Source organism: Oncorhynchus gorbuscha, linkage group LG13, assembly GCF_021184085.1.
Source record: "Oncorhynchus gorbuscha isolate QuinsamMale2020 ecotype Even-year linkage group LG13, OgorEven_v1.0, whole genome shotgun sequence".
NCBI lineage: Eukaryota > Metazoa > Chordata > Actinopteri > Salmoniformes > Salmonidae > Oncorhynchus > Oncorhynchus gorbuscha.
The window spans coordinates 35742262-35886440 of NC_060185.1; the positions used below are offsets into that span (position 1 = coordinate 35742262).

Genomic DNA, 144179 nt, shown 5'->3' on the forward strand with positions numbered 1-144179 from the left:
CAATGTAAATGGACAACAATGCTGGCAAAAGGCTATAGGCTGAACGGTCTAAAGATGGAGGGCTTACCTGACCTACCCCAAAAAATTGCTGTGTAGCGCTCACGGGGGGCTCCACAAAACGATGTCCTGACCCCTGAGTAAACGGGCCTATTTATACACAGTGGTGGTAAATGGAGCCCAGGCCTGTGGGATGGGGTAGGAGTCAGCACATTGCTGGACCCTCCATTGTTCCATACTGAGCCACAGGGCTTTAGGCTCTCCCCCGCCTGCCATGGTGTGCTGGTGTACTGGTCTGGATGCAGGGCACCGTGCCCAGTGCCGATTAACACAAGCGTCCAGACTCCGTGATTATACAGGCATAGACTACACCCAGTCCCGGTCATAGCCCTACCCCTAACCCATGACACGATTGCAGTAGTTAATGTATATGCTGTTGAGGAAAAAGAGACACACGTCAGAAAGAGGATGTACCAAAATTCTAACCATTTAAAAATGTGTTTCTTAGATGACAATTGAGGAGATCAATGAGCCAATTAGAAGCTGAGGATGATTAGGTGGCCATGATGGTCAGATTGGGAATTTAGCCAGGACACCAGGGTTAACACCCCTACTCATACAATAAGTGCCATGGGATCTTTAGTGACCACAGAGAGCCAGGACACCCATTTCACGTTGCATCTGAAAGACAGCACCCTACACAGAGCAATGTCCCCAATAACTGCCTTGGGGAAATGATTTATTTTTTGACCAGAAGAAAATGTCTCCTACTGGCCCTACAAACACCACTTCCAGCAGCATCTGGTCTCCCATCTAGGACCAACCCTGAGATTTGAGATTTAAGTCAGAAGTGGGATGCAGGGTGTTATGCTGCTGGCTCCATTCACTGTAGTTTTTCTGTGGACAAAACAGTACAGTGAATAGTGTAGTATAGTGAAGTATTTTTTTAAAGTAACCTTTTAACTAGGCAAGTATTTTACAGTTAACTATAGTATAAATACTGTAGTAAAAAAACTGTAGTATATACTACTTAATGTAGTGTTTTTACGGATTGTAGTATACCATAATATGTACTGTAGTGTTTTTGCTGACTGTAGTATTTACTGTAGTGTTCTTGCAGACACTACTGTAGTATTTTTGTGGTGCGGTCTGCACAACGCATCACCAGGGGCAAACTACCTTCCCTCCAGGACACCTACAGCACCTGATGTCACAGGAAGGCCAAAAAGATCATCAAGGACAACAATCACCCGAGCCACTGCCTGTTCACCCCACTACTATCCAGAAGGCGAGGTCAGTACAGGTGCATTAAAGCTGGGACCGAGAGACTGAAAAACAGCTTCTATCTCAAGGCCATCAGACTGTTAAACAGCCATCACTAGCACAGAGAGGCTGCTGCCTACATACAGACTTGAAATCATTGGCCACTTTAGTAAATTAAACACTAGTCGCTTTAATAATGTATATATACTGTATTCTATACTATCTACTGCATTTTAGCCTATGCCGCTCTGACATCCATATATATATTTTTGTTCCATAAATTACTTAGATTTGTGTGTATTAGGTATTTGTTGTGGAATTGTTAGATATTGCTGCACTGTTGGAACTAGAAGCACAAGCATTTCGCTACTCTTGCAATAACATCTGCTAACCATGTGTACTGTATGTGACCAATAAAATTAGATTTTGATTTGAAATGGGTAATGGACATCCACAAATGAATAGATACCATACGAAACATTAACATATCATACTAAATGGAGTGTCTCGGATTTACGTACAAAATCATACGCAATGCTTTGAGACCAGGTTGCATACCAAGACCATTGCCACATAAGGCACGATCTCACCTGCTTTTATAGTAAGCCTTGAGGTGGTACCACCCAACACATCTGGAAGGGAGTGTATTTCATACCGAACCCCTCCCTTTTGATGACATAGAGGCACAATCACGAGTTCAATGGTAGAGTTGAACCGCATGGGCTTCATCTCAATCCTCCGCATATGCGGTGGAAGGCGGCCGAGTTACATCGGTGTTTGTCAGACCATGTGACATCCCGAAAATCGCTCTTCTCACGAAAATGTTCGTAGCATCTGAACCGTTTAGGCTACAAACGAATATGACTCCATAAGTGTCACGGGAATCATCGGAATGTAACCCATACAAATGAATGAAATTATGGAGATGGTTAAATATATATTATTTATTTTTTTCCTCTGCTTTCTTATGTCTCCTAGATATAGGACAGACACTTCAAATCCTTGTTATTATTTGGACTGTCTTTGTTGCCATTTATGAAGGTGTTATTCAATGCATTTCTATGGGCTATAGTAGTAAATCTTTTTTTCTACCTAAGTGTCCTACATTTCAAAATCAAATAGCTAAATGAGCCACGATTTGATCATCTTAAAACATTCCATATGTTAGTTTAGTAGACCCCCCCCCCCCTTATATTTGATATGATGTACTATATAATGTGACACTGTACCAAACAACATGCTTTACAAACCTGCTTTCTTCACCCAACTGTACCTGATGATTTCCACTTAGGCCAGGCAGAGAATATCTAGCTATGTCATGTTCTGACTGTTTCACTGTAAACCATTCTTGTATTGTAAAATGACATGGGTGCCAAGTCCTTTTGCTGTGTTCCTCTCACTATACTAGATGTTGGCAGTCTGACAGACACTACTGTCCATTGAGGTGTCCCATGCTATAGCAACAAAACAAAACCTAGCAAACACCAAACTGTGTGTGTGCCTCCCTGCCTCCCTGTGTACCAGTTCCAACTGAACAGTAACCGGCGCGCCTATTCGCACTACACACAATAGGTCAGCACATTGCTTGCTCTGCTAGAGAGAGCGAGACAGCGAGAGATCCACCACACTGCGCAGGACAACAAAGCGAGCAGCCGACTCAGCATGGTTTAGTGGAGATCAGCATATATGACCCCTGACCCCCCCAAAAGAAAACCATGCTCATCCAATGACGAGGTGGGATCCCGGCCCAATAGGCGGCATGGGGATGTAAATGTATATATATCCCTACTCTGGGGGCTTGATTCCAACTCTTAGGCTTATCTTTCTGGACGTCCGTTCCTCCCTTGTACCTGACAACCAGCCGCTTGGTGAGATTCACACTCAGGGAAGGGGGTTGTGAGCGAGAGAGATGGGGGGCAAAGGTGTGGTCTCTTCGTCCCATAACCTAAATCAAGAACTGTCAAATTGAAGCTTTTGACTTCAATTAACTCTGGGATGTTCTTTTGTCTTATATCAAGAGAGTGATGTTTTGCATTACTTTGACATTCTGTCTGTTCCGTGGTTTATTTAATGGGAAATGGCGGTGAGAGAGATGAGCCCATGTTTAACTGTGATCTTCTCTCAGCTCAGTAATACTACATGACAGGCCTACCTGCATCTGGCAGATGAAAGTGTGCTCAGTGTCACTAAATTTAGTAATTGTAAGAAAAATATGTTTGAGCATGTTGTTTAAAAAAATCTTTGGAGATTTTATTTTTTCACAGAGGAATTGCTCTTTATGGAATATTTAGTGGGGGTAAATTGCACAGGCAAGTCTCTTAGAACAAGCTTCAACATCAAAAGGTGTGTTTTGGGGTAGAGTTAATGAGAGAGGAAAAAGCCTCAAAACCAGTCTAGATTAAGACCTTGAGTGACTAGATACAAGTAGATTATGTTCTCATTAATAGTTTGGGTGAATAAGTGGGTTTTGATATGGAATTTTTCCAAAAGACGAATATTGAAATCTGTTTATAGTCATTGAGTTGAACATGAACTACTGTTGGTCTTTTTTTCTCTTCTGTATCTGGAACCGATGGGAAACATTTCTTTGATCTATTTAGCGGAACAGATATGACTCTTGGGGGGCCTGTTGAATAGATACACAGCTGGGGCATGGGCTGCAGGTAGCTTAGTGTTTAAGGGTGTTGGGCCATTAACTAAAAGGTCGCTGGTTTGAAACTCTGAGCCAACGAGGTGAAAAAATCTGTTGATGTTCCCTTGAGCAAAGCACTTAACCCTAGTTGCCCTGGATAAGAATGTCTGCTAAATGACTAAAATGAGTGTCACAATATGAAGGTCAAAGGAAGCTGTTTTTCCAAGAGGCTAGGCTTTAACCTCTCTCCCTCTTTATTTCTCTCCCTCCCTCTCACTCTCTTCCTGTTTGGCCACAGATTCGACCATGTCCCACTCTGGAGCCCAGGGCAGCATTGGGAGCCACCCAGCCATGGGCCTGCGTGCCCACAAAGTAGGTCAACACACACTTTTTTAACAAATTACTTATCATAACTAATCATCTTTAGCGAAGATACAGCATTTCCAGTTGTTTTAAATGCCCAAGACCGCCATTTTGATCATAGATCTCCATATCAAATCATTAACAGTATTATATTATAGCTTATTACTGTAAATTACCATAATGTGGTATTCACTATCTTTACAGATGTACCTGTTTGAGTTTGAGAACTTCCAGGGTCGTATGATGGAGTGCATCACTGAGTGCCGTAACCTGTGTGAGAAGGGCTTTGAGAGGATCGGCTCCATCAGGGTGGAGTGTGGACCGTACGTCATATCTAACTTCATCTGTTTACATAGAAGATTTTAAAAACATTCATAGGGATTCATATTATTCGAGCCATTAGAATGAAGTTGTCAGCTGGAGAGTGTCCAGAAGAATGCTTGCAGAATAATTCTGAGCGGGTCGTTCACCAGCTACTGGGAAGCCCTCAAAACCCTCGGAATCATGTCCTTCGACAGCAGACGGGAGCAGATCTGCCTGACATTTGCTAAATCCCCACAGAACTCCCAGTTTGTAGACTGGCTCCCGCCTACCAGACCTTAGATTACTGGACAGGCAACGCGCAACAGCCACAAACTGAACACTCCCATAACACACACAGGCCGCTCAGAACTCTCCCATTCCATACTTCACTAAACTGATCAATGCACACACCATATAGCCCAGGGGCCTTAGAAATGCCTCTGAACTCTGAAGATGCCTTTTCTAAAGCTGCCACCCCAAACCTTGTTGTCATAGTATTGTTGTTTTGTATATATTACATATTTTTTACATTTTATTATATTAAGTGTTTTGATAGTACAATCCTAAACTATTTGATAATTATGTGATTGATGTTATGATTGTAAATTGGTTTACAATTCAGTCTATGACTGAGAGAAACCAATAAAACCTACTAATACTAACGTTATCTTAGTTCAATGAGATACCAGATACATAGTTCATTTACAACATGCAATTTCCAATGATACATGACTTTTGCGATGAACATGTGACATCTAACATGGTGTCACCTAGGAACCTTCTAATCACTTAGCTGTACCTAGCCTCAAGGCTTCTGATTATGGTGAAAAGAGAGTTGTGTTAATTCATTATAAGTGTGTTATAGTTGTGCTGTAACACTTATATAATGTCCCCATACAGCTGGGTGGGCTATGAGCAGCAGAACCTGAGTGGAGAAATGTTCATGCTGGAGAAGGGAGAGTACCCCCGCTGGGATACCTGGAGCAACAGCTACAGGTGTGACCGCTTCATGTCCGTCAGGCCCGTTCGCATGGTTAGTCTGTCCATCCATCCATCCACTACATGGATACTCTAGTCTAAGTGGCTTCCCCTCCTCGTCTGAGGGATGTGGGTGAATAGGTGGTAAACTCTATTGCTGATATCCCTCCCTCTGTTCTTCTCTGCCTACAGGACACCCAGGACCACAAGATCTGCCTGTTTGAGTGTAATAACTTTGAGGGCCGTAAGATGGAGGTGTGTGATGAGGATATCCCCAGTCTGTGGTCCTACGGCTTCCAGGACCGTGTGGCCAGCATCCAGGTCACTGGTGGAACGTGAGTTGGCATATTAACTTATCAATCAATCAATCCATCCATCTACACATCCATTTGATTTAAGATGTTAACTTCCATTTCTCTCTCTCATTATCTCCGTCTGTTTCTCTGGATGACAGTTGGGTTGGCTACCAGTACCCTGGTTACCGTGGCTACCAGTACGTGTTTGAGTGCGGTGTCTTCAAGCACTGGAACGAGTGGGGCGCCCACCATCCCCAGATCCAGTCCATCCGTAGAGTGAGGGACATGCAGACACATCGCAGAGGCTGCTTTGAGTGGACCGTCTAGATGGGGCCAGGCAGGCGACGGGTCATGGGCCAGCAGGACAGAGGGGAAGGGGCCTGGCTTGCCCTGGAGCTAACCATCCATGGGTCTGGAGCTCCATCTTGGAACTCCACACAGCCAACATAAGCTAACAGCGTACATCACTGGCTCCACCTCAATCACTTTTACAAGTAGTAACATTCAGGGTGTGTGTACTGTGATGCACAATCCTTGAATGAAGACAGTGCCACCTACTGGGCAATGGTTGCTACTGCAGTTCACCTGCAGCTGACTTCCACAATGCCTGAATATAATAATACTGGTGAAAGTGATAGCTGTACTCTCTGTTCCAAGACCTGATGGAATTATAGCATGAGAAGATTTATGATATTTATGATGGGGATTTTAATTGGAGAAAGGGAATTAGTTAACAAAGATTTTAACAAGTTATATATAACTTGATTAGTTTGTGTTCACTAGTTAGTTTGTTTCCATATCTGCAAACCCAATTTATTTTATACATCTTAGTTGCTTATGTGTTTCTTAGCTATATACCTAATGATGCCGAATAAGCCTGTTCATTACAATGCTCTACCCTCCTGCGATCTGGGAATCATTTTAGAGATACGACATACTGCTCTCACTCCAGTCTCTAAGCTACGGTGGACAGCTGCCAGCTCTCTTTGCTCTGTCCATGCCCTGCAGTGAGCTCAATCATCCACGGGAGGCACTGTTTCCCCATGTACTCTCCCCCAAAGCCACCTTCTAGTTTAGGGATTGCACCTCAACCATAATTTCCCCAATGACATTCTACCTTCAAGGCTTCAAAGCTATGCCCATGACCCACTCAATCTATGGCAGGGAAGCTATGCCCATGACCCACTCAGTCTATGGCAGGGAAGCTATGCCCATTGCCCACTCAGTCTAGGGCAGGGAAGCTATGCCCATGACACACTCAGTCTATGGCAGGGAAGCTATGCCCATGACCCACTCAGTCTAGGGCAGGGAAGCTATGCCCATGACACACTCAGTCTAGGGCAGGGAAGCTATGCCCATGACACACTCAGTCTAGGGCAGTGAGGCTGTCTGAAGGAGGAAGTGAGCTAGGGGGCATGATTGGGAGACAGGCTGCTGTAGGCTACCTGGTAGTGTTTTTCTAGACATGCTGACCTTTGGGAGACCCCCCCCCCCCTCTTAATGATGGGGTTGCTGAGGAATCTTGTTATATACACTATATCTTTCTCAGGGATGCTGGCATCTGGAAAGCAACTTTCCAATAAAATAAAAAAATGAATGAAGATTCCTAACCTCAGTGCTGGAAATGCAATCAGTGGCTCATGTCAGGTTACTTGTTTGACTTTTTGTTCTCTTGTGTGTTGTATGATTATCTGTGGTGTTTGTCCCACATTTTCATATCAGTTATGCTGAACATTCAAAACATTATTCTACATAATATAGATATCCCCACAAAGACGATCCTGCATCAACATCAACAGTGACAAATTGTAACCATGTCATGTTCATGCAATCCAACAAATAGCCCAAATTTGGACTGTCGGGGACTCACTTGGGCTGATGTCAGAGTGGTTTTTATTTATTTATTTTATACATTGTAGAATAATAGTGAAGACATCAAAACTATGGAATAACACATATGGAATCATGTGGTAACCAAAAAGTGTTAAACAAATATATTATATATTTTACATTCTTCAAAGTAGCCACCGTTTGCCTTGATGACAGCTTTGCCAGTGGTGGAAACAGTATCCAACTGTCATACTTGAGTAAAAGTCACCAAGTAAAATTATACTTGAGTAAAAGTCTAAAAGTATTTGGTTTTAAATATATGTAAGTATCAAAACTAAAAGTATAAATAATTTCAAATTCCTTATATTAATCAGACCAGATGGCACCATTTTCTTGTTTTTTATTTATTTACGGAAAGCCAGGGGCACACTCCAACAGCATTTACAAACAAAGAATGTGTGTTTAGTGAGTCCGCCAGATCAGAGGCAGTAGGGATGACCAGGGATGTTCTGTTGATGTGAATTTGACTATTTCCCCTGTCCTGCTAAGCATTCAAAATGTATCAAGTACTTTTGGGTGTCAAGGAAAATGTATGGAGTAAAAAATACAATATTTTCTTAAGGAATGTAGTGAAGTAGAAGTAAAAGTAGTCAAAAATATAAATAGTAAAGTAAAGTACAGATAACCCAAAAAATGACTTAAGTAGTACTTTAAAGTATTGTGACTTAAGTACTTTACACCACTGAGGTTTGCACACTCTTGGCATTCTCTCATCCAGCTTCATAAGGAATGATTTTCCAACCGTCTTGAAGAAGTTCCCACATATGCTGAGCACTTGTTGGCTGCTTTTCTTTCACGATGCGGTCTAACTCATCCCAAACCATCTCAATTGGGTTGAGGTCAGGTGATTGTGGAGGCCAGGTCATCTGATGTACTGCTCCATCACTCTCCTTGGTCAAATACCCATTACACAGCCTGGAGGTGTGTTTTGGGCCACTGTCCTGTTGAAAAACAAATGATAGTCCCACTAAGCGCAAACCAGATGGGATTGTTAAACAGCCATCACTAACATTGAGTGGCTGCTGCCAACATACTGACTCATCTCTAGCCACTTTAATAATGAAAAATTGATGTAATAAATGTATCACCAGCCACTTTAAACAATGCTGCTTTATATGTTTTCATACCCTACATTACTCATCTCATATGTATATACTGTACTCTATACCATCTACTGCATCTTGCCTATGCTGTTCGGCCATCGCTCATTCATATATTTTTAAGTACATATTCTTATTAATTCCTTTACACTTGTGTGTATAAGGTAGTTGTTGTGAAATTGTTAGGTTAGATTATTTGTTAGATATTACTGTATGGTCGGAACTAGAAGTACAAGCATTTCGCTACACTCGCATTGACATCTGCTAACCATGTGTATATGACAAATAACATTTTATTTGATTTGATTGCATATCGCTACAGAATGCTGTCGTAACCATGCTGGTTAAGTGTTCCTTGAATTCTAAATAATCACAGACAGTGCCACCAGCAAAGCACCCCCACACCATCACACCTCCTCCTCCATGCTTCACGGTAGGAACCACACATGCAGATATCATCCGTTCACCTACTCTGCGTCTCACAAAGACACGGCAGTTGGAACCAAAAATCTCAAATTTGGACTCATCAGACCAAAGGATAGATTTCCACCGGTCTAATGCCCATTGCTCATCTCTTGTTATTGGTGTCCTTTAGTAGTAGTTTCTTTGCAGCAATTAGACCATGAAGGCCTTTCACGCAGTCTCCTCTGAACAGTTGATTTTGAGATGTGTCTGTTTCTTGAACTCTGTGAAACATTTATTTGGGCTGCAATTTGAGGTGCAGTTAACTCTAACTTATTTTCGGCAGCAGAGGTAACTCTGGCCCTTCCTTTCCTGTGGCGGTCCTCATGAGAGCCAGTTTCATCATAGCGCTTGATGGTTTTGCGACTGTACTTGCAGAAACTTTTAAAGTTCTTGAAATTTTCCGGATTGACTGACCATCATGTCTTAAAGTAATGATGGACTATCATTTCTCTTTGCTTATTTGAGCTGTTCTTGCCATAATATGGCCTTGTTTTTTTTAACCAAATAGGGCTATCTTCTGTATACACCCCCTACCCCCTACCTTGTCACAACACAACTGATTGGCTCAAACACATTAAGAAGGAAAGAAACTCCACAATTGAACTTTTAACAAGGCACACTGGTTAATTGAAATGCATTCCAGGTGACAACCTCAGGAAGCTGGTTGAGAGAATGCCAAGAGTGTGCAAAGCTGTCATCAAGGCAAACGGTTGTGTCACGACTTCCACCCTTGTTCGGGTGGTGTTCGGCGGTCGAAGTTGCCGACCTTCTAGCCATCGCTGATCCTCTTTTCTTTTTCCTTTGGTTTTGTCTTGTATCACACCTGGTTTCAATCCCAGTCATTACATGTTGTGTATTTAACCTTCTGTTCCCCCTCATTGTCCTTGTCGGTGATTGTTTGCTTGTACCCACTTGTTTTATTCTGTATATTTTGGTTTTTTAGCACTTATTAAACTGCTCCGTTTATACCAAGTTCGATCTCCTGCGCCTAACTTCCCTTCCACCAGCACGCACCCTTACAGGTTGCTAAAATAGTAAAACATCTTGAATGAGTAGGTGTGTCCAAACTTTTGACTGGTACTGTATAATATAACCAACTTTGAAAGCATCAGCTGCAACTATTGTTTAAAAATCGCCCATATTTTGCCATTGACATTAGAATGTTGGACGTTTAGTCACATAATTCCATGTAATGTGGCAGCTCCGTTTTTGGATTGTAACTTTGGTGATAGCGGCACAGGATAGAACAGGGTTTAAAAGATTTATAGCTATAGGGCCATCACATAATTCACTAGCCCCACAGAAGCTCTTTTCCAATATGGCTACCAAACAACTCAATGTGGTCTTATCAGAAAATTTCGCAGGACCATAACTCTATGAAATATAATTGTAATATGCCCTGAAATATCTTTAAATGTTTATAGTGATGTAGAATACACAACCACGTCCGCCAGTTGTGCCAGATACAGTATATAAGGATGTTAAATTATTCACAGAATTTTGGTAAGAATGTGTCCAAAAAGCTGTCTGATTCGCTGATTTCTGTAGATGATGATGATGATCAATAATTGCAATAATCTGCAAACATGTAAATTGCATATGTACACATGAATAGTCATGGATGTGAGCTGAAGGGACAACTGCTTCACATGACCTACACTGGCCAAGTGGCCATTTTTACAGTTTCTGGGAATCATGTAATGATCATGTCATAAATTGAAGAGAAGTTACAGTAACAATTGAATGAGTCATAGGCTGTTCAATGCGGGAGCGCATGTCCATGCGCTAGTTGGCCACCGCAGAGATGCATGTAGGGTGAAAGGACTCCGTTTATGTGAGAATATCCTGCTATCATTTGAGTTTATATGTATTTTCATTAACGGTTTATGATGCTTTCGTATGAGCGCAGACGGCCCACCACATCCTTCCTTCCTCTCTCTACGTTCTGAAGTCTGTAAACCCCCGCTACCACCACACGCGCGCTCCAAGAGCAAGGGCTATTCAGCCGCGGCACACAAGCAGTCACGGACAGACGGGTTTAAAGAACTTAAGGATTTAAATTACATACCGAGTGAGAGAGCCGTTGAGCCTTGGGTGAGGGAGGGAGAGAGACTGATTTGTATCTTCCCCAGATCGGGAGGGGGAGGAGGCACGGAGAATGAGCTATTCTTGTACCACAGAGGCTGTGTGTAACAGCCAGGACGCACCTAACGCCAGTGCGAAGAAAGAGGCTACTAATAATACGAACCGTGGCAGCGGAGATCTCGACAGCAGCAGCAGAAGCCCTAGTTCACGCCAGTCGCGCCCCAAACCGCTCGTGGCCATGAAAGTGAAGAAAGGCTGCAACTCGACAGATGCTGGGGTCCCGGTTACATCGGAAGACGAGTTGCTAAGAAACCCCGTAATATCGCCTGAGGATGTACTTGGGTTACAGAAGATCACTGAAAGTAAGTAGGCTACTAATTGGTCTGAAGGGTAGCTTCATGGCTACCTGAACCGTTCTGGCCACAGCGCACCTGCTGTTGCTCGGATGCCTGATGCCTGGCATGAAGCATCGGGTCCACAGCAACAACGTTACATTTTTAACGTGCAGCCAGCCATCCATCTATTCATCCATCCGCGTAGTAGCATATTAGTTGCCCTCGTGCCAGGTTTTCATTTTTCAAGGGTATCCTGCCAGTGCATTGGATAGCGACATAGAGGAACATTAGGCTGAAGTAGTATATTTGTGCCTGTGGAAATACAGGTTATATAGGCTAGTGAAATGTATACTTGAATGTTTCTGTGTGGGCAATCTCGGCATATTAGATAATATGTAAGACAGGGGAGTAGGCTATCAGCCTCTAGCTCAGACAGGTTTAGTAGACCGGAACATAGGTATGCACACAACCTTGTGTGTGTGTGTGTGTGTGTGTGTGTGTGTGTGTGTGTGTGTGTGTGTGTGTGTGTGTGTGTGTGTGTGTGTGTGTGTGTGTGTGTGTGTGTGTGTGTGTGTGTGTGTGTGTGTGTGTGTGTGTGTGTGTGTGTGTGTGAGGAGAGAGAGAGACAGAGAGAGAGAGAGAGAGAGAGAGAGAGAGAGAGAGAGAGAGAGAGAGAGAGAGAGAGAGAGAGAGAGAGAGAGAGAGAGAGAAGGAGCTAGAAAGAGGGATAAAGACAGAGAAGGTTGGAGCAAGCGAGAGAGAGAGTGTGTGTGTAAATAGTCTTTTTGAACCAGACAGGCAGGGATTAATGTGATTGTTCTTTCTAATGCCCGCTGTTGTCCACGTTGATGAAAAAAAGTCAATCAGACTTCTCTTAAATCCTTTCCCCAACCTGAAGAACGTGTTTCCTCTTTGGTAACAGGTGGTCAGTGCTCTGTGCCTGCCAACTGAGACTGAGACAGTCAGAGCCTATTTAAAGATCTGTATTAGATTGTTACATGACACAACAACACAGCTACAGTCACTTGGGACACAGATAGGCTTTTTGTTGTTGTTGTATAAAGCACATACACTCTCTGTTCCTTCTGCATTCACACTAGGTTACTGGTGATTGGTTAGCTGTAAAAGTCATTTTACGGGGTCATCTTTATGTCAACTACCTGAGTGCATCCTGGTTCTATCAAGTGGCTTTGTCCTGGTCTGAAAGAGACTGCTTCTCAGGTTAAAATGAATTGCACCAGCCTCACAAAGTATACAGACTGGTGGCTGTTGTATTGCCTGCATCAATTCACCTTTCACATCAGTAGCGGATATACAGTACAACAGAGCGAAGGCCAGGCATACTACGGTACTATTCTGTAGACACTGTAGGATAAGGGCCTTCTAGGCCACTTTAGAGACTTGGGATGCATCCATATTGTACTTGACACGCTAGTTCCATTTTATATCACAAACCAATGCCCTGTGGTTGTGGGTTAGCTAGACGGTAATAAGGCCTTTAACCTAAGCCTCCATGTATGATGAGTCATTTCAATGTACTGTACATGCAGACTTGTGTCTGAACAATTTGGTTGTTATGCGGAGAGTCTCTGCTTAAAGCAAAGGGCATTTCTCATCATCCGGAGCAGTACTCATCCCAAAAGGCGCACTAGCCCGCCAACATCATCCCTTTTATCCATGTTCCTGTCCGATAGTGTTAGCCGTTTGGTTCCGTAACGCCCAGAGGAAGAGCAGAAGAGCAGCATCGGGCTGCATTGGTGAGATAATACAGTGATGATGGCTGCATAGTGTTAATCTCTGCTCTCCACTGACATGTCATCTGAATTATGTCAGAAAGGAAGGGAATGTGGCACTTCTATGACCTGATTGACTCTAGTTAATTAATGCTTCAGAGTCAAGCAGCATGCAACAAAACACTCAATGAACAACGCATCTGGGAATGTGTTTACAGGGCATATCATTTCTGATTCGAAGCCAAGTTTAGCTGATACTATATGTGTTACATTTTCTGTGTTCACTGTTTTGGTCTCTAGCCCACATAGTTGCAGTTTAGGATACATTCAGGAAACCATAGATCAAATGGCATAAATGCCATTTCTCTGACAAATGCTTTATGATAGCCACCTGCTATGGCCTAATAATTATTTGATTCATGGTCATTGTATAGAATATTGTTGTCCCCCCTCCTGTAGGAGATGCAGTCATATTGAATTTGGCCCTATGGTTGCCTTACTCCCTTTGAATCAGCACAGTATATACTGTATTAATGAACCAGAGAATCTTCATTATTCAGTCAATACATATGCTACATGTATGCCGAGACTGTACAGAGATCCATTTAGTCCATTTTCTGCTCAGTGGAGGAGAAATAACCAGTGAAAGACTGAAGGAGAAAATTGCAAGGTTTGCTGTGTAAATGACTTTCATGGCAGTGCTTTGGGAGGTAACTGCGTCCATTTTGGGGAGGCAGGGAGACACAGTGGCTCAGCGCTGATAAGGGAGGGAGGGACACACTGTTTCTCTGAAACAGGCATGATGAGGAAGAGAAATGTCATCTAACCAGTAGAGAGAGAGTGTTTTGTGAAATGAGAAATGGTTTCTTATCAGTGTATGTATGCTGCATGGGGGGCTTATGCTGTAAGGAAAGGAAAGGGAGAAGGATATCAAATACAGTAGTCACTGCAGGAATTTATTCAGCTTGCAGCATGCCATGTATTTAATAGTATGTAAGATGTGCAGAGTTTCATTCCAAAACGCTATATATGCAGTTTCATAAATGTTGGTAAATTAGCTTTTATTCTTTATTGAAATTATGAAAGAGATTGGTGTGTTCTTTCACTGTCTAATCATGGCATGGGGATGTTCACTATCTAATCATGGCATGGGGTTGTTCACTATCTAATCATGGTATGGGGTTGTTCACTATCTAATCATGGCATGGGGTTGTTCACTATCTAATCATGGCATGGGGTTGTTCACTATCTAATCATGGTATGGAGTTGTTCACTATCTAATCATGGGGTTGTTCACTATCTAATCATGGTATGGAGTTGTTCACTATCTAATCATGGAGTTGTTCACTATCTAATCATGGGGTTGTTCACTATCTAATCATGGTATGGAGTTGTTCACTATCTAATCATGGGGTTGTTCACTATCTAATCATGGCATGGGTTGTTTCTAATCATGGGGTTGTTCTAATCATGGGGTTGTTCACTATCTAATCATGGGGTTGTTCACTATCTAATCATGGCATGGGGTTGTTCACTATCTAATCATGGGGTTGTTCACTATCTAATCATGGCATGGGGTTGTTCACTATCTAATCATGGGGTTGTTCACTATCTAATCATGGGGTTGTTCACTATCTAATCATGGCATGGGGTTGTTCACTATCTAATCATGGTATGGGGTTGTTCACTATTTAATCATGGCATGGGGTTGTTTACTATCTAATCATGGCATGGGGTTGTTCCCTATCTAATCATGGAATGGGGTTGTTCACTATTTAGTCATGGAATGGGGTTGTTCACTATCTAATCATGGCATGGGGTTGTTCACTATCTAATCATGGGGTTGTTCACAATCTAATCATGGCATGGGGTTGTTCACTATCTAATCATGGCATGGGGTTGTTCACTATTTAATCATGGCATGGGTTGTTCACTATCTAATCATGGGGTTGTTCACTATCTAATCATGGCATGGGGTTGTTCACTATTTAATCATGGCATGGGGTTGTTCACTATCTAATCATGGGGTTGTTCACTATCTAATCATGGCATGGGGTTGTTCACTATCTAATCATGGCATGGGGTTGTTCACTATCTAATCATGGCATGGGGTTGTTCACTATCTAATCATGGCATGGGGTTGTTCATTATCTAATCATGGCATGGGGTTGTTCACTATTTAATCATGGCATGGGGTTGTTCACTATCTAATCATGGTATGGGGTTGTTCACTATCTAATCATGGCATGGGGTTGTTCACTATCTAATCATGGCATGGGGTTGTTCACTATCTAATCATGGCATGGGGTTGTTCACTATCTAATCATGGCATGGGGTTGTTCACTATCTAATCATGGCATGGGGTTGTTTACTATCTAATCATGGCATGGGGTTGTTCACTATCTAATCATGGCATGGGGTTGTTCACTATCTAATCATGGCATGGGGTTGTTCACTATCTAATCATGGCATGGGGTTGTTCACTATCTAATCATGGCATGGGGTTGTTCACTATCTAATCATGGCATGGGGTTGTTCACTATTTAATCATGGCATGGGGTTGTTCACTATCTAATCATGGGGATGTTCACTATCTAATCATGGCATGGGGTTGTTCACTATCTTATCATGGGGTTGTTCACTATCTAATCATGGGGTTGTTCACTATTTAATCATGGGGTTGTTCACTATTTAATCATGGGGTTGTTCACTATCTAATCATGGGGTTGTTCACTATGTAATCATGGCATGGGGTTGTTCACTATCTAATCATGGGGTTGTTCACTATCTAATAGGGGTCCTGGGGTTTGTTCACAGGGTAGTGGGTTATCTAATCATGCACACATGGGTTGTTGCTAAATGGCATATATTATTATTATTATATTATATTATTATTATTAATCATGGGGTTGTTCACTATCTAATCATGGCATGGGGTTGTTCACTATCTAATCATGGGGTTGTTCACTATCTAATCATGGCATGGGGTTGTTCACTATCTAATCATGGCATGGGGTTGTTCACTATTTAATCATGGCATGGGGTTGTTCACTATCTAATCATGGGGATGTTCACTGTTTAATCATGGCATGGGGTTGTTCACTATCTAATCATGGCATGGGGTTGTTCACTATCTAATCATGGCATGGGATTGTTTACTATTTAATCATGGCATGGGGTTGTTCACTATCTAATCATGGCATGGGGTTGTTCACTATCTAATCATGGAATGGGGTTGTTCTCTATCTAATCATGGCATGGGGTTGTTCACTATTTAATCATGGCATGGGGTTGTTCACTATTTAATCATGGCATGGGGTTGTTCACTATCTAATCATGGAATGGGGTTGTTCTCTATCTAATCATGGCATGGGGTTGTTCACTATTTAATCATGGCATGGGGTTGTTCACTATCTTATCATGGGGTTGTTCACTATCTAATCATGGGGTTGTTCACTATTTAATCATGGGGTTGTTCACTATTTAATCATGGGGTTGTTCACTATCTAATCATGGGGCTGTTCACTCTGTAATCATGGGGCTGTTCACTATCTAATCATGGGGTTGTTCACTATCTAATCATGGAGTTGTTCACTATCTAATCATGGGGTTGTTCACTATCTAATCATGGAGTTGTTCACTATCTAATCATGGGGTTGTTCACTATCTAATCATGGGGTTGTTCACTCTGTAATCATGGGGTTGTTCACTATCTAATCATGGGGTTGTTCACTATCTAATCGTGGGGTTGCTCACTATCTAATCATGGAGTTGTTCACTATCTAATAATGGGGTTGTTCACTATTTAATAATGGGGTTGTTCACAATCTAATCATGGCATGGGGTTGTTCACTATTTAATCATGGCATGGGGTTGTTCACTATCTAATCATGGGGTTGTTCACTTTCTAATAATGGGGTGTTCACTATCTAATCATGGAGTTGTTCACTATCTAATCATGGGGTTGTTCACTATCTAATCATGGGGTTGTTCACTATTTAATCATGGGGTTGTTCACTTTCTAATAATGGGGTGTTCACTATCTAATCATGGGGTTGTTCACTATCTAATCATGGAGTTGTTCACTATCTAATAATGGGGTTGTTCACTATCTAATCATGAGTTGTTCACTCTGTAATCATGGGGTTGTTCACTATCTAATCATGGAGTTGTTCACTATCTAATCATGGGGTTGTTCACTATCTAATCATGGAGTTGTTCACTATCTAATCATGGGGTTATTCAATGGCAGACATGTATTTATTTAAAATCTATCACTTGATGGGTTCATTTCAGGGAGACAAATAATCATATTGTTGAGCAAAATTCTATATACCCGCCTCAGTCTCAGAGAAAGATGTCGTACTGCTAGGTTTTACATAGTCAAATCTAATAAATAACTACATCTGTCATAAATACATGTACAAATGATACATTTGTGGCATCAATATTATTATTTGTATATATATAATTCAATACAGTAATATGAGATTTTTGTGTAAAACATTTGCATTTGACATTTGAGTCGTTCAGCAGACAATCTTCTCAGAGTGACAGTGTTATGCAGGTGAATGAGGACCCAAAAGCGACTTTACAGAAACAGAGTTTATTCCAAGTCAAAACAGGAATACTGAAACCCTCTAGACAGTAGAGGGGAACAACTGAAGATGCGACCACAGACTGCAGGTCGCTTCGGGAAGGCGCAGGCCGTAGCTGATCAAGACACCTGCTCACACGCAGCATCTGAAGAAGGCAAAAAACATGACAGGACGGAACGAGGACAAGAACAGCGAACATCAAACAAGGATCCGACAAGGACAGAAGCGGAAAACAGAGGGAGAAATAGGGACTCTAATCAGAGGGCAAAATAGGGGACAGGTGTGAAAGAGTAAATGAGGTAGTTAGGAGAATGAGGAACAGCTGGGAGCAGGAACGGAACGATAGAGAGAGAGAGCGAGAGAGCGAGAGAGGGAGGGGGAGAGAGAGGGATAGAAAGAGGGAAAGAACCTAATAAGACCAGCAGAGGGAAACAAATAGAAGGGGAAGCACAGGGACAAGACATGATAATCAATGACAAAACATGACAGACAGTAAGTGCATTGATCTTAAGATAGCTAGGTGAGACAACCACATATCACAGTCCAATACAGGATGCAGACATTCCATTCCAGCTAGACAACTGATATATAGAGAACACATGTTCATATACATGTACATCTAAAATCTGAGAACAGTAATATGTTACACACACAGAAGCGATCATTTCTGATGAAAAAACACACATGAAAAAATTGGTAGATATAGTGTTTTGGAAACTCGTCATGTACAGTATATTTCATACTGTTATGGGATACGATGCAAATGCATCACAATACAATCTGTTTCCAAAGGAAACTGAAGAAACATTTGATCTTTGGCACATGCTCACATCTATTAGATAAACCACGGGCCATTTGACATTTGATGTGACTAGTTCACACAACATTGGCTGTCATCTTATTACTCAAATGTAGTCAGATGGCCCGCTTTGTTGTGATAGTATTAGTCATAATGGCTTCAGATTGTTCACCAGGGAGAATCCTTTCTCAGGGATAGCTCATTCCACTCCAGTCAGCCAACACTGACCCAACAGGCTTTTGGCTCTCAGGAAGTGTCTCGCCACACAAGCAATTGCTTGAATATAGGCCACCACTCTTGGAAAACCATCCTAGGTAGCCAAAGCCAACAGTACATCAACAGGCTCCTGGCAGAATACTGGACTGCTCTGTATGTATGTGGTGAAGTGGGGAACCAACCTGTATACTGGCAGGTCTCAGTCTCACCACATCAGATACATGTATATAGGCCACTTCAATCAGTTGTTCTTAGGTAACATAATGAGATCCTAAAAGTAGAACTATAGCTTTTTTTTCTCACACTTCTTGACTTCTTACTGTAGTTGTCGAGCCACATCAAAAAGTAACAGTACTATACTTAAGTAATAAGGCCCGAGGAGGTGTGTTGTGATATGCCCTTAGCCGTGGTATATTGGCCATATATCACAAACATCCGAGGCGCCTTATTGCTATTATAAACTAGTTACCAACATAATTAGAGCAGTAAAACGAAACCACCCGGTTTATAATGTATATTAGCTATTCCTAGTCACCTCCAATTGTTGTCCAGTCCTCCTCACTCATTGTGTGTTTATATGTCTGCAGTGTAATTGTCTTTTCTTCAAATGAGTGTATGAAAGACATTACTGTAAGTATATTAATGTAAGTATATTAGCTCTCCACTAATGAAACTCTTATTCAGTGAGTCCAGCCCACTACACGTCCAGCTCCCATACAGTCTCTCGATGTCTCCGTCATCATAGAGAGATTGAATTAAAGCCAGGGAAACACTGCATCACTGTCTGTCTGATAAACAACAACCTTTCCCTCTGACTGTATATTCCCATGACTGTATTTACAGTCTCTGGACTTGACTGTCACCACAATGGCTGGAGTTTTAAAAGCAAATTGATGTGTGTGGCCGGCCTAATTTAAATCTACACTTTGCATCTGTCACAAGGTAAGTTGCTGTTCTATGGGGGTCATTCATCTGATGTCGATGGGCAGGACAGTCCTCTCCTCTCTTCTATTCTCTTCTCCCGTCCTGTCCTTTCCCGTCCTGTCCTCTCTCGTCCTGTCCTCTCCCGTCCTGTCCTCTTCTGTCCTGTCCTCTCCCATCCTGTCCTCTCCTCTCCCGTCCTGTCCTCTCCCATCCTGTCCTCTCCTGTCCTCTCCCGTCCTGTCCTCTCCTCTCCCGTCCTCTCCCGTCCTCTCCTCTCCCGTCCTGTCCTCTCCCATCCTGTCCTCTCCTGTCCTCTCCCGTCCTGTCCTCTCCTCTCCCGTCCTCTCCCGTCCTCTCCTCTCCCGTCCTGTCCTCTCCCGTCCTCTCCCGTCCTCTCCTCTCCCGTCCTGTCCTCTCCCGTCCTGTCCTCTCCCGTCTTGTCCTTTCCCGTCCTGTTCTCTCCTGTCATGTCCTCTCCCGTCCTGTCCTCTCCTGTCCTGTCCTCTCCCGTCCTCTCTTCTCCCGTTCTGTCCTCTCCCGTCCTGTCCTCTCCCGTCCTGTCCCGTCCTCTCCTCTCCCTTCCTGTCCTCTCCCGTCCTGTCCTCTCCCGTCTTGTCCTGTGCTCTTCTGTCTTCTCCTCTAATTTTTGCATGTGGATAGATGTCTTGTGGTGGGGATATTGTTCCTCACTTGGGTCAAAGCAACTCAACTCTAAATCTGATTAAACAAGTGTAATCTTTAGTATAACAAAACAGTTGTGATAGCCTGTATATTTGAAGGTTAACAATTAACGCAAGTCAGATAGGCCTAAGTAATACAACATGTATGATCTATTGAGTGGCACATTGGGGTATTGAGAATGTATCATTGCTTGTTGAAAGCAGCAAGCCATTGACTCATTTTCATCTGATGAGGATTGAGTCAGTCAGTATGGCCTGTTTCTCTGTGTGTGTGTGTGCGCGTGCGTCTGTGCGTGTGTGTGTGTGTGTGTGTGCCAGCCGACCACAGAGTCTGTGCACCAGTAGAAAGAAAGAAGAAGGAGCCACTCACTCAACACACTGTTGGTGGAGGAGGAAATGACTTCTTCGGTCAGGGTCACAAAAACCCTCCACCCTATGGCTGTACCCGGCCAACCATGACATTTCCATGTGGCCCTCAACATTATGTATTACATAAGCAAAACCTTCCACAATATGCTATTGTATCATTTGCATAATGAAAAATACGAAAATATTATTACGCTTTTATTGTGGGACAGACCATTGTTCCACCAGTCTTAGGATATGTGTTACTATTGTATGATGCAGGTCTGAAAAAAGGTTCACGTGATATTTGAATGTATCTGTGCCTAAAGTTTTGGGGTAGGGGAATCTGTTTCCAGACAGACCTGTGAACTCAGTATGCCACGTAGTGGAAAGAGACCCTGGAGGAATATATGAGCTTAGTCATACCGCCACGAGTGTGAGTGTGTTAAAGTGTGTGTGTGCATGCGTGCGTGTTCACCCTCTGAATGGGATGATGTGATGAACTGAGCCGATTCGCGTTCAAGCTAAAACAGCCCTACGGTACAATAACACAACAGTACTTCTTACCAAGCCGTATTCATTTCAGTTGCCTCCATTCTTTGTGAAGTTTGGCACAGATTCCTATCAACATAGAGCAGAGTTTAAAATGGCCGCCGGCCTTTTCTCTCTCAACTGGTAGCAGTGTGACCCTGGGGGCCAGTGAAGTACTGTAGTGGTAGATGGTAGATATCAGAGGAAGGCTGTCAGAGAGATGTGCAACTGCAGTGTAACTGGAGCTTCCTGGGCTTTGTTTATTTTTCCTATGGCCCTAAACATGGCTCCAACTAGGCCTACATGGACAAGCTGCAAAGTGAAACTTGGCTATAACATTATATATTTTTTTGCCCTATAATATGCTTATTTTAAGGTTAAGGGTCAGAGCTTTTCCTTTGATCCTCCACGTCCTAGTATGTGTCTATACTTGTTCCTGTTTGGCTGAAGCAGTGTAGTAACCTGTAGCAGCTTATGTTGTGGCTTCTACTGTTCCGCCTCTGTGATAAAATAGATTTGCTTCTCAAAGTTCTAAAGCAGATGAATAAAAGGATTGTGACCAGTAAACAAAACACCATAGGAAGGTTTGTTTAAATCTAAACTCAATGATAGACATTTTCTATCACTTAGTAGGTCTATCTTGTTTGTGTTTAAAAAAGGCCTAGTTTTATAGTCAATGATTTACCGTCACGTATTGTTGTTATAGGCTACTGTAGACACGCAGTTGGTCCACTTCCTCCATTTTGTTGAAGTGGGAAACAGTTAACTAGCTGTCTGTTGCAGATGCACCTCTACAGGGTTAATGCAGTTAACCTTTTCGGGACAGCAGCACCCCCTGCTGATCATCAAATCCCCAAGCCAGTGTGATGCTGACAGTAGCTTTCTACCTGGCTGTATGTGCAGTAAATGTGAGTTAGAGGGCTTCTCCAGACAGTTACCACAGCCACCTGCATTACAAAGCAAGAGGCCTGCATCATGATAAAGGAGCAGTACACTATGTTAACATGTAGACCTAACTCACACTAACATTAGATAAGATCTGGATAAGAGCATCTGCTAAATGACTTAAATGTAAAAGGTAAATAAGATGGTGGTATTAGTCTCGTAAATGTGACAGACCTGTAAATGGAGCATTAATTGCTGTGCTGTTGTATTGCATAACTGGCAATGATATTTAATATGTCAGTGGCAGGAAAGGGAAGTGGATATGAAGTGTGTGTGTGTGTGTGTGTGTGTGTGTGTGTGTGTGTGTGTGTGTGTGTGTGTGTGTGTGTGTGTGTGTGTGTGTGTGTGTGTGTGTGTGTGTGTGTGTGTGTGTGTGTGTGTGTGTGTGTGTGATAGTGAGGTGTAGGTGTGTTTATGTGTGTGTTGGGGTCAGACCGGGAGGGTTCCATCTCTATTACTGTAAGTCAGCAGAGTAAAGCATGAACAGGAAGTGAGGATATTTGTGCGTCCCATATTACACCCTATTCTGTATCAAGTGCAATAGTTTTGGTCAAAAGTAGTGCACTAGATAGGGAATAGGGTGCCATTTGGAATGCACCCTATTTGATAGGTGAGGCAATCGCTTAGTTACCCTGATGTGTGTGGTTAGCATGAAGTAGCACCTAGCACAACATAACATAGTGTTCAATCACAGAGCTTGTTAACAGAGCTAGTATGTTCACACAGCAACACTTCTCTCACAGCCAATTGCAGCTCAAATTCAGACCTTAACGCCTCGATCACACCGACAGCTTCATTGCATTTTGGTACACCAGGAGTACATTCAATTCCAATGGAATTCTGCGTTTGCCTTGCAGCATTGCGATGCAGAGGCAGTTTCAGTGCATTTTGGTACACCAGGAGTACATTCAATTCCAATGGAATTCTGCGTTTGCCTTGCAGCATTGCGATGCAGAGGCAGTTTCAGTGCATTTTGGTACACCAGGAGTACATTCAATTCCAATGGAATTCTGCGTTTTCCTTGCAGCATTGCGATGCAGAGGCAGTTTCAGTGCATTGTGTGTGGTGCATACATTGGATTTATCGAACATATGTATCAAACAGTATGCGTAGACGGCTTGACAGAAATGGTAGCAAAAAGTGAACATTGAACTTTTGTTTCACACATATCCACATGATGCTGCGTACCATTTTGCTCAATGACGCTATCGGTGTGATGGAGACGTAAACCCTCCTGATACCTCTCCCCCAGACCATTATACAAACAGACACAGGCCCTCTCACACATTCCCTTCAAAATCAAGCTGCCTTTTCACACTGACCAAGCAACAGACCATGCGGGGGCTGAGGAGGAAGATAAGAAGAGGGAGGAGATCTCATCTGCATTCAGCTCTTAAATAAAACACAACCTTTCAATGAACCTCACAGCCAGTCAGCCAATCACCTCACAGTCAGCCAGCCAGCAAATCACCTCACAGTCAGCCAGGCAGCCAACCAGTAGCCTACAGGCAGCATATCTGAGACATGCTGTGTGAAGAAGCATAATAAAAAGCCTATCACTATCATCCTGGGAAAAAAACTATTTCAAATGTAGATTTGTTCCTGTGGGAGACTGTCAACTGTTAGGTTTTGGGCATGTACTTTAAATATGTCTCCTTGTGTATGTATCCATGTTGATTGACAGCTCGAGTCAAGTCAAAAGAAAGAAAGAGATGTGAATGAAGCTTGTGGCTGAAAAGTCTTCTAACTCCACCTGGCTAATCTGGGGGATTAGAGCTATAAATGACAGCCAGTCGCTTGCTGATGATGAATGCCATGAACAGATATCTTGTGTCAAAACAGGTCCCTTTCTTTAAGAACTATATATGGCAGTCGCTTGCTGATGATGAATGCCATGAACAGATATATATCTTGTGTCAAAACAGGTCCCTTTCTTTAAGAACTATATATGGCAGTCGCTTGCTGATGATGAATGCCATGAACAGATATCTTGTGTCAAAACAGGTCCCTTTCTTTAAGAACTATATATGGCAGTCGCTTGCTGATGATGAATGCCATGAACAGATATCTTGTGTCAAAACAGGTCCCTTTCTTTAAGAACAGCATGACTCAAGACTGAGTCTAATTTTACTCCTCCGCAATACTTCTGTGAGCTTTGAAGCATTCGATGCAAGAAATGCAGATCAGTGTCAGCCCATGCTGTATTGTGTCCAGTTTTGGAATAACCTGAGGCTCTATCATATCCTGTAGCCTTGTCGTCTACTGTGCACCAATGTAAGGACTGTACATAAATCGTAGAACCTGCATAAAACCCACTATTACGTGGAGTTCATGTCAATGTACCGTGTGGTATGTTGACACATCTGTTCCAGGACATATCTGAAAGTGTTCTGCATCACACTGTAATGTATTACAGGCAGAGCCTCAGGCAGTAACAGACAAATTGCTTTCTGAGCCAGAGTGTAAAATGTCTTTCTCATCTCTTTTTTTCTTTTTACATTTGAGTCAACGCTCTTATCCAGAGCAACTTACTTAGGGTTAAGTGCCTTGCTCAAGGGTACAGACAGACTTCTACCTAGTCATCTCGGAGATTCAAACCAGCAACCTTTCTGTTACTGGCCCTACCTCATGTTAAGTACCAGACAGAGAAAGACACACAGGGACACACACACAGCAGGAGGCCCAGTGGTCTGACACTACTTTATCAGATCACTGTAAAGTAGCATTTCATTACCCTGATTTTTCATGACAACAACAATATAAGTTACATATATACAGCACAAACAGATCTGAGACCAGTTAAGAGTGTTTCATTACCATTTGAATCAAAGCTCTGCTTTGTCTTGCTTATGCAAAGTGGACAGAAAGCAATGTGGACAGGTGGAGGGGAGGAATGGTAGAGGAGGAGGAGAGGTGGGTGGGTGGAGGGGAGGAAAGGTAGAGGAGGAGGAGAGGTGGGTGGGTGGAGGGGAGGAAAGGTAGAGGAGGAGGAGAGGTGGGTGGGTGGAGGGGAGGAAAGGTAGAGGAGGAGGAGAGGTGGGTGGGTGGAGGGGAGGAAAGGTAGAGGAGGAGGAGAGGTGGGTGGGTGGAGGGGAGGAAAGGTAGAGGAGGAGGAGAGATGGGTGGAGGGGGGAAAGGTAGAGGAGGAGGAGAGGTGGGTGGAGGGGAGGAAAGGTAGAGGAGGAGGAGAGGTGGGTGGAGGGGAGGAAAGGTAGCGGAGGAGGAGAGGTGGGTGGAGGGGATGAAAGGTAGAGGAAGAGGAGAGGTGGGTGGGTGGAGGGGAGGAAAGGTAGCGGAGGAGGAGAGGTGGGTGGAGGGGATGAAAGGTAGAGGAAGATGAGAGGTGGGTGGAGGGGAGGAAAGGAGCGGAGGAGGAGAGGTGGGTGGAGGGGATGAAAGGTAGAGGAAGAGGAGAGGTGGGTGGAGGGGAGGAAAGGTAGAGGAAGAGGAGAGGTGGGTGGAGGGGAGGAAAAGTAGCGGAGGAGGAGAGGTGGGTGGAGGGGAGGAAAGGTAGAGGAAGAGGAGAGGTGGGTGGAGGGGAGGGGAGGAGGAAAGGTAGAGGAGGAGGAGAGATGGGTAGAGGGGAGGAAAGGTAGAGGAGGAGGAGAGGTGGGTGGAGGGGAGGAAAGGTAGAGGGAAGAGGAGAGGTGGGTGGAAGGGAGGAAAGGTAGAGGAAGAGGAGAGGTGGGTAGAGAGGAGGAAAGGGAGAGGAACTGAGAGGTGGGTGGAGAGGAGGAAAGGTAGAGGAAGAGGAGAGATGGGTGGAGGGGAGGAAAGGTAGAGGAAGAGGAGAGGTGGGTGGAAGGGAGGAAAGGTAGAGGAAGAGGAGAGGTGGGTAGAGAGGAGGAAAGGTAGAGGAAGAGGAGAGGTGGGTGGAAGGGAGGAAAGGTAGAGGAAGATGAGAGGTGGGTGGAGAGGAGGGAAGGTGGAGGAAAGGAAAGGTGGAGGAGAGGTGGGTGGAGGGGAGGAAAGGCAGAGGAGGTGGAGAGGTGGGTGGAGGGGAGGAAAGGGGATAGAGGTGGAGCAGAAGGCAGAATGTCCTGGCACGGTATCAGAAGGAGCGTTGCTAGGTGATGCTGTTAAAGGAAAAGGAAGTGAAGAGTGGCACTCTTCTCAGGGAAAGAGAGGGAGAGAAAAAGGGGGAAAGAGAGAGAGCTATTGAGAGAGAGACAGAGGGAACCTGGGAGACGCTGCCACTTCAGAGCCTTCCGGCATCTGGCTGCCACCGAGCTGCCGACACACATGGGCAAGCACACGGACAAACACACACACACACACATACACACACAGATGACACACACACACACACACACACACACACACACACACACACACACACACACACACACACACACACACACATCACACACACACACACAGGACACACACACATACTGTACACACACACACACACACACACACACACACACACACACACACACACACAGGAAGAGATACACAGACGCATGGCCACATATTATTCATAAACACTCATAGAGCTCATAGACACCCATAGAGCATACACACTCATAGAGCTCATAGACACTCATAGAGCATAAACACTCATAGAGCAAGGTCCCTTATGTTCACACATACACAGACAGAACCACACATAGGATTCCAGACCAACCAGATCTCCTTGACCATATGAAGCAGCGGCATCCCTTAGAATGCAGACTGAGAGGACAGTGACACCCTCTATCTAATTACACCCAGGATCCTTGATTCACACACAGAACGACCAAACTATACACACAAAGAACCATCCATCCATATGTACACACGCACAGACAAACCACAGGGCCTGTCAAACCACAGGGTCTGTCAAACCACAGGGCCTGTCAAACCACAGGGCCTGTCAAACCACAGGGCCTGTCAAACCACAGGGCCTGTCAAACCACAGGGCCTGTCAAACCACAGGGCCTGTCAAACCACAGGGCCTGTCAAACCACAGGGCCTTGTATTAGATCAGCTAATACAAAGCATCCCATATAGCACACAGTGATATACTGTATCTTGTCTAGAGCCAGAGGACACAGTGATATACTGTATCTTGTCTAGAGACAGAGGACACAGTGATATACTGTATCTAGATGAGAGCCAGAGGACACAGTGATATACTGTATCTTGTCTAGAGCCAGAGGACACAGTGATATACTGTATTTAGATGAGAGCCAGAGGACACAGTGATATACTGTATTTAGATGAGAGCCAGAGGACACAGTGATATACTGTATTTAGATGAGAGCCAGAGGACACAGTGATATACTGTATTTAGATGAGAGCCAGAGCACACAGTGATATACTGTATCTTGTCTAGAGACAGAGGACACAGTGATATACTGTATCTTGTCTAGAGACAGAGGACACAGTGATATACTGTATCTTGTCTAGAGACAGAGGACACAGTGATATACTGTATCTTGTCTAGAGCCAGAGGACACAGTGATATACTGTATCTAGATGAGAGCCAGAGGACACAGTGATATACTGTATTTAGATGAGAGCCAGAGGACACAGTGATATACTGTATTTAGATGAGAGCCAGAGGACACAGTGATATACTGTATTTAGATGAGAGCCAGAGGACACAGTGATATACTGTATTTAGATGAGAGCCAGAGCACACAGTGATATACTGTATCTTGTCTAGAGACAGAGGACACAGTGATATACTGTATCTTGTCTAGAGACAGAGGACACAGTGATATACTGTATCTTGTCTAGAGCCAGAGGACACAGTGATATACTGTATCTTGTCTAGAGACAGAGGACACAGTGATATACTGTATCTTGTCTAGAGACAGAGGACACAGTGATATACTGTATCTTGTCTAGAGACAGAGGACACAGTGATATACTGTATCTTGTCTAGAGACAGAGGACACAGTGATATACTGTATCTTGTCTAGAGACAGAGGACACAGTGATATACTGTATCTTGTCTAGAGACAGAGGACACAGTGATATACTGTATCTTGTCTAGAGACAGAGGACACAGTGATATACTGTATCTTAGATAGAGCCAGAGGACACAGTGATATACTGTATCTAGATGAGAGCCAGAGGACACAGTGATATACTGTATTTAGATGAGAGCCAGAGGACACAGTGATATACTGTATTTAGATGAGAGCCAGAGGACACAGTGATATACTGTATTTAGATGAGAGCCAGAGGACACAGTGATATACTGTATTTAGATGAGAGCCAGAGCACACAGTGATATACTGTATCTTGTCTAGAGACAGAGGACACAGTGATATACTGTATCTTGTCTAGAGACAGAGGACACAGTGATATACTGTATCTTGTCTAGAGACAGAGGACACAGTGATATACTGTATCTTGTCTAGAGACAGAGGACACAGTGATATACTGTATCTTGTCTAGAGACAGAGGACACAGTGATATACTGTATCTTGTCTAGAGACAGAGGACACAGTGATATACTGTATCTTGTCTAGAGACAGAGGACACAGTGATATACTGTATCTTGTCTAGAGACAGAGGACACAGTGATATACTGTATCTTGTCTAGAGACAGAGGACACAGTGATATACTGTATCTTGTCTAGAGACAGAGGACACAGTGATATACTGTATCTTGTCTAGAGACAGAGGACACAGTGATATACTGTATCTAGATGAGAGCCAGAGGACACAGTGATATACTGTATCTAGATGAGAGCCAGAGGACACAGTGATATACTGTATTTAGATGAGAGCCAGAGGACACAGTGATATACTGTATCTAGATGAGAGCCAGAGGACACAGTGATATACTGTATTTAGATGAGAGCCAGAGGACACAGTGATATACTGTATCTAGATGAGAGCCAGAGGACACAGTGATATATTATATCTAGATGAGAGCCAGAGGACACAGTGATATACTGTATCTTGTCTAGAGACAGAGGACACAGTGATATACTGTATCTAGATGAGAGCCAGAGGACACAGTGATATACTGTATCTAGATGAGAGCCAGAGGACACAGTGATATACTGTATTTAGATGAGAGCCAGAGGACACAGTGATATACTGTATCTAGATGAGAGCCAGAGGACACAGTGATATATTATATCTAGATGAGAGCCAGAGGACACAGTGATATACTGTATCTTGTCTAGAGACAGAGGACACAGTGATATACTGTATCTAGATGAGAGCCAGAGGACACAGTGATATACTGTATCTAGATGAGAGCCAGAGGACACAGTGATATACTGTATTAGATGAGAGCCAGAGGACACAGTGATATACTGTATCTAGATGAGAGCCAGAGGACACAGTGATATACTGTATTTAGATGAGAGCCAGAGGACACAGTGATATACTGTATCTAGATGAGAGCCAGAGGACACAGTGATATATTATATCTAGATGAGAGCCAGAGGACACAGTGATATACTGTATCTTGTCTAGAGACAGAGGACACAGTGATATACTGTATCTAGATGAGAGCCAGAGGACACAGTGATATACTGTATCTTGTCTAGAGACAGAGGACACAGTAATATACTGTATCTAGATGAGAGCCAGAGGACACAGTGATATACTGTATCTAGATGAGAGCCAGAGGACACAGTGATATACTGTATTTAGATGAGAGCCAGAGGACACAGTGATATACTGTATCTAGATGAGAGCCAGAGGACACAGTGATATACTGTATCTTGTCTAGAGACAGAGGACACAGTGATATACTGTATCTTGTCTAGAGACAGAGGACACAGTGATATACTGTATCTTGTCTAGAGACAGAGGACACAGTGATATACTGTATCTTGTCTAGAGACAGAGGACACAGTGATATACTGTATCTTGTCTAGAGACAGAGGACACAGTGATATACTGTATCTTGTCTAGAGACAGAGGACACAGTGATATACTGTATCTTGTCTAGAGACAGAGGACACAGTGATATACTGTATCTAGATGAGAGCCAGAGGACACAGTGATATACTGTATCTTGTCTAGAGACAGAGGACACAGTGATATACTGTATCTTGTCTAGAGACAGAGGACACAGTGATATACTGTATCTTGATGAGAGACAGAGGACACAGTGATATACTGTATCTTGTCTAGAGACAGAGGACACAGTGATATACTGTATTTAGATGAGAGCCAGAGGACACAGTGATATACTGTATCTAGATGAGAGCCAGAGGACACAGTGATATACTGTATTTAGATGAGAGCCAGAGGACACAGTGATATACTGTATCTAGATGAGAGCCAGAGGACACAGTGATATATTATATCTAGATGAGAGCCAGAGGACACAGTGATATACTGTATCTTGTCTAGAGACAGAGGACACAGTGATATACTGTATCTAGATGAGAGCCAGAGGACACAGTGATATACTGTATCTAGATGAGAGCCAGAGGACACAGTGATATACTGTATTTAGATGAGAGCCAGAGGACACAGTGATATACTGTATCTAGATGAGAGCCAGAGGACACAGTGATATACTGTATTTAGATGAGAGCCAGAGGACACAGTGATATACTGTATCTAGATGAGAGCCAGAGGACACAGTGATATATTATATCTAGATGAGAGCCAGAGGACACAGTGATATACTGTATCTTGTCTAGAGCCAGAGGACACAGTGATATACTGTATCTAGATGAGAGCCAGAGGACACAGTGATATACTGTATCTTGTCTAGAGACAGAGGACACAGTAATATACTGTATCTAGATGAGAGCCAGAGGACACAGTGATATACTGTATCTAGATGAGAGCCAGAGGACACAGTGATATACTGTATTTAGATGAGAGCCAGAGGACACAGTGATATACTGTATCTAGATAGAGCCAGAGGACACAGTGATATACTGTATTTAGATGATATACTGAGCCAGAGGACACAGTGATATACTGTATCTAGATGAGAGCCAGAGGACACAGTGATATATTATATCTAGATGAGAGCCAGAGGACACAGTGATATACTGTATTTAGATGAGAGCCAGAGGACACAGTGATATACTGTATCTTGTCTAGAGACAGAGGACACAGTGATATACTGTATCTAGATGAGAGCCAGAGGACACAGTGATATACTGTATCTTGTCTAGAGACAGAGGACACAGTGATATACTGTATCTTGTCTAGAGACAGAGGACACAGTGATATACTGTATCTTGTCTAGAGACAGAGGACACAGTGATATACTGTATCTTGTCTAGAGACAGAGGACACAGTGATATACTGTATCTTGTCTAGAGACAGAGGACACAGTGATATACTGTATCTAGATGAGAGCCAGAGGACACAGTGATATACTGTATCTAGATGAGAGCCAGAGGACACAGTGATATACTGTATTTAGATGAGAGCCAGAGGACACAGTGATATACTGTATCTAGATGAGAGCCAGAGGACACAGTGATATACTGTATTTAGATGAGAGCCAGAGGACACAGTGATATACTGTATCTAGATGAGAGCCAGAGGACACAGTGATATATTATATCTAGATGAGAGCCAGAGGACACAGTGATATACTGTATCTTGTCTAGAGACAGAGGACACAGTGATATACTGTATCTAGATGAGAGCCAGAGGACACAGTGATATACTGTATCTAGATGAGAGCCAGAGGACACAGTGATATATTATATCTAGATGAGAGCCAGAGGACACAGTGATATACTGTATCTTGTCTAGAGACAGAGGACACAGTGATATACTGTATCTAGATGAGAGCCAGAGGACACAGTGATATACTGTATCTTGTCTAGAGACAGAGGACACAGTAATATACTGTATCTAGATGAGAGCCAGAGGACACAGTGATATACTGTATCTAGATGAGAGCCAGAGGACACAGTGATATACTGTATTTAGATGAGAGCCAGAGGACACAGTGATATACTGTATCTAGATGAGAGCCAGAGGACACAGTGATATACTGTATTTAGATGAGAGCCAGAGGACACAGTGATATACTGTATCTAGATGAGAGCCAGAGGACACAGTGATATATTATATCTAGATGAGAGCCAGAGGACACAGTGATATACTGTATTTAGATGAGAGCCAGAGGACACAGTGATATACTGTATCTTGTCTAGAGACAGAGGACACAGTGATATACTGTATCTAGATGAGAGCCAGAGGACACAGTGATATACTGTATCTTGTCTAGAGACAGAGGACACAGTGATATACTGTATCTTGTCTAGAGACAGAGGACACAGTGATATACTGTATCTTGTCTAGAGACAGAGGACACAGTGATATACTGTATCTTGTCTAGAGACAGAGGACACAGTGATATACTGTATCTTGTCTAGAGACAGAGGACACAGTGATATACTGTATCTAGATGAGAGCCAGAGGACACAGTGATATACTGTATCTAGATGAGAGCCAGAGGACACAGTGATATACTGTATTTAGATGAGAGCCAGAGGACACAGTGATATACTGTATCTAGATGAGAGCCAGAGGACACAGTGATATACTGTATTTAGATGAGAGCCAGAGGACACAGTGATATACTGTATCTAGATGAGAGCCAGAGGACACAGTGATATATTATATCTAGATGAGAGCCAGAGGACACAGTGATATACTGTATCTTGTCTAGAGTCAGAGGACACAGTGATATACTGTATCTAGATGAGAGCCAGAGGACACAGTGATATACTGTATCTTGTCTAGAGACAGAGGACACAGTAATATACTGTATCTAGATGAGAGCCAGAGGACACAGTGATATACTGTATCTAGATGAGAGCCAGAGGACACAGTGATATACTGTATCTAGATGAGAGCCAGAGGACACAGTGATATACTGTATTTAGATGAGAGCCAGAGGACACAGTGATATACTGTATCTAGATGAGAGCCAGAGGACACAGTGATATATTATATCTAGATGAGAGCCAGAGGACACAGTGATATACTGTATTTAGATGAGAGCCAGAGGACACAGTGATATACTATATCTAGATGAGAGCCAGAGGACACAGTGATATACTGTATCTAGATGAGAGCCAGAGGACACAGTGATATACGGTATCTAGATGAGAGCCAGAGGACACAGTGATATACGGTATCTAGATGAGAGCCAGAGGACACAGTGATATACTGTATTTAGATGAGAGCCAGAGGACACAGTGATATACTGTATCTAGACGAGAGCCAGAGGACACAGTGATATACTGTATCTAGATGAGAGCCAGAGGACACAGTGATATACTGTATTTAGATGAGAGCCAGAGGACACAGTGATATACTGTATTTAGATGAGAGCCAGAGGACACAGTGATATACTGTATCTACATGAGAGCCAGAGGACACATTGATATACTGTATCTAGATGAGAGCCAGAGGACACAGTGATATACTGTATCTAGATGAGAGCCAGAGGACACAGTGATATACTGTATCTAGACGAGAGCCAGAGGACACAGTGATATACTGTATCTATATGAGAGCCAGAGGACACAGTGATATACTGTATCTAGATGAGAGCCAGAGGACACAGTGATATATTATATCTAGACGAGAGCCAGAGGACACAGTAATATACTGTATTTAGATGAGAGCCAGAGGACACAGTGATATACTGTATCTACATGAGAGCCAGAGGACACATTGATATACTGTATCTAGATGAGAGCCAGAGGACACAGTGATATATTATATCTAGACGAGAGCCAGAGGACACAGTGATATACTGTATCTAGACGAGAGCCAGAGGACACAGTGATATACTGTATCTAGATGAGAGCCAGAGGACACAGTGATATACTGTATCCGCCGGATCCTAATTCACACAGAACGATCCATAGAGCTCGATTCACACTCTGTGAAGCCCATTTCTATCCCACTCACAGTATCTACAGTGCCTCCAAAAGCACATACAATAAGACCTAGAGCTCATATTATTATCAGGTGCCAGACTGCTTCCGTTAGGATGACATGCTTCCTCACAAACAGGGAACAAACACGTTTATCAGTTATGAATTCTATCAATATTAGAGTTGGTTCTCATTACATTTACATTTAAGTCATTTAGCAGACGCACTTATCCAGAGCGACATGAACTGTCTAACGTTACCCACCTGTCATTTTAATATCACCTTTTAGTCATTACAGGTTGATGAATAGCCACCTGTATGGCAATGTTCTTGTGATGCAGTACACACACACACACACACACACACACACACACACACACACACACACACACACACACACACACACACACACACACACACACACACACACACACACACACACACACACACACACACACACACACACACACACACACACACACACACACACACACACACACACACACACACACACACACACACACACACACATGCTGAAGTCAGCAAGACAACAGTGGTACTCTGTGTAGACTAGACTACAAAGTCAACTGGCCTTTTAACTGCACAGTGCAGTGGCATCCCTCAAGTCTCTGCCAAGCAGCTCCTGTCTGATATCTGCACAGCCAGCAGTTTGAAGGAAGTGTTTTGGTGAAGTTCATTACAGAGAGAATCCCTCTGCTTTGAAGAGTATGCAGTAAGCCATTGCTCAATGTTCTGACTCACTGAACCATGCTGGTACTGGAACATCAATACACCTGACATTGTAGGCATCTACAAGAATTTCGCTACACCCACAATAACATCTAGCTAAATATGTGTATGTGACCAATAAAATGTGATTTGATTTTTTTATTTCTTATTATTATTAAACCTTTATTTAACCAGGAAGTGCTCATTGAGATTTAAAATCTCTTTTTCAAGAGCGTCCTGGCCAAGATAGGCAGCACCAAGTCATTACAAAAATGACAGACAAACAACATGAAAAACTACAAGTAATCTAGTAAAAACCATAGGATTCATAAGAGTATAACAAAATCAAAAACAGCTAATTAAAAACATTGACAGGTCAGGGAATCAGTCTCAAGATCATTCATCAGTGATTTAAAAATACCAATCGGGACAAGTTCTCCCAGTTTAAAAATATGTTGTAAGGCGTTCCAAGACGATGGCGCAGAGTACACAAAAGCCCTTTTACCAAATTCAGTTCGGACATTTGAAACAGTTAGCAGGATAAAGTCCAGTGAACGAAGAGAGTACCCACCACATTTCTGAACAATAAAAATGCCCAAATAAAAAGGTAGTAAACCCAAAATGGCTTTGTAAATAAAAGTATACCAGTGACTGAGTGTCATGTTTGTCATTTATTATCAGCTCCCCATTCTATTCGTTTCCCTCTGCTGGTCTTATTTGGTGACTCCCAGCTGTTCCTATTCCCCTAATCATCATTTAGAAGGATCCTTTCCCCAGTCCCTATTTATTCCTTTGTGTTCCGTTCCTGTCCCGTCGGTTCCTTGGTATGACAAAGTGCAGTGGTGCGTAAGGGTTTTGCAGTTTAAAATAAATCTCAAAGTGCCATGGTTTAAAATAAATCTCAAAGTGCCATGGTAAGAGTGTCAATTGATCTCAAACACTGAGCGGAAGCAGTCATATATAAAATATCCCCATAGTCTAGTAAAGGCATACATGTAGCTGATACTAGCCTCCTTCTGGCTTCAAAAGAAAAACAGGCCTTATTCCTAAAATTGTAACGGCGTTCGTCTGTTGAAGAAAGAGAGTCGGACCGAAATGCAGCGTGTTGGTTACTCATGACTTTAATGAACTGAATCGCGGTACATGAAATAACTGAATACTAAATACAAAAACAACAGAACGGAACGTGAAACTTATTACAGCCTATAAAGCCTATACCACACCCCTAATCAGCCGCGATCCCAAATAATACAAACCCCAATACGAAACACAACACCCATGTCACACCCTGGCCTACCCAAACATATAACAAAAACACAAAATACAATGACCAAGGCGTGACAGAACCCCCCCCTAAGGTGCGGACTCCCGGACGCACCTCAAGAGCATAGGGAGGGTCCGGGTGGGCGTCTGTCCATGGTGGCGGTTCAGGCTCGGGACGTGGACCCCACTCCATTAATGTCCTAGTTCCTCCCCTACGCGTCCTGGGATAATCCACCCTCTCCGCCGACCATGGCCTAATAGTCCTCACCCAGATCCCCACATAACTGAGGAGCAGCTCGTGACAGAGGGGCAGCTCGGGACAGAGGGGCAGCTCGGGACAGAGGGGCATCTCAGGACAGAGGGGCATCTCAGGACAGAGGGGCATCTCAGGACAGAAGGGCATCTCAGGACAGAGGGGCATCTCAGGACAGAGGGGCAGCTCGGGACAGAGGGGCAGCTCGGGACAGAGGGGCAGCTCGGGACAGAGGGGCAGCTCGGGACTGAGGGGCAGCCCGGGACTGAGGGGAACCCCGGTACTGAGGGGAAGCCCGGTACTGAGAGGAAGCCCAGTACTGAGAGGAAGCCCAGTACTGAGAGGAAGCCCAGTACTGAGAGGAAGCTCAGGCAGGTAGTAGGCTCCGGTAAATCCTGGCTGGCTGGCGGAACTGGAAGATTCAGATTGACAAGCAGATCTGGAAGAGACTAGTTGTCTGGCAGATCTGGAAGAGACTGGTTGTCTGGCAGATCTGGAAGAGACTGGTTGTCTGGCAGATCTGGAAGAGACTGGTTGTCTGGCAGATCTGGAAGAGACTGGTTGTCTGGCGGCGCTGGGCAGACTGGGAGCACTGGCGGCGCTGGGCAGACTGGGAGCACTGGCGGCGCTGGGCAGACTGGGAGCACTGGCGGAGCTGGGCAGACTGGCGGTGCTGGGCAGACGGGAGACTCCGGCAGCGCAGGAGAGGAGAAAGGCTCTGGCTGCGCTAAACAGGCGGGAGACTCCGACAGCGCAGGAGAGGAGAAAAGCGCTGGCTGCGCTGAACAGGCGAGGCGCACTGGAGGCCTGGTGCGTGGTGCTGGAACTGGTGGTACTGGATCAAGGACACGCACAGGAAGCCTGGTGCGGGGAGCTGCTACCGGAGGACTGGTGTGTGGAGGTGGCTCTGGATAGACCGGACCGTGCAGGCGCACTGGAGCTCTTGAGCACCGAGCCTGCCCAAGCTTACCTGGCTCGATGCCCACTCTAGCCCGGCCAATAGGAAGGGCTGGTATGTGCCGCACCTGGCTCTGCACCCGCACTGGAAACACCGTGCGCTCCATAGCATAACACGGTGCCTGCCCGGTCTCTCTAGCCCAACGGTGAGCACAGGGAGTTTGCACAGGTCTCCTACCTGGCAAAACATACTCCCTTCTAGCCCCCCCCAATAATTTTTTTGGGCTGCTTTTCAGGTTTCCTTGCCAACCGTGTTCCCTCGTATCGTCGGCTCCTATCTCCGGCTGCCTCTGCTCTCCTTAGTGCCTCCACCTGTTCCCATGGGAGGCGATCTCTTCTGGCCAATATCTCCTCCCAAGTGTAACAACCTTTACCATCCAACACGTCTTCCCATGTCCATTCTCCGAATAATTCGTCCTCCTTTTGCTGCTCCAGCTGTCTACGTCGTTGCCAGTTTAGACGCTGCTCGGTCCGTGAGAGGTGGGTGTTTCTGTAACGGCGTTCGTCTGTTGAAGAAAGAGAGTCGGACCGAAATGCAGCGTGTTGGTTACTCATGACTTTAATGAACTGAATCGCGGTACATGAAATAACTGAATACTAAATACAAAAACAACAGAACGGAACGTGAAACTTATTACAGCCTATCTGGTGAATACTACACAAAGACAGGAACAAACACCCACGAAATACAAAGCGAAACTCAGGCTGCCTAAATACGGTTCCCAATCAGAGACAACGAAAAGCACCTGACTCTAATTGAGAATTGCCTCAGGCAGCCAAGCCTATACCACACCCCTAATCAGCCGCGATCCCAAATAATACAAACCCCAATACGAAACACAACACCCATGTCACACCCTGGCCTACCCAAACATATAACAAAAACACAAAATACAATGACCAAGGCGTGACAAAAATAAAATCCCAATTTCAGCTTCAATGTTTTTGTAAATTGTTGAATATGCAATTTAAAAGAGAGGCCGTCATCAATTAAAATTCCAATATATTTACATGAGGTCACAGTCTCAATCTCAATGCCCTGACAGGTCATAATAGGTGAAAAGTTCAGAGGTCTATTTCTTGCTTTAGAAAACACCATTTGTTTAGTTTTGTCAGTATTGAGGATAAACTTCAATTGACACAAGGTATGTTGAACTGTATAAAAAGCATTTTGCAAGTTTTGGAAAGCTTTTGTAAGAGACGGGGCACAGCAGTAAATAACAGTATCATCAGCATAAAAATGAAGTTGTGCATTTTGGACATTTTTGTCTAAATTATTTATATAAATAGTGAATAAGAGAGGACCAAGTACAGAGCTTTGGGGCACACCTTTACAGATAGACAATTTAACAGACATGAGCCCATCAAATTGAGTGCACTGAGTTCTATCAGACAGATAGTTAACAAACCATGCAACTGCATGTTCCCGAAAGACCTACACTCGACAATCTCTGCCTTAGTATAGCATGATCAACTGTATCAAAAGCCTTAGAGAGATCAATAAAAAGTGAGACACAGTGCTGTTTTTTGTCAAGGGCTTCAGTGATATAATTTAAAACCTTCATGGCTGCTGTAACCTTCATGGCTTCATTGTGCTATGCTTCTTCCCAAAGCCCGATTGGTACATTGATAAAATAGAGTTAGTAAATAAAAACTCTTTTAGCTGTTCACTCACAAGGGTTTCAAGTATTTTCACCAGGGGGGACAGCTTTGAGATTGGCCTATAATTATTTATTTGATTTTGACTACAGACTGATACAATGCAGGTTAATTTGAGCTCTGTCCTGCTGCATACTGGAAGTGTGCTTGGACCAATCAGACTGAATTTAGACAGAGACAAATGTATTAATTACAAAGGAATACACACACACACACACACACACACACACACACACACACACACACACACACACACACACACACACACACACACACACACACACACACACACACACACACACACACACACACACACACACACACACACACACACACACACACACACACACACACACACACACACATACTTATTCATATACCCTCCATAGATGCGTAGATCACCTGGGCCACCTTGCTCAATGATATCAATAGGCTGTCTCTACTCAGACATTGATGTATTGTAATATGCAGGTCAACTCCTGGTGGTATGGCAGAAATGTCCTTTAGATGGTTTTCTCTGTAAATTAAGCCATAGCTTTGTTCATCTTTATTAGCCTAGTTACTCCAGGGAATACTGGTAAAGGTCATCATGGACCAGGTCGTTGCTGTGATCCGGTTAATGGACAGAACTGTTTTAACATTCAATTACAATGTATAATCTTCCTCTTCTCCCCTCCCCTCCCACCTCTCATCGAATCCTCTCCATTATTCTCTTCCTCTCCTCTCATCCTTTTCTTCTCTCCTTTCATCTCTTCCTCTCCTCTCCTCTTCAAGGATAACCATTCAGATGAATCGGAAGTGGAACCTCTTCATGTTGAATATGATGATTCACGCCATATTTGTCGTGACTTCGTCTTTCTGTCCCTCTCTCGATGTTTTAGACGTAAATCACAATCTTGTGTTGTCGTTCCTTGTGAAGAAATATACACAATGATCACTGAAATGACCCTTAAAGTACAGCGGATGAGGTCTGTTAGGATTTTAACAGCGGCTATTACTGTACTTATGTCCATCTATTATCTACGTGCAGGCCTTACTCAGTGAGGAGAGAGAATGGAGAGACATTTAGGAGCTGTAATTGCAGGGCTTTTTGGTGACTCGTTGGGTATAACATTTGTTTACAAGTAGAATACATTTATTTCTATGCAAATGTTCACACCGTCTGGATCACGATGAGGGAAATTAGCGCAGGTTAATTAGCATAGTGTGTAATGTCTGATTCTCCCTCCATCTGTAATTCTGTCTGACTTAGTGTGTGTGTGTGTGTGTGTGTGTGTGTGTGTGTGTGTGTGTGTGTGTGTGTGTGTGTGTGTGTGTGTGTGTGTGTGTGTGTGTGTGTGTGTGTGTGTGTGTGTGTGTGTGTGTGTGTGTGTGTGTGTGTGTGTGTGTGTGTGTGTGTGTGTGTGTGTGTGTGTGTGTGTGTGAGGGACTTGGCGTGTTGCTCTCCCTCCTCTGCAGGGCCTCTGTCGGTCCTCTGTCCAGTCAGCTTCAGATTTAGAATCACATACACGTTTTGCAGTGCAGTGTTTCACGGGGCCAAAGATTCAATTTAATGCTAGAAAGCTACAGCTGCAACAGAAATCAATCAGGGAGTAGAATTCCCAATGAGGAAGCTGACATGATCACTTATATGATGTGCGGTGTATATTGTGTATCTGGATGTGTAGCGAAGGGAATACAATATTTAGGCTACATGAATAATCAGGGATAACGTGGCCCACGCCATGTTAGTTGAAATGATTGAAAAGCTCATGCTCATACAAGCATTATAGGGGGTCATCATGACAGTCTCTGATGGAACAGGGTCCATTGCCTGCACAAAGGTCTCTGGTGCTATCTTACTCTGAGCCTTTAACATTTCAGACCCTGTTACTTCAGATGGCTCAATGACTATTGGACCTACAGTAGGTACAGATAATGTAGTGGTATTATCATTGTCATCTTTTGTGATGAGCAATGGAGTATTGGTCACTTTGGGTGTGTCTCAATAGTCTCTCCTCGTCCCCCTCTGGCAATCTACACTGACATGAATGAAATGAACAGGTGAAAGCATCCTCCATAATTTATTTGTCTGTGTTCAGATCAGTAAAGAGGAGGAAGCCACTTTAGACTATTGAGATGCGGCCTTCTTTGTACTATGGGTCATGGGGACGACTACTGAGATGCAACCTTTGTACTGCAGTATGGGTAGTGGGGCTCATACAATTTGCTCGTGGAGCTCCTGTTTAGCTAGCTGATCTGTAGCCGTCTCATGTTCTGAGAACATCACTCTTATCAGACATCACTGTAAAGAAGGTAAGGCTGCCATGTGCCAAGAACATAGTGCCAGTGTTGCCAGGGAAACGGCGCCTTCAGTTCCAACACACTGTGGTTGTAGTTGTCATGGCTGTAGAAATGTGTGTGGAGCCTTTTGGGGTTGAGTGACAGATTGGAAAAAGGGACATCGATTATAGAAATTGAATGGTTCATATTAACGTAATTTCTTACCATTTTGAGTACGGCACAGCATTCTTTTTTTCAACCAGAGATTGAATGTACACTTGACTTTTCTTACACTGTGATGCAGCATGGTTGTGTGTTGATGAGGATTTAAGGGGCGCACTATTCTGCTCTCCCACTTGTTAGCCGATGCCTGGACACAGCTTGGGCCTCTGATCTAACGTGTTAGGTGTTAGATAACACCTACCGTATGGCACCAGAGTCAGCGTGTAAATGAAGGTCATTCAGTCACTACACATATAAATGACCTACAATCATGTTATAGAGCTGTAGTAGTCTACAGTGTTTTGTTATGAATATTTACCTTCTAACACTGTAGGTCTGTTCTAGAATACTTTGTTTATTATTGAGGGGACAGCAACATTTAATTTGATATGTATTATTTCACACCGATTTGAACCTGAATGACCTGTGCTCCCCAAGAAGGAAAAGGTTAGCCTAAGAGCTGTAAGTTAGTGTTTGGACTGAATGGGCAATTATTTAAGATATACTGTAGTGTGCAGCCCTCCATATTCCTGCTGTTCACCAAGTTTACCCCTAAAACACTGTGTTATTCACCTCCAGCTACAGTATCTACCTCAATACTCTAGTATCACTACACATTTACCCCTAAAACACTGTTATTCACCTCCAGCTATAGTATCTACCTCAATACTCTAGTATCACTACACATTTACCACTAAAACACTGTGTTATTCACCTCCAGCTACAGTATCTACCTCAAAGCTGAGAGGCGCAGGTATGAGGAGGCAGCACGGCGTAGCGGATGGAAGCCCGAGAGTCAGCCCCAAACATTTATTGGGGGGGGCTCACAGGGAGTAGGGCTACGCTAGGTAGGAGACCTACGCTAACTTCCTATGGTTACCGGGTGGCTAGAGAGACCGGGCAGGCACTGTGTTATGCAGTGGTGCGCACGGTGTCCCCAGTGCAGGTGCATAGCCCGGTGCGGTATATTCCAGCTCCGCGTATCGGCCGGGCTCGATTGAGCGTCGAGCCAAATGCCATGAAGCCGGCTCTACGCATCTGGTCCCCAGTGCGTCTCCTTGGGCCGGTTTACATGGCACCAGCCTTGCGCTCGGTGTCTCCGGTTCGCCTGCATAGCCCAGTGCGGGCTATTCCACCTCGCCGCACTGGCAGGGCGACCGAGAGTATTCAACCAGGTAAGGTTGGGAAGGCTCGGTGCTCAAGAGCTCCAGTGCGCCTGCACGGTCCGGTCTATCCAGTACAACCTCCACACCCCAGCCCACCGGTAGCAGCTCCCCGCACCAGGCTTCCTGTGCGTGTCCTCGGTTCAGTACCACCAGTGCCAGCACCACGCATCAGGCCTACAGTGCGCCTCGCCTCTCCTGCGCTGTCGGAATCTCCCGCCTCTCCAGCGCTGTCGGAGCCTTTCTCCTCTCCTGCGCTGCCGGAGTCTCCCATCTGTTCAGCGCAGCCAGAGCTGCCAGCCTGCATGTAGCAGCCAGAGCTGCCAGCCTGCATGGAGCAGCCAGAGCTGTCAGTCTGCATGGAGCTGCCAGAGATGTCAGCCTGCATGGAGCAGTCAGAGCTGTCAGTCTGCATGGAGCAGCCAGAGATGTCAGTCTGCATGGAGCAGCCAGAGCTGTCAGTCTGCATGAAGCAGCCAGAGCTGTCAGTCTGCATGAAGCAGCCAGAGCTGTCAGTCTGCATGAAGCAGCCAGAGCTGCCAGTCTGCAAGGAGCTGCCAGTCTGCAAGGAGCTGCCAGCTTGCATGGAGCAGCCAGAGCTGTCAGCCTACATGGAACAGCCAGAGCCGCCAGTCAGCGTGGAGCAGCCAGAGCCGCCAGTCAGCATGGAGCAGCCAGATCTTTCAGTCTGCCAGGATCCGCCAGTCAACCAGACTCTTCCAGATCTGCCAGTCAACCAGACTCTTCCAGATCTGCCAGTCAACCAGACTCTTCCAGATCCGCCAGTCAACCAGACTCTTCCAGATCCACCAGTCAGCCAGACTCTTCCAGATCCGCCAGTCAGCCAGACTCTTCCAGATCTGCCAGTCAACCAGACTCTTCCAGATTTGCCAGTCAATCAGACTCTTCCAGATTTGCCAGTCAACCAGACTCTTTCAGATCCGCCAGTCAGCCGGGATCTGCCAGAACTGCCAGTCGGCCAGGACCTGCCAATCGGCCAGGATCTGCCAGTCTGCCAGGATCCGCTTGTCAGCCAGGACCTGCCAGATCCGCCAGTCAGCCAGGATCTGGTAGATCTATCTACCTGCCTGAGCTTCCTCTCACTCCTGAGCTTCCTCTCACTCCTGAGCTTCCTCTCACTCCTGAGCTTCCTCTCACTCCCGAGCTTCCTCTCACTCCCGAGCTTTCTCTCACTCCCGAGCTTTCTCTCACTTCCGAGCTTTCCCTCGGTCCCGAGCTGCCCTTCAGTCCCGATCTGCTCCTCAGTCCAGTGGGGTTCTGGGTGAAGACTACTAGGCCATGGTCGGCGGCGAGGGTGGACTATCCAGGGACACGAGGAGAGGGGACTAAGACATTGACTGAGTGGGGTCCACATCCCGCGCCGGAGCCGCCACCATGGAGAGACGCCCACCCGGACCCTCCCTATTGTTTTGAGGTGCGTTCGGGAGTCCGCACCTTAGGAGGGGGTTCTGTCACGCCCTGGTCGAAGTATTTTGTGTTTATCTTCATGTATTGGGTCAGGCCAGGGTGTGGCATGGATTTTTGTATGTGGTGTGTATATATTGGGATTGTAGCTAGTGGGGTGATCTAGCAAAGTCTATGGCTGTCTGGAGTGGTTCTCAATCAGAGGCAGGTGTTTATCGTTGTCTCTGATTGGGAACCATATTTAGGCAGCCATATTCTTTGAGTTTGTCGTGGGTGATTGTCCTTAGTGTCCTTGTTCCTGTCTATGTGTTAGTGTACTCAAGTATAGGCTGTTTCGGTTTTCGTTACGTTTATTGTTTTTTGTAGTGTTTGTATTTAGATTCGTGTTACGTTTGTTTATTAAAACATGAATCGCAATCTACACGCTGCATTTTGGTCCGACTCTCCTTCACACCAAGAGAACCGTTACAGACCTTGAATATAGCTGACATTCTTCTGTTTTTGTCCTTTTCTTCCTCTCTTATTTCTCAAGTTTCTATATTTTTATGTTTGTATTAGTTAAACTGTTTTGATATTGAATACTGCACTGTTGGATATGGCTTACAGTTAACCATGTCACTGTACATGTGCATGTGACAAATCAAACTTGACTCTGGCATAATATTCTTAGTAGTACAGAAGTGTCATACATCAACATCCGTTATTTTGTGAACCACTGTAACCCTCAGACCACTGTAACCCTCAGACCACTGTAACCCTCAGACCACTGTAAACCTCAGACCACTGTAACCCTCAGACCACTGTAACCCTCAGACCACTGTAACCCTCAGACCTTTGTAACCCTCAGACCACTGTAACCCTCAGACCACTGTAACCCTCAGACCACTGTAACCATCAGACCACTGTAAACCTCAGACCACTGTAACCCTCAGACCACTGTAAACCTCAGACCACTGTAACCCTCAGAACAATGTAACCCTCAGACCACTGTAAACCTCAGACCACTGTAACCCTCAGACCACTGTAAACCTCAGACCACTGTAAACCTCAGACCACACTAAACCTCAGACCACTCTAACCCTCAGACCACTGTAACCCTCAGACCACTGTAACCCTCAGACCACACTGTAACCCTCAGACCACTGTAACCATCAGACCACTGTAACCCTCAGACCACTGTAACCCTCAGACCCTTGTAACCCTCAGACCACTGTAAACCTCAGACCACTGTAACCCTCAGACCACTGTAAACCTCAGACCACTCTAACCCTCAGACCACTGTAACCCTCAGACCACTGTAACCCTCAGACCACACTGTAACCCTCAGACCACTGTAACCCTCAGACCACTGTAAACCTCAGACTACTGTAACCCTCAGACCACTGTAACCCTCAGACCACTGTAAACCTCAGACCACTGTAAACCTCAGACCACTCTAAACCTCAGACCACTCTAACCCTCAGACCACTGTAACCCTCAGACCACTGTAACCCTCAGACCACTGTAAACCTCAGACTACTGTAACCCTCAGACCACTGTAAACCTCAGACCACTGTAACCCTCAGATCACTGTAACCCTCAGAACACTGTAACCTTCAGACCACTGTAAACCTCAGACCACTGTAATCCTCAGACCACTGTAACCTTCAGACCACTGTAACCCTCAGACCACTGTAACCCTCAGAACACTGTAACCTTCAGACCACTGTAACCCTCAGACCACTGTAACCCTCAGAACACTGTAACCTTCAGACCACTGTAAACCTCAGACCACTGTAACCCTCAGACCACTGTAAACCTCAGACCACTGTAACCCTCAGACCACTGTAACCCTCAGACCACTGTAACCCTCAGACCACTGTAACCTCAGACCACTGTAACCCTCAGACCACTGTAACCCTCAGACCACTGTAACCCTCAGACCACTGTAACCCTCAGACCACTGTAACCTTCAGACCACTGTAACCCTCAGAAAGTAGCCAGGAGATCCAGTCACAACTCACAAGGGAATTACTGCCATCTGCACAGCACACACACACACACACACACACACACACACACACACACACACACACACACACACACACACACACACACACACACACACACACACACACACACACACACACACACACACACACACACACACACACATGTACAGTATATACAGTTGTTACTATCTATCTGTGGGTGTAGTAGTACTGTGGTGTGGATTATAATGACAGGTGGGTAGTAAGTGAGATGGAAAGAAGCCAGGAGACCCAGTCACAACTCACAAGGGAATTACTGCCATCTGCACACACACACACACACACACACACACACACACACACACACACACACACACACACACACACACACACACACACACACACACACACACACACACACACACACACACACACACACACACACACACACACACACACACACACACACACACACACACACAGCAGAGTCCTAAGCCTGCTACCAATTATATTAATGAACCTAACAACACCCAGGCCTGAGCAGGGAACGAGGGCGTCGTCTTAAGACCTCAGCAGGTTTGAGGCCCTTTGAGTGCAACACTCCCCCCTCCTCCACCCACATAGACACACACATATGTGAGCGCACACATACACACACGCGTGCATTCGTATACACAAACACACACACACAAGACCTTTCATACTCACTTACACATACACACACCTCCCCTCTCTCCATGTAGCACAGCTAGGTAACAGGAAGGCTAAAAATATCTCCTGGTCATTGGCTAGCCAGTTTGGTCCATCTGCTTCCTAACCCTTAGGTAAGTAAAGAACTGAAGAGAGAGAGACAGAGAGACCTGAGAGACAAGGCAAGAAGGGCATTCTATGCCATCAAAAGGAACATAAATTTCAACATACCAATTAGGATCTGGTTAAAAATACTTGAATCAGTCATAGAGCCCAAAATGGGACAAACACCAAATTGAGACTCTGCACGCAGAATTCTGCAAAAATATCCTCCGTGTACAACGTAGAACACCAAATAATGCATGCAGAGCAGAATTAGGCCGATACCCACTAATTATCAAAATCCAGAAAAGAGCTGTTAAATTCTATAACCACCTCAAAGGAAGCGATTCCAAAACCTTCCACAACAAAGCCATCACCTACAGAGAGATGAACCTGGAGAAGAGTCCCCTAAGCAAGCTGGTCTTGGGGCTCTGTTCACAAACACACCCTACAGAGTCTCAGGACAGCAGCACAATTAGACCCAACCAAATCATGAGAAAACAAAAAGATAATTACTTGACACATTGGAAAGAATTAACAAAAAAACAGAGCAAACTAGAATGTTACACAGAGAGTACACAACGGCAGAATACCTGACCACTGTGACTGACCCAAAATTAAGGAAATCTTTGACTATGTACAGACTCAGCGAGCATAGCCTTGCTATTGAGAAAGGCCGCCGTAGGCAGACATGGCTCTCAAGAGAAGACAGGCTATGTGCTCACTGCCCACAAAATGAGGTGGAAACTGAGCTGCACTTCCTAACCTCCTGCCCAATGTATGACCATATTAGAGAGACATATTTCCCTCAGATTACACAGATCCACAAAGAATTTGAAAACAAATCCAATTTTGAAAAACTCCCATATCTACTGGGTGAAATTCCACAGTGTGCCATCACAGCAGCAAGATTTGTGACCTGTTGCCACGAGAAAAGGGCAACCAGTGAAGAACACACACCATTGTAAATACAACCCATATCTATGCTTATTTATTTTATCTTGTGTCCTTTACCATTTGTATATTGTTAAAACACTGTATATATATATATAATATGACATTTGTAGTGTCTTTGTTGTTTTGAAACTTCTGTATGTGTAATGTCTACTGTTAATTTGTATTGTTTATTTCACTTTATATGTTGTCTACCTCACTTGCTTTGGCAATGTTAACACATGTTTCCCATGCCAATAAAGCCCTTGAATTGAATTGAATTGAGAGAGACAGAGGGAGAGAGAGACAGGGAGAGAGAGAGAGAGAGAGAGAGAGAGAGAGAGAGAGAGAGAGAGAGAGAGATACAGAGAGACAGAGAGAGAGAGAGAGAGAGAGAGAGAGAGAGAGAGAGAGAGAGAGAGAGAGAGAGAGAGAGAGAGAGAGAGAGAGAGAAAGAGTGAGAGATACAGAGATACAGAGAGATCACAGGGAATTAGACCAATGTTCTCAATTGGTACAACATATATAGAGTACTGTACACACTACAATTACTTAGGTTTAAACATAAGCTCAACTAGACACCTTGAGGCAGTGAATGAATTTAGAGAGAAAGCACGCAGGGCATTCTACGCCATTAAAAAGCTAATTGAAATTGAAATACCTATTAAAACTAATTGAATATGTCATTGAACCAATTGCAGCGAGGTGTGTGGTCCACTTGCAAAACAAGATTTCATCAAATGGGACAAACACCCCATTGAAACCCTTCATGTAGAGTTCTGTAAGAATCTCCAACATGTCCAGAGGAAAACTACAAACAATGCATGCAGGGCAGAATTAGGCCAATATCCACTAATAATAAAAAACTAAAAAAAGAGCAAATAAGTTTTGGAAACGTCTAAAATACAGTGACCCCCTCTCATATCATTACCAAGCCCTGCAATGCCAAGAGCTGAGCAAAGAAAAGAGTCCCCTCATCCAGCTGGTCTTGAGGCTGAGTTCACAAACCTGTTCTACTAACACACTGAAGCCTCAGGACCAGAACATCCAATCAATCAGAATAAACCAAATTACAACACAGTCAAAACAAAACTACATTGCTTATTGGGAAACACACGCACAAAGCAAAATGCAGTGCTATCTGGCCCTAAATCGACAGTACACCGTGGCTAAATATTTGACCATGGTTACTGATCAAAACCTTAGAAAAACCTTGACAAAGTACAGGCTCAGTGAGCACAGCCTTGCCATTGAGAAGGGTAGACACAGGAAAGCCTGGCTCCCTGTAGAGGAAAGGTTGTGCAACCACTGCAGAACAGCAGAACCTGAGACAGAGCTGCATTTCCTGACAAAATGTAAAAAATATAAAATAATAAGTGTCATTTTCCCAAATTTGAAACCCTTATTCAAGGTTTCAAAGACCTCTCTGATGAGGATAGGCTACCCGTCCTGTTGGGGGAGGATGCAGAGAGCTGTGGGTTGGCAGCGCACTACATTGCTGCCTGCCATAAGTTGAGGGACAGTGTCTGACAGACCAATCAACCTGCACATGTACTCTACTGTATGCTTATTGTTATTGTTGAATGTATGGTTATTTTGACGCTTGGTTATTGTTGTTAGCGTTGTCCCGTTGACCTATTTGATTCTTATTTTTATTTCATTTTTATATTGTATATATCCAAAATAAGCTTTAGCAATATGTACATTGTTACGTCATGCCAATAAAGCAATTTGAATTGAATTGAGAGAGAGACAGAGGAAGAGAGAGAGAGACAGAGAGAGAGACAAAGAGAGAGAAAGAGAGAGAAAGAGAGAGAGAGAGGAAGAGACAGTGAGAGACAGAGAGAGAGAGAGAGAGAGAGAGAGAGAGAGAGAGAGAGAGAGAGCATGAGACAGTGAGACACACAGAGAGAGAGAGACAGAGAGAGAGACAGAGACAGAGAGAGAGAGAGAGAGACAGAGACAGAGTGAGAGAGAGGATGAGAGAGAGAGACAGAGAGAGAAGGAGAAAAAGAGAGGGAGAGAGAGGAAGTGAGACAAAGAGAGAGAGGAGAGAGAGAGAGAGGAAGAGAGACAAGAGAGAGAGAGAGAGGAGAGAGAGACAAAGAGAGACAAGAGAGAGAGAGAGAGAGGAAGAGAGACAAAGAGAGAGATAGAGACAGAGAGAGAGAGAGAGGAAGAGAGACAAAGAGAGAGATAGAGACAGAGAGAGAGGAAGAGAGACAAAGAGAGAGAGTGAGAGAGGAAGAGGCAAAAGAGAGAAAGAGAGAGTGTGCTCACTATTTGTTTTGTGTGTGTTTGAGGGCTCGATGAACTCTTACTAGAACATGCTCTTACTATTCTACCTCGGTACAGTTTTGACATGAAGTTATATCAAAGGGTTAGAGGCAGGTGCCCACCTGTAGATTCCATTAATGGGACACAGGTAGGGAGGGGTGTATGAAAGGGGTGTAGTGGTCAATGTGTGGGGTGGTGTCGGGGGAATGGAGGTTATAGTACAGCAAAACCTATAGTTTCCCCAAATCCCCTTAACGTCTTTCAATCTGTCCATATGACGGTGAAACAATGTAAGCCTCTTAGTCGTAATCCACAGCCTGTGGGGAGGTGAGTGTATGCCACAGGGCTGTAGATGCTGTCCCTTGGGCACAGGGTTCTATGCATTTCCCCATAGGATAACCCTTTGAAGAACCCTTTTTGGTCTTCTGTGTTTCATGTATAATCCTTTCCACAGAGAGGGCTCTACATGGAACCAAAAAGGATTCTACCTGGAACCAAAAAGGGTTAATCTATGGGGACAGCCGAAGAACCCTTTTGGAACCCTTTTTTCTAAGGGTGTGGGATCAGCGCACAGTACCCTCGACCCAAACCTTGGGTTATGTTGGCTGGCCTCCTGGTGTTGCCCTGGTGTTGTCGACAACATGCTCCAACCAACTGAGCTGTATTGGAACCATACGTGTTTGTCAGTGTTCTATTTCTGTCCCAATATTTTCCCTTCCACATGTTCCAACCTGTGAGTTCTGTGAGAGGGCCTTATAGAAGTGTCTCATATTCCAACCTGTGAGTTCTGTGAGAGGGCCTTATAGAAGTGTCTCATATTCCAACCTGTGAGTTCTGTGAGAGGGCCTTATAGAAGTGTCTCATATTCCAACCTGTGAGTTCTGTGAGAGGGCCTTATAGAAGTGTCTCATATTCCAACCTGTGAGTTCTGTGAGAGGGCCTTATAGAACTGTCTCATATTACAACCTGTGAGTTCTGTGAGAGGGCCTTATAGAAGTGTCTCATATTCCAAACTGTGAGTTCTGTGAGAGGGCCTTATAGAAGTGTCTCATATTCCAAACTGTGAGTTCTGTGAGAGGGCGTTATAGAAGTGTCTCATATTCCAAACTGTGAGTTCTGTGAGAGGACCTTATAGAACTGTCTCATATTCCAACCTGTGAGTTCTGTGAGAGGGCCTTATAGAAGTGTCTCATATTCCAAACTGTGAGTTCTGTGAGAGGGCCGTATAGAAGTGTCTCATATTCCAAACTGTGAGTTCTGTGAGAGGGCCGTATAGAAGTGTCTCATATTCCAAGCTGTCAGTTCTGTGAGAGGGCCGTATAGAAGTGTCTCATATTCCAAACTGTGAGTTCTGTGAGAGGGCCTTATAGAAGTGTCTCATATTCCAAGCTGTCAGTTCTGTGAGAGGGCCGTATAGAAATGTCTCATATTCCAAGCTGTCAGTTCTGCTAGTGTGACACAAAACACTGTGGGCCTGCATGTTATGTTAACCACAGAGAGGTTCTGTGGTTATTGTCAGTGTCATATCTTGGCAGACTCAAGGATTAGAGGAGTAAAAATAGCTATTTCTGTCTCTGTGTTAGGTGAGGATCTGACAGGCTGGCCAGGTGGCTGCATGGGGCAGGGTCAGAAGAGCTGAATCAGTGTACACAACGCTGTAACAACTGCATAATTGTCTTTTAACATAGATTTTATTACTTGTAGTCCAGGTGTATCAAGTGTCACGTTCTGACCTTAGTTCCTTTGTTTTTGTCTGTGTTTTAGTATGGTCAGGGCGTGAGTTGGGGTGGGCAGTCTATGTTTGTTTTTCTATGTGGGTTTTTGAGTTCGGACTAGTATGGTTCTCAATCAGAGGCAGCTGTCAATTGTTGTCCCTGATTGAGAATCATACTTAGGCAGCCTGGGTATCACTTTTGGTTTGTGGGTGTTTGTTTCCATGTGAGTGTTTGGGCCACTGTTTTGGTTTTGTAAATTCACATTGTCATTTATTGTTTAGTGTTCTGAGTTTTAATTAAACATCATCATGAACACTTACCACGCTGAGCTTTGGTCCTCCTCTCTTTCTCCTGAAGACGATCGTTACACAAAGTTTCATGCTTTTACATTCCTTTATTTGATCAAAGTTACATTTTATATTAAACATTTCTGGTCTGGTTTGTATGCAAGAGGTTGACAATTGACAATTCTAGAATGTTCATGAACTTGAACAAATGTATCGTAAAAGTATCCCATAGTCTTTGTGGAACTACTGTTAATTCCTTTGATTTAAACGTGTTCTGTAGAGTATGTAGCCCTCCTGTAGTAGCCCTCCTGTAGCCCTCCTGTATTCAGATTCAAAGGTGTTCTGTAGAGTATGTAGCCCCCCCGTATTCAGATTAAAAGGTGTTCTGTAGAGTATGTAGCCCTCCTGTATTCAGATTAAAAGGTGTTCTGTAGAGTATGTAGCCCTCCTGTAGCCCTCCTGTATTCAGATTAAAAGGTGTTCTGTAGAGTATGTAGCCCTCCTGTATTCAGATTAAAAGGTGTTCTGTAGAGTATGTAGCCCTCCTGTATTCAGATTAAAATGTGTTCTGTAGAGTATGTAGCCCTCCTGTATTCAGATTAAAAGGTGTTCTGTAGAGTATGTAGCCCCCCTGTATTCAGATTAAAAGGTGTTCTGTAGAGTATGTAGCCCTCCTGTATTCAGATTAAAAGGTGTTCTGTAGAGTATGTAGCCCTCCTTTATTCAGATTAAATGGTGTTCTGTAGAGTATGTAGCCCTCCTGTAGCCCTCCTGTAGCCCTCCTGTATTCAGATTAAAAGGTGTTCTGTAGAGTATGTAGGCCCCCTGTATTCAGATTAAAATGTGTTTTGTAGAGTATGTAGCCCTCCTGTAGCCCTCCTGTATTCAGATTAAAAGGTGTGCTGTAGAGTATGTAGCCCTCCTGTATTCAGATTCAAATGTGTTCTGTAGAGTATGTAGCCCTCCTGTATTCCGATTAAAAGGTGTTTTGTAGAGTATGTAGCCCTCCTGTAGCCCTCCTGTATTCAGATTAAAAGGTGTGCTGTAGAGTATGTAGCCCTCCTGTATTCAGATTCAAATGTGTTCTGTAGAGTATGTAGCCCTCCTGTATTCCGATTAAAAGGTGTTTTGTAGAGTATGTAGCCCTCCTGTAGCCCTCCTGTATTCAGATTAAAAGGTGTGCTGTAGAGTATGTAGCCCTCCTGTATTCAGATTAAAAGGTGTTCTGTAGAGTATGTGGCCCTCCTGTATTCAGATTCAAATGTGTTCTGTAGAGTATGTAGCCCCCCTGTAATCAGATTAAAAGGTGTGCTGTAGAGTATGTAGCCCCCCTGTATTCATATTAAAAGGTGTTCTGTAGAGTATGTAGCCCTCCTGTATTCAGATTAAAAGGTGTTTTGTAGAGTATGTAGCCCTCCTGTATTCAGATTCAAATGTGTTCTGTAGAGTATGTAGCCCTCCTGTAGCCCTCCTGTATTCAGATTAAAAGGTGTTCTGTAGAGTATGTAGCCCCCCTGTATTCAGATTAAAAGGTGCTCTGTAGAGTATGTAGCCCTCCTGTATTCAGATTAAAAGGTGCTCTGTAGAGTATGTAGCCCTCTTGTAGCCCTCCTGTATTCAGATTAAAATGTGCTCTGTAGAGTATGTAGCCCTCCTGTATTCAGATTAAAAGGTGTTCTGTAGAGTATGTAGCCCTCCTGTATTCAGATTAAAAGGTGTTCTGTAGAGTATGTAGCCCTCCTGTATTCCGATTAAAAGGTGTTCTGTAGAGTATGTAGCCCTCCTGTATTCAGATTAAAAGGTGTTCTGTAGAGTATGTAGCCCTCCTGTATTCAGATTAAAAGGTGTTCTGTAGAGTATGTAGCCCCCCTGTATTCAGATTAAAAGGTGCTCTGTAGAGTATGTAGCCCTCCTGTAGCCCTCCTGTATTCAGATTAAAATGTGCTCTGTAGAGTATGTAGCCCTCCTGTATTCAGATTAAAAGGTGCTCTGTAGAGTATGTAGCCCTCCTGTAGCCCTCCTGTATTCAGATTAAAATTAAAATGTGCTCTATAGAGTATGTAGCCCCCTGTATTCCTGTAGCCCTCCTGTATTCAGATTAAAAGGTGTTCTGTAGAGTATGTAGCCCTCCTGTATTCAGATTAAAAGGTGTTCTGTAGAGTATGTAGCCCTCCTTTATTCAGATTAAATGGTGTTCTGTAGAGTATGTAGCCCTCCTGTAGCCCTCCTGTATTCAGATTAAAAGGTGTTCTGTAGAGTATGTAGGCCCCCTGTATTCAGATTAAAATGTGTTTTGTAGAGTATGTAGCCCTCCTGTAGCCCTCCTGTATTCAGATTAAAAGGTGTGCTGTAGAGTATGTAGCCCTCCTGTATTCAGATTCAAATGTGTTCTGTAGAGTATGTAGCCCTCCTGTATTCAGATTAAAAGGTGTGCTGTAGAGTATGTAGCCCTCCTGTATTCAGATTAAAAGGTGTTCTGTAGAGTATGTAGCCCCCCTGTAATCAGATTAAAAGGTGTGCTGTAGAGTATGTAGCCCCCCTGTATTCATATTAAAAGGTGTTCTGTAGAGTATGTAGCCCTCCTGTATTCAGATTAAAAGGTGTTTTGTAGAGTATGTAGCCCTCCTGTATTCAGATTCAAATGTGTTCTGTAGAGTATGTAGCCCTCCTGTAGCCCTCCTGTATTCAGATTAAAAGGTGTTCTGTAGAGTATGTAGCCCCCCTGTATTCAGATTAAAAGGTGCTCTGTAGAGTATGTAGCCCTCCTGTAGCCCTCCTGTATTCAGATTAAAATGTGCTCTGTAGAGTATGTAGCCCTCCTGTATTCAGATTAAAAGGTGTGCTGTAGAGTATGTAGCCCCCCTGTATTCATATTAAAAGGTGTTCTGTAGAGTATGTAGCCCTCCTGTATTCAGATTAAAAGGTGTTTTGTAGAGTATGTAGCCCTCCTGTATTCAGATTCAAATGTGTTCTGTAGAGTATGTAGCCCTCCTGTAGCCCTCCTGTATTCAGATTAAAAGGTGTTCTGTAGAGTATGTAGCCCCCCTGTATTCAGATTAAAAGGTGCTCTGTAGAGTATGTAGCCCTCCTGTATTCAGATTAAAAGGTGCTCTGTAGAGTATGTAGCCCTCCTGTAGCCCTCCTGTATTCAGATTAAAATGTGCTCTGTAGAGTATGTAGCCCTCCTGTATTCAGATTAAAAGGTGTTCTGTAGAGTATGTAGCCCTCCTGTATTCAGATTAAAAGGTGTTCTGTAGAGTATGTAGCCCTCCTGTATTCCGATTAAAAGGTGTTCTGTAGAGTATGTAGCCCTCCTGTATTCAGATTAAAAGGTGTTCTGTAGAGTATGTAGCCCTCCTGTATTCAGATTAAAAGGTGTTCTGTAGAGTATGTAGCCCCCCTGTATTCAGATTAAAAGGTGCTCTGTAGAGTATGTAGCCATCCTGTAGCCCTCCTGTATTCAGATTAAAATGTGCTCTGTAGAGTATGTAGCCCTCCTGTATTCAGATTAAAAGGTGCTCTGTAGAGTATGTAGCCCTCCTGTAGCCCTCCTGTATTCAGATTAAAATGTGCTCTATAGAGTATGTAGCCCTCCTGTAGCCCTCCTGTATTCCGATTAAAAGGTGTTCTGTAGAGTATGTAGCCCTCCTGTATTCAGATTAAAAGGTGTTCTGTAGAGTATGTAGCCCTCCTGTATTCAGATTAAAAGGTGTTCTGTAGAGTATGTAGCCCCCCTGTATTCAGATTAAAAGGTGCTCTGTAGAGTATGTAGCCCTCCTGTAGCCCTCCTGTATTCAGATTAAAATGTGCTCTGTAGAGTATGTAGCCCTCCTGTATTCAGATTAAAAGGTGCTCTGTAGAGTATGTAGCCCTCCTGTAGCCCTCCTGTATTCAGATTAAAATGTGCTCTATAGAGTATGTAGCCCTCCTGTAGCCCTCCTGTATTCAGATTAAAATGTGCTCTATAGAGTATGTAGCCCTCCTGTAGCCCTCCTGTATTCAGATTAAAAGGTGTTCTGTAGAGTATGTAGCCCTCCTGTATTCAGATTAAAAGGTGTTCTGTAGAGTATGTAGCCCTCCTGTATTCAGATTAAAAGGTGTTCTGTAGAGTATGTAGCCCTCCTGTATTCAGATTAAAATGTGCTCTATAGAGTATGTAGCCCTCCTGTAGCCATCCTGTATTCAGATTAAAAGGTGCTCTGTCTCCTTTCTGTTTCAGACTACCTATGTTCCCCAGAGGAGAACGTTCACATGATCGATTTCACACGGTTCAAGATCCGAGACATGGAGACAGGGACGGTTCTGTTTGAGATCACCAAGCCCCCTGTACCAGGTATGTGCTATGTCGAAACTATCATATTATACAGTACAGATATTAGGTACATGTCCCCCATTATAATGTATTTAATCAAGACATGGAGACAGGGACGGTTCTGTTTGAGATCACCAAGCCCCCAGCACCAGGTCAGTATTAGGCCTGTCTGTACTATGTACACGACCGTTCAAAACGCTACAAAACACTACAATAGTCATTTACAGCATTAGCAATGTCTACACTGTATTTCTGATTTGATGTTATTTTAATGGACAAAAAAATGTGCTTTTCTTTCAAAAACAAGGACATTTCTTGGTGACCCCAAACTTTTGAACGGTAGTGTATAACCATTAGTATTTGTGTCCCCTAACATATTCATAGATACATGTTAACATATTCTCTATTATTAGACCCTAGGATATATGACTTGTGGCACTAAACTATAGGTCATAACAAACATTAACAAACTATAGTTTTGGAAAGTCGGTTAGGACATCTACTTTGTGCAATTCACTGTATCACAATTCCAGTGGGTCAGAAGTTTACATACACTAAATTGACTGTGCCTTTAAACAGCTTGGAAAATTCCAGAAAATGACGTCATGGCTTTAGAAGGTTCTGATAGGCTAATTGATATCATTTGAGTCAATTGGAGGGGCACCTGTGGATGTATTTCAAGGCCTACCTAAAAAGCATACCTAAAACTTCAGAAAAAAAATTGTAGACCTACACAAGTCTGTCTCCTAGAGATCAAATCAAATCAAATGTATTTATATAGCCCTTCGTACATCAGCTGATATCTCAAAGTGCTGTACAGAAACCCAGCCTAAAACCCCAAACAGGAAGCAATGCAGGTGTAGAAGAGATGAACATACTTTTGTGCGAGAAGTGGAAATCAATCCCAGAACAACAGCAAATGACCTTGTGAAGATGCTGAAGGAAACAGGGACAAAAGTATCTATATCCACAGTAAAACGAGTCCTATATCAACATAACCTGAAAAGCTGCTCAGCAAGGAAGAAGCCACTGCTCCAAAACCACCTTAAAAAGCCAGACTATGGTTTGCAACTGCACATGGGAACAAAGATTGTACTTTTTGGAGAAATCTCCTCTGCTCTGATGAAACAAAAATAAAACTGTTTGGCCATAATGACCATCGTTATGTTTGGAGGAAAAAGGGAGAGGCTTGCATGCCGAAGAACACCATCCCAACCGTGAAGCACGGGGTGGCAGCATCATGTTGTGGGGTGCTTTGCTGCAGGAGGGACTGGTGCACTTCACAAAATAGATGGCATCATGAGGGAGGAAAATGATGTAGATATAATTAAGCTACATCTCAAGACATCAGTCAGGAAGTTAAAGCTTGGTCGCAAATGAGTCTTCCAAATGGACAACGACCCCAAGCATACTTCCAATGTTGTGGCCATCACAAAGCCTTGACCTCAATCCTATAGAGAATTTGTGGGCAGAACTGAAAAAGCATGTGCGAGCAAGGAGGTCTACAAACCTGACTCAGTTACACCAGCTCTGTCAGGAGGAATGGGCCAAAATTCACCCAACTTATTGTGGGAAGCTTGTGGAAGGCTACCTGAAATGTTTGACCCACATTAAACAATTTAAAGGCAATGCTACCAAATACTAATTGAGTGTATGTAAACTTCTGACACACTGGGAATGTGAGGAAAGAAATAAAAGCTGAAATAAATGATTCTCTCTACTATTATTCTAACATTTCACATTCTTAAAATAAAGTGGTGATCCTAACTGAGCTAAGACAGAGAATTTTTACTAGGATTAAATGTCAGGAATTGTGAAAAACTGAGTTAAATGTATTTGGCTAAGGTGTATGTTCATTTCCGACGTCAACCTCTGGTTTAACTAGGCCCAGGCAGTAATATGCATGATTCATGAATGAATTGCTAGGTCGCCATTGAGGTGTTATTTCGCTGTGTGAGTTAATAATCTAATGCTCTGAAACAGTGTCTATTTAGAGAGGTACACAGCAGAGAGACCGCGCTTCAAAACAGCAGGCTTGTTAACGCGGTATCTTTTGTGACACTGTGGCAGCGGGCGAAAAGAAGGACTTGGACCCCAACGGAGGCCGCTTCGTCCGTTACCAGTTCACCCCCGCCTTCCTGCAGCTGCGCCAGGTCGGAGCCACGTAAGTCAGAGCTAAGATGGCCGCCAGGGTGTGTGGGTGTGTAAGAATGGTGGTGCAGTGGACACTCAGTGCCCTGCTGCTCTACGAAGAGGAGACAGATGGGGAGGGCTATTCTCGGAGAGTGAGAGGAGGTGAGAGTGTGTGCATGCCTACGTGCTTGCATGCGTGTTTGTGAGTGACAGATACCAAGGAGCCAGGAAGGCCGTACAGTTGGGGGCAGAGAGAAAGAGAGAGGGAGAGAGAGAAAGAGAGAGGGAGAAAGAGACAGGGAGAGAGAGAAAGAGAGAGGGAGAGAGAGAAAGAGAGAGGGAGAAAGAGAGAGGGAGAGAGAGAAAGAGAGAGGGAGAAAGAGAGAGGGAGAGAGAGAAAGAGAGAGGGAGAGAGAGAAAGAGAGAGGGAGAAAGAGAGAGGGAGAGAGATAAAAAAAGAAGGCAGAGAGGGAGAAAGAGAGAGAGAGACATGAGGAAAATGACATTCGGGCCAGTTGTTATTAATTACTGCATTGGACTAAATCTTGGTAGTCTTAAACAAATCTACTTTGAAACCAAAGTATACACCTCACACACATGGTTATGGGCTTAAAAAAAGAAGACACCTGTACTATTTCAGGTATAAAGTTGAAATGTTTGTAGTTTGCATCCCAATACTACACTTTATATAGATCATAGAAGACTGAAAATATAACAAAGTTGTTTGACATAGAATCACCAGAAGTTTGACTGTTTAAAATATTCTTTATTAATTAGGAAATTCTGAAAAATATGAATAACATTCCACCCATGAGGTCAGTGTTTCATTGGACTGCAGGAAAGGGCTACAGAACGGGGGCAGATGAGGAGACATGGAATTATACTTCCGTTCTGCATCAAACTATGACAAACTAATGATGTGTATAAGTGTGCTTCCAATAGTTTATCGGATCTCTCTGTCCCCCTGTCCTCTCTGACACAGTGTGGAGTTCACAGTGGGAGACATGCCCATAAACAACTTCAGGATGATTGAGAGGCACTACTTCAGAGAGCAGCTCCTCAAGAGCTTTGATTTTGAGTTTGGTTTCTGTATGCCCAGCAGCAAGAACACCTGCGAACACATCTATGAGTTCCCCCCTCTGTCAGAGGACATCAGTGAGTATAGACACTCATAGAAACAGAGACACAGACATAGCACGCATGCATGCATTTCCTGTACCCATACCAGACAGTCCGACACACACACACACACACGCACGCACACACACACACACACACACACACACACACACACACACACACACACACACACACACACACACACACACACACACACACACACACACACACACACACACACACACACACACACACACACACACACACACACACACACACACACACACACACACACACACACACACACACACACACACGTTCACTCAAACACACACACGCATTCACTCAAACGCACACACTTACACAAGCACACACACACTGATGTGTCCTTGCTCTCCCTTCTTCCTCAGTGCGTGAAATGATCCTGCACCCATACAAAACGCAGTCCGACAGCTTCTACTTTGTGGACAACAAGCTGGTGATGCACAACAAGGCAGACTACTCCTACAGTGGGAGTCCATAGGACCACAGGACCCCCCTAGACACCTAGACCCATCCCAACTCCAACTCAATCCCAACCCCCCATGGGACCACGGACAGACAGACAGACGAACGTGCTGACAGATGACGAATGGAGAGATGTATGGACGGACTGACAGGTCACAAGCAACAGGGCTGATGGACAGCCTCTCACACTCTCCGCAGCTTTATTTCTCCAACCAGAATTCCCCCATTGCTTGTTATCGCCTCAATTGCAATCCCCTACTCCAAGTCTCTTGCAATGACCTCTCAACTTATGTTTCTGTGTCTGATAGAGAGTGTTGTAGATGTGTACACAGTCTAGCATACATGAACACACCGACCTTTGCTATGGGACACGTCTGATGTGGCCTGATCTAGACCAAATAAAAGCACAACAAGTACAGTATGTAAGGGCCAGTAACAATGAATGAGATTGAATGTCTAGTCACCGTTTTCTGAAGGGCTCAGTCAATCTACTAAAGAGAAAAAGAGAGCAGGAAAGAGAGAAAAGGGAGAGACAGAAAACATTGAGAGAGAGAGAAAGAGAGATAGAGAGAGGGTCTGCTTATCTGCCCTTCATCTCATTAACATTAAGCTATTTAAACAATAGAGACAGACAGACAGACCCGCCAGTTGTCTGTCGCAGGACCAAGTGACACAGACACACAATTCTCTGACATCCTCAAAACATGTATTCTAGTCGAGCAAGCAGAACCTATATATTTCTACTAGGGTTCAGCAACTTTTTTTTACTCTTAAAGAAAGTCAAAAAAGTGTATTGAATTTCTAATAAATAGCCATTAGCTCTGAATGACTCGATGTCCCTGATAGGAATAGTACTACTGTTTGATGAAGTTCTTTGTCGATCACCATTCCACTAGAAACCAGTCGAATGCCATTAGGGTACAGTAAGTCGTAGAATGGGACAGGTACTCTTTTACAGTGAATGTGTCGTATTTAGGGTTGTAAAATTCGAGCTTTCCCAAAATTCCCTGGTTTTCCAGAAGTTCCGTTTGGATGATTCCCGAGATTCTTATTCCAACCTGATTCTCGGAATCTTCCAACTTGGATTTCCGGAAAACTTGGGAATTTTAGGAAAGTTAGTAGAATTTTGCAATCCTAGTTGTGTTTAATTCCGTATACAAATAGTTTTATGTTCTAAAGTATTTTTTTAAATAGCCACTTTGAGGAGTTAAAAGTAGGTGAAGGATAGTCATATAGGAATTCAAAACCAGATATTCATTTTGATATCCAGCACATACTATTTAGTCTCAAGTGATCTGCAGATTTATTTAAAATAAATGTGGTTTTTGTAAATTAAAACAAAAAATAGTGTAAAGTTTAGATGGTTGAAATGCCACTTTGAGAAATAAATATATGTGATTTTTTGGGAAGTCTTGAAATGCGTCTTGTGGTTTTTATTCACTTGATAGGAAGATGATGATATGTGGGAATAGCCAATCACAGTGCATTCGGAAATTATTCAAGACCCCTTGACTTTTTCGACATTTTGTTACGTTACAGCCTTATTCTAAAATGGATTCAATTGTTTTTTTCCCTCATCAATTTACACACTATCACCCATAATGATGAAGCAAAAACAGGTTTTTAGAAAAACTGAAATATCACGTAAGTATTCAGACCCTTTACTCAGTACTTTGTTGAAGCACCTTTGGCATCGATCACAGCCTCGAGTCTTCTTGGTGCATATGATGCTTCAAGCTTGGCACACCTGTATTTGGGGAGATTCTCCCATTCTTCTCTGTAGATACTCTCAAGCTCTGTCAGGTTGGATGGGGAGCGTCGCTGCACAGCTATTTTCAGGTCTCTCCAACGCGTTCAAGTCCGGGCTCTGGCTAGGCCACTCAAGGACATTCAGAGACTTGTCCCGAAGCCACTCCTGAGTTGTCTTGGCTGTGTGCCTAGGGTTGTTGTCCTGTTAGAAGGCGAACCTTCACCCCAGTCTGAGGTCCTGAGCGCTCTGGAGCAGGTTTTCTTCAAGGATCTCTGTACTTTGCTCCGTTCATCTTTCCCTTGATCCTGACTAGTCTCTCAGTCCCTGCCGCTAAAAAAACGTCCCCACAGCGTGATGCTGCCACCACCCTGCTTCACTGTAGGGATGGTACCAGGTTTCCTCCAGACGTGAGGTGTTTCTGTTTTTAATTTTAATAAACAAAATATAAACTGTTTTCGCTTTATCATTATGGTATATTGTGTGTAGATTGATGAGGAAAATGTTTTATTTAATACATTTTAGAATAAGGCTGTAACGTAACAAAATGTGGAAAACGTCAAGAATACCTTCCGAATGCACTGTATAGCAAATGTTGTTTTACAATGACTGGATAGATCTGTGACAGAAATTAGAAGAAAGGAATTGCATAGATAGACACAGAACAATTGTCTAGACTAGAATATAATTTAATGAATGAATTCAAGCGCTATAAATCAAAAACAGTTTACTATATACTCAGTTAAGTATTACAAGAAAAAGGGGCTTTTCTCACATGCTTTGACTAAAATACACTCTCGAAAAATGTGTCTGCTAAGGTGATGTCATTTTTATTATGAGATAGTGCCTGCAGGAACCAGATGAAGGCCTGAGAACAGTCGTCTGGCTCTGCCTTGATAGACTTCCATCCTCAACGGTAATTTAGCTATAAAGCTTTGAAAACTATTTCTAGAAAGCAAAAGGAATTGAGTAAACGGTGAGTATGTTGCCTGTATCGTATAAGAAATTATGCTGAGACACATTTTGTAATTGTATTCATTAGCTTTGAGCTAAAAAACAACTGGCTTGAATCATCTCCTGTCACCATAAGCTGTATAAAATGCTAATTGCAATAGTGGGAACATATCACACCAGGGGGGCTTATTCAGGAGAATGGGACTTCACAGAATGCTCAACATAGAAATGTATTGTGTAGAACATGAATATGATTCTCTGTAGTGTAGAATACGGGAAAAATGTCATCAGTGCTGTATTTCTGTCTACAACTTTAAAGTTCCCAGTAACTACAGCTCTCTGCTGCCATCTAGTGTGGAGTTAGCTCATACTGCACTCTACTCCCAAACACTGAACAGTCAGGTGTGTCATGAGCTTTTGGATACATTCATTCTCATTCGTCAAGTCTTAATATAATAATAATAATATAATAATAATATATGCCATTTAGCAGACGCTTTTATCCAAAGCGACTTACAGTCATGTGTGCATACATTCTACGTATGGGTGGTCCCGGGGATCGAACCCACTACCCTGGCGTTACAAGCGCCATGCTCTACCAACTGAGCTACACAGGACCACAAGTCTTGACTTTGACCCAGCCAAAGTCATTGTTATGAATAAAAACATATTGTTAACACGGTTATGATAAAATCTGAACCCAGGCTCCCCCCATTCTCTTCAGACTCATTGTCGACAAATTGAGTCAACGTGCTCTGCATGTACATGTCATTTGATTGTGATCATTGCTACATTCACCTTCAAACTGAGCCCTTTGTGATAAGTCTTGACCTTCACAACCACAGTCTTGAGGTCCAGGGGGAAGGTCTTTGTGAGCTATTCCACAAAGGGAGCCCTATTCCTGGGCTTCAAAGCAAAGGTATGGGGGTGTTCCCCATGGAAGTGAGGTAACTAGCCAAGCTCTCCACACCTGGGTAGGCTGTGTGGTACTGTCCATTAATATGGAGGTCTGATGGACCTCCACATCCTCCTCCCATCTCCTCCTCATCTTCCTTCCCCAGCCCGTCGGAGATCCACTCTGATGTCTGGTTGACAGGACCGGTGCTCCTCAGACTGGACCCCAGGAGGAGGTGTGTTGGCTGGGTAGAGGAGGGGGACAGGGAGGGACTGATTCGCAGCAGCGAATCAGGAGCCAGGCTGTCCTCTCTCAGCTCGTCCCACAAGTAACCTGAGAGGAGAGTGAACAGGGTTGTGAATCTTGTTGTAGATTGTATAAAAAATCATTCCTGAATATGGTTCTCTCTGTCTTGGCCTCTCACTCTCTCTCTCTCTCTTTCATCCTTACCGTGGAGCTGCAGGTCAGTCAAGCTGGGGTTGAGCGTGTCGATATCAGTACTAGCATCTTCATCTAGCTGTAGCTCTTGTATGCTCCTGGGCCCAACATCATACTCTGCCTGTATGGTGGCGCTACAGGTGGGGGGTGTCTGCCCCGCCAGAGGGGAACCCAGGGTACCCACATTGGGGGGGATTCCCGATAGAGGCTGCTGTCTGCAGGGGGAGTAGAAGGAGAAGGGTTGGGGGTGGTGGGGGGCAGGTAACGTGGGTGCTGTTGGACTGTCAGGGAGGGAGGGGGGACGTGGGGGTAGAGGGGACGTCGAAGAGGATGACAGGGCTCTGGAGGATGGGATGTGAAGGAGGAAGGGGTAGGGATCTGGTTGTGGTAAGAAGGTAAAGATTTCAGCTTCTCTGGTCTTTCCCCCAACAGGCGATCCAGGTCCTCTGAGAAAACAGAGAAAGAGATAGAGACTGTGGTTAAATTGAGATGACCTTGCACTTATCCCCTGTAACAGCTGCCAAAAAGTCTGAGTAGATAGAATCACCAGAACGCTGGAGTTGCTCAGTCTCAAAGGGAACATACCCTGTATGTAACCGCATCTTATTTATGGTGTCATTTATGCCATGACGGACCTGAGAATTGCCAAGCTTACCCTCCACCTAAAATACTGGCATCCAAACTTTGAGGAAGCGCAAATAAAACATAGCCCAGGTCTAAGGGGAGTCCTGGTCTGTGATGAATAGACCACCTACCTGGCCTGGCCATGCTCTTGCGGACCGTGAGGGGATCTTTGCGGCGCCACTTGTGCAGCTCCTCCTGCATCTTCTCTATCTTGGCTGGGTTGAGGGCCCACAGGCAGCCCTTACGGGAAGAGTTGCCAATCTTATTCTCCACCTTCTCAAAGCACTTATTCAGAGACAGGTTGTGGCGGACCGAGTTCTTCCATCCATCTGGAGCCGTCTGAGAGACAGAAAGGAGAGGAAAAACTCACAGTAACAATTTATTTTTACATTTTCCATGGGATACTTTTTTTCTCTTAAATTGTTCAATTTCGATATACTATTGTACAGTTTGTATGTAAGTAACCAAGGTATTGCGTTGAAGTATATTTAACATTGATTTATTCCTTAAAAGGGGGTATCTGTAAAGGGGTGCGTAACTGGTGGCAGGGAAGTCAGACGCAGGAAAGCAGAACTAGGTAATGGCGGAGCAGTTTAATCCAAAAACCAACAGCATAAAAATACAACAGAATATGGGAACAGAAACTCAACGCGCACCAGTAAACGTGCACAAGCACTGACAACAAACAATTCCACACAAAGACATGGGGGGAACAGAGGGTTAAATACACAACAAATAATGAGGGAAATGGAAACCAGGTGTGTAGGGACAAAAAGTGGATCTACGATGGTTAGAAGACCAGTGACGCCGACCGCTGAACGCCGCCCGCTGAACGCCGCCCGAACAAGGAGAGGAAATGACTTCGGTGGAAGTCTTGACACTATCTGCAATTGACGTATCCATTTTTGGACTTTTCAATGATTGATATTTACCCATCAGTGGAGGCTTCTATGGGGAGGACGGCTCATAATAATGGCTGGAACGGCACAAATGACCATGAGCCCGTCCTCCCCAATTAAGATGCCACCAACCTCCTGTGTTACCCACTGATCCTTGAAGAATACAACTTATAAGTTAGTTCAGAACTCAAAATATATGCTTGTTTTACTCCACTGTTTGTGAACATTAAAGAGTAAACAAACAACATACACCTTACATCCATAGCTCTGTCCTGCCCCATCCCTCAGCTTTTTCCCTCAAACAGGGGAGGGCAGAACGCTTATTGTTTCAACTGCCAAAACCCTAACCAATTAACTCATTCAAAATCAAGTCAAGAGGAACCAAAGCAGTGTGAGTGCCACGTTGAAAACACACATGTGCACACACCCCCGAGGTAGTCTCTCAGTCAAATGTTTTACTGTATGTTTGGCTGGAGAGGAGCCAAAGCTGTTGCAATGCCACGTTGCACCTTCCTCCACCTCCTCCTACAAACAGCCAGCCAACAAACAGCCAACCATTTCATGGGTCTATAACCCTGGGATGGATGGGAAGACACTGATCAAGCCCTAACGGGAATCAGCCGGGGTGGCCCATGGTTAGCCTCGTTAAACACTGGTTGTGTCCCAAATGGCACCCTGTTACCAAGTGCACTACTTTTGACTAGGTCCTATAGGCCACGCCTGTATTCTATATGGAATAGGTAGGGGTCGATGATGCCTAACAAACGGCTGGGGAAGAGGCTAGCCTACGGCTGCTTCTGCTTTGGCACACTGTTGAATCTAAATACACTATTACAGTATCATTCATCATCCATCTCCCCGAGGCTTGCCAGGAGATCTGGAGACTACTAGGTGGTAGAGCCAATCCTTCCTATGGTCTAAAGAAAATATGTGGTTTCTCTCTCTCTATTGATATCACTCTCTCTTTCTCTTTCTCTTTCTCTCTCTCTCTCTCTCTCTCTCTCTCTCTCTCTCTCTCTCTCTCTCTCTCTCTCTCTCTCTCTCTCTCTCTCTCTCTCTCTCTCTATCTCTCTCTATCTCTCTCTCTCCCTCTTTCTCTCTTGATATCACTCTCTCTCTCTTTCTCTCTCTCTCTCTCTCTCCCTCTCTGTGTATAGATGCTAACTCCCTGCTTCTCTTCTCTCTCTCTCTCTCTCTCTCTCTCTCTCTCTCTCTCTCTCTCTCTCTCTCTCTCTCTCTCTCTCTCTCTCTCTCTCTCCGTGTCCTTCTATAAAGGGCTTATCGACAGATAAGAAGATAAGAGAGGATTGAAGATCAACAGGCGTTGATCTCTCAGTGATTGAGTCTTTTAAACCACATGTAAATACTACAAGGTATTTACTTTACAATGCATAACACACTTATGTGTCTGTTTTGGTAAGTTAGGTGATGCAAAGTTCATACAATTTCTCAGTGCATGAGAAACTCTGCCTGTGACATTGCACAGATAAAATACATAGGATGAGAATAATGAAACAGAGATGACTGTTGGGTCAGTGAGAAGCCGTAATGTCCTCCTGCTGTACCTTGAAGTAGGGGAAGTGTTCAGTCATGAACCTGTAGATCTCACTAACCGGGAGACTCCCTGTCTTACTGTTCCTCAGAGCCATGAAGATCAGGATGCTATGGATAGAAGACAAAACATTGTAGTCAGTGTAGTCAGTGTAGTCAATCAGATGTAGCCAATATTATTATTATATTTATTATTACGTATATTACATGATATTATTTAACATCAGTGTTGTTTCTCCATTTCATATACACTACACTCTCAGAAAAAAAGGGTTCATCGACTGTCCCCATAGGCATAGGAGAATCCTTTGAATAACCCTTTTTGTTTCCAGGTAAAAAACATTTTGATTCCAGGTAGAGCCCTTTTTGATTCCATGTAGAACCCTTTCTACAGACACATGCAACCCAAAAGGGCTCTACCTGGAACCAAAAAGGGTTATTCTAAGGGTTCTCCTATGGGGACAGCCCTTTAAGGTTCTAGATAGCATATTATTTTCTATGAGTGTACATTCATGACAAGGATCCATGATGACATCCACAAAACACTAAAAGGAAACAAGGACATTCATGTTGTTATTATTATACTAATTCAGTCTTTGAGGAAAAAGTCTGAAAATAGGTATAGTAGATACAGTAGAATTGAGATTATCGTAAAAAAAAGCACGAATAGTTTTCCGTTGTGGGTTTGAATAAGAGGCCGTGCTGTGTATGCGGAACCAGTGAAGATCTAGGGCATGGGCCACCTCACACACACACACACACACACACCCCATCCACCTCACACCTGCAAGCCTGAGGGATAACGGTGATTATTTGTGTTATGTAACATTGATACTTGAAAGGAGTTTAGGTTAAATTATTATTGAAATATTTACCATCTGGTCCTCAGAGGACCAGAGTACAAAATGTACAGAAACTAACTGAAATCATAGCTGAACACTGAATACTTGGGTTCACTTTCAATCCAAACTGGTAAACTGGTTTTAGGGGTTATTAAAGAACTGACATGCTTACAGCTCAACTTCTTTTTGTTTCACCTTGTAAACATTATTTCAAACATGCAGAGAAAGAAGAGTGATGAAGAGTGAGAAATGGGTTTGATTAAATAAGGTATTGATTGAATAAGGTCTTTAGTATATAATTCATGTTGCACCAAAGTCCAAAACCTGATTTTACAGGTTGGTAAAATATTGTGATTATGCACATGTATGGAGTATTGAAGTAGGGTGCTGTCATGACTCTTTCCTGGGTGAGGATCAAAGGTGCCAAATCAGCTTGGCAAATGGCTGACGGGACTGGGATGGTTTTGACACCTTCACACCCTGTCATAAATTAAGGGAGAGAGAACTCTCCTTATGGCTCTCTAGTAGCAAGGTTGGAATGTGTTTTGTGTAGAGAGAGGCTTTTGCCGCCAAAACCTTTTTGTACAGAAAGTGAATATGGGAACAATATTTATAAGATAGGAATGTTAAGAATGATCAGTGGGGATCTAAAGAATAATCATGTCATATTGTTTATTATTTTGTGATGTCATTAAGGGGCGGCAGGGTAGCCTAGTGGTTAGAGCGTTGGACTAGTAACCGGAAGGTAGCAAGTCAAATCAAATCAAATCCAATTGTATTTGTCACATGCAGATGTTAATGCGAGTGTAGCAAAATGCTTGTGCTTCTAGTTCCGACAATGCAGTAATAACCAACAAGCAATCAAACTAACAATTCCAAAACTACTGTCTTATACACACAAGTGTAAGGGGATAAAGAATATGTACATAAATATGAATGTGTACATATATGAATGAGTGATGGTACAGAGCGGCATAGGCAAGATACAGTAGATGGTATCGAGTACAGTGTATACATATGAGATGAGTATCTAAACAAAGTGGCATAGTTAAAGTGGCTAGTGATACATGTATTACATAAAGATGCAGTAGATGATATAGAGTACAGTATATACGTATACATATGAGATGAATAATGTAGGATATGTAAACATTATATTAGGTAGCATTTTTTAAAGTGGCTAGTGATATATTTTACATCATTTCCCATCAATTCCCATTATTAAAGTGGCTGGAGTTGAGTCAGTGTGTTGGCAGCAGCCACTCAATGTTAGTGGTGGCTGTTTAACAGTCTGATGGCCTTGAGATAGAAGCTGTTTTTCAGTCTCTCGGTCCCAGCTTTGATGCACCTGTACTGACGTCGCCTTCTGGATGATAGCGGGGTGAACAGGCAGTGGCTCGGGTGGTTGTTGTCCTTGATGATCTTTATGGCCTTCCTGTAACATCGGGTGGTGTAGGTGTCCTGGAGGGCAGGTAGTTTGCCCCCGGTGATGCGCTGTGCAGACCTCACTACCCTCTGGAGAGCCTTACGGTTGTGGGCAGAGCAGTTGCCGTACCAGGCGGTGATACAGCCCGCCAGGATGCTCTCGATTGTGCATCTGTAGAAGTTTGTGAGTGCTTTTGGTGACAAGCCAAATTTCTTCAGCCTCCTGAGGTTGAAGTGGCGCTGCTGCACCTTCTTCACGATGTTGTCTGTGTGCGTGGACCAATTCAGTTTGTCTGTGATGTGTATGCCGAGGAACTTAAAACTTACTACCCTCTCCACTACTGTTCCATCGATGTGGATAGGGGGGTGTTCCCTCTGCTGTTTCCTGAAGTCCACAATCATCTCCTTAGTTTTGTTGACGTTGAGTGTGAGGTTATTTTCCTGACACCACACTCCGAGGGCCCTCACCTCCTCCCTGTAGGCCGTCTCGTCGTTGTTGGTAATCAAGCCTACCACTGTTGTGTCGTCCGCAAACTTGATGATTGAGTTGGAGGCGTGCATGGCCACACAGTCGTGGGTGAACAGGGAGTACCGGGAGAGGGCTCAGAATGCACCCTTGTGGGGCCCCAGTGTTGAGGATCAGCGGGTTGGAGATGTTATTGCCTACCCTCACCACCTGGGGGCAGCCCGTCAGGAAGTCCAGTACCCAGTTGCACAGGGCGGGATCGAGACCCAGGGTCTCGAGCTTGATGACGAGCTTGGAGGGTACTATGGTGTTAAATGCCGAGCTGTAGTCGATGAACAGCATTCTCACATAGGTATTCCTCTTGTCCAGATGGGTTAGGGCAGTGTGCAGTGTGGTTGAGATTGCATCGTCTGTGGACCTATTTAGGCGGTAAGCAAATTGGAGTGGGTCTAGGGTGTCAGGTAGGGTGGAGGTGATATGGTCCTTGACTAGTCTCTCAAAGCACTTCATGATGACGGAAGTGAGAGCTACGGGGCAGTAGTCGTTTAGCTCAGTTACCTTAGCTTTCTTGGGAACAGGAACAATGGTGGCCCTCTTGAAGCATGTGGGAACAGCTGACTGGGATAGGGATTGATTGAATATGTTCGTAAACACACCAGCCAGCTGGCCTGCGCATGCTCTGAGGGCGCGGCTGGGGATGCCGTCTGGGCCTGCAGCCTTGCGAGGGTTAACACGTTTAAATGTTTTACTCACCTCTGCTGCAGTGAAGGAGAGGCCGCATGTTTTGGTTGCAGGCTGTGTCAGTGGCACTGTATTGTCCTCAAAGCGGGCAAAAAAGTTATTTAGTCTGCCTGGGAGCAAGACATCCTGGTCCGTGACGGGGCTGGTTTTCTTTTTGTAATCCGTGATTGACTGTAGACCCTGCCACATACCTCTTGTGTCTGAGCCGTTGAATGGAGATTCTAACTTTGTCTCTATACTGACGCTTAGCTTGTTTGATTGCCTTGCGGAGGGAATAGCTACACTGTTTGTATTCGGTCATGTTTCTGGTCACCTTGCCCTGATTAAAAGCAGTGGTTCACGCTTTCAGTTTCACGGTTTCTGGTTTGGGAATGTTTTAATCGTTGCTATGGGAACGACATCTTCAACACACGTTCTAATGAACTCGCACACCGAATCAGCGTATTAGTCAATGTTGTTGTCTGACGCAATACAAAACATATCCCAGTCCATGTGATGGAAGCAGTCTTGGAGTGTGGAATCAGATTGGTCGGACCAGCGTTGAACAGACCTCAGCGTGGGAGCTTCTTGTTTTAGTTTCTTTCTGTAGGCAGGGATCAACAAAATGGAGTCGTGGTCAGCTTTTCCGAAAGGAGGGCGGGGCAGGTTAGAATAGCAGTGATCCAAGGTTTTGCCAGCCATGGTTGCGCAATCGATATGCTGATACAATTTAGGGAGTCTTGTTTTCAGATTAGCCTTGTTAAAATCCCCAGCTACAATGAATGCAGCCTCAGGATGTATAGATTCCAGTTTGCAAAGAGTCAAATAAAGTTCGTTCAGAGCCATCGATGTGTCTGCTTGGGGGGGAATATATACGGCTGTGATTATAATCGAAGAGAATTCCCTTGGTAGATAATGCGGTCGACATTTGATTGTGAGGAATTCTAAATCAGGTGAACAGAAGGACTTGAGTTCTTGTATGCTTTTGTGACCACACCACGTCTCGTTAGCCATAAGGCATACGCCCCCGCCCCTCTTCTTACCAGAAAGATGTTTGTTTCTGTCGGCGCGATGCGTGGAGAAACCAGCTGGCTGCACCGACTCTGATAGCGTCTCTCCAGTGAGCCATGTTTCCGTGAAGCAAAGAACGTTACAGTCTCTGATGTCCCTCTGGAATGCTACCCCTGCTCGGATTTCATCAACCTTGTTGTCAAGAGACTGGTCTTGGCGAGAAGTATACTGGGGAGTGGTGCACGATGTGCCCGTCTCCGGAGTCTGACCAGAAGACCACTACGTTTCCCTCTTTTACGAAGTCGTTTTTTTGGCTCGCCGGCTGGGATCCATTCCGTTGTCCTGGGTGAAAGGCAGAACACAGGATCCGCTTCGCGAAAGTCATATTCTTGGTCGTACTGATGGTGAGTTGACGCTGCTCTTATATTCAGTAGTTCTTCTCGACTGTATGTAATGAAACCTAAGATGACCTGGGGTACTAATGTAAGAAATAACACGGGAAAAAAAGTAAAAACTGCATAGTTTCCTAGGAACGCGAAGCGAGGCGGCCATCTCTGTCGGCGCCGGAAGTAAAATATTCAAACCCCCGAGCTGACAAGGTACAAAATCTGTCATTCTGCCCCTGAACAGGCAGATTAATTTAGTTTTTTGAAGATAGTGATGTAATTTTAGCCTTCTAAATTAGCTAATTGTTTTTCATATAAACTTAACCACACGCCCAAGTGAGCACAGGCATTGTGTCGGCGTGATGGAATGCCCCCCTTTTTACCCAAGGATAAAAGCCTTGGAAACTAAATTTACATTAGATCAAAACGTGCCGGGTTGCTGCTGGCGTGTAAAGTGGTTGGGAGCCTGAACCTGAATAATCAGCCTTGAGACCATTACGAGACTAGCCAACGTACAGCGTGAGCTAAACGTGACAAATGGTTTCAACTCTACAGACCAGAAAATGTGAGACGGTAGTCCATACGTTTGAAATGGTGAAACTCTGAAACTCTCAATCTCTACACAAGAAGAAGAAACTCACTAGACCGTAAGATTTACCAGTCTGCAGCCGGCATGTAAAGTAGTCTAGGACATTTGATCAAAGACACGAGGGGAAGGAATAGGTCCCTCTCAGACAACCATTGGCACATCTGAAGTATCTATTCCAACAACCTCTCCACAACTAGTGAAGCTCTACAAAAGACATTGTGACCTCTGGTGGACAAACCAGAACCTTACATCCATCGACAACTTCACCATAGGAGTCATCGAGTTCAACAGAGATCGACGACGATCAAGGACAGCTATGCGTAAATGTACATATTGTACTTCTTATCCGAATGAGCGGTGATTCATGTGCAAGGTATTACTTTGAGTGTAGGTTCCAAATGTAACAACGATAAGTTGACTCTGTGTCTCTCCCTCTCTTTACCTACCCCTCCCTCTCCATATGTGTAACAAGCCGTCATATCTTGTCAGTCCACTAGGGACTTTTATCTCATGTACGTGTGTATGTGTATTCTGTGTTATTATTTTGTTAGTTAGTAAATAAATGATTAAATCAATTTGTGTCGTACTGAATATTCAGAAGGGCTAGGGTTCTTGCGGATCCAAGGATTATGTGACATTCAGACTGAGACTGATGAGGTAATAATTAATAATTGACTGTTATTGATGTAAGAGATATCTACATATCAAATCAAATCAAATGTATTTATATAGCCCTTCGTACATCAGCTGATATCTCAAAGTGCTGTACAGAAACCCAGCCTAAAACCCCAAACAGCAAGCAATGCAGGCGTTGAAGCACGTTGGCTAGGAAAAACTCCCTAGAAAGGCCAAAACCTAGGAAGAAACCTAGAGAGGAACCAGGTGGCCAGTCCTCTTCTGGCTGTGCCAGGTGGAGATTATAACAGAACATGGCCAAGATGTTCAAATGTTCATAAATGACCAGCATGGTCAAATAATAGGTCTGGGACAGGTAGCACATCCGGGGATCAGGTCAGGATTCCACAGCCACAGGCAGAACATATCTTTAGAGTTTAATTTGGGAGGTGGTAAGTCATTAAACAACTTATTCCATGGTGCCCCAAATTCCTAATGGATTAGTTGTTACATGATTAATTTAATTGAGTAACAATTGAGTAACAATTAAACATAGTTAGTTGACAAAATAAATAACAGTCATTAGATGAATGATAGTTACGTCACGACAGTGTTCACCTGTATGAGTAGATGGGCTTGGGGAAGAGAGACTGCATGCTACTGTCCTGATGGGTTGGAGTGGAGAGGTACTGGAGAGAGTACTGAGAACTTTTGGAATGTCCACTGGTAGAATACACACCTGGTGAGAACTGGAGAGAACACACACACACACGTACACATGCGCATACATACACACACATTGTTACAGCAGAACTTGTATTACTTTAGCAACAGAGTGTGTACACAGTGAGGTTTTTCCAAACTGCACAGCTGTGTGCTGCAAAGCCGACAACTGTAAACTAGTTCACGGTATGATATAATCAAGCCCTGTTGGCAAAGTGATATTTTCCTTGGCAAGGTGTTTGACAAGGTATTTGGCAGAGTGGCACTAATCCTTGGAAAAATATGCAGTAGAATACACACCTAATAGGAAAGATGTGCAGTACCGTAGGTGGTTTCTATGTCAATCAACCTATACACAGCCAAAATTCCACCCAAACAAAATGAGGTCGCCAGTTTGTAGTACAAAAAAACAGAAATGAGTTTTGTTCTTTGAGAGAATACTAATCAGTAAACATGACATTTATGAATTCTGAAGCCTTATTAAGTGCTTTGTGTGCTTGTTTCGATTACATAAATGCATCAAAATGTCAAAATGTTTACTTTAGCAGATGAAGATTATCTCATAAAACAAAACATATACTATAAGATCTCCTAAGCCTGTGTTTACCACTGACCTTATTTTCTGTGCAATTCCAAAATTACCCCATTGAGATAAGCTCCTCTAAGAAACTCCCCCTTAAGTTATCACCTTCCCCTGTACTTTGGTCCTGCCCACTCACCTGCGGTAGCGGGGCTAGGGGGCTGTAGGAGGCGTGGCCTTGGGACAGGAAGCAGGAAGGTTCCTCGGGTGCATCCTGTGGTTCTGTGTAAGAGCGCTGGGAGCCCTGCTGTGTTGAATGAAGGGAATGAATGAAGATAATAGCATGATTCAAGTGATGAAATCTGAGAAAACTCATTGGCAGCACTAGTATCAACGTGATGTGTGGGTGGGTGGGTGTGTGGATAGGAGCTGTAGGTGTGTATGAGAGATCTGTCAATGGGGAACTACTTGCGCATGTGGGACTGTCCCCGATGGCCATGTACACCTGGGTATGGTACTACAGTTCAGCTGGTGGCGTGTACTAAGAATGAATAGCCAGTTAGAGTATCACTGTATCATACCATCTGTCTGGAAGCCTGGAAACTCCCGTTGTATGGATCCCAGGATGTCTGTTCCTCACTGGTAGATGTGCGTGTGGCAGTGAAGCTATCTAGAGCCTCTACCTCTCTGAGACAGACGAAGGTACGAGACCCAGGGGCACCAGGGGCCAGGCAACCGGTGCCAACCCCATCATCGCTGAACTGATGTCGGTAGGGGTGGAAGCGGTCAGCCGTTCCTGACCCTAAGTTTGACCTTTGACTCTGTCCCACCATGGCTCCATCAACGCTGTGCCTCCTGCAGCTCTCTGCAGCGGCATTTCTCTGTCTGTAGGTGGCACTCTCTCTCTCACGCTGGGCAGTGGTAAATGACACAGAACTGCTCTCCTCACACTGAGGGGAGATGAATATACCATTTCTGAGCTGGTTATTTAGCAACGTCCAGAATCTCCTGGCTAGCATCTGCAATCATAAAACAATGCAAGTGGAAATAGCCAACAATCACCTACCTTTTATCTCCTGGCATTGTCTGTGTCCCAAGCGGCATCCTATGTAGGGAATAGGGTGCTATTTGGGACGCAGATATTATTTCTGTTTAAACACATCCTGCCTGTTTCAGGGGGGGTGTGGTCGTATTTTGATCTCTAGATAGACATTACTGCCCCAAGGGTGGGTAATTAATTAGTCCAAAAGAAGAGGAACGTGATTAATGTTAGGATAAAACTTAACACATTTCCTCCAGGGCATCTTGTCCTTGAAAAGTTCCTGTGTGTGCGATAGGTAGATAGTTTACATCCTTTTAGATTCACTCATAAACAATCTCTCTGTTGCAAGCAGACCTGGGTTCAAACAGTATTAATTTTCATTCAAACTTTATCTGGCACACTGGAACCAATGAAAATGACAAATTAAAAGTAACCAATGGAACCAAAAAAATGGTACATTTTTCAAAACCTGTCCATCTACCACTCCAAGCAGGCTGAAGCAAATGCTCAAAGTATTTGAAAGATAACAAATACTACTTGAACTGAGGTTTGGTTAGTCAAACAGCTAAGGGCTAATGCACTAAGATCACAGTGTAGATTCTGGAATTACCACTGGAGGATCAGTAGCCTAATGCAGGTGCAGGAAAGAAGATTAGATGGGTAAAGCATGCATGGCTTTGGGCGAGATCAAAATGGAGTGTTTCCATGCCTATGGTTGACATCTGGATTGTTTCTGGGTGAAAATGGGTGCGACTTTAAAATAAACAGTTTTCAGTGGATCCTGGTACCTGTGAGTGCGCCATCTGCTGGAAGGAGGACCCTGGAGGATCAGAGGTGCGTAGGGAGGAGGTCTGAGGGGCTGGTGTCATTGTCAGGAACCTGTTGGCACTGGGTGTAAATGTGGAGCTGGAAGAGTCTGTAGACATGATGGTGTGCCTAGAAAGAAATCTGCACCCGGGAAGAAAATATACATTTATTTATTTTACCAGGCAAGTCAATTAAGAACAAATTCTTATTTTCAATGACAGCCTAGGAACAGTGGGTTAACTGCCTTGTTCAGGGGCAGAATGACAGATTTTTACCTTGTCAGCTCAGGGATTCAATCTTGCAACCTTTCGATTACTAGTCCAACACTCTACGACCACACCCCATTCAAAGACACTTAAATCATTTTTCTTGTACATTCACCCTCTGAATGGCACATGTACACAATCCATATCTGAATTGTCTCAAGGCTTCAAAATGCTTCTTTAACCTGTCTCCCCCCCATTCATCGACACTGATAAAAGGATCATAGCTTTCACCTGGATTTACCTGGTCAGTCTATGTGGTCAGTCTATGTTTTGTACACTCAGTGTAGCTCAACATGTGTGTTATGAGTCACAATCCCATTCCCTGTGTTTTTTCTCTATGTGATTTGGAATTGGAAATGTGTCATGACTAGCTTTCACAGGTCCATGACATGTACCGTATGCACAGTGGCTTGTGTGATTCATCTCTTGTGGTTGATGCTTGCCAGTGCCATCCATGCGTTACATTATATTCTTATTGTATCCTTCAGTCTGGGTCATTCATAGTATGAATGTACCTTTCAGGAAGGCTATAGCACTTAACCCCAGTGTAACGTCTCAGTGGTCTTCTGGGCATCACTGAGTTATCATTGTACAAGACTAGGAGTGATACAGTATGTGATCTTTCAGTGTACAGGTGTGGGTACTTTAGGTTCGATGGAACGGTTACCCGGACACAGATCAAGTCGAATCTTGGACTAAGAAGCACTTTAAATGGAGAAACATTTAGTCTAGGACTCTATGGAAGGAGGCAAGGTGCTCTTCCATCTTCATCAGTTTACAGTACTGTTATCAGAAGAGGTGTGAGGCACGTGGCAGAGGTTCCAGGAAGGGTAACCTCGTACATACACATATTCGCACGCACACATGCGCACACACACACACTCCTCAAAGCTCATTAAAAAGGGCAACAAACTGTGAAGATTAGGTCACTCAAAACCAGCTATTGCTGAGGTGGGTTGAAGGGTGAAATCAAGACCCTTTTGTTGTGTTACCATTATTGATGGTGACTCGTTTCAGAGATGTAGAGAGCGAGAGAGAGAGAGAGAGAGAGAGAGAGAGCAAGAGAGAGAGAGAGCAAGAGAGAGAGAGAGCAAGAGAGAGAGCGAGTGAGAGCGAGAGAGAGAGCGAGAGAGAGAGAGAGAGAGAGAGAGAGAGAGAGAGAGAGAGAGAGAGAGAGAGAGAGAGAGAGAGAGAGAGAGAGAGTGAGAGAGAGAGAGAGATATTTACAATACTGGAAAAACGAAACAAAATCCCAAAGCCGACTAAATTGCTATCTGACCCTAAACAGAGAATATGAATTGGCTGATTATCTCTACTCAGTCAGAGATACGAAGCAGAGACAGATCCTTACCAAGTACAGGCTGAGTGACCACTGATTGGCAATAGAAACCGGCAGACATAAAAAGACATGGCTACCCAAAGAGGAGCGTGTATGTGGTCACTGCATGACAGGGGAGGTAGAGACAGAGATGCACTTTCTCCTTTACTGTGATAAATATTCCTCACAAAGAGATTCATTATTCACAGAAATGACAACATATATTCCACATTTTTACAAATTGAACCCAGAGGAAAAACTAAGAATACTCATGGGCGAAGGAGCAATGGCTCCTCTTGCAGCCAAATATGTATTTTCCTGCCATAGCCTGAGGGACACTGAATAATAACATTTGCACTACTGACGATGCGCTCCCCAAATTTCACCACGCTCACTGTTCATTAACTCTTGGAAGTGCTTGCACAAAGGATAGTAACATCTCATCCTGTGTTCTTGGAATCTGAATATCTGGACTTGTCCAGTGACTGCTGAGAAAGATCAGCTGACAACAGGGGAAAGTCCTTGTGGCGGCACGGAGAGACGGCTGACAGGAGGGAATAGACCCCACTGGGACAGTCATGGGGTAGCTTCCCATTTCTGTAGTTTCCCATGCTTCGCAGTATGTTGGAAACACCCGCTTTAGCTACAGAAAGTCAAAATACGAGAATACCCCTAGAGTCTGCGAGAGCGGGGGCGGAAGATGACTCATCGGCTGACAACATGGTAACGACTGGACTGGAAACGACTACGAGTAATGAGAGCACAGCACAAGAGAACACCACAGCAACTGTCACAAGTTCTGCTGCAACAGTGGGCCATAAACAGATGCAGGTATGTGTCTGTGGTTGGAGGAAAGTTACATCACACCATGGGTTGAGGATCCACCAGGGGAAGAAGGGGTGTTTGGGTAAAGAGAGACAGAGAACTCGCATTGATTACTTTCTGCGAAAGCGATCAAATCAGTCGAATGAAGCACAGCAACTGGACGCAAACCATAGTTTGCAGTGCATCAGTACCACTGTCATGGAGGACGTAAACTCAAGCACCGAAGTAGCAACTGAGGTGGAACCAACAACAGGAGTGGAACTCACCCAGCCTCCCAGACCTGCAGTCGAGAGGAGACTACCAGGGCACAGACCGTATGTGAAGTGGCCTGGCGCCAGTGACAAGAAGTTGTGGGAAACAGTGAATACTGACCTTACCTTGACCCTCGAGAAACTTCGAGGCACAGTGGAGAAGAAGTTGGAGAGGATGGGGGACATCATCTATGAGTACGGGACAGAAAGATTTGGAGTGGAAGAGGCAAAAGGCGGGAGAAAGGTTCCAACCCCACCAGTTTCCAGAAGGCAACAAGAAATCAAGCGCCTCGTTCAAGAAAGGCGGCAGCTTAAGAAACAGTGGAAGAAGGCCTCGGAAGTGGAAAAGGAGGGCATAGAGGCACTTCAAGCTGACATCAAAACCCGGTTGGCATCCCTCCGTAGAGCAGAGAACCTACGGAAACGCAGAAGGAAAAAAGAACAAACTAGAACTCGATTCTATAAAGATCCCTTCAAGTTCCTTAAAAGTCTCTTCACAAAAGAAAAAGTGGAGCTCTAAAAACAACAAAGAAAGACCTAGAGGAGCACCTGAGAATAACAAACGTTGACTCAAAGCGACATGAACATCTGGCCATCCCATCAGATATCCCACCCATTGAACCCCGGAACATCATATTGAGACCAGCCCTCCGACATGGAAAGAGGTGGAAGACACAGTTCGACGGGCAAGAACAGCATCAGGCCCGGGGCCAAATGGAGTCCCGTACAAAGTGTATAAGAACACACCAGACGTCCTGAGGTTCCTCTGGAGGCTTATGAGAACAGCTTGGCAGAAGAAGATAATACCCAAAGTGTGGCGTAGGGCAGGCGGGGTCCTGATCCCTAAGGAGAAGGATGCAGTGAACATCAGCCAATTCCGCCCAATCTCCTTACTGAATGTCGAGGGAAAAATCTTCTTTAGGGTCATTGCCCAGAGGATGGCTGAGTACCTACAAAGGAATACATACGTCGATGCATCTGTACAGAAGGCAGGAATATCAGGGTTCTCTGGCTGCTTGGAACATTCCAGCATGATCTGGCATCAGATCCAAATAGCCAAGGTGGAGAAAAGGGACCTCCATGTAGTCTTCCTCGACCTCGCCAATGCATTTGGCTCTGTGCCCCATGAACTCCTGTGGTCTGCCTTCAGATTTTTCCACATACCGGACACCATCACAAACCTGGTGAAGTCGTACTTCCAGGATCTGCAGTTCTGCTTCACCACCTCAGAGTTCACCACCTCATGGCAGTGCCTGAATGTAGGTATAATGGCGGGATGTACCATTTCTCCGTTGGCATTCACAATGGCAATGGAGGTTATCATCAGATCCTCAAAATGGGTTGCTGGTGGACAGCGAGTCGACTCTGGTTTCCGCCTCCCTCCACTCAGAGCCTACATGGACGACATTACAACATTGACCACCACTGTCCCATGCACCAGGAGACTGCTCAGAAAACTTGAGGAGAACATCAGCTGGGCCCGTATGAAGATTAAACCATCCAAGTCACGCAGCATCTCGATTGTGAAGGGAGTACTCTCTGACCTGAAATTCTTCATCGGAGATGACCAAATCCCAACAGTGTCTGAGCAGCCGGTAAAAAGCCTTGGAAGGTGGTATGATGCAAGCCTGAAGGACAAAGACCAGGTGCAACAGCTGCGCAAAGACATCAGTAGTAGCCTACAGTCCATCGACAACACCCAGCTACCTGGAAAGTTAAAGGCCTGGTGTCTGCAGTTTGGACTCCTACCCCGGGTGTTGTGGCCCTTAGCACTGTATGAGGTTCCAATCTCAACAGTGGAGAAGATGGAAAGAGGAGTCACAGGCTACTTAAAGAAGTGGCTTGGAGTTCCACGATGCCTTACCACCATAGGCCTCTATGGAGATGGTGTCCTCAAGCTGCCCCTCACCAGTCTAACAGAGGAATTCAAGTGTGCAAAAACCAGGCTCCAAATGACACTGAATGAATCTCGAGACCCAGTGGTGAGCAACAACGCGCCGACCTTGGCAACTGGGCGCAAATGGAGGCCAGGAAAAGCAGTCCAGGAGGCAACAGCAGCCCTCAGACATGCTGACATTGTGGGTCATGTTCAGCAAGGGAGAGGAGGCCTTGGGCTAACTAGCCGTGCTGCTTGGAGTAAGGCCACTGCACCAGAGCGGCGGAAGATGGTAGTGCAGGAAGTACGCCATCAGGAGGAGGCTGCAAGGTGGGCCAAGGCAGTCTCTCTTGCCAAACAGGGACAGTGGACTCGATGGGACAGTGTGGAGAAGAGGAAGATCAGCTGGAAGGATCTGTGGGCCATGGAAGCGAGGCGGTTGAGCTTTTCCATCAGAGCAACATATGACGTCCTTCCAACACCAGTTAATCTTCACCAATGGTATGGTGAAGATCCGGACTGTGCCCTCTGTTCCATGCCAGCCAACCTCAGGCACATTCTCACAGGCTGTAAAACAAGCCTCGCCCAAGGACGCTACACTTGGCGTCACAACCAAGTCCTTAAAAACCTTGCGTCCGCCCTGGAGGACAAGCGAGCTGCCACCAACTCCCTACCACCCACAGCAGCATCACACTCCTTACGGACAAACTTTGTCCGCGAAGGGGCTAAACCACCGAAGAGCGGCTCTACACCATTAGAGCGAGACCAGCTGCGCTTGGCCCGCGACTGGAAAATGCTAGCTGACATTGGCCGGCAACTTGTGTTTCCTCCGGAGATCGCAACCACCACCCTAAGACCTGACATGGTGCTCTGGTCCCGTTCACTCAATAAGGTCTTCATCATTGAGCTCACAGTACCCTGGGAAAACTCAGTAGATGAGGCTTATGAGCGAAAACATCTGCGCTATGCTGATCTAGCTGCCGAAGCACGGCATCATGGCTGGAACACAGAAGTCCGACCAGTGGAGGTGGGCTGCAGAGGTTTTGTGGCAACATCTACAACCAGACTGCTTAGAGACCTGGGAATTAAGGGCCAGAGCCAGCGTTCGGCAATCAAAGCTGTATCAGAGGCGGCAGAAGGCAGCAGTCAGTGGCTCTGGATGAAGAGGAAAGACCCCAGCTGGGCCCCGAAGTGAGAGGGCCAGGAGGTATGCGGTCAACAATGATTGACTCAGGGAGGAGGGCGCCCCTGCCATGCATAGTCCCATGGGATGTTTGCTATCAACAACAAGGCAACTCCTATGACTAATTGGGAATGGGACGCAAGCGTAGGATTGATCACCCTGTCGCTGGCCGCCTTTGAGGAGGGTATAGTGTGAAAGGCCGAAACACCCTAGGAACCAAAGGTACACTACTGACGATGCGCTCCCCAAATTTCACCACGCTCACTGTTCATTAACTCTTGGAAGTGCTTGCACAAAGGATAGTAACATCTCATCCTGTGTTCTTGGAATCTTTGCATAGTAAACAGTAACTTACTTATTATTACTATTATTGTTATTACTATAATTATTAATGTTTATAATTCCAAATATAGTTGGTAATGGTAGTGATAACAGTTTAGTGATGGTAGTAGTAGTTGTAGTAATGATGATTGTAGTTGTAGTATTGATATAAATAATATGCCATTTAGCAGACGCATTTATCCAAAGCGACTTACAGTCATGTGTGCATACATTCTACGTATGGGTGGTCCCGGGAATCGAACCCACTACCCTGGCGTTACAAGCGCCATGCTCTACCAACTGAGCTACAGAACCACCAAAGAAGAAGATGACCGTTATTTAGTTATAAGTTAGTTATAGTTTCATTTTCCATCATTTGATTTTATATTTATTACATTTCTACTATTGACTGTTACCATTTTATTGTTATTATTTTTGTATTTAATTTTGTATTATTATTTACTACCATTTTATATTATTATTTGCTATCATTTATAATTTTGTTACAATGTATATTGTATACATTGTTGCTTTGGCAATATTGACACAATGTTTTTCATGCCAATAAAGCAGCTTGAGTTTGAATTTGAATTTGAGAGAGAGAGAGAGCGAGCGAGAGAGAGAGAGAGAGAGAGCGAGAGAGAGAGAGCAAGAGAGAGAGAGAGAGAGCGAGAGAGAGAGAGCAAGAGAGAGAGAGCAAGAGAGAGAGAGAGCGAGAGAGAGAGAGAGAGCGAGAGAGAGCGAGAGAGAGCGAGAGAGAGAGAGAGAGAGAGAGAGAGAGAGAGAGAGAGAGAGAGAGAGATTGTGGAAGTTTTCATACAGGAGTAAAAAGGACGTGAAATGTCAGAGTTCAGACAGCCTTTGTTCTGTTGCAGCAACAGCTCCTTTGACTTTTGACCTGTATGACTCAAACCTCTGATTGGCCGTTTGGAGCACTGACGAGGAAGAATAACTGATCAAGAAATATAATCACTGTGCTGCCATTTCTTTGGCCAAAGATGGTTAACTGGATTTAAGGTGGAGCGGGATCTGTGGACGGTTGAGGACTATAGTGTGACATCCCTGTTTGTAAGCGTACTGTGACCTCTGACAAAAGGGTTGGACCTTTATGACATAGGTGAAGTGCACTTGCTATGAAACAGCAGCGTCCGTCGTTAGACTCTGGGAACTAACCAATATACTGCAATACATCTTCACAATTAACCTTAATGTCTAAATGATTTGACTCTAGGAACTGTGTACTGATAATGGTCTCCACAACCAGAAGCTAATACTGACACATGTACAGTATGTGCCATTCAAATGAACAAACGCTGCCTGTGAGTTAATGTGGGAAAAGAAATGGCACCAGTCTGCCATGTTACCAAAAATCAGGTATCAAAATGTCCACAGTTTGTCCTGGGGATATTCCCACAATTCAGGAGCCAAAATGTATGAATGAATGGTTCCCATCTGATTTAAAGACAAAAATATATATGTGAATAATTTGATACACCAATGTTTAATGGTGCTGGTTTTCCTTTAAGTGTCCAATTCCATTTTAACGTTCTTCTGAAGCTGAACGGTGTGCTGGTTTCTGACAGACATGAGTTCAAATGGTATTTGAAATCATTATGAATTGATTGAGCATGCCTTGCTTAATGGACCAATAGAATAGTCCCAAAATTAGAATAGTCCCAAAAAGCCCTCTGGCTGTTTTGGGTTCTGAGCGCGGTTCTCAGATTATGCTTTTTTTCCATAAAGTTTTTTTGAAATCTGACACATTGGTTGCATTAAGGAGAAGTCTATCTTTAATTCTGTATTCTGTGAATAACACTAGTATCTTTTATCAATGTTTATTATTAGTATTTCTGCAAAATCACTCGATGTTTTGGAATCAAAACATTACTGCACGTAAGGAGCCAATGTGAACTGAGATTTTTGGATATAATTATGCACATTATGGAACAAAACATACATGTATTGTGTAACATGATGTCCTATGAGTGTCATCTGATGAAGATCATCAAAGGTTAGTGATTAATTTAATCTATATTTATGCTTTTTGTGACTCCATTCTTTGTCTGGAAAAATGGCTGTGTGTTTTTTCGACTTGATGGTGATCTAACATAATCATATGCTGTGCTTTAGCTGTAAAGCATTTTTGAAATCGGACATGATGGGTAGATTAACAAGATGTTTATCTTTCATTTGCTGTATTGGACTTGTTAATGTGTGAAAGTTACATATTTCAAATAAATATTTTTGAATTTCTGCCTTTTCAGCAGAATGTTGTCAAGGTGTTCCGCTAGCGGAACTCCTGCGCTAGAAAGGTTAAAGGCAATGCTACCAAATACTAATTGAGTGTATGTAAACTTCTGACCCACTGGGAATGTGATGAAAAAGTACAAGCTGAAATATATCATTCTCTCTACTATTATTCTGACATTTCACATTCTTAAAATAAAGTGGTGATCTTAATTGACCTAAGACATGGAATTTTATTAGGACTAAATGTTAGAAATTGTGGAAAACTGAGTTTAAATGTATTTGGCTAAGGTGTATGTAAACTTCCAACTTCAACTGTAAGTTGTGTAGTAAGCCTTTAGTAGCCCATGTGTCTCACCCTAATAATTTGGTCTATTTTTCCCCTCTTAATTGTGCCTACTGTTCTGACTTGGTGGTGCTCATGTAGGCTATAACCTGTTTTATAAAAATGTAATCATCAAATATTGTAAGAGCTGTCATTGTCGGTTAATATGCCCCCTTTATTTATCCTATGGTTCTGACTTGGTGTAAGATGGCCCATGTTCTGAATTCTGCCACTTTACATTTCAAAGTGCTGAACAAATAGTTATATTGACTACATCCGTCCTAGCTCATTAATGCTTTAATCGAATTTACTGATAGGCTCTTATCCGCTTGTCATCCCCTTATGCTATAGTTTGTACATCTCAATTGTCATTAGAAACCACATTTGTTTAAGCAAGTCAACCATATCAGCTATGTTTTTTTTAAAGGCAGGAAATTAGGGTGAATGAACTGTTTCGCTGCCAGACAAGGCTCCGCTGATAGCCAGGTGTAACAGTTGTAAGATGTTGGGACTGCTGTTGGGACTCTGCTGTTGTGACAGCTGTATGTAGGCCATAACAGCTTGTGAGCATAGTTTGTCACCATTATAGTGCAATTAATGTATTGTTTAGTGATGCATTGTGTAGTGAAGTGGCTTTGCTGGCATGCATCCCCCCCCCAAAATGTTTGTTTCCCCATCAAGATTTACATGCTAAAATCGCCACTCGTTACAACCTTATTCTAAAATGGATAAAGTAATAAAATATCCTCATCAATCTGCACACAATACCCCATAACGACAAAGCGAAAACAGTTTTTTAGAAATACCTTATTTACGTAAGTATTCAGATCCTTTGCTATGAGATTCGAAATCGAGCTCAGGTGCATCCTGTTTCCATTGATCGTCCTTGAGATGTTTCTACAATTTGATTGGAGTCCACCTGTGGTAAATTCAATTGATTGCACATGATTTGGAATGGCACACACAGTTGACAGTGCATGTCAGAGCAAAAACCAAGCCATGAGGTTGAAGGAGTTGTCCGTAAAGCTCTGAGACAGGATTGTGTCGAGGAACAGATTTGGGAAAGGGCACCATTGAAGGTCCCCAAGAACACAGTGGCATCCTTAATTTTTAAATGGAAGAAGTTTAGAACCACCAAGACTCTTCCTAGAGCTGGCCGCCCGGCCAAACTGAGCAATTGGGGTAGAAGGGCCTTGGTCAGGGAGATGACCAAGAACCTCCACAGAGGAACTCTGTGGAGATGAGAGAACCTTCCAGGAGGACAACCATCACTGCAGCACTCTACAAATCAGGCTTTTATGATAAAGTGGCCAGAGGGAAGCCACTACTCAATAAAAGGCACATGACAGCCCACTTGGAGTTTGCCAAAAAGCACCTAAAGGACTCTTGAGAAATGACAAATTGAGAAAGACGATTCTCAGAACTGGTGAAACCAAGATTAATTTTTTGGCCTGAATGCCAAGCGTCACTACTGGATGAAACCTGGCACCATCCCTACGGTGAAGCATAGTGTGGGGATGTTTTTCAGCAACAGGGACTGGGAGACTAGATGAACGGAGCAAAGTACAGCGAGATCCTTGATGAAAACCTGCTCCAGAGCTCTAAGAACCTCAGACTGGAGCGAAGGTTCATATTCCAACAGGACAACGACCCTAAGCACACAGCCAAGACAATACAGGACTGGCTTCGATACAAGTCTCTGAATGTCCTTGAGTTGCCCAGCCAGAGCCCAGATTTGAACCAGATCGAACATCTCTGGAGAGACCTGAAAATAGGTGTGCAGCGACGCTCCCCATCCAACCTGACAGAGCTTGAGAGGATATGCAGAGAAGAATGGAATGAACTCTCCAAATACAGGTGTACTAAGCTTGTAGCGTCATACCCAAGAAGACTCAAGGCTGTAATTGCTGCCAAAAGTGCTTCAACAAAGTACTTAGTAAAAGGTCTGAATACTCATGTAAATGTGATTTCCAGGTTTTTTGGAGGATACATTTACATTTCTAAAAACCTGTTTTTGCTTTGCCATTATGGGTTATTGTGTGTAGATTGATAAGAAGAAAAGAAAACTTGCAAATAAAGCTGTAACGTAACAAAATATGGAAAAAGTCAAGGGGTCTGAATACTTTCCAGAATACACTGTATATGGTTTTTTTGAGGAATTTAGATTGGGTGCTCCTCCAACCTGTTTACCATGAATTAGTCATTTTGGGGAAGTTTTTCCTGGAAACCATTGGATAGGACCATGAAACCAGGCAAAGGCATAATCCCATAGCCTCTCCTCTCTGTACAGGCTCTCATGCCTACATGTGAAAGTGCTGGCTTGCCTGTTGTCAACAATGTGATAGTCATGTTATACAACTCACAGCGCTCTTGTTAGTTCTCACATTACATTTACTATTTAGTCAAACAAACACTGGTAGTGTTCCAAAATGCATACTTGTGTTCTATCTAGAGCGTATAGCAAGTACGAAAGTCAACTGTCATTTTTCAAGTGTGATTCCAAACATAAGACTATTCAAAGACAAGTATGTACTAAGTTACTGGAAGTTCTATAAGCGTACTTGGGAGTTCTGGAAAACAAAGCACTCATGGGAGCATACTTTTTCATTCCCTTTGGTGGGGAGGGTATCCCATAACACCTTGCGACACGGCGAGAATTCCAAAAACATCTGAATTAATGGTGGACTGTTATGGTCCCTGTTCGGGAGAAACTTTTACAGTTCTAGCCAGTCAAGTTGTGCATTCTTACAGAATCAGTCAATACTGTACATGCATGTAGTGTCTGTTTAACTACCGTTAGCAAGCTAGCTAACTTTCTTCTTGTCACTTTCCCCTCCCCTCGTGTTTCACCATTGCATATGAAGAAAATGTTTTGAGTAATGAAATTATAAATTTAAAGTAAATCAGGGACAACTTGATCAAGCCTATGAATATGAAAACTGTTTACAAAACCATTGCACATTTAACAAAGGTAGTTGTGGTTCGCAGCAACTTGAACCAGGACTGAAATCTGAGCAGTGAGGTTCATTTCTCCTTCCTTAGCCTTATGATTCTGCTGTGTTCTCCTCAGGTTATAGCACATCCCACCCCATCACCCAGACAGATGGAAAGAACTTGGGAACCCACCGTCCACCAGGAAAATCACCATATCCCAGGACTTTAGTCAGGAGTTTATTCAGCACTGTGCAACAACACTATGTTAGAAATAGATTCACAAGTTATTCTCTATCATGCAGAATTGTCAGCTCATTGTAACATGTGACCTTCAGTCTAAAATACGGACTTGGGGGATTTCTGTCCCAGTGAACGGCACCGCGTGCAAGTATTCATTCCTGCCCAGCAAACACCATGTTCAACTATTCATCGTCTACAATTTAGACCACAATAAGTTGAATGAGGTATTAGTGAAAGTCTGGAACAAAAACCTGTAAACTCCTGTCCTGTGTATAAAAAACGTGGCTGTCATGACAAAATTTGCCCTCATGAACTGAACAAGCTTTTGAATGTTAATCTCCTTGATATTACTCACTTGCTATAAGGTTTATTCTACTGAGCCATTTGCTTTATGTTTGTATTCTTATCTTTCAATATTTCTTATTGTCACCGCTAAAAAAAAGCATCCATAACATTATTTGCCAATTACAATTTCAGGCTCAAGATTAATGTTATGTAAGTGTTTCAAAACAAGAAGTTTGTATATTCTCTGTAAACTACAGAAACCTTTAGGTCCCAGGCACCATGTCATTATGTCATTATGGAACCTGTCATTCATCGGTAGTAAAGATGTCATTATAACCTTTCCCACTGGGAGATTTATTGACAGCAGTCATGCTAACGATTCTAATCTCTCACGATTTCTCTAGATTATCTGATTGTCTCTGCACCTCCCCCTGACCTAGATTACCTTGCCTCTAACTTTGTTATGCTCTATAACTTTAGCCACTGTCACAGGCTTTCATCTCACTATCAGTAGCGAACCCTGGTAGCTGACGCTAATATAACCCTAACCAGGACATGATACATATATTTGCTTACAATCATTTATACTTTAGCATTTGACTCTATAACACCTGATCCATATATTTGAAAGTCACAGATGCTTGGATTGACAGTAATGATTTAACTCTGTTAAACATTTTATCATGAGTCAGTTGTAGGAAGACTTTGTAGCTAAGTTGATCATACAGTAGGGGTAGTTACTCAGTCCATTGTGGCTGACACGGGGCCAGAAGGCCACTAAAGCATGCTTAATGTCATTAGTTGGTGCCCTTTCAGCCGCTAAACATCAGTTGCAGGTAAGAAGACAAGACTCATCTGTGGTCCTTCTGTAGCTCAGTTGGTACAGCATGGCGCTTGTAATGCCAGGGTAGTGGGTTCGATTCCCGGGACCACCCATACGTAGAATGTATGCACACATGACTGTAAGTCGCTTTGGATAAAAGCGTCTGCTAAATGGCATATATTATTATTATATTATTGTTCAACGACACAGCTTTTCTTTTGAAAGTTTTGTCACCCCAGCAAACACACAACCACCAAACAAGGTCCTCTCCTTGTGGGCCTTAACATGGCGTACATGAGTTTTCAGTGTCATTTCACAGGCATGTCACACTTAATAAAGAAACAATAGCTGGTTAGAAGCACAGACAGGTGTATTGCCATAGGTTCGGCATATTTGCTCCAAAGTTTCCAAACTTTTCCCATCCTTGACCATTTAGAGATGCTCAACTCACCCTCCTTGATTCGACAACAATCTTGATCTGCCAGTAGGCCACAGTATCTTATTTGAATCTCGTGGTGACAATCAATCATTCCAGTCCAGTCTGGGGAAGAAGAAGAATTGATCAGATTCACACAATGCACATGGTTTAGCCTAAACACTTGGAACACTTTCCAACAGAGCGATTCTTCTTTTGAAGAATACTGTTGAAGATATATTGACTAAGAAGAGTGTGGTAGTAGGAAGAAGAGCTGAAGGGCTGGTTCCAGCCTTCAGAGCATTAATCTCATGCTCATTCTCTCTCTTCTTTCACTCTCTCTCTCTCTTTCTCTCTTTCTGTCTGGCCCTCAGCCAACCCACGGTAGCCCAGCAGAGAGCTATGAGATACATAGAAGGAAACCTGTCACAACAGGTTCCAAAGGCCTAGTTACTGTACTGCTGAAGTCACCACTTCTGTCTCTCTCTCCTTCCCTCTTTCTTTACCTGATTTGAAGAATGGGGCATCAGATACACTTCAATCACATCCCCTATCCACTGAGAGAGAGTGGGTACTTAGCCCTGGTTTCAGAGCTCGTCCACATCGATAGGACCTGTAGGATAGGATCTGGTTCTCCCTGTGTAATTGCACCAATCATAAGAGCCTGTATAGCACATTAGTTCAATGATCTAATTTGGTCTATTGACACTAATTGCTGTTCTTTGATTGCGTCAGGGCTCTCATTTGCTACGGCAATATATGATCATTTTATATATTTTTTGTAGATTTAACATTTTTGACATTTTGATGCACCTGCATAAAATAGCATTAGTTAACAAATTAAACTGCTGGATTAGACGTACCCAGATGTGTCCAGGTGTGTCGCGGACGCAGTGCCAGGCAGTCAGGCGCTGAGCAGACGGCACAGGCTCAGAGAAGAAGTGCCAGATGTGTCACACTCTGTCAGACCGGTCACATGCCAAGGTGGTTGTTGGTTAAGATAAACTGAGTGGCGCTGGGTAGAGGAGAGGGGTTGACCCTTTGAGCCTCTGGACTGAACCGCTGAAGACCTCTTCCAAACTTTTATACTGACAGATGGATCAAGACCAACACCTGAGCCAGTGAGGGAGAGAAGGGGAGGAGGGGGGGAAGGAGAGAGAAAGAAAGTAAGCGAGAGGAGTGGAAGAAGTATGTCAATACAGGTAAATTCCTATCCTACCCTCCAAGTAAACCAAGAAAGCAGCACCCTCCCTCCGTCTCTCTCTCCTTCCCTCTCTCTCTCTCTCCTAGCCTCTCTCTCTCTCCTTCCCTCTCTCTCTCTCCCTCTCTCTCTCAGCTGCCTTATTATTCAAACCAGGCTGAGGTGAATGAAAAATAGACAGAGGGATAAGTTACAGATGAATAAAATCTTAGGTTACAGTGGGAGGTCTCAGCCAACCTCTCAACGCAGTCAAGTAGCCGCAGGGGGCTCCTCCTGACAGAAACAGGGATTTCTGAAGAAGTGGAATGTGGGAAAGAAGTCCTAAATGGCACTTGTTGAAATGACACCAAACTCCACTTGGTAAAAAAAAACCTGTAGCACTGAGGTTACCTTGTTTGCTGTTGTTTTACTAGAATGGTTTATTTTCGGGAAATGGAAGGGGGCCGGGGGAGGGATTCTAGTCTTGAATCATTCTCCGTTGGTTGCCACCTTAGCACATGCTCCAGACAGGCTCATCAAAACAAACTGATCATGCAGATCTCTGAAACAATTGATGCCGCAAACACGTGTAACACAATTTGCCCTTTTACCTATGTGTAACTGCTATGTTATTATTTTTTTTTAAATACATTTTACCCCCTTTTCTCCCCAATTTCGTGGTATCCAATTGTTAGTAATTACTATCTTGTCTCATCGCTACAACTCCCGTACAGGCTCGGGAGAGACGAAGGTCGAAAGCCATGCGTCCTCCGAAACACGACCCAACCAAGCCGCACTGCTTCTTAACACAGTGCGCCTCCAACCTGGAAGCCAGCCACACCAAATCAAAGCAAATCAAATCAAAATCACATTTTATTTGTCACATACACATGGTTAGCAGATGTTAATGCGAGTGTAGCGAAATGCTTGTGCTTCTAGTTCCGACAATGCAGTGATAACCAACAAGTAATCTAACTAACAATTCCAAAACTACTGTCTTATACACAGTGTAAGGGGATAAAGAATATGTACATAAGGATATATGAATGAGTGATGGTACAGAGCAGCATACAGTAGATGGTATCGAGTACAGTATATACATATGAGATGAGTATGTAGACAAAGTAAACAAAGTGGCATAGTTAAAGTGGCTAGTGATACATGTATTACATAAGGATGCAGTCGATGATGTAGAGTACAGTATATACGTATGCATATGAGATGAATAATGTAGGGTAAGTAACATTATATAAGGTAGCATTGTTTAAAGTGGCTAGTGATATATTTACATAATTTCCCATCAATTCCCATTATTAGAGTGGCTGGAGTTGGGTCAGTGTCAATGACAGTGTGTTGGCAGCAGCCACTCAATGTTAGTGGTGGCTGTTTAACAGTCTGATGGCCTTGAGATAGAAGCTGTTTTTCAGTCTCTCGGTCCCAGCTTTGATGCACCTGTACTGACCTCGCCTTCTGGATGATAGCGGGGTGAACAGGCAGTGGCTCGGGTGGTTGATGTCCTTGATGATCTTCATGGCCTTCCTGTAACATCGGGTGGTGTAGGTGTCCTGGAGGGCAGGTAGTTTGCCCCCGGTGATGCGTTGTGCAGACCTCACTACCCTCTGGAGAGCCTTACGGTTGAGGGCGGAGCAGTTGCCGTACCAGGCGGTGATACAGCCCGCCAGGATGCTGTCGATTGTGCATCTGTAGAAGTTTGTGAGTGCTTTTGGTGACAAGCCAAATTTCTTCAGCCTCCTGAGGTTGAAGAGGCGCTGCTGCGCCTTCTTCACGACGCTGTCAGTGTGAGTGGACCAATTCAGTTTGTCTGTGATGTGTATGCCGAGGAACTTAGAACTTGCTACCCTCTCCACTACTGTTCCATCGATGTGGATAGGGGGGTGTTCCCTCTGCTGTTTCCTGAAGTCCACAATCATCTCCTTAGTTTTGTTGACGTTGAGTGTGTCGGAGGAAACACCGTGCACCTGGCTACCTTTGTTAGCGCACTGCGCCCGGCCTGCCACAGGAGTCGCTGGTGTGCGATGAGAAAAGGATATCCCTACCGGCCAAACCCTCCCTAACGACGCTAGGGCAATTGTGCATCGCCCCACGGATCTCCCGGTCGCGAACCCAGAATCTCTGGTGGCACAGCTAGTGCTGCGATGCAGTGCCCTATACCACTGTGCCACCCGGGAGGGCCGCAACTGCTATGTTAGTACATGGTAATAGAGTGTAGTGGGTGCTAGAACGAAACAGACATTTCTGTGAAGTGAATTATACATTGTGCCTTGTATCAGCCAACTAAGGTACTTAGATCAGGATCCTATCCACCCTGGGATTCCACTTGTGTTACATACAGTATGTTACATATCTACAGTATCTACAGTATGTTACATATCTACAGTATCTACAGTATGTTACATATCTACAGTATCTACAGTATGTTACATATCTACAGTATCTACAGTATGTTACATATCTACAGTATCTACAGTATGTTACATATCTACAGTATCTACAGTATGTTACATATCTACAGTATCTACAGTATGTTACATATCTACAATGTATTACATATCTACAGTATGTTACATATCTACAGTATCTACAGTATGTTTCATATCTACAATGTATTACATATCTACAGTATGTTACATATCTACAGTATCTACAGTATGTTACATATCTAAAATGTATTACATATCTACAGTATGCTACATATCTACAGTATGTTACATATCTACAGTATGTTACATATCTACAATGTATTACATATCTACAGTATGTTACATATCTACAATGTATTACATATCTACAGTATGTTACATATCTACAATGTTTTACATATCTACAATGTTTTACATATCTACAGTATGTTACATATCTACAGTATGCTATATATCTACAGTATGTTACATATCTACAATATATTACATATCTACAGTATGTTACATATCTACAATGTATTACATATCTACAGTATGTTACATATCTACAATGTTTTACATATCTACAGTGTGCTACATATCTACAGTATGCTACATATCTACAGTATGTTACATATCTACAGTATGCTACATATCAACAGTATGTTACATATCTACAGTGTGCTACATATCTACAGTATGTTACATATCTACAGTATGTTACATATCTACAATGTATTACATATCTACAGTATGTTACATATCTACAATGTTTTACATATCTACAGTGTGCTACATATCTACAGTATGCTACATATCTACAGTATGCTACATATCAACAGTATGTTACATATCTACAGTGTGCTACATATCTACAGTATGCTACATATCTACAGTATGTTACATATCTACAGTGTGCTACATATCTACAGTATGCTACATATCTACAGTATGCTACATATCAACAGTATGTTACATATCTACAGTATGCTACATATCTACAGTATGTTACATATCTACAGTATGCTACATAACTACAGTGTGCTACATATTGTAGGTATAGGGGCTACTTCACGTAAAGTGTTGCCAGTTTGTTAACTCTGAAATGATGTGTGTCATTACTACAGTACAATACACTAAAGTTGAATCCCACACTTTATTTTTCTCCAGGTAGTGTCGGTGCCAATGATTCAATAAAGCTATATCAACAAACACCACTTGAACATCAGAAGAGAAAGGAAACCATAAGATGGCCATCCCCACTGGAGATAAATGACAACAGACGGACTTACTGTGACCTAAACCTCTTGTTGTGTAGCTTGCCTGCTGCCTCTAAATTTGTAAGTCGCTCTGGATAAGAGCGTCTGCTAAATGACTTAAATGTAAATGTAAATGTAATTGGGCCATGTCATCAGAATGAATCATACTGCATCTGGAACTCTTATATGTAATCAGTTCAGCAAATCAAAACACATATACATATACATATGAATGAGAACTTTCTTTTTTTGAATCACCGATTCTGTTACTGTGAGTTTTTATTGTGGTTATTTGGCTCAGGTGCTGACATGGGTGCTCCCTGTACACACCTGCTTACTGCTTACCTGATAACACCTGACAACAGCAGTCCTGGAAATAGAGCTCTGCTTTTACTAGACTGGTAACCTAGGTAAGAAATCCTAGGTGAAGTTGCCACACACAGCCAGGTCAGGCCAGACAAGGTAGCTTGACTGCAGTACAGACAATCCTGATGCCAGTGACCTGGCAGAGAGCTAGATGCTAACGTTGTGTAAACTGCCAATACTAAATTATTTTAACAAAGTGATGTTTATAACACATGTAAAACAGTGTTTCTTATTGAACAAGACTGTGGGTAGTGTATGTGGTAATATATGTGGGTAGCTTGATGATGTTTGAAGCCAATGTGAGAGGCAGGTGAGAGGTAACATGTTGATGACCTGGTTTACTCAGAAAGAGAGGAATATTGTGTCCTTAAATATCAAGATTTATGAGTTCATGTTTTAAAACTCTAAAAAGAACACTCCCAACCCCCAGGGAACATAAATAGATTTATAACTTAGTGATTCCACTCTTGGCTCATGGTAAAGGTATATCAAATAGATATTTATTTACTTTCCCAGTGATTCAGTGGGAACATCCCAAATGGCACCCTATGCACTTTTGACCTGCACCTTGTCAAAACTAGTGTACAATGGAGGAAACGGGGTGCCATTTGGGAGACATCCTATATGCTATTAAACAGCAGCTGTCTACCCAGCAGACATATTAGAACAATATTATGCAGGCCTCTTATTTTAGCTCTCTTTGAAAATAAAAATGGGCATAAAAAACCACAGTGAAAATATAACATGTACCTTATCTTTAACAGAGTGCAGTAGCCTATAGAAAATGTGTGAATGACCTACAGTGCATTCGGAAATGTATTCAGACCCCTTGACCTTTTCCACATTTTGTTACATTACAGCCTTATTCTAAAATTGATTCAATTGTTTTTTTCCCTCATTGAGCTACACACAATATCCCATAATGACAAAGTAAAAACAGTTTTTTTGAAATATCACATTTACCTAAGTATTCAGACCCTTTTCTCAGTACTTTGTTGACGCACCTTTGGCAGCGATTACAGCCTTGAGTCTTCTTGGGTATGACGCTACAAGCTTGGCACACCTGCATTTGGGGAGTTTCTCCCATTATTCTCTGCAGATCCTCTCAAGTTCTGTCAGGTTGGATGAGGAGCGTCGCTGCACAGCTATTTTCAGGTCTTTCCAGAGATGTTAGATCTGGTTCAAGTCCGGGCTCTGGCTGGGCCACTCAAGGACATTCAGAGACTTGTACCGAAGTCACTCCTGCGTTGTCTTGGTTGTTTGCGTAGGGTCATGTGCGTAGCGACTCCTGTGGTGGGCCGGGTACAATCACGCTGATACGGTCGCCAGGTGTACAGTGTTTCCTCCGTCAAATTGGTGCGGCTGGCTTCCGGGTTAAGTGGGCATTGTGTCAAGAAGCGGCTTGGTTTGGTTATGTTTCGGAGGACACATGGCTCTCGACTTTCGCCTCTCCCGAGTTGAAGCGATGAGACAAAACTGTAACAACCAATTGGATACCACGAAATGGGGGGGAACAACCTACTACCTGACTATGCATGGTACCACCCTATTACCACCTATGCATGGTACCACCCTACTAGCTGACTATGCATGGTACCACCCTACTACCTGACTATGCATGGTACCACCCTACTACCTGACTATGCATGGGTCACAGACAGAATGTTTCACAACCATGTTTTCAACTAGTCTGCATCCATACTGAATTGCTCCGTTTCACTACTGGTTTCAATTACTCAATCAATCAATCACATTTATTTACAGAATAAAGCCCTTTTTATATCAGTAATTATCACAAAGTGTTTTTTACAATGAAGAAGTGCATCGGCACTTCGCTCCCGCAGGTAGTATAACTTTTTCATTACATTTCATTATATTTCATTATAGCACAACGGTTTGATTTGTCTAATCTTAGCAATTCCTTCTCAGCTAGCTACATAGCCGTCTTTGTATCAAAGATAATTGCGTAATTATCGTATTTCGCCGTCCTAACGTAGTCTTCACTAGCCAGCTAGCTAACGTCCACTGATTAGCTGCACTGGAGAAACTATTACACTCAACTGAACGACTTGATTAGTGTAGTGTTAGCTAGCTACATAGCTGTCTTTGCTGTCTTGGTATCTTCGTATCCAAGATAATTGTGTAGTTTAGGTTTAGAGTGTGTAGTCTTAGAGTGATTATCTTAATTTACCGAGGTTAGCTAGCCAGCTATTTGTCGTCCTTTGTCGTCCTTAACGTAGGAGACTCTACTAGCTAGCCAACAGCTAGCCAACAGCTAGCCGACAGCTAGCCAACAGCTAGCCAACGTCTACCGAATAGACTCACAACCCGGTCGCATTCACAGGTAGTATCACATTTTCATTTCATTTCATTACAGTACAACGGTTTGATTTGTTTGATCGTAGCTAGCTACATAGCTAGCTACATAGCCGTCTTTGTATCAAAGATAACTGTGTAGTCTAGAGTGATTTTCTAGGTTAGCTAGCCAGCTATTGTCGTTCTTTTAACGCAACGTAACGTAAACAACACTACTAGCTAGCCAGCTAGCCCCCGAATAGCAGCACTGCAGAAACTATTACACTCAACGGAACGACTTGATTAGTGTAGTGTCAACAACGCACCCACTGCCAGCTAGCCTACTTCAGCAGTACTGTATCATTTTAATCATTTTAGTCAATAAGATTCTTGCTACGTAAGCTTAACTTTCTGAACTTTCGAGACGTGTAGTCCACTTGTCATTCCAATCTCCTTTGCATTAGCGTAGCCTCTTCTGTAGCCTGTCAACTATGTGTCTGTCTATCCCTGTTCTCTCCTCTCTGCACAGACCATACAAACGCTCCACACCGCGTGGCCACGGCCACCCTAATCTGGTGGTCCCAGCGCGCACGACCCACGTGGAGTTCCAGGTCTCTGGTAGCCTCTGGAACTGCCGATCTGCGGTCAACAAGGCAGAGTTCATCTCAGCCTATGCCTCCCTCCAGTCCCTCGACTTCTTGGCACTGACGGAAACATGGATCACCACAGACAACACTGCTACTCCTACTGCTCTCTCTTCGTCCGCCCACGTGTTCTCGCACACCCCGAGAGCGTCTGGTCAGCGGGGTGGTGGCACCGGGATCCTCATCTCTCCCAAGTGGTCATTCTCTCTTTCTCCCCTTACCCATCTGTCTATCGCCTCCTTTGAATTCCATGCTGTCACAGTTACTAGCCCTTTCAAGCTTAACATCCTTATCATTTATCGCCCTCCAGGTTCCCTCGGAGAGTTCATCAATGAGCTTGATGCCTTGATAAGCTCCTTTCCTGAGGACGGCTCACCTCTCACAGTTCTGGGCGACTTTAACCTCCCCACGTCTACCTTTGACTCATTCCTCTCTGCCTCCTTCTTTCCATTCCTCTCCTCTTTTGACCTCACCCTCTCACCTTCCCCCCCTACTCACAAGGCAGGCAATACGCTCGACCTCATCTTTACTAGATCCTGTTCTTCCACTAACCTCATTGCAACTCCCCTCCAAGTCTCCGACCACTACCTTGTATCCTTTTCCCTCTCGCTCTCATCCAACACTTCCCACACTGCCCCTACTCGGATGGTATCGCGCCGTCCCAACCTTCGCTCTCTCTCCCCGCTACTCTCTCCTCTTCCATCCTATCATCTCTTCCCTCTGCTCAAACCTTCTCCAACCTATCTCCTGATTCTGCCTCCTCAACCCTCCTCTCCTCCCTCTCTGCATCCTTTGACTCTCTATGTCCCCTATCCTCCAGGCCGGCTCGGTCCTCCCCTCCCGCTCCGTGGCTCGATGACTCATTGCGAGCTCACAGAACAGGGCTCCGGGCAGCCGAGCGGAAATGGAGGAAAACTCGCCTCCCTGCGGATCTGGCATCCTTTCACTCCCTCCTCTCTACATTTTCCTCCTCTGTCTCTGCTGCTAAAGCCACTTTCTACCACGCTAAATTCCAAGCATCTGCCTCTAACCCTAGGAAGCTCTTTGCCACCTTCTCCTCCCTCCTGAATCCTCCTCCCCTCCCCCTCCTCCCTCTCTGCAGATGACTTCGTCAACCATTTTGAAAAGAAGGTCGACGACATCCGATCCTCGTTTGCTAAGTCAAACGACACCGCTGGGTCTGCTCACACTGCCCTACCCTGTGCTCTGACCTCTTTCTCCCCTCTCTCTCCAGATGAAATCTCGCGTCTTGTGACGGCCGGCCGCCCAACAACCTGCCCGCTTGACCCTATCCCCTCCTCTCTTCTCCAGACCATTTCCGGAGACCTTCTCCCTTACCTCACCTCGTTCATCAACTCATCCCTGACCGCTGGCTACGTCCCTTCCGTCTTCAAGAGAGCGAGAGTTGCACCCCTTCTGAAAAAACCTACACTCGATCCCTCCGATGTCAACAATTACAGACCAGTATCCCTTCTTTCTTTTCTCTCCAAAACTCTTGAACGTGCCGTCCTTGGCCAGCTCTCCCGCTATCTCTCTCTGAATGACCTTCTTGATCCCAATCAGTCAGGTTTCAAGACTAGTCATTCAACTGAGACTGCTCTCCTCTGTATCACGGAGGCGCTCAGCACTGCTAAAGCTAACTCTCTCTCCTCTGCTCTCATCCTTCTAGATCTATCGGCTGCCTTCGATACTGTGAACCATCAGATCCTCCTCTCCACCCTCTCCGAGTTGGGCATCTCCGGCGCGGCCCACGCTTGGATTGCGTCCTACCTGACAGGTCGCTCCTACCAGGTGGCGTGGCGAGAATCTGTCTCCTCACCACGCGCTCTCACCACTGGTGTCCCCCAGGGCTCTGTTCTAGGCCCTCTCCTATTTTCGCTATACACCAAGTCACTTGGCTCTGTCATAACCTCACATGGTCTCTCCTATCATTGCTATGCAGACGACACACAATTAATCTTCTCCTTTCCCCCTTCTGATGACCAGGTGGCGAATCGCATCTCTGCATGTCTGGCAGACATATCAGTGTGGATGACGGATCACCACCTCAAGCTGAACCTCGGCAAGACGGAGCTGCTCTTCCTCCCGGGAAGGACTGCCCGTTCCATGATCTCGCCATCACGGTTGACAACTCCATTGTGTCCTCCTCCCAGAGCGCTAAGAACCTTGGCGTGATCCTGGACAACACCCTGTCGTTCTCAACCAACATCAAGGCGGTGGCCCGTTCCTGTAGGTTCATGCTCTACAACATCTGCAGAGTACGACCCTGCCTCACACAGGAAGCGGCGCAGGTCCTAATCCAGGCACTTGTCATCTCCCGTCTGGATTACTGCAACTCGCTGTTGGCTGGGCTCCCTGCCTGTGCCATTAAACCCCTTCAACTCATCCAGAACGCCGCAGCCCGTCTGGTGTTCAACCTTCCCAAGTTCTCTCACGTCACCCCACTCCTCCGTTCTCTCCACTGGCTTCCAGTTGAAGCTCGCATCCGCTACAAGACCATGGTGCTTGCCTACGGAGCTGTGAGGGGAACGGCACCTCAGTACCTCCAGGCTCTGATCAGGCCCTACACCCAAACAAGGGCACTGCGTTCATCCACCTCTGGCCTGCTCGCCTCCCTACCACTGAGGAAGTACAGCTCCCGCTCAGCCCAGTCAAAACTGTTCGCTGCTCTGGCCCCCCAATGGTGGAACAAACTCCCTCACGACGCCAGGACAGCGGAGTCAATCACCACCTTCCGGAGACACCTGAAACCACACCTCTTTAAGGAATACCTAGGATAGGATAAGTAATCCCTCTCACCCCCCTTTAAGATTTAGATGCACTATTGTAAAGTGACTGTTCCACTGGATGTCATAAGGTGAATGCACCAATTTGTAAGTCGCTCTGGATAAGAGCGTCTGCTAAATGACTTAAATGTAAATGTAAATGTAAATGTAAGAGATGACTAGACTGAAATCATGAAGTGAAAAATAACAATTCAGTTTGGATCCAGTACTGTATTTCACTCTATACAAAGTACTGTATGGAGAGAGGTGCGAGGTGAGGGGTGAAGGGTCGTAGGTCGTACCATGTCCATGACTTTGAGGTTGCCATAGGAGAAGGCGATGGCGTTAGGGGGTGTGGTCACCGGCAACATGAAGGCCAGCGAGGCACAGATGGTGCAGGGCAGCATGACGTACAGCGGGTGGAGCTTAATGGCTACGGCCTGGGAACAGACAGACAGGGTCACACATGGGTCGAAGGGGTGAAATGAACATTTAGTGTATGTCAGACCAGTGTCAGACCTGGGACCTGGGTCCAGTACACATGTCATATACTTACCTGTGCTTGATTTAGTTTCCCTGGGAAAATGGAACCAATGGAATAGTCCCAAAATGACAAACTCCAAACTAAATCTAGCACCACTTAAAATCCAGGTTTTCTAAGTGAACATCTGTGTTACCATGTGTGTTGCCTGGGTGTGGGTATGAGAATTTGTAAGGGATTCTCTCTGCTCTTACCATAGAGGCCAGTATAGGCAGGAACAATGTGGTAGTAGCTACGTTGCTGGAGCACTCAGTGAAAGTGGCGATGAGTAGAGACAGGAGGAAAGAGATGGCAACGGGAGGGATGGACTGCAGGGGGGCCAGACTTTCTCCTAGCCACTGAGACAGACCAGACGTCTTCACACGGATAAAAAATATAACACAAAAAATATAACACAGACAGACACACAGACCAATTCAGACCGACCGACCTAACAACAGACTGACGGTACCTCGTTGCCCCGGGCCAGAGCGAAGCCTCCTCCCACTAGCAGGAGAATTTTCCAAGGCATCTTCTTATGGACCACGTCCCAATTGAGCAGGGTGGGAGGGGCCTTCAGGGGCTTTCCTACAGGGACAAGGCATACACTGGACAATGACACAAGGTTTACAATCACGGTCCTTATAGCCTTGATTCTAGGCACTCCTGAAGGAACTTGGTAGTATGGTAAATTGTATCTATGTCCAAATCTATATGGTCAGAGATTATATTGTTACAGTGTACTGGACTCTGTCCAAGATGGTACTGTACTAACTTATGCCTTCTTACATTGCTACTCGGGAATCAAAGGCCATCATTAAATCCTAGTGTCATGCAGGTGAAAGAGGACCCAAAAGCGACTTGGCGAAAACAGAGTCTTTAATCCAGTAAAGTAAATACAAACAAAAAACACAACTTTCACTCGAAATGACGAGGACAAACTGGAGACTCGATCTTGAACAGCAGGTGAACAGCAGGTTGCCTCGGGAAGGCACTTGAACCAGACAGACTCAGACACCTGCTCACCACGCAGCATCTGAGGAAAACACGACACGACAGGGCGATACACAAACACAGCACGGTGAATTCTAGACAAGGAACCGACAGGACAGGAACGGAACACAAAGGAAGAAATAGGGACTCTAATCAGGGGAAAGGATCGGGAACAGGTGTGGGAAGACTAAATGATTGATTAGGGGAATAGGAACAGCTGGGAGCAGGAACGGAACGATAGAGAGAAGAGAGAGCGAGAGAGTGAGAGAGGGAGGGGGAGAGAGAGGGATAGAAAGAGGGAAAGAACCTAATAAGACCAGCAGAGGGAAACGAATAGAATGGGAAGCACAGGGACAAGACAAGATAATAAATGACAAAACATGACAGTACCCCCCACTCACCGAGCGCCTCCTGGCGCACTCGAGGAGGAATCCTGGCGGCAACGGAGGAAATCATCAATGAGTGAACGGTCCAGCACGTCCCGAGACGGAACCCAACTCCTCTCCTCAGGACCGTAACCCTCCCAATCCACTAAGTATTGGTGACCCCGTCCCGAGAACGCATGTCCATGATCTTATGTACCTTGTAAATAGGTGCGCTCTCGACAAGGACGGGGGAGGGGGGGAGGGAAGACGAACGGGGTGCGAAGAAAGGGCTTAACACAGGAGACATGGAAGACAGGATGGACGCGACGAAGATGTCGCGGAAGAAGCAGTCGCACAGCGACAGGATTGACGACCTGGGAGACACGGAACGGACCAATGAACCGCGGAGTCAACTTACGAGAAGCTGTCGTAAGAGGAAGGTTGCGAGTGGAAAGCCACACTCTCTGGCCGCAACAATACCTTGGACTCTTAATCCTGCGTTTATTGGCGGCTCTCACAGTCTGTGCCCTGTAACGGCAAAGTGCAGACCTCACCCTCCTCCAGGTGCGCTCACAACGTTGGACAAACGCTTGAGCGGAGGGAACGCTGGACTCGGCAAGCTGGGATGAGAACAGAGGAGGCTGGTAACCCAGACTACTCTGAAACGGAGATAACCCGGTAGCAGACGAAGGAAGCGAATTGTGAGCGTATTCTGCCCAGGGAGCTGTTCTGCCCAAGACGCAGGGTTTCTGAAAGAAAGGCTGCGTAGTATGCGACCAATCGTCTGATTGGCCCTCTCTGCTTGACCGTTAGACTGGGGATGAAACCCGGAAGAGAGACTGACGGACGCACCAATCAAACGACAGAACTCCCTCCAAAACTGTGACGTGAATTGCGGGCCTCTGTCTGAAACGGCGTCTAACGGGAGGCCATGAATTCTGAATACATTCTCGATAATGATTTGTGCCGTCTCCTTAGCGGAAGGAAGTTTAGCGAGGGGAATGAAATGTGCCGCCTTAGAGAACCTATCGACAACCGTAAGAATCACAGTCTTCCCCGCAGACAAAGGCAGACCGGTAATGAAGTCTAGGGCGATGTGAGACCATGGTCGAGAAGGAATGGGGAGCGGTCTGAGACGACCGGCAGGAGGAGAGTTACCCGACTTAGTCTGCGCGCAGTCCGAACAAGCAGCCACGAAACGGCGCGTGTCACGCTCCTGAGTCGGCCACCAAAAGCGCTGGCGAATAGACGCAAGAGTGCCTCGAACAACGGGATGACCAGCTAACTTGGCAGAGTGAGCCCACTGAAGAACAGCCAGACGAGTGGAAACAGGAACGAAAAGGAGGTTACTAGGACAAAGCGCGGCGACGCAGTGTGCGTGAGTGCTTGCTTAACCTGTCTTTCAATTCCCCAGACTGTTAACCCGACAACACGCCCATAAGGAAGAATCCCCTCGGGATCAGTAGAAGCCACAGAAGAACTAAACAGACGGGATAAGGCATCAGGCTTGGTGTTCTTGCTACCCGGACGGTAAGAAATCACAAACTCGAAACGAGCGAAAAACAACGCCCAACGAGCTTGACGGGCATTAAGTCGTTTGGCAGAACGGATGTACTCAAGGTTCTTATGGTCTGTCCAAACGACAAAAGGAACGGTCGCCCCCTCCAACCACTGTCGCCATTCGCCTAGGGCTAAGCGGATGGCGAGCAGTTCACGGTTACCCACATCATAGTTGCGCTCAGATGGCGACAGGCGATGAGAAAAATAAGCGCAAGGATGAACCTTATCGTCAGACTGGAAGCGCTGGGATAGAATGGCTCCCACGCCTACCTCTGAAGCGTCAACCTCGACAATGAATTGTCTAGTGACGTCAGGAGTAACGAGGATAGGAGCGGACGTAAAACGTTCTTTTAGAAGATCAAAAGCTCCCTGGGCGGAACCGGACCACTTAAAACACGTCTTGACAGAAGTAAGAGCTGTGAGAGGGCAGCAACTTGACCGAAATTACGAATGAAACGCCGATAGAAATTAGCGAAACCTAAAAAGCGCTGCAACTCGACACGTGACCTGGAACGGGCCAATCACTGACAGCTTGGACCTTAGCGGAATCCATCTGAATGCCTTCAGCGGAAATAACGGAACCGAGAAAAGTAACGGAGGAGACATGAAAAGAGCACTTCTCAGACTTTACGTAGAGACAATTCTCTAAAAGGCGCTGTAGAACACGTCGAACGTGCTGAACATGAATCTCGAGTGACGGAGAAAAAATCAGGATATCGTCAAGATAGACAAAAACAAAGATGTTCAGCATGTCTCTCAGAACATCATTAACTAATGCCTGAAAAACAGCTGGCGCATTGGCGAGACCAAACGGCAGAACCCGGTACTCAAAATGCCCTAACGGAGTGTTAAACGCCGTTTTCCACTCGTCCCCCTCTCTGATGCGCACGAGATGGTAAGCGTTACGAAGGTCCAACTTAGTAAAGCACCTGGCTCCCTGCAGAATCTCGAAGGCTGATGACATAAGTTGAAGCGGATAACGATTCTTAACCGTTATGTCATTCAGCCCTCGATAATCCACGCAGGGGCGCAGAGTACCGTCCTTCTTCTTAACAAAAAAGAACCCCGCCCCGGCCGGAGAGGAAGAAGGCACTATGGTACCGGCGTCAAGAGACACAGACAAATAATCCTCGAGAGCCTTACGTTCGGGAGCCGACAGAGAGTATAGTCTACCCCGAGGAGGAGTGGTCCCCGGAAGGAGATCAATACTACAATCATACGACCGGTGAGGAGGAAGGGAGTTGGCTCGGGACCGACTGAAGACCGTGCGCAGATCATGATATTCCTCCGGCACTCCTGTCAAATCGCCAGGTTCCTCCTGAGAAGTAGGGACAGAAGAAACGGGAGGGATGGCAGACATTAAACACTTCACATGACAAGAAACGTTCCAGGATAGGATAGAATTACTAGACCAATTAATAGAAGGATTATGACATACTAGCCAGGGATGACCCAAAACAACAGGTGTAAACGGTGAACGAAAAATCAAAAAAGAAATAGTCTCACTGTGGTTACCAGATACTGTGAGGGTTAAAGGTAGTGTCTCAAATCTGATACTGGGAAGATGACTACCATCTAAGGCGAACATGGGCGTAGGCTTCTCTAACTCTCTGAAAGGAATGTCATGTTTCCGAACCCATGCTTCGTCCATGAAACAACCCTCAGCCCCAGAGTCTATCAAGGCACTACATGTAGCACCCGAACCGGTCCAGCGTAGATGGACCGACAAAGTAGTACAGGATCTTGATGGAGAGACTTGAGTAGTTGCGCTCACCTGTAGCCCTCCGCTTACAGATGAGCTCTGGCTTTACTGGACATGAATTAACAAAATGTCCAGCAACTCCGCAATAGAGGCACAGGCGGTTGGTGATCCTCCGTTCCCTCTCCTTAGTCGAGATGCGAATCCCTCCCAGCTGCATGGGCTCAGACTCTGAGCCAGAGGAGGAGATGGTTGCGATGCGGAGCAGGGAAACACCGTTGATGCGAGCTCTCTTCCACGAGCCCGGTGACGAAGATCTACCCGTCGTTCTATGCGGATGGCGAGAGCAATCAAAGAGTCCACATCTGAAGGAACCTCCCGGGAGAGAATCTCATCCTTAACCACTGCGTGGAGTCCCTCCAGAAAACGAGCGAGCAGCGCCCGGCTCGTTCCACTCACTAGAGGCAGCAAGAGTGCGAAACTCAATAGAATAATCCGTTATGGACCGTTCACCTTGGCATAAGGAAGCCAGGGCCCTAGAAGCCTCCCTACCAAAAACTGAACGGTCAAAAACCCGAATCATCTCCTCTTTAAAGTTCTGGAACTTGTTAGAGCAATCAGCCCTTGCCTCCCAGATAGCTGTGCCCCATTCTCGAGCCCGGCCAGTAAGGAGTGAAATGACGTAAGCAACCCGAGCTCTCTCTCTAGAGTATGTGTTGGGTTGGAGAGAGAACACAATCTCACACTGCGTGAGAAAGGAGCGGCACTCAGTGGGCTGCCCGGAGTAGCAAGGTGGGTTATTAACCCTAGGTTCTGGAGGCTCGGCAGGCCAGGAAGTAACAGGTGGCACGAGACGTAGACTCTGGAACTGTCCAGAGAGGTCGGAAACCTGAGCGGCCAGGTTCTCCACGGCATGGCGAGCAGCAGACAATTCCTGCTCGTGTCTGCCGAGCATGGCTCCTTGGATCTCGACGGCAGTGTAACGAGCGTCTGAAGTCGCTGGGTCCATTCCTTGGTCGGTTCCTTCTGTCATGCAGGTGAAAGAGGACCCAAAAGCGACTTGGCGAAAACAGAGTCTTTAATCCAGTAAAGTAAATACAAACAAAAAACACAACTTTCACTCGAAATGACGAGGACAAACTGGAGACTCGATCTTGAACAGCAGGTGAACAGCAGGTTGCCTCGGGAAGGCACTTGAACCAGACAGACTCAGACACCTGCTCACCACGCAGCATCTGAGGAAAACACGACACGACAGGGCGATACACAAACACAGCACGGTGAATTCTAGACAAGGAACTGACAGGACAGGAACGGAACACAAAGGAAGAAATAGGGACTCTAATCAGGGGAAAGGATCGGGAACAGGTGTGGGAAGACTAAATGATTGATTAGGGGAATAGGAACAGCTGGGAGCAGGAACGGAACGATAGAGAGAAGAGAGAGCGAGAGAGTGAGAGAGGGAGGGGGAGAGAGAGGGATAGAAAGAGGGAAAGAACCTAATAAGACCAGCAGAGGGAAACGAATAGAATGGGAAGCACAGGGACAAGACAAGATAATAAATGACAAAACATGACACCTAGATACTAAATTGACCCCGAAAGCACTCTTTGCCAGGAATACGAAAACAGAAGTCAAAGAGCCATGACAAGGCACCTCAAAGTCTGCCTCACAAACTCTGCTGCCTTGCACTCCAAACTCTAACTCTTCACTAAGTGCATTTAATCATTGTGACACACATGTATTTACCAAATATATTGAGCTGCCGCCGTTTAGAGGTAGGTGCTGAATTACTGGAGCCCTCTGTTTAGAGGTAGGTGCTGAATTACTGGAGCCCTCTGTTTAGAGGTAGGTGCTGAATTACTGGAGCCCTCTGTTTAGAGGTAGGTGCTGAATTACTGGAGCCCTCTGTTTAGAGGTAGGTGCTGAATTACTGGAGCCCTCTGTTTAGAGGTAGGTGCTGAATTACTGGAGCCCTCCGTTTAGAGGTAGGTGCTGAATTACTGGAGCCCTCCGTTTAGAGGTAGGTGCTGAATTACTGGAGCCCTCTGTTTAGAGGTAGGTGCTGAATTACTGAATTATTGTCACTTATCAGGAGTAAGAACACTAAACTCAGCTTAGGTTACAGAGGGAGAAAAGGAGATATGTATTTATAAGTGTCCACCAGTCATTTATTGATTTCAAAGTTATTTATTTCAGGGTCAGAACAGAGAGTAGAGCCATGTAGGGCTGACCTTGAGGCTAGTGCTATCACGATGCAGCTCCCTCTGATGTTTCTTGGAGTGTGTGTGTGTGTGTGTGTGTGTGTGTGTGTGTGTGTGTGTGTGTGTGTGTGTGTGTGTGTGTGTGTGTGTGTGTGTGTGTGTGTGTGTGTGTGTGTGTGTGTGTGTGTGTGTGTGTGTGTGTGTGTGTGTGTGTGTGTGTGTGTGTGTGAGCCCTGGGAAGTGAGAGTGCTATCAGGACAATTACAACGCACTGAGTCAGCAAGATTGCATTTCTATACCAGGGGTTCTTAAACTTTTTCAGCCTGGTACCCAAATGAGAAATTCCTGCGACCCAAGCTCCTAAAAACATGCTGTTCTTCAGTGGGCTCACTCTGCCAAGTTAGCTGGCCACCCCGGCGTTCGGGGTACGCTTGCTTCTATTCGCCAGCGGTTTTGGTGGCCTACTCAGGAGCGTGACACGCGCCGTTTCGTGGCTGCTTGTTCGGACTGCGCGCAGAATAAGTCCGGTAACTTTTTTTCTGCTTCTGCTCCTGGCCTTGCTGGGTCTCAGTCTGTTCCCAGCCACCGCATCTCTCCTGGTCCTGCTCCTGCACTTGCTGTGTCTCAGTCTGTCCACAGCCACCGCCTCTCTCCTGTTCCTGGTCTTAGCCTTGCTGTGTCTCAGTCTGTCCCTAGTTGTTACTCTCCTGGCCTGTTTGGTCCTGATTGCTCTAACGCTTACAGTTCTCTACCCGTGTCTCATTTTTATAAGAGTAATAGCCCTAGATTCCCTCTTCATCGTCTCCCGTTACGGTCTTGAGGAGAGGAGTTGGGTTCTTTCTCGGGACGTGCTGGACCGTTTGTTGATCAATGATTTCCTCCGTTGCCGCCAGGGTTCCTCCTCGAGTGCGCCAGGAGGCGCTCGGTGAGTGGGGGGGTACTGTCATGTTTTGTCATTAATTGTCATGTCTTGTCCCTGTGCTTCCCCTTCTATTCGTTTCCCCCTGCTGGTCTTATTAGGTTCTTTCCCTCTTTCTATCCCTCTCTCTCCCCCTCCCTCTCTCCCTCTCTCTCTCTCTCTCTATCGTTCCGTTCCTGCTCCCAGCTGTTCCTCATTCTCCTAACTACCTCATTTACTCTTTCACACCTGTTCCCTATTTTGCCCTCTGATTAGAGTCCCTATTTCTCCCTCTGTTTCTGCGTCTGTCCTTGTCGGATCCTTGTTTGATGTTTGCTGTTCTGTGTCCTTGTTCCGCCCTGTCGTGTTTCTGCCTTCTTCAGATGCTGCGTGTGAGCAGGTATCTATATCAGCTACGGCCTGCGCCTTCCCGAAGCGACCTGCAGTCTGTGGTCGCGTCTCCAGTTGTTCCCCTCTACTGCCTAGAGGATTTCAGTTTTCCTGTTTGACTTTACCTGAGATTATATCCAGGATTATCGTTTTTGTTATAGACTGGAATAAAGACTCTGTTTCTGTTAAGTCGCTTTTGGGTCCTCATTCACCTGCATAACAACGTTCGTCATACAAAGGTAGACCATGGCGCAGCATGGTAAGCGTACATTCTTCTTTATTATAAGAACGAAAACTGAACGAACATTGAAAAAACGAACAAAATAACAAACCGAAACATAACACTAATATGAGTAGTGCAGACAGGCAACTAAACATAGAACAAGAACCCACAAACACAAAAAGGGAAAATAGCCACCTAAATATAATCCCCAATCAGAGACAACGATAAACAGCTGCCTCTGATTGGGAACCATATCAGGCCACCATAGACATATAAATACCTAGACCTACAATATAAAAACTAGCATACCCACCCTCGTCACACCCTGACCTAACCAAAATATAAAGAAAACATAGATATTAAAGGTCAGAGCGTGACCAAATCAATTGTTAGATTGGAAAAAACAAACTTGGATTTTATAGCAACAAATATATTTTTAAGAAACTTTTTAAATAAATGTCAGTTTATACAATGGTCTAGGCCTGTAAAGCTATTATAAGGCTACATGTGTAATAACTATCTAATAACATAAAGAGTGCAGAATGTGTAATCATTCCTAGATTAAATGTCTAAATGTTTGACCGTTATTTTGAAATTACTTGACGAAATAAAACAAATGCATGTGGTGACATTGTGACACTTTGTTGATGGGCAATTCCAAAGTAACAGAGTGACAAAGCCTCAGCTTTTTCTATTTAAAATGTATGTCAAACCAAAACCAATGATTGCAAAGGTAAACAAACCATACAACTCTATGCACAAGGACTTTTAACAATTGCCACAGAACATTTTACAAAAATACATTTACTTGAAGAACAGTGCAAATGCAAAGTTTGGTAACAGAATGACGGCACCACAAATAAAACAACGAGATAGATATTTCACCAGATGTATAAATGTGAAGCATTTGGTTGGCTTTTCCACTCACTACCAAATATGATGTTGAGAGGAAGCACAGTGGCAGTCGGAAAATGAAGCAAGATGGATTTTGGCCAACATTCTGCAAATTTTCTCATCGAAAATAAATGTTTTTGTTTCCAAAACTAGAATCTGTTATGAAGAGAGTAGACAAAGTTTTGTAGAGTTTACCCTTTGCCAATGTGTCAATAAATTGCGTTGTTTAGAAGGAGTGCAAGGGCGAATTGAGTTATTGCACACTGCACTTCACAAAGTAGGCGTTCTCTAACGGAAATATTCAAATACATGCTTGAATGCACCAATAGGCTCTCGCGAGCTCGTGCTTTGCTCTGCCCACTTCCTTGCTTGTTTTGCCCGCTATGATTCATTTCTTTACAGGTGGGGTCGCCTAGAGGCTGTTGTCTATCTTGGATTACATCTAAAAAATCGGCGACAGCACAAACCATCATTTTGTTATCAAACTTTGCATCTGCGCTGTTCTTCAAGTAAATGTATTTTTTGTACATTTCTCAGTGGAAATTGTTAAAAGTAGTCATTGTGCATAGAGGTGTGTGGTTTGTTTAAATTTGCAATCATTGGTTTTTGTTTGACATACATTTTAAAGTGACATCTGTGTGACTCTGATACCATGGAATTGTCCTGAAATCAGAAAGCAACAGAAGCTTGAGGTGCAGTTTAAAGCTTTGTCCAGATGGAGCGATCTCGAGACCATTACATGCTGAACAGACTGCATGCGTGTGTGGTCTTGTCCACCCACACCAGACGCGTTCAGGTCACTCAGGTTGAAATATCAAAACGAACTCTGAACCAACTATATTAATTTAGGGACAGGTCGAAAAACATTAAACATTTATGGCAATTTAGCTAGCAAGTTTGCTGTTGCTAGCTAATTCGTCCTGGGATATAAAGATTGGGCTGTTATTTTACCTGATAGGCACAAGGTCCTCTCCTCTGTCAGGCTTCATCTTCAGCTTCTTTGGACTTTATATGGTGGTTGGTAACCAACTTTAAGCTGCATTACCAGTACCAACTGGACTAGAGTGTGAACCTCATTTCATCATTCAAAACCAATTGGTTTTTAGGAGCATATACCCACGTGGGTGATTGAAAGACGAACTAAGGTCCAGTCCAGAATCAATTAGTTGCTAGTGCCAATTAACCAATTAATCTGCTTTATCATTGTGGGCACCCTTGACTGACTTATCGATGAATCAACTAACTCATCCTTACTCTCGGCCGACTTCAACACCATCCAGGCATTTTGCATTGCCTATGTTTCTGATATCAGCGACAGGGGCTCCCAGACCTTCAGGGTGGCAGTGCTGGAGGCCAATCTGGGACTGGCTGGCATGCTGGCCAGTAACATAGGGGGGCAGTGCTGGAGGCCAATCTGGGACTGGCTGGCATGCTGGCCAGTAACATAGGGGGGGCAGTGCTGGAAGCCAATCTGGGACTGGCTGGCATTCTGGCCAGTAACATAAGGTGGCAGTGCTGGAGGCCAATCTGGGACTGGCTGGCATGCTGGCCAGTAACATAAGGTGGCAGTGCTAGAGGCCAATCTGGGACTGGCTGGCATGCTGGCCAGAAACATAAGGTGGCAGTGCTCGAGGCAAATCTGGGACTGGCTGGCATGCTGGCCAGTAACATAGAGGGGCAGTGCTGGAGGCCAATCTGGGACAGGCTGGCATGCTGGCCAGTAACATAGAGGGGCAGTGCTGGAGGCCAATCTGGGACTGGCTGGGATGCTGGCCAGTAACATAGGGAGACAGTACTGGAGGCCAATCTGGGACTGGCTGGCATGCTGGCCAGTAACATAGGGGGGCAGTGCTGGAGGCCAATCTGGGACTGGCTGGCATGCTGGCCAGTAACATAAGGTGGCAGTGCTGGAGGCCAATCTGGGACTGGCTGGCATGCTGGCCAAAAACATAAGGTGGCAATGCTCGAGGCAAATCTGGGACTGGCTGGCATGCTGGCCAGTAACATAGGGGGGCAGTGCTGGAGGCCAATCTGGGACTGGCTGGCATGCTGGCCAGTAACATAAGATGGCAGTGCTGGAGGCCAATCTGGGACAGGCTGGCATGCTGGCCGGTAACATAGGGGGGGCAGTGCTGGAGGCCAATCTGGGACTGGCTGGCATGCTGGCCAGTAACATAAGGTGGCAGTGCTGGAGGCCAATCTGGGACTGGCTGGCATGCTGGCCAGAAACATAAGGTGGCAGTGCTCGAGGCAAATCTGGGACTGGCTGGCATGCTGGCCAGTAACATAGGGGGGCAGTGCTGGAGGCCAATCTGGGACTGGCTGGTTTGCTGGCCAGTAACATAAGGTGGCAGTGCTGGAGGCCAATCTGGGACTGGCTGGCATGCTGGCCAGTAACATAGAGGGGCAGTGCTGGAGGCCAATCTGGGACAGGCTGGCATGCTGGCCAGTAACATAGAGGGGCAGTGCTGGAGGCCAATCTGGGACTGGCTGGCATGCTGGCCAGTAACATAGGGGGGCAGTGCTGGAGGCCATCTGGGACTGGCTGGCATGCTGGCCAGTAACATATGGGGGCAGTGCTGGAGGCCAATCTGGGACTGGCTGGCATGCTGGCCAGTAACATAAGGTGGCAGTGCTGGAGGCCAATCTGGGACTGGCTGGCATGCTGGCCAGTAACATAGGGGGGCAGTGCTGGAGGCCAATCTGGGACTGGCTGGCATGCTGGCCAGTAACATAGAGGGGCAGTGCTGGAGGCCAATCTGGGACTGGCTGGGATGCTGGCCAGTAACATAGGGAGACAGTACTGGAGGCCAATCTGGGACTGGCTGGCATGCTGGCCAGTAACATAGGGGGGCAGTGCTGGAGGCCAATCTGGGACTGGCTGGCATGCTGGCCAGTAACATAGAGGGGCAGTGCTGGAGGCCAATCTGGGACTGGCTGGCATGCTGGCCAGTAACATAGAGGGGCAGTGCTGGAGGCCAATCTGGGACTGGCTGGCATGCTGGCCAGTAACATAGAGGGGCAGTGCTGGAGGCCAATCTGGGACTGGCTGGAATGCTGGCCAGTAACATAGGGAGACAGTGCTGGAGGCCAATCTGGGACTGGCTGGCATGCTGGCCAGTAACATAGGGGGGCAGTGCTGGAGGCCAATCTGAGACTGGCTGGCATGCTGGCCAGTAACATAGAGGGGCAGTGCTGGAGGCCAATCTGGGACTGGCTGGCATGCTGGCCAGTAACATAGAGGGGCAGTGCTGGAGGCCAATCTGGGACTGGCTGGCATGCTGGCCAGTAACATAGAGGGGCAGTGCTGGAGGCCAATCTGGGACTGGCTGGCATGCTGGCCAGTAACATAGGGAGACAGTGCTGGAGGCCAATCTGGGACTGGCTGGCATGCTGGCCAGTAACATAGGGGGGCAGTGGTGACAGGCACAAACATAGGTTATTCAACATTAAGATGGCCTAAGGTAGCTAACTATCTGTGGACTGAAAACATATCATTGTCTTATTCTTCTTCAATTCATATTTTGATTACAGTATGTTTATACATGTCTAAACTTGCGATACAGTAATGTAACTAGATAACACTTATACTTCTCATGGGGACTTTTGGAGGAGATACAAACTGTGGCTCTACACCTCCTGCTTCTTCCTGGTGGTGGTCCACCTACAGCCGCAAGCTGTATGTTCTGTATGAGTTGAGCTCTCCGCTGTGCTGGGGCCCACGGCTGATCAGCTGGGGGTCTGCAGCCCAGAACCTGGCCTACCTCAGCAGCCTCCTGGGGTTAAGGACCATGCAGCGATGCCTAGAGGACTTCTGGGTGTCTCTGGTGGTACTGGCCTCAAACATGACTGGCCTGGTGGTCATCTCACTGGCCAACACTACTGAACTCATGTTCACAGGTGAGAGGCTATCCCAGAAGATAAAATCAGTTAAAATGTCATCATTACATCAGTTTAGAGTTGAATAGATTTCTTTATTGTTATGAACACGTGTTCTTGGCTGGGCTAGCAACAGTATAAGTCAGCAGTATTATCTGCTGGTGTGTCTGGAGAACAGTGCACAGGGGGAAACGCTCTAGTATCACACAGTAAAACACATGTCTCCCAGAGTAATAGATCAATAAGCCTGCCCTGGAGGAGTTCTGTTTTCTCTCTCCTCCTGTCTTGTTTCCTCCACAGAAAACACACAGCTGGGTAAAGGTCACAAAACTCTTCGCTTATTCACTGCCCTCTAGTGATGGTGATAGATTAATACATGGAAAATACCCAAGTAAACTTCCATAGCGTACCTTTAACAGGTAAATGTGTATCCACTCCCCTTTTCTAACAGGCTAGGGGCTGTGCTTCCTCTACAAGGCAGCCACTCCAGTCCTCAGGACCAAGCTGGTGGGGCCTGAAGAACAAGGTGAGAGAGAGGCCCTTAGCTGGAATATGTTATCAATATGTCACAGCCTCTCATGTATACAGTTTCATGACTACATCTATAAGGTGCTATAAATGTTCATAATGTAGCGTAACATTTCATGAGAATATACTTTAAGTATTACAGACATCCTCTTTGTTCTTTGTGTTTCAGGTGAGTTGTTTGCTTCGGTGGCCTGTGTGAAGGGGCTGTGATCCCTGGTGGCCAGGGGCCTCTTTACTGTAACTCTCTCTACGCAGCCACCCTGCACATCACTAATCAAATCAAATCAAATGTTATTTGTCACATGCGTCGAATACGACGTTACCTTACAGTGAAATGCTTACTTACAAGCCCTTAACCAACAACAGTTTTAAGAAAATACCTAAAAATGTTAAAGTAATAAATAAGAAAAACAAAAACAAATTCCCTTTCCTGTTCGGAGCCCTCCTCCTCCTCCCCATATGAATCATTGGGTTAGTCCTCCCTTTCCTGTTCGGAGCCCTCCTCCTCCTCCCCACATGAATCATTGGGTTAGTCCTCCCTTTCCTGTTCGGAGCCCTCCTCCTCCTCCCCACATGAATCATTGGGTTAGTCCTCCCTTCCCAGAAAACTGAATCATCAGTTTTCCTCATTTAAAACACTCCAGCCATAAACACCTTGTGATTCATGCATGTTGTTGTGTGTTTAGGATAGTGGAGTGTCGGGATCAGAGGACAGACAGAAGAGAGGACTGCAACATCCCGACGCAGGCAGGCAGCTGGGCGGGCGGATGGACGGACGGGCGGACGGACGGACGGACGGACAGACAGACAGTAGATAAACTTCATCACATCACAGCTCTAAACTCTAACCTCTGGAAGAACACAGCTTCTGCTGCCCTACATACACCTTTTCAGCAGTGTGTAGGAGAGATCATTAGACCTGTCATTAGTGTGGTCTAACTGTCATTAGACCACACAGAGGTTGGATTCTGTGGCTTCAACACCAACAGACCAAAACCAAAAAGCTGGAACCACCAGTCAACCCCCCATGACAGACATCACTGTGAGACAAGAAGAGAAAGAAGTCTGGGTTCCCTGTTGTATTTTAAACCGAAAATCTAATGTGAGCTGACATACAATTGTGGTCAAATATAGTTTTTTAATTTCAGAATCTTGATGTCATTTTTCAAAACTCTAACACTTTTTCCACTTGCTTGGATACAATACCCATAAAGCTAAGATCATTTGTACATTGAACTAAAATCACCTGTTCAAAATGACAACTTGACATCAAAGTATTACCATTTCAAAATGCAATTCACACATCACATCTGAGATGACTGTCTATTCATTTCATTACAATGATCTAACTATCAATTGATATAACTGCTCAAAAGGATAAGTAACTGTTGCATTACTCTTAATGCATAGTTTTATGGAAACTGACAAACAATTTTCCATGTTTAGTTCATGAAAAACAGTGTCATTATCTATGGATGATAAAGAACTGATAGAAACAGTGTCTGATAAAGAATGATGATGAAATATTACATCCATAGATAATGTAGTCCAATAATGTAGTCCACCCTAGAATCTAGGGTCTCATGTACCACAATGTTTTCAGATTTGACATTACTATACACTATATTCACTTTATTAGGTACACCTATCTAGTACTGGGTAGGACCCCCTTTTACCTCCCCAACAGCCTGAATTATTCACGGTGTTGTACCATGTGTGGCCTTTCTGTTAGCTTGAATGAGTCTGGACATTCTACTCTGACCTCTCTCATTAACAAGGTGTTTTTGCCCACAGAACTGCCGTTCACTGAATGTGTTTTGTTTATCGCACCATTCTCTGTAAACTCTAGAGACTGTAGTGTGTAAAAATCCCAGGAAGGCAGCTGTTTCTGAGATGCTGGAATCACCATGTGTGGGACCAGCAATCATACCAAGGTCAAAGTTTCTTAGATTACGCATCTTGCCCGTTCTAATGTTTGGTCGAACAAAAACTAAAGCTCTCTACTCTATATACTCTATATATTGAGTTGCTGGCAGACACGTGATTCGTTGTTCGAAGGAGCAGGCTATTTGCGTTAACACGCAGGTGTACCTAATAAAGTGGCCGGTAGTGTATGTATGCAAGCCCTTGTAATTGCTTTTGCCATACTGCCAACTCGTTACTGATGATTGATTTCACATTGTGATACGAGTATATAAATGAGTGGTATCCACCTACAACAACATAGCGATAACATGGAGCCATCACGTGATCCAGGTCACAATAGAAGTCAAGCAGTGAGAGGAGGAAGACGAGGAAGACGTGGCGGTCAAAGGCACTCCTTCTGAGAGGTGGTCGTGGGCCTCGTTTGAGAGGTGTGGGGGAACGTGATAGAGGACAAGGCCACGGAACAAGACAGTGTCCAATGAAACCCGAGCAATAGTTGCAGACCATGTCGTAAATCATAGCATGACAATGACTGAGGCTGTCATGTATTGTCATATATTGTCATGTCTTGTCCCTGTGCTTTCTCTTCTATTCGTTTCCCCCTGCTGGTCTTATTAGGTTTCTTTCCCTCTCTCTATCCCTCTCTCTCTCTATCGTTCCGTTCCTGCTCCCAGCTGTTCCTCATTTTCTGTTATCCCCGTTTGGACATTTCCTGTTAAGGATTCAGGATTTGTTATTTTCTGTTTGGACTTGAATAAACTCTGTTTCTGTTAAGTCGATTTTGGGTCCTCACTCACCTGCATAACAGAGGCAGCTACAATGACTCAACCATGGCCTCAATCGTGGCCTCAATCGTGGCCCTCAACCGTGGCCTCAATCATCAGAACTTTCCGCAATGAGAACCGCTATGTCATCAGCTTGCACTAAACACTAGACTACTCTCAATTGTCAAATGACTGTACAGTATACTGCATGCCAATGTGTACCACAGAGTAAGTGATGTGACTAAATGTGTTCTTACTGTAATTTTCCCTGCAGAATTGAGACTAGGCCAAATAGGGGAGGCAGAGGCAACATTCTGACTGACCAACAAGAGCGGGCTGTGGTCAATTTGGTTCGGGCCAGAAATGATATTCGCCTTACAGAAATTCGGCAGCACATCTTGGACAATGACGACATGTTCAACAATGTGGAAGCCATAAGTTTGCCGACTATTGCCCAGATGCTGAAAAGACACCAGGTGTCTCTAAAACAGCTATACCGTGTGCCTTTTGAAAACAATGCAGACAGAGTGAAGCAACTGAGAATTGAGTATCTTCAGGTTCAAGATGCCTGCCAAAATTCTACATCATTGTAATCAGTAATTCTCTATCCAAAATGTATTTTTAGAGGGTGATGGAGCTGGATGCTGATGAAAACCATCACAAATTCCTCTTTTTGGATGAGGCAGGCTTCAACCTGGCCAAGACAAGGAGGAGAGGTTGGAATTTCACTGGCCAGCAACCATCCAAGTACCTGGACAACGTGGGGCCAACATCACCCTGTGTGCGGTTATAACAGAAGATGGTGTGGTGGGATGCAGACCTCGTATTGGATCATATAAATGCAGCTCTCCTTGTAAACTTCCTTGATGAGCTAAATCAGGTCAGTGGAGCTGATGGCGTGACCTATGTCATTGTGTGGGATAATGTCAGGTTCCTAGAGGCGAAAGAAACACACACCTATTTAGGGGAGGTGCTGCCTAGCAGAGTGGAACTCTTGAAAAATAAAGGAGAGCTGCACACCCTAGGAGCTCAGATGCAAAAATGTTTATGTCCAACATTTCGACAGACAAGCTGTCTTCATCAGGGTATAATGACAAACTGCGGGGTGACTCGTATAATATATAGTGTCAAAAGACACACACAGGTGTCTAATCACGGCCAGGTGTGGCCTGATATCATTGGTTAATTCTCATATGTTAAAATAGCAGATCAAAGTCTACGTTGAGACCGAAGTGAGCAAGGGTCTTTAAATTAAAGATCCAGGCAGCCTCTCATTTTAACAATGAATTGTCGAGATCACCCCCTCTCCTAGGGAGGGTGACATGTTCGATGCCAATATAATGGAGGGACGAAATCGAGTGGTTTGCTTCCAAAAAGTGGGTCGCAACTGGGTAAGTCGAGTTTTTGCACCTAATGGTGTTACGATGCTCCGAAACTTTGATCTAAAGCCATTCTTGTGATTCTTATGATTCTTCTGATGTAAATGTCTGTAGGCCTATGTAGCCAAATTGTATCTATGGTCGTATGCTATCCATTCATGTTTTTGGTATGTTATTTTAATATATGAGAATTAACCAACAATATCAGGCCACACCCGGCCATGATTACAGACACCTGTGTGTGTCCTTTGACACTATATAAACGAGTCACCCTGCAGTGTTTGTCATTATACCCTGATGAAGACATTTTTTGCTTCTGAGCTCCTAGGGTGTGCAGCTCTCGTTAATTTTTAATAATGTCAGGTTCCACCATGCTCAAAATGGTGCAAGCATGGTTTCAGGCCCATCCACAATTTACCACCATGTATTTACCCCCATAATCCCCTTTCCTTAACCCGATTGAGACATTCTTCTCCACATGGAGGTGGAAGGTATATGATAGTCCTTTTACAGTGATGTATTTACGTGTAGTACCATAATGAAACATATCACATATTTTGTACTACAATATTTAATGATTGTACGAACAACTACACAGTGAAAATATCGGTATCTTGTGTGTGAGTAATCTAAATGAATGTTCCTATGATATTTCATGATAAAAAAAAAATTGCTAACATGCATTGGTTCAAACTGAAGTCACATTGTCAGAACTCTTCACACAGTCAGCGACACAAAAGTGTATGTGGACCAAATTGTGAATCATTTTCATTGCTTTTACACAAAATGCATTCAATGACCACGTTCTCCAAAATCCATTAACTCTTTTCTCATTCATACTCCACCACCTGCAAAACTATATATTTGCAGCACATGTTTTCAAATGCAAACACACTGTTTCCAAAACTTAAAAAAACATTCAAAACAGAATGATGGCAAATGCTGTGTATTTCTGCAGTAACCAGATTGAAACAGTGGGTAAACTGCCTTGTTCAGGGGCAAAAGGACAGATTTTGACCTTGTCAGCTCAGGGATTCGATCAAGCAACCTTCCGGTTACTGGCCCAATGCTCTAACCACTAGGCTACCTGCCTCTAACCACTAGGCAACCTGTCTCTAACCACTAAGCTACCTGCCTCTAACCACTGGGCTACCTGCCTCTAACCACTAGGCTACCTGCCTCTAACCACTAGGCTACCTGTCTCTAACCACTAGGCTACCTGCCTCTAACCACTAGGCTACCTGCCTCTAACCACTAGGCTACCTGTCTCTAACCACTAGGCTACCTGCCTCTAACCACTAGGCTACCTGCCTCTAACCACTAGGCTACCTGCAACCCAGTACAAGTGATTATACTACTATGTTGTTTTTTCAGAAATTTGTTTTTGTTTCAACTTTTTATTTTTCACAAGTAAATGACTATATGCAAAGCTATAGAAAAAATAAAGGCTATTGAAGCAAATTGCTGCATTTCTGATTCATTCTTGTTACGTATACTTTAGTACAGTCAATGTGAAAAGGTGTTATTCTTATTCAATAATTAAATACTGATTTATGTTTAAAAAAATCATTCAAACTTCAAAGAGAAAAGTTAGTTTATGTAATGCTCCCTGTTAGTGATTTTTAGGTCAGTGTGTTATGAGTGACAATATATGCTTTCTGAGTGAGAATTGTTGCCAGTGTTATGGTCGAACAAGCTTATTTTGAGACATGTTTGAAGTGTTTTGGTGGTTTGAGTGAGTTTTGGAGGACAGATGAACTGTTTGGCCAAGATGCATGTTGGTAATGCAGACTGAAGAGTTTTGAAAAAGTGGCTTCAGTATTGACGGATGCTTGTTAGCAATTGAAAAAAAAACGGTAGTTATTTGAACCAGGGATTCTGCAAGTCCAGGGTTTCTCTAAAGATATGAATGCACAAAGCAATGTTTTGAACATTGGACAGCCTGTATTCCAATGATGACCATTTTGTGTCTAGAGTTTTGAAAAATGACCAAGGCCCCAAAATTAGTGCCAAAGTGACTGTAAAAAACTGCAATACCCACACTACTATATAAAAACATCCAAGGGTAGGCAGAAAATGCATGACTCAGAAAATATTAAATTCAATAACAGTGGATCTTGATGTCACCCTAGCATACGAGCAGCAGAAAGATTGGCTTTAGCCCAACTTGTCCAGACTCAACCATTAGTATCTCTTAACAAAACGAGACTGATCGGCTTCTAGCAGCAGTCAGGGAGTACTGAGTTACACTGCTTACAGTTTACTGTCATCCCTCCATTCAACAGATAGCCCAGTCTAACCCCTTAAGTGGCCTCACACAGCAACCTTGTCACCCCTCCATACAATACACATACACAGAGAAGTCTCTCTGTGTGTGTCTGTCTCTGTCTGTCAATTGATGGCTTAGTCTAAACTTCCTGCTCCCTAAAGTGTTCCCACATAGCAACACATGATAACCCCTGAACATGAGGCCTCAGCTAACACACACACCACACACACTGACCTGGGTTCAACCCTCAGTAGCACAGAGGGGCAACCAGATCTCTTATAACACATTTAAATGGTGCAACGGAACTGAGAGATTGAGGCCAGGGGAGGGGTTGAAGCATTACTGTCACTCAGTATTTGTGATAATTTATTTTGATTGGCTGTTAGGGGAAAGGAAAGCCCATGATAGGCCTACTGGCTTCCTATTTTATGAATTTAAAAATATATATTTTTATTGAACTAGGCAAGTCAGTTAAGAACAACATTTTATTTACAATGACATCCTAGGAACAGTGGGTTAACTGCCTTGTTCAGGGGCAGAACTACAGATTTGACCTTGTCAGCGCTGGGATTCGCTCTAGCAACCGATCAGTTACTGGCCCAACGCTCTAACCACTAGACTACCCCAAATCATGCAACCAATGTTTTCAATGCGCTGACTGGAAGTTGCTTTGAATTAAAGTTTCTGCTAAATGACTAAAATATAAACTCAGCAAAAAAAGAAACAGCCCTTTTTCAGGACCCTGTCTTTTAAAGATAATTCATAAAAATTAAAATAACTTCACAGACCTTCATTGTAAAAGGTTTAAACACTGTTTCCCATGTTTGTTCAATGAACCATAAACAATTAATGAACATGCACCTGTGGAATGGTCGTTAAGACACTAACAGCTTACAGATGGTAAGCAATTAAGGTCACAGTTATGAAAACTGAGGACACTAAAGAGGCCTTTCTACTGACTCTGAAAAACACCAAAAGAAAGATGCCCAGGTTCCCTGCTCATCTGCGTGAACGTGCCTTAAGCATGCTGCAAGGAGGCATGAGGACTGCAGATGTGGCCAGGGCAATAAATTGCAATATCCTGTCACGGTTCATGAATCCACTGCCTCCCTCTCTCTTTCTCTTTCTCTCTCTCTCTCTCTCTCTCTCTCTCTCTCTCTCTCTCTCTCTCTCTCTCTCTCTCTCTCTCTCTCTCTCTCTCTCTCTCTCTCTCTCCCGTGTTTGTGTGGGCGTGGTTCCCAATCTCGGCCTGATTGTCTGCGCCAGCTGGAACCACTTATCTTCCCTTTATATGTTCTGTAACCAGTGTTTCTTGTTGTCAAATCGTTGTTACTTCCCTGAGGTTGTGTTGTTACTTCCCTGAGGTTGTGTCGTGTGTCAGTGCTCATCTCTCGCCGCCCTTGTGTGGATTATCTGCTGTGCTCCTTCCTTCCCATCCGGACACACTCCCCTGGATTTCTCAGCACGCTATCACCGGAAGATGCGCTCTAGTCCCTGGGTCGGATTCCGTCTGAGTACAGTCTGTCTGTCCTGTTGCTGCTATAAATTGTATTCATTAAACCATCGTTGCTTGCATCTTGCATCCGCCTCTGTATTGTCACATATCCGTACTGTGTGACGCCTAAGACAGCACTACAGGGAGACAGGACGGACAGCTGATCGTCCTCACAGTGGCAGACCACGTGTAACAACACCTGCACAGGATCAGTACATCCGAACATCACACCTGCGGGACAGGTACAGGATGGCAACAACAACTGCCCGAGTTACACCAGGAACGCACAATCCCTCCATCAGTGCTCAGACTGTCCGCAATAGGCTGAGAGAGGCTGGACTGAGGACTTGTAGGCCTGTTGTATAGCACGTCCTCACCAGACATCCCCGGCAACAACATTGCCTATGGGCACAAACCCACCGTCGCTGAACCAGACAGGACTGGCAAAAAGTGCTCTTCACTGACGAGTCGGGGTTTTGTCTCACCAGGGGTGATGGTCGGATTCACGTTTATCGTCGAAGGAATGAGCGTTACACCGAGGCCTGTACTCTGGAGCAGGATTGATTTGGAGGTGGAGGGTCCGTCATGGTCTGGGGCGGTGTGTCACGGCATCATCGGACTGAGCTTGTTGTCATTGCAGGCAATCTCAACGCTGTGCGTTACAGGGAAGACATCCTCCTCCCCTTCCTGCAGGCTCAGCCATACTGCTTGTTTTTTCATGATTTCCTGCAAGACAGGAATGTCAGTGTTCTGCCATGGCCAGCGAAGAGCCCAGATTTCAATCCCACTGAGCACGTCTGGGACCTGTTGGATCAGAGGGTGAGGGCTAGGGCCATTCCCCCCAGAAATGTCCTGGAACTTGCAGGTGTCTTGGTGGAAGAGTGGGGTAACATCTCACAGCAAGAACTGGCAAATCTGGTGCAGTCCATGAGGAGGAGATGCACTGCAGTACTTAATGCAGCTGGTGGCCACACCAGATACTGACTGTTACTTGTGATTTTGACCCCCGCCCCCATTTGTTCAGGGAAACATTATTCAATTTCTGTTAGTCACATGTCTTGTTCAGTTTATGCCTCAGTTGTTGAATCTTGTTATGTTCATACAAATATTTACACATGTTAAGTTTGCTGAAAATAAACGCAGTTGACAGTGAGAGGATGTTTCTTTTTTTCTCTGAGTTTATGTGAGAAGATATTGTGAATTGATTTAGTTTGCACCGTACAGTATAACTGCTTTTTAGATACAGTGAATGATATTTATCATCTTTAAAAGGGGAACGAATGGATGATTAAATCACGCAGATGATATACTTGGTAACACTTAAATTTAAGTGGCTACTTATGAAATGTTATTGCATTATAAAACATTCATAACACCTTGTAGATTCAGACACGGAACATATGAAACTCTACAATAAAGCAAGATGCACAAGTTTGTGTTTTATCATGAGCGTTTCACAACTATGGGCCTTCTGCCTCATGCCTTACTGATTTAGTCTGCACTTTCATAAAATGATTGCATCTATTAGCTGCTAAGAATATGTTAATTATAATAAGGCATTACAACGCTTCATAAAAATCTATTTCAAGTACAGTGAAAAGAATCACAGACGCACTGTATCCTCAGGTTAGTAGTTTTTATTGCGCCACTGTATTGTTAAATGACAACACTGCCTAAGTCCTGTCCATGTATACAGTATTTAATCAACATACCTGTATTGAGAGCAACACATATATTAAGGCAACAGGGGAAAAAGCCCAGAAGAGCCATCAAAACAGTGACAAGATATAGCTAGTAGTGCTGAGAGCAAATACTGGAGCTTTAGACTGAGGTGACATCTTGTGTTTGCCTTCCTACACACCATTTAGCAGAAGGTGTGGGCACATACAGTATCTACATCATTAACAGATATGAATCTACAAAACAAACATGTCACTGAACCTAAGAATTCCATGTTTAAAATAATGTTTAACCATTCCACTTCAGTTAATAAGAGATACGATTACCTGGTGATTTTATGACTTCTGCTGTCATTTTGCAACACTTACGTAATATTTAAACTGATAATCAGATGCTGCATGATTGTTTTGGTTGGATGTTTCTAGAATCTTTATCTTGTCACAGATAATAGTATTGTAAGACTGTAGGTGCATGCTGGTACATGTCTAAGAAGGATCCTCGATGTGAGCCAAGTATACAGTATTTAGCTCTACCCTCAATCTGGTAACATTTATCTACTGAACTGCTTTTATCCAATAGATACAAGCAAGTGAACTAAGGCTAACTGTCAAGCAGCCAAATCAATGACAGAATCTCTTAGCGTTATGAAGGAACCAAACCACAAATCAGTATTGTAGATACAGCGGTTTAGCCGAACAAAGTAACAGCATGTTGTGACTGTATACTACAAGACTTTCTGACAGGAAGATGATGTAACTGTTTTCGTGGAGTAGCTTCAGCCTTAAGGGGTAGTGTAGATACTGGTTTTGTAAACTAATTGTATCTCTGTGAACAGAGAGTGAGAGCGTCTATCCTTTTTCACATAAGCAAGATGCATTGATAATGGTACTTTTCATTGCCTTAAGCTTGGTTGCGAGAGATAGTTCTTTGTGAACCTCTGGTTGTTGCTAAGCACATGAGGACAAGTTTGTAATGAGTATATGTAGCTGGTGGGATCTGAACCCCTCTCTCCTGGTCCGGAAACTAACAACTTAACCATTAGACTAATTCCCCCTTGGGCAGAGGGCGACACTGGCTTTAAGTCACAGGCAGGGCTACCTCATCACGAGAGCAGGATTCCAAATCACCGTTACATATAGAGATATAGAGATCTAGAGATCTAGAGATATAGAGATATAGAGATCTAGAGATCTAGAGATCTAGAGATATAGAGATATAGAGATCGTACATCATCTCTGTTGGATTAGGCTGTTTGCCATCACCTAGGTTACACTATCATAAAGAGACATATCAAATACGTGCTGCAGTTGACCACCAATGAGCATACAGGGTTTCATTTATAAGCACCATGAGAAAAAAAGAGATATAGTATTTCCCATACGCTATATAGTTTACACTGGATCATTATTAAAAACCAGGATATTGTTTTGTCTTAGAAAGTATGGGCCTATTTAAAACAATGAGAGTGTAGTGTTATTTAGAGGCAACAGAGATACTCCAGATTGTTATTATGTGTTATGCTCGGTGCCAGCGATAGCTGATATATCACACTGGTTATTTCCTGAGAGACACAAAATATCCCCGACCACGCCAATAACAGCTTATGACTGTGGCCCTGCAGTTTAAGGGAGTAGTACATGGTATTTAGAAGTGCTGAAACCCCAAATGACATTTAGTATTTACGCTATGGACTATAATAACGCTATGGACTATAATAACTTTACATCTGGATCAACGGCTAGTAGCAAAGCCATCTCATTAGCATATGATCTAAATACAGCCTATTAAACATGTCTTCACATGCACAGGGTTAGAGCTGACCAACCAGAGCTCAGAGCACGCTCTGTTTGGTATTATTGATTACTGATCACTATTGGTCACCATTTTACATCATCACAGACCAGAGGACCTCCAATCAGAGGCCTCTATTTCTTCTGTGGTCCCTGAGGCCCCTTGGGGCAGTCTGTCTTGGGGCTGTCGGTCAGGTCTTGGCTGGGGTTGCCCATGAGGAAACGTAGGATCTTCTCAATGGTGGCCTCCTGGTACTCATGGGACCACCTGTATCCAGAGAGAGAGAGGAAGGGAGGGAGAGGAAGAGGGAGTCAGAGGAAGAGAGAGGGAAGGAGAAAGAGAAGGAGAAAGAGAGGTGAAGAGAGATGGAAAGAGAAAGTGATAGAGAAAGAAGGAGAACAAAAATGAAAGAGATTTGATTCCTAATAAGTACACTTCAGATAAATGTCCAAACTGCCAATCATTCTCAAACAGATTCTGAGGTACTGTATCTCTCTCTGTGACTCACTTGATGCCATTGAAGTTTAGGATAGTTTTCATGTCCTCGGGAAGAGTGTTTGGGTCAGGCCACAGGAAGTTATCAGTTACAGGGACAATGTTCTTCTTTCCAGCCAGAGCTGTGACAATCTCCTGCAGGATTTAAGAGAGGTGCGTTAAATCACGGACAGACACAGAATGCCCCCGCAGACATGGAATGTCTACACATGCAAGGGGCAGGGGTATATGGGAAAAATAAGTCTAATATTGTATATCACCAACATAGAGATGGAACATCTAGACATGTAAAGGCCAGGGTGACCGGATTATACACATAGAAAATAATTGTAATTCCATCTAGATACTATAGGATCTACAGTTGTAGTCGGAAGTTTACATACACCTTAGCCAAATACTTTTAAACCCAGTTTTTCACCATTCCTGACATTTAATCCAAGTACAATTCCCTGTTTTAGGTCAGTTAGGATCACCACTTTATTTTAAGAATGTGAAATGTCAGAAATATCACTTTTCACACCAAAGTACGTTCATCTCTAGGAGACGCGTCTCCTTCCTGATCGGTATGACGGCTGCGTGGTCCCATGGTGTTTATACTTACGTACTATTGTTTGTACAGATGAGCCGGATACCTTCAGTCACTTGGAAATTTCTCCCAAGGATGAACCAGTCTTGTGGAGGTCTACCATTTTGTTCTGAGGTCTTGAAATACATCCACAGGTACAGCTCCAATTGACTCAAATTATGTCAATTCGCCTATCAGAAGCTTCTAAAGCCATGACATCATTTTCTGGAATTTTCCAAGCTGTTTAAAGGCACAATCAACTTTGTGTATGTAAACTTCTGACCCACTGGAATTGTGATACAGTGAATTATAAGTGAAATAATCTGTCTGTAAACAATTGTTGGAAAAATTTATTGTGTCATGCACAAAGTAGATGTTCGAACCGACTCGCCAAAACTATAGTTTGTTAAAAATACATTTAATGACTCCAACCTAAAAGTATGTAAACTTCCGACTTCAACTGCATGTGAGAATGCTGTTCATCGACTACAACTCAGCGCTCAACACTATAGGGCCCTCGAAGCTCATCACTAAACTAAGTTCCCTGGGACTGAACTGCTCCCTCTGTTCTCAATCCTGGACTTCAGCGCTCAACACTATAGGGCCCTCGAAGCTCATCCCTAAGTTCCCAGGGACTGAACTGCTCCCTCTGATGTGGGAATGCTGTTCATCGACTACAACTCAGCGCTCAACACATCCGCTCATCACTAAACTAAGTTCCCTGGGACTGAACTGCTCCCTCTGTTCTCAATCCTGGACTTCCTGACGGGCCGCCCCCCATGCGGTGAGGGTAGGCAACAACACATCCGCCACGCTAACCCTCAACACGTGAGCCCTCGTCACATACACTGCTGCTACTGTTTATTATCTATCCTGCTGCCTAGTCCCTTTAGCCCTACCTATATGTACATATCTAACTCAATTACCTCGTACCCCTGCACAAGGACTCGGTACTGGTACCCCGTGTATATAGCCAAGTTATCTTTACTCATTGTGTTTTTATTCTGTGTGTTATTCTCTTCTTCTATTTTTTTCTCTGCATTGTTGGAAAAGGTCCGTAAGTAAACATTTCACTGTTTGTCTCCACCTGTTGTTTACGAAGTATGTGACAAATACAACTTGATTTGAACAACTAGACAGGTAGCTGCAGCTGTATACTATTGGATCTATATTGTTCTGTATGCAGCACTATGTATAGATCTGTCTATGTCTGACCTTGTGTACCCAGTCCTTCATGCCAGTGTCGCCCATGCACTTGTCGAGGGCGTTGGCAGACAGCACCAGGATGAAGTTCCGTGCCCGCTGGACGCTCTGGATCAGCTTGTCAGCAAACTTCCCTGCTTCCAGCTTCTCCACGTCAATGAACACACTGAAACCTCTGACCTGCAGGTGGACCTTCAACAGACTGGGGGGAGAGAGAGGGAGGGGAGAGAGAGGGAGGGGAGAGAGGGAGGGGAGCGAGAGGGAGGGGAGAGAGGGAGGGGAGCGAGAGGGAGTGGAGAGAGGGAGGGGAGAGAGAGGGAGTGGAGGGAGGGGAGAGAGAGGGAGTGGAGATAGAGAGAGTGGAGAGAGGGAGGGGAGAGAGAGGGAGGGGAGAGAGAGGGAGTGGAGAGAGAGGGAGGGGAGAGAGAGGGAGTGGAGAGAGAGGGAGGGTGGAGAGAGGGAGGGTGGAGAGAGGGAGGGGGAGAGAGGGAGGGAGAGAGGGAGGGAGTGGAGAGGGAGGGGGAGGGAGAGAGGGAGGGGAGAGAGGGAGGGGAGAGAGAGGGGTGGAGAGAGGGAGGGGAGAGAGGGAGTGGAGAGGGAGGGAGGGAGAGAGGGGGAGAGGGAGAGAGGGAGTGGAGAGAGAGGGAGGGGGAGAGAGGGAGTGGAGAGAGGGAGGGGGGAGAGAGGGAGAGAGAGAGGGAGGGGAGAGAGGGAGTGGAGAGAGAGGAGGGGAAAGAGAGGGAGGGGAAAGAGAGGGAGGGAGAGAGAGGGAGGGAGTGGAGAGAGGGAGGGTGGGAGAGAGGGAGGGAGTGGAGAGAGGGAGGGGAATGAGAGGGAGTGGAGAGAGAGGGAGTGGAGAGAGGAAGAGGAGAGAGAGGGAGAGAGAGAGGGAGTGGAGAGAGGGAGGGGAGAGAGAGGGAGTGGAGAGGAGGGGGGGAGAGAGAGGGAGTGGAGAGAGGGAGGGGAGAGAGAGGGAGTGGAGAGAGGGAGTGGAGAGAGGGAGACAGAGAAAAAGGTGGGGAGAAAGTAAGGATTGATGATCTGCAGATCTTAGACTCCAAATAATCCTGAGGAACCTGATTAAGGTGTTTGTCTTCCAAAGCTCCCAAGCTTTCCCTCTCTTTCCCTCTCCCTAGCTTTCCCTCTCTTTCCCTCTCCCTAGCTTTCCCTCTCTTTCCCTCTCCCTAGCTTTCCCTCTCTTTCCCTGAGCTTTCCCTCTCTTTCCCTCTCTTTCCTTCTCCCTCTCTTTCCCTCTCCCTAGAGTGGAGAGAGGGAGGGAGCTTTCCCTCTCTTTCCCTCTCCCTAGCTTTCCCTCTCTTTCCCTCTCCCAAGCTTTCCCTCTCTTTCCCTCTCCCTAGCTTTCCCTCTCTTTCCCTCTCCCTAGCTTTCCCTCTCTTTCCTTCTCCCTAGCTTTCCCTCTCTTTCCTTCTCCCTAGCTTTCCCTCTCTTTCCCTCTCCCGATTGATGATCTGCAGATCTTAGACTCCAAATAAGCTTTCCCTCTCTTTCCTCTCTTTCCCTCTGTTTTCCTTCTCCAAAGCTTTCCCTCTCTTTCCCTCTCTTTCCCTCTCCCTAGCTTTCCCTCTCTTTCCCTCTCTTTCCCTCTCCCAAGCTTTCCCTCTCTTTCCCTCTCCCTAGCTTTCCCTCTCTTTCCCCTCTCCCTAGCTTTCCTTTCCCTCCCTCTTTCCTTCTCCCTAGCTTTCCCCTCTTTCCTTCTCCCCTTTCCCTCTCTTTCCCTCTCCCTAGCTTTCCCTCTCTTTCCTTCTCCCTAGCTTTCCCTCTCTTTCCCTCTCTTTCCCTCTCTTTCCTTCTCCCTAGCTTTCCCTCTCTTTCCCTCTCTTTCCCTCTCTTTCCTCTCCCTAGCTTTCCCTCTCTTTCCCTCTCCCTAGCTTTCCCTCTCTTTCCTTCTCCCTAGCTTTCCCTCTCTTTCCCTCTCTTTCCCTCTCTTTCCCTCTCCCTAGCTTTCCCTCTCTTTCCCTCTCTTTCCTTCTCCCTAGCTTTCCCTCTCTTTCCCTCTCTTTCCCTCTCCCTAGCTTTCCCTCTCTTTCCCTCTCTTTCCTCTCCCTAGCTTTCCCTCTCTTTCCCTCTCCCTAGCTTTCCCTCTCTTTCCTTCTCCCTAGCTTTCCCTCTCATTCCCTCTCTTTCCCTCTCCCTAGCTTTCCCTCTCTTTCCCTCTCCCTAGCTTTCCCGCTCTCCCTCTCCATCTCCCTCTCCATCTCCCTCTCTCCATACCTGGCGAGCTGGGAACCGGTGGTCCTGCGGTAGCTAATAAACACATCCGGTCCAGGGGGTTGGGCATCGGTCAGACACGGCTTTATCGGCCTACGGGTGGCTGCCAGGATCTTGGCGCGGTGGATGCCGTTCTCTAGAAGGAGAAAATGAATACTTTATTCTCCATTATAAACTGGGTGGTTCGAGCCCTGAATGCTGATTGGCTGACAGCCGTGGTATTCTACGGGTATGACAAAACATTTATTTTTACTGCTCTGCTTTGCGTCGTGCCTAAGAACAGCACTTAGCTGTGGTATATAGGCAATATACCACACCCCCCCCCCGGGCCTTATTGCTTAATTGTCTCGCAGGGAACGTAAATGTGTCTTTTGGTTCACAACCCACCTACGTAACAGTCTGACTGGAGCTGCTGGTCGGTAAGGTGGAGGACGTTCTTGCGGTCCACTCCAGACTGTACCAGGCCGTAGGTGTACTGGCGGAAGCGCGGGTCCACCTCACCCAGCCAGTCAGCCATGTTGTTGGGGTCACAGGTCGAGTAGTTGGCGTAGGTCTTCAGCACGCGCAGGTCACGGAGGAACCTAGAAGACAACACAAAATTGAGTGGGCAGGGTAAGTCAGGGATTTTATTTCAATGTTCAATTTAACTGAAGTTGACTGGTGTAGCAGATGTTTTATAAGCTTGACATAAACCTGACAGATGACTGAACTAACCTCATGCGAGTGAGTCCTGCAGTCATACCCAGGTCAGTGCTCAGATCCTGGTCTGTGATGTTCAGCAGTAGGTCGCCATCCACTTGCAGCTCCTGAAGGACGGGCACAGAGAGGAGAGAGAAAGACTGAGTGAATATAGTGCGCAAGAGGCAAAGGAGAAATACAGGTAACTGACTAAATAAAAGGAACACCAACATAAAGTGTCTTAAGAAGGCGTTGGGTCACCACAAACCAGAACAGCTTCAATACGCCTTGGCATAGATTCTACTAGTGTCTGGAACTCTATAGGAGGGATGCGACACCATTTTTCCATGAGAAATTCCATCATTTGGTGTTTTGTTGATTGTGGTGGAAAACGCTGTCTCCGCTGCAGCAGAATCTCCCAAAAATGTTAAATTGGGTTGAGATCTGGTGACTGAGACGGCCATGGCATATGGTTTACATCGTTTTCATGCTCATCGAACCATTCAGTGACCACTCGTGCCCTGTAGATGGGGCCATTGTCATGTTATGGGGGCATAGACATGGTAGACAAAATAATGGCCAAAATAATGGCCTGCCCAGCATTTTTATACATGACCCTAAGCATGATGATTTGTTAATTGCTTAATTAACTCAATTTACTCAAGTGTTTCCATTATTTTGACAGAAACTTGTAGGTATTCATATTTAATCCATATGAAACCAAACATTCACCTTATTTTTTCAACATCTCTACAAGGACTATAGAAGAGCATTCTCATTCGTTATTGTTCAAACCTCTTTTGCTATCGCTATCTCTCTTACACACACACACACACACACACACACACACACACACACACACACACACACACACACACACACACACACACACACACACACACACACACACACACACACACACACACACACACACACACACACACACACACACACACACACACACACACACACACTGAGACACAGAAACACACACCTGGAAGCGCTCAGTATAAGCGCTGAATCCAATCACTTGGAGCCATCTCTGCACCTCACCGCCCTTCCAGTTGGGCACAGAGGACAGGATACGTCGTGGCACCTCCTCCCCCATCATCCTTAGTGCCTGCTTGGCCAGGGCACAGGCCGTCCCGTTGCTGGAGTACATGACGATCCTTTTCAGGCTCTGCACTGCACCTATCTCCTGGAAGATCTGGGAGGAAGAACGCTCACACATTCAATTGTATGTCTATTGATATTGTAGGACAGGTGATTTTAATGCAGGGAAACTTAACTTAACTATTTTTTACCAAATGTTTTACCACCATGTCACATGTGCAACTACAGGCAACAAAACTCTTTATCACATTTACTCCATACACAGAAACACCATACACATTTACTCCATACACATTTACACCATACACATTTACACCATACACATTTACTCCATACACATTTACACCATACACATTTACACCATACACATTTACACCATACACATTTACTCCATACACATTTACACCATACACATTTACACCATACACATTTACACAGAAACACCATACACATTTACACCATACACATTTACACCATACACATTTACACCATACACAGAAACACCATACACATTTACTCCATACACATTTACACCATACACATTTACACCATACACATTTACACCATACACAGAAACACCATACACATAAACACCATACACATTTACTCCATACACATTTACACCATACACATTTACACCATACACAGAAACACCATACACAGAAACACCATACACATTTACTCCATACACATTTACACCATACACATTTACACCATACACATTTACACCATACACATTTACACCATACACATTTACACCATACACATTTACTCCATACACATTTACACCATACACATTTACACCATACACATTTACACCATACACATTTACTCCATACACATTTACACCATACACATTTACACCATACACATTTACACCATACACATTTACACCATACACATTTACACCATACACATTTACACCATACACAGAAACACCATACACATTTACTCCATACACATTTACACCATACACATTTACACCATACACATTTACTCCATACACATTTACTCCATACACATTTACTCCATACACATTTACACCATACACATTTACACCATACACATTTACTCCATACACATTTACACCATACACATTTACACCATACACATTTACACCATACACATTTACACCATACACATTTACGCCATACACATTTACACCATACACATTTACTCCATACACATTTACTCTATACACATTTACACCATACACATTTACACCATACACATTTGCACCATACACAGAAACACCATACACAGAAACACCATACACAGAAACACCATACACAGAAACATATCTCATTTCCGACGCCGACAGAGATGGCCGCCTCGTGTTCCTAGGAAACTATGCAATATATTGTTTTTTTACATTGGTACCCCAGGTAATCTTAGGTATTATTACATACAGTTGGGAGGAACTATTGGATATAAGAACAACATCAACTAACCATCATTACGACCAGGAATATGACTTTCCCAAAGCGGATCTTCTGTTTTGCCCACCACCCAGGACAATGGATCGGATCCCAGCCGGGGAACCAAAACAACGACGCCGTAAACACATCGTGCACCGCTCCCGAGCATACTACTCGCCGATGTCCAGTCTCTTGACAACAAGGTAGACGAAATCCAAGCAAGGGTAGCATTCCAGAGAGACATAAGAGACTGTAACGTTCTTTGCTTAACGGAAACATGGCTCACTCGAGACACGCTATCGGAGTCGGTACAGCCAGCTGGTTTCTTCACACATCGCACCGACAGAAACAAACATCTTTCTGGTAAGAAGAAGGGCGGCGGGGTATGCCTTATGATTAACGAGACTTGGTGTGATCATAACAACATACAGGAACTCAAGTCCTTCTGTTCACCTGACTTCCTGAATTCCTCACAATCAAATGATGACCGCATTATCTACCAAGAGAATTCTCTTCGATTATAATCACAGCCGCATATATTCCCCCCCAAGCAGACACATCGATGGCCCTGAACGAACTTCATTTGATTCTATGTAAACTGGAAACCACAAATCCTGAGGCTGCATTCATTGTAGCTGGGGATTTTAACAAGGCTAATCTGAAAACAAGACTCCCTAAATTCTATCAGCATATCGATTGTGCAACCAGGGCTGGTAAAACCCTGGATTATTGTTATTCTAACTTCTGCGACGCATATAAGGCCCTCCCCCGCCCTCCTTTTGGAAAAGCTAACCACGGCCCCATTTTGTTGCTCCCAGCCTATAGACAGAAACTAAAACAGGAAGCTCACGCGCTCAGGTCTGTTCAACGCTGGTCCGACCAATCGGATTCCACGCTTCAAGATTGCTTCAATCACGTGGACTGGGATATGTTCCGCATTGCGTCAATCAACAACATTGACGAATACGCTGATTCGGTGAGCGAGTTTATTAGCAAGTGCATCGGCGAAGTCATACCCACAGCAACTATTAAACCAGAAACCGTGTATTGATGGCAGAAGAAGAAGAAATTTGGCATGTCACCAAAAGCACTCACAAACCTTTACAGATGCACAATCGAGAGCATCCTGTCGGGCTGTATCACAGCCTGGTACGGCAACTGCTCCGCCCACAACCATAAGGCTCTCCAGAGGATAGTGAGGTCTGCACAACGCATCACCGGGGGCAAACTACCTGCCCTCCAGGACACCTACAACACCCAATGCCACAGGAAGGCCATAAAGATCATCAAGGACAACAACCACCCGAGCCACTGCCTGTTCACCCAGCTATCATCCAGAAGGTGAGGTCAGTACAGGTGCATCAAAGTGGGGATGAGAGACTGAAAAACAGCTTCTATCTCAAGGTCATCAGGCTGTTAAACAGCCACCACTAACATTGAGTGGCTGCTACCAACATACTGACTCAACTCCAGCCAATTTAAAAATGTAAAAATGGATGAAAAATGTATCACTAGCCACTTTAAACAATGCCACTTTATATAATGTTTACATACCCTACATTACTCATCTCATATGTATATACTGTACTCTATACCATCTACTGCATCTTGCCATCTTGATGTAATATGTGTATCACTAGCCACTTTAAACAATGCCACTTTATATAATGTTTACATACCCTACATTACTCATCTCATATGTATATACTGTACTCTATACCATCTACTGCATCTTGCCATCTTGATGTAATATGTGTATCACTAGCCACTTTAAAACAATGCCACTTTTATATGTTTACATACCCTACATTACTCATCTCATATGTACCGTATATACTGTACTCGATACAATCTACTGCATCTTGCCTATGCCGTTCTGTACCATCACTCATTCATATATTTTCATTTACATATTCTTTAGCCCTTTACACTTGTGTGTATAAGGTAGTTGTTGTGAAATTGTTAGGTTAGATTATTTGTTGGTTATTACTGCATTGTCGGAACTAGAAGCACAAGCATTTCGCTACATTCGCATTAACATCTGCTAACCATGTGTATGTGACAAATAAAATTGGATTTGATTTGACATTCAAGGCTCTACCTCACCCTCCCTTACGCAAATCTGACCATAACTATATCCTCCTGATTCCTGCTTACAAGCAAAACAGGAAGTACCAGCAATGCGCTCAATACGAAATTGGTCCGATGAAGCGGATGCTAAGCTAAGGGGCGATGTCATTACCTCAGACTGGAAAAGCTCTGGAATTCATCCGATAACATTGAGGAGTTTACCACATCAGTCACCGGCTTCATTAGTAAGTGCATCGACGACGTCTTCCCTACAGTGACCCCAATCAAATAACAAGGATAACAGGCAACATCTGAACTGAGCTGCGGGCTAGAGCTACTGCTTTCAAGGAGCGGGACAATAATCCAGATGCTTATGATAAATCCTGCTACAACCTCCGACGAGCCATCAAACAAGCAAAGGATCAATACAGGACTAAGACCAAATCCTACTACACCGGCTCTAAAGCTCGTCAGATGTGTTAGGGCTTGCAAACTATCAAGGATTACAAAGTAAAATGCAGCAGCGAGCTGCCCAGTGACGCAAGCCTACAGACGAGCTAAATGCCTTCTAACACTGAACCATGCATGAGAGCACCAGCAGTTCCGGACGACTGTGTGATCTCGCTGTCAGTAGCCAATGTAAGACCTTGAAACATGTTAACAATCACAAGGCCGTGGGACTAGACGGATACAAGAACGCGTACTCGGAGCATATGCTTCAATGAGATTTTCAACCTCTCCCTGACTGAGTCTGTAATACCTACATGTTTCAAGCAGACCACCGTAGTACCTTCACCCAAGAACGCCATGGTAACCTGTCTAAATGTCTATTGCACAGAGCACTCACATCTGTAGCCATGAAATGCTTTGAAAGGCTGGTCATGGCTCACATCAACACCATCATCCTAGACACGCTGGACCCACTCCAATTCGCATATCGCCCCAACAGATCCACAGACGACAGTATCTCTATTGCACTCCACACTGCCCATTCCCACCTGGACAAGAGGAACACCTATGTGAGAATGCTATTCATTGACTACAGGTCAGCATTCAATATCATAGAGCCCTCCAAGCTTATCACTAAGCTCAGGACCCTGGGACTGAACACCTCCCTCAGCAACTGGATCCTGGACTTCCTGGTGGGGCATCCTCAGGTGGTGAGAGTAAGCAACAACTGACCTGCAACACGGGGGCCCCTCAAGGGTGCGTACTTAGTCCTCTCCTGTACTCCCTGTTCACCCACAACTGCGTGTCTGTGCACAATACCAACACCATCATTATGTTTTCTGATGACATGTCAGTGGTAGGCCTGATCACCGACAACGATGAGACCACCTACCGAGAGGAGGTCAGTGACCTGACAGTGTGGTGCCAGGACAACAACTTCTCCCTAAATGTCAGTAAGACAAAGGAACTGATTGTGGACTACAGGAAACGTAGGGCTGAGTACGCCCCCATCCACATCATCAGTCCTGTAGTGGAGCGGTTTGAGAGCTTCAAGTTCCTTGTGTCCACATCACTAAGGAATGAACATTGGTCCACACAAACCAACACAGTCGTGAAGAAGGCACGACAACGCCTCTTCCCTTTTAGGAGGCTGAAAAGATGTGTCATGGGCCCTCAGATCCTCAAAAGTTTCTACACCTGCACTATTGAGAGCATCTTGACTGGCTGCATCACCGCTTGGTATGATAACTGCTTGACATCTGAACGCAAGGTGCTACAGAGGGTAGTGCGTACGGTTCAGTACATCACTTGGGTCAAACGAAGGCCCTAAAAATGTCCACCCAAGTTATAGACTGTTCTCTCTGCTACCGCATTGCAAGTGGTACCGATGCACTGCAAGTCTGGAACCAACAGGACTCTGAACAGCTTCTACCCCCAACGTACAAGACTATTAAATAGTTAATCAAATAGCTACCTGGACTATCTGCATTGAACCTTTTTGCTCTTTTGACTGATTACATATGCTACTGCTACTGTTTCTTATCTATCCTGTTACCCAGTCAATTTACCCCTACCTATATGTACATATCTAACTCAATTACCTCATACACCTGCACAAGGACTCTGTACTGGTACCCTGTGTATATAGCCAAGTTATCGTTACTCGTTGTGTATTTCTTCCTTGTGTTATTATATTTCTCTCTATATTGTAGGGAAGGGCCCATAAGTAAATATTTCACTGTTAGACCCTGTTGTTAATGAAGCATGTGACAAATACAATTGATTTGATTTGATACATAGTTAGGACCAGAAGTAGTTTTGGGCCCCATAAGGTTGTTGGATGAAATCCCTGTATCCACTACCCACTAAACCAGGGTTTCCCAAGCTCAGTCCTCGGGACCCCAAGGGGTGCACATTTTGGTTTTTAGCCTAGCACTACACAGCTGATTAATGAATCAACTAATCATCAAGCTTTGATAATATGAATCAGCTGTGTAGTGTTAGGGCCAAAACTAAAACGTGCCCCCCTTCGGGTCCTGAGGAAAGAGTTTGGGAAACGCTGGACTATAGTGCTTACCACCATGTCGTACCTTGGAAAGCTACAGGGAGGGCGTGCAGGCTTTTGTTCCAGCCCAGCACTCACATCTGAATTCAGTAAATAAACTGCTCATCAAGGATGAACCAGTTGTGCTTTTGTTCCCTGATACTGACCTTGGTGTTGCGCTGGCGTGACTTGATGCTGGTTTCAACACACAGGTAGAAGGCAGCGATACATTTCCCCTCCAGTCTGGCCCCATCCAGTAGTGGCAGGAGCTGCTGTAGGTCTGCAGCCGTCCTCCCCTGCATGCTGTCTGCACTGTCCAGCAGGCTCCTGGCAAACTCATCAGGGTCCAGAGATGCAATAAAGGGCTCCACCAGCTCCAACGTCCCGGACTTCACCACCTATAATAATACATTTAACAGACACTTTAATCCAAAGTGATTTACAGTGTTATGCACATCCATATTTCCATATGGGTGTCCCGAGCGGGAATCGCACCAACAACCCTGGCGTTACAAGCTCCGTGCTCTACTAACTGAGCCACACAGGACCCACCTCCTTCTCAATCTCCCGGTTATTGGCGAGCACGGCCACCGCTAAACACGCATGGAAGCGGATGAGCTCGTCCTCTTTGGAGAACGCCAATGGAAACAACCACTCAGCTGCCTGCTTCTCAATCATCAGCCGCTGGCAGCGATGGCCGCCGTACATGGCGCAGTTGGCGAGCGCAACGGCACAGTGCCGAAGAACGGTGGGGTCGGTACCGCGGCACCAGAAGAGCAGGGCATCCAGGGCGCCGTTGGCGATGAGCTGGGCGGACGTCTCCTCGGTGTGTTTGAACATGTGCTCCAGGATGCCTGAGACACTGCGGGCCAGCTGGGCATCCTCTGTCTCCCTCGTCAGGTTCAGGATCACCCCCAGACCCATGCGAGCCACGTAATCTCTGGATAGGAAGAGAGAGAGAGGTGAAAGGGGTAAACAAGAAGACGAGTATACAACTAGGTTTATAAAGACTAAGACTTACTGTATGTGGATCCGGGAAACTGGCCCTAACGGTTAGGACCAAGACAATATTTTGTATAACCGAAAAAGTACATGTAGGCATGTAGTGAATACACACCTGTTCTCAGAGACCAGTATCTGCTCCAGTAGTTTGGCAGACTCATAGGTGATCTCCACAGCAGGTGTCATGAGGAGTTGCAGGAGCAGCTCCAGTCCTCCATCCAGTCGTATCCTGTTGCATATCTCCTCTGCGACCTGCCTTCCCACAGTGGGTAGAACCCAGGCCTCCTCTACTAACTGGAACGTCTCTGCTATGGCTCTGCGGGTCTCATCTAGATCCAAGGTATCTTTGGCTGATTTCAGTGTCTTGATAGCGGAGCGCAGGGCTGGGAGCGAGGTGTCCAAAACATCCTGAACGTCGGCACCGTAGACACCTGGCGAGACCGGTGGGGCTTTCGGTTCCGAGGATGAGCTAGAGTTGCCCGACCTCCGGTTCCCCATCCGGCTGACATATTCCGGTACTGTGAGTCTTTCAGAGCTGAACATGGAGAGGTATCGATAGAGTCTCCAGAGGGAAACGGTTAGAGATAAGAGCATCCACCAACTAGCTCTGACAGGGCCCAGAGGGCTTGTGGCAGGCCCTGATCAATAACATATCAATTGTCTATTTCTCAGGAGAAATAAACTGGTGCATATTAACCTGGTTAGAACTGAATGGGAAACAATGTTTGTCTTGCATTCGAGTTGTTTAGACACATAAACAAACCACAATAGGTGAAATTACAATCCCATCATCTGGACTGGATGCTAAACTTTCAATGAAAAGTGACAGCTTTTAGTAAATTGCATCATCATCACACTGATGTCATCTTTGAAAATAAGTGGATAAAGACATACTCATCTCGCATCATCATGACCAAGCAGTCACACTATGCTTGCATTTAAACACGGATGTCCTCCGTTTTCTCCTATCATTTACACGAGGCCTTCTTGGATCAAATTATGTCTACTCAGAATAACCCGACTCCAAATCAATGATCAAGCCTCCACTGTATCCACTATGAAATAATGTATCACCACTGCGGACGTTCGTTCACAAAGCTGCTAGACGGGATTTTCTTTTTCTTTTTTCTCTAAAAGCCCATTACACAAATGGTGTTTACCAGCTGGATGGAGAAATATAAACAGCTCTGTTGTCTTCTGTCTCTCGCTTGCATTACTGAGATTTAATCCAGACAAAGACGCACTGTTCATCAAAATGCCTCTCACGGTTTTCCTTTTTCATCTCTATTCACATGACTCTCTATTGCTATGCTTTAAACCACACAAAATATATATCTTATTTCCGTATTATTAAAATAGCCCTCTCTTTGACATCCTTTCCTCAGCATCTTCGAGCATCCTGAAACTAGGACCGCCCATTACCTTCAGGATATATTTACAGACCAACTGTCTTGTCGAGGTCTGCTCAGCAACAAAGCGCCAGTATGTTGCTCGTCTCCACTACGCCCCCTTGTGGATCAAGGTAGAAGCATAATCAATCCACAAGGTGTTACACACATAAACTATGCTAAATATGTTGTTATGGAGCTACAATAAGATAAAACAGTGCACATCACTTACTACATCAGCAGAAGCAAATAACAATATGTTGTCCATTGTAGTCATTAGGCCTTTTACTGTTGCTTAAAGGGTCAATCTGTGATTTCTACATTAATCTTTGGACTTTTTAATTCATGATATAGGCCACAGTGCCTTCAGAAAGTTATCTTACCCCTTGATTTATTGCACATTTAGTTGTATTACAGCCATCTCCACACCATAAGTATTCAGCCCTCTGAGTCATTACTTTGTAGAAGCACCTTTGGCAGCGTTTACAGCTGTGAGTCTTTCTGGGTACGTCTCTAAGAGCTTTCCACACCTGGATTGTGAGACATTTGCCCATTATTCAAATTTTCCAAGCAGATTTAAGTCAAAATTATAACTCGGCCACCCAGGAACATTCACTGTCTTCTTGGTAAGCAACTCTTTGTCGTGACTGGATGTATCGATACACCATCCAAAGTGTAATTAATAACTTCACCATGCTCAAAGAGATATACAATGTCTGATTTATTTGTGCCCATCTACCAATAAGTCTCCTTCTTTGTCAGGCATTGGAAAACCTCCCTGGTCTTTGTGGTTGAATCTGTGTTTGAAGGTCACTGCTCGACTGAGGGACCTTACAGATAATTGTATGTGTGGGGTGCAGAGATGGGGTAGTCATTCAAAAGTCATGTTAAACACTATTATTGCACACAGAATGAGTTCATGCAACTTGTTAAGCACATTTTTACTCATGAACGTATTAAGGTTTGCCATAACAAAGGGGTTGAATAATAGTTTACTCAAGACATTTCAGCTTTTCATTTTTAATGAATTTGTAAAAATGTTGAAAAACATTATTTGACGTTGACATTATGGGACATTGGGTGTTGGTCAGTGATAAACAATTCAGGCTGTAACAACAACATTTTGAAGAAATCAAGGGGTGTGAATACTTTCTGAAGGCACTGTAATAGCCATTGATTCTTGAATAATTTAGCCTCAAAACATGGTTTAAACTATACTTTTTATAGCATGGTTGGTCAGTCCTTGCATTCATAGCTCTGATAACTATGCATTTTAGATTGGTTACATTTCTCCAGCCCCATCCCTCAGCTGTTTACCGAAACATTGGCGGGGTAGGGTAGTCGCTTTTTTATTGTTCAAATTGCAGACTGCCCCTTTAATGATTATAATTTACAATATTTACAAATAGTGTCAGTGATTCTCTTATCAACCAGACCAACAAGGCCACTAACAGAAACTGTGTTAGGTCTACACTACTGATCACTCCGACATCTATACTGTGAGAATTTGGATTTTGTGCAACTTACCTCAGTACTGTTGGCTTATGTAACTTCTTCAAAGTAGATTACCTAGACAATTGGAACTCAAACTCTCTCGCTCATTTTGAAAAGTTTATTCCCAAAATGCTATATCCACCAATTTTTCACGTTTGTGTTTTTTCATTCGTTTTTTCATTGGTTATGGGTACCTTCATTTGTGTTTAAAATATTACTGTTCTCAGATTCATAGATTTTAGAAGTGTATTACATTGTGTTATTTTTTGCTCAACGCTAATTATTAATTGTTTAGCTGGAATGGAATGTTCGTATACATTGTATATTTGACTATGATATGTGATTGTCTCAGCTAGCTATCTTAATAGTGTAAGTCGCTCTTGTCACGACTCCCAGCGAAGGTGGCTCCCCTGCCTGTTCGGGTGGCGCTCGGCGGTCATCGTCGCCGGTCGTCGTCACCGGTCTACTAGCAGCCACCGATCCCCTTTTCCTTTTCTGTTTGTTATGTCTTATTGGTTAACCTGTTAGACCCGCTTGTTTTCTGTCAGTCGAGGTTGTTGTGTGTAGTGGTCCAGTCTGTTTGTGCTCTGTGTTGGGTTGGTCCAGTCTGTTTGTGCTCTGTGTTGGGTTGGTCCAGTCTGTTTGTGCTCTGTGTTGGGTTGGTCCAGTCTGTTTGTGCCCTGTGTTGGGTTGGTCCAGTCTGTTTGTGCCCTGTGTTGGGTTGGACCAGTCTGTTTGTGCCCTGTGTTGGGTTGGTCCAGTCTGTTTGTGCCCTGTGTTGGGTTGGACCAGTCTGTTTGTGCTCTGTGTTGGGTTGGTCCAGTCTGTTTGTGCTCTGTGTTGGGTTGGTCCAGTCTGTTTGTGCCCTGTGTTGGGTTGGACCAGTCTATTTGTGCCCTGTGTTGGGTTGGACCAGTCTATTTGTGCTCTGTGTTGGGTTGGACCAGTCTATTTGTGCCCTGTGTTGGGTTGGACCAGTCTATTTGTGCTCTGTGTTGGGTTGGACCAGTCTATTTGTGCCCTGTGTTGGGTTGGTCCAGTCTGTTTGTGCTCTGTGTTGGGTTGGACCAGTCTATTTGTGCCCTGTGTTGGGTTGGACCAGTCTATTTGTGCCCCGTGTTGGGTTGGTCCAGTCTGTTTGTGCTCTGTGTTGGGTTGGACCAGTCTATTTGTGCCCTGTGTTGAGTTGGACCAGTCTATTTGTGCTCTGTGTTGGGTTGGACCAGTCTATTTGTGCCCTGTGTTGGGTTGGTCCAGTCTGTTTGTGCTCTGTGTTGGGTTGGACCAGTCTATTTGTGCCCTGTGTTGGGTTGGTCCAGTCTGTTTGTGCCCTGTGTTGGGTTGGTCCAGTCTGTTTGTGCTCTGTGTTGGGTTGGTCCAGTCTGTTTGTGCTCTGTGTTGGGTTGGACCAGTCTATTTGTGCCCTGTGTTGGGTTGGTCCAGTCTGTTTGTGCCCTGTGTTGGGTTGGTCCAGTCTGTTTGTGCTCTGTGTTGGGTTGGTCCAGTCTGTTTGTGCCCTGTGTTGGGTTGGTCCAGTCTGTTTGTGCCCTGTGTTGGGTTGGTCCAGTCTGTTTGTGCTCTGTGTTGGGTTGGACCAGTCTATTTGTGCCCTGTGTTGGGTTGGTCCAGTCTGTTTGTGCTCTGTGTTGGGTTGGTCCAGTCTGTTTGTGCCCTGTGTTGGGTTGGACCAGTCTATTTGTGCCCTGTGTTGGGTTGGTCCAGTCTGTTTGTGCCCTGTGTTGGGTTGGACCAGTCTGTTTGTGCCCTGTGTTGAGTTGGACCAGTCTATTT

The 144179-nt window shown here is 44.7% G+C and overlaps 4 protein-coding genes and 1 pseudogene across 6 annotated transcripts in view; 2 read left to right on the forward strand and 3 right to left on the reverse strand.

The window, feature by feature from the left end:
• LOC123992801 (beta-crystallin A1-2) overlaps positions 1 to 163 on the reverse strand; it is a 4341-nt gene extending 4178 nt beyond the window's left edge. Inside the window, exon 1 of one of the 2 annotated variants that reach the window (XM_046294324.1) lies at positions 68 to 163. The gene's annotated coding sequence lies outside the window, so the exon portion shown is untranslated. The remainder of the gene's footprint in view (positions 1 to 67) is intronic. The other variant, XM_046294325.1, reaches the window with a different exon arrangement.
• A 2853-nt stretch (positions 164 to 3016) lies between these two features.
• On the forward strand, positions 3017 to 7462 carry LOC123992802 (beta-crystallin B1-like). 2 transcript variants are annotated; one of them, XM_046294326.1, is made up of 6 exons: positions 3017 to 3128; positions 4191 to 4264; positions 4460 to 4578; positions 5459 to 5591; positions 5729 to 5871; positions 5991 to 7462. In XM_046294326.1, the coding sequence occupies exons 1-6, from the start codon at positions 3032 to 3034 to the stop codon at positions 6157 to 6159; spliced, it is 735 nt and encodes a 244-aa protein (XP_046150282.1). In that variant the 5' UTR covers positions 3017 to 3031; the 3' UTR covers positions 6160 to 7462. The 2 variants fall into 2 exon arrangements, with proteins under 2 accessions (XP_046150282.1, XP_046150283.1); XM_046294327.1 differs by having other exon boundaries at positions 3061 to 3182.
• Positions 7463 to 11123: 3661 nt separating this feature from the next.
• LOC123992804 (protein unc-119 homolog A-like) lies at positions 11124 to 61708 on the forward strand. The gene is made up of 5 exons (XM_046294328.1): positions 11124 to 11734; positions 56439 to 56552; positions 58602 to 58695; positions 59647 to 59819; positions 60194 to 61708. The coding sequence occupies exons 1-5, from the start codon at positions 11446 to 11448 to the stop codon at positions 60304 to 60306; spliced, it is 783 nt and encodes a 260-aa protein (XP_046150284.1). The 5' UTR covers positions 11124 to 11445; the 3' UTR covers positions 60307 to 61708.
• Positions 61709 to 62720: 1012 nt separating this feature from the next.
• On the reverse strand, positions 62721 to 90045 carry LOC123993941 (annotated as a pseudogene).
• Positions 90046 to 124389: 34344 nt separating this feature from the next.
• Positions 124390 to 140920, reverse strand: LOC123993942 (NAD(+) hydrolase SARM1). The gene is made up of 10 exons (XM_046296422.1): positions 139622 to 140920; positions 139057 to 139444; positions 138672 to 138902; positions 132404 to 132616; positions 131446 to 131537; positions 131119 to 131312; positions 130735 to 130867; positions 128515 to 128704; positions 126748 to 126869; positions 124390 to 126506 (listed from the first exon to the last, which is right to left on the reverse strand). The coding sequence occupies exons 1-10, from the start codon at positions 140098 to 140100 to the stop codon at positions 126374 to 126376; spliced, it is 2175 nt and encodes a 724-aa protein (XP_046152378.1). The 5' UTR covers positions 140101 to 140920; the 3' UTR covers positions 124390 to 126373.
• Positions 140921 to 144179: the final 3259 nt, after the last annotated feature.

Bases quoted from the DNA above. Each gene is read 5' to 3' on its own strand.
- LOC123992802 (XM_046294326.1), top strand. From the start codon at position 3,032: ATGTATATATATCCCTACTCTGGGGGCTTGATTCCAACTCTTAGGCTT. The intron at 3,129-4,190 runs GTGAGATTCACA...GTTTGGCCACAG, and splicing joins ACCTGACAACCAGCCGCTTG to ATTCGACCATGTCCCACTCT. The intron at 4,579-5,458 runs GTACGTCATATC...GTCCCCATACAG, and splicing joins ATCAGGGTGGAGTGTGGACC to CTGGGTGGGCTATGAGCAGC.
- LOC123992804 (XM_046294328.1), top strand. From the start codon at position 11,446: ATGAGCTATTCTTGTACCACAGAGGCTGTGTGTAACAGCCAGGACGCA. The intron at 11,735-56,438 runs GTAAGTAGGCTA...TTTCTGTTTCAG, and splicing joins GTTACAGAAGATCACTGAAA to ACTACCTATGTTCCCCAGAG. The intron at 58,696-59,646 runs GTAAGTCAGAGC...TCTCTGACACAG, and splicing joins CTGCGCCAGGTCGGAGCCAC to TGTGGAGTTCACAGTGGGAG.
- LOC123993942 (XM_046296422.1), bottom strand. From the start codon at position 140,100: ATGCTCTTATCTCTAACCGTTTCCCTCTGGAGACTCTATCGATACCTC. The intron at 139,445-139,621 runs GTGTGTATTCAC...CTTCCTATCCAG, and splicing joins ATACTGGTCTCTGAGAACAG to AGATTACGTGGCTCGCATGG. The intron at 128,705-130,734 runs GTATGGAGAGAG...CTCTCCCCCCAG, and splicing joins ACCGGTTCCCAGCTCGCCAG to TCTGTTGAAGGTCCACCTGC.